Below are 144,179 nucleotides of genomic sequence, written 5' to 3'. Positions count from 1 at the left end.
TTCTCCCAGAGAACTCTCTTCCTGACCCAGCAATCATGGAATTATAAGATGTTGTAAGGGTTAATGCTAGTCACCACTTACATGAAAAGCTGTCAGAGAAAGTTTCCCAGTCTTGCCAGAGATTTTGAGTGGGTAAGAAGTAAGGTAAGCCATTGTTTTTATTTTTGTTTTGTATCCTTACACTAAAGTTTAGGAGTTGCTTGTTAACACAGCATTACCTAGACTATTCTGACTGAGAAAGTTGGGAAGCACTGGGATTCTAAGAAAATGTAGAATTCTTGTCATCATTAAAATTTCACTTGATTTTCATGATCCTAAATTTAATGTGGCAGTGGTAAAGGTGTTTGCATGTGTGCTCATGTACACATGCCTGCACATGTGTTTTTATCATATTTACTGTATTAGTTGTTTCTCATGCTGCTAATAAAGACATGCCTGACAGTGAGTAATTTATAAAGGAAAGAGATTTAATTGACTCACACTTCCACATGGCTGGGGAGGCCTTATAATCATGGTGCAAGGCAAATGAGAAGTAAAGTCACATCTTACATGGTGGGAGGCTAGAGAGAGTGTACAGGAGAATTCTACCTTGTAAAACCATCAGATATTGTGAGACTTATTTACTATCATGAGAACAGCATGGGAAAGACCCACCCCCATGATTCAATTGCCTCCCACTGACTCCCTCTCATGACACATGAGAAATACAGGATCTACAATTCATGATGAGATCTGGGTGGGGATAAAGTCAAACCATATCATTTACCTTAGCCTGAGTTGAGATTTTTTCCAGTTAAGTATCACAGAAAGAGAGACAGTGTTGCTGAAATAACTGTGAAGATAAGATTGCAATGAAAGAATGCAGAGTCAAAGCTGGTTGTGAGGAAGGAAGAAATAGTAGGGATAGTGAAACAGATGGAGAAGTCAATAAACTGATGTCTTGGGTGGGGCCAAAAATGTTAAAAAAAAAAAGTTTATGAAATAATCCTTAACCTACCAGAGCTTCTGATATAGGGTAGAAAATATCACTCTTTAAAAAATTCTGACTAATAGCGTTATTTGAATAAATTGAATAGAAGATAGAAAAAATATGACCTGGTTATTTTATGATAGAGTAATGACTGAAAATGAGTCCTGAAAATAAAGTTAAAATCTGGATGGTTTTAGATAAGACTAAATAGTATTTCAAAAAGAGTGTTCTCATCAAATCTCAGATGAGCCTCTACTCTTTAGCAAACCTATTTTGTTTATTTTATTTTAATCACTGGCTATTTCAAAGTTTCAATCTCAAATCCTCATCTATTTAATCTCACAGATAACATGTGATAGTGACTGGTGACTTCTGATAAGCACTCTCTAAACAAATCTTTTCTTTTTTAAAATACATCTAAATCAACATAATGCACATGAAATGGTAGGTTTTACTGCAAACCCTATATTTGTAATTTTGAATACACATATTTTTGAGATGCAGTTGTATGAAGTATTTGTGCTTTCACCAGATGTGCCTAAGCCATAATCACAAGTTTTCAAGAGGCAAATTGAAGCAGTGTTCTTGAAGAGAAGCTATAAAAAAGAACATCTCAGGGTAGTTACATGTGGTGGTAGAGCCATTACCCAGCATCCATAAATTCCTTAGGATTCTAGATTTTATAAATGGAGAAAAAAACAGCATCTAATAAATAGAGTGAGAAAAGAGGAGTTGTATTTAGAAACCAAGTAGTAGCAAGAAAAAGAGGGAGATTAGTAGAGTCATATCTTGGGTAGTTAAGAAATTGAAAACAGTTGCAAAATAGATGTAGTGGGATAGTTCAGGTTTGCCACTTTCACTTGGATTTGTCCCTTCCCTTCATCTCATTGTTGAGGGAAGAATTTCCATCTTAGGATTATGGACATGGTGGAACACACAAACCCTGACACTGGAGGGATAAGATTGCCAGCAGTTTATTAGTCACATACACATTCAGCCCGGGAATAGAGGACACCACAGGTCACACAGGGCCACATGGGGGTTTCATTTTGGAGCAGAATGAACAAGGAGCCCTGTGGGAGCTAAACTTTATAGTAATAAGAAATTGAGGTGAGCCAGGTGAGCCCATCTGAGTTCCAGATAAGGATATGATTATCTTGTTTGAATAACACTATGGCCTGCTGATACAGTACTGAATCCCATTACTCAGGGATAAGCAGGCACTGTGGCTGGTCCTCATGATAAGGACAAGGGGAAAATATTTATGCGAGCATCATATGCAATAAAATGTGTGGTTAGGCCAGTTGAGACCCTTCTAGCTTCAGAGGTCAAGAAAGTACATTACTATTTCATCTCAATTTCAGATCTTATACCACACTTGATGTGTATGTAGTTAATAAACTTTTAATTTTAGAACAGTTTTGATTTACAAAAAAGTTACAATAGCCTCTACTATATCCCACACCTAGTTTCTCCTATTAGTGCCTTATATTAGTATATTACAATAGTCACAATTAATGAACTGATATTGATACATTATCACTGACTAAAGACAACTCTTTATTTATGTTTTTAGACTTGGTTGTAAAATTTTCTCAGACTTTCATTGCCTTTGATTACCTTAACTTTGTGGACTGTCACTGAATTAGAATTTGTGGGATGTAATGAGTTTTTTTGAAGAAAGAACGCAGAAGTACCATTGGCATTACATCATATACAGAAAACACACGAGCAATGACATCACTATTGATGGTGACCTTGAGTTCCTGGCTGTGGTCATGTTTGACAATTTTCTATACTGCAATGTTATACTTTTTCCCCCCTCTTTTCCATACTGTAATCTTTCGAAGGAAGATACTATACACAACCTATACTTAAATAGAAGGGAGTGAAGCTCTAGCTCCTTAAGAATATCTACATAAACACTTTGAAATTACACTTTATATGGGAATAGTATCTTCTTCCTCATTGATTTACCTATTTAATCATCCATTTGTAGCAATATTAGCACACATTAATATTTATTCTGTAAGTTATAATACAATACTACTTTACTTTGTTATTCAAATTGTTTCTGCTCTGGCCATTGAAAACCCTTTTTGCTGGTTCCTACATTCTTTTGACATAGCCAATCATTGTGTGTGTGTGTGTGTGTTTGTGTGTGTGTGTGTTACAGCACTTTCTTACTTTCTGAAATAACTTTAAGCTCCAAGACCATCCTGTATATTTCTTGCCCTAGACTTAAAATTAGCTATTAATCCTTTTATTGGAGAATATTAGAAACTATATACACATATATACAATATTTCTATATGAAACCATTTTTATTTAATATCTCCAACAAGAATGATACATGTAGTAATAAATTAGAGTTGAAGACATGAGTAAAAACTCATTCCTGAGATTCCTGCAATTGTATGTGGTATCAACTTTTAAAAATACATATGTATATAAGAAAAAAAAACCCACTTTGATTAACTGATAATAAATTTTAATGTGAATAAAAATGTATAAAACTTTGACTTAAATCACTTTCTTTTTTTTTTTATTTTGAGATAGTCCTGCTCTATTGTACAGGCTAAAGTGCAGTGGCACCATCTTGGCTCACTGAAACCTGCTTCCTCACCTCAAGTGATCCTCCCACCTCAGCCTCCTGAGTATCTGGGACAACAGGTGAACACAACCATGCTCTGGTAAATTTTTGAATTTTTTGTAGAGATGGGGTTGTGCTATGTTGCCCTCTTCTCACAGTTCCACTAGGTAGTGCCCCAGAGGGGACTCTGTGTGGGGACCCTAACCTCAGATTTCCCTTCTGCACTGTCCTAGCAGAGATTCCCCATGAAGGCTCCTTCCCTGCAGCACAACTTTGTCTGCATATCCAGGCTTTTCCATACATCCTGGGAAATCTAGATGGAAGTTCCCAAATCTCAGTTCTTCTGTGCACCCACAGGCTCAATGCCACACATAAGTCACCAAGGCTTGGGGCTTGCACCCTCTGTAGCTACAGTCTGAGCTCTACATTGGCTTCTTTTAGCCAGTGCTTGGACATGAGGCACCAAGTCTTGAGACTACACAAAACATCAAGGCACTGGCCTGGCCTATGGAACCATTTTATCCTCCTAGGCTTCCCAGCTTGTGATGAGAAGAGCTGCTGTGAAGACCTCTGACATGAATACAATAAGTTTGTTTAATAAACTGAAAAGAAAGAAGCAAAATATTATTGCTGTTGTTATTTTGCAACAACTATTTTTATAACATTTCTGTCAGATCTTATTTTCCCACCCTTGATTGCAGTCCTAGAAATAGTCTTCAGTGCCTCTTGTAACTTTCAATTCTTCAGAATGTCACTTTTCAGACAATAATAGAAACTGATCCTGTCAATGTTAAAACATTGATTTACTATCCAATTACATGTCTTTGCTCTCCAGCTCAGTCCTAATCTGATGAAAATTTTTAGGGAGGAAGAAGATTAGAGTATGTTTAATCTCTTTTCATTTTTGCCCATTACCTGACATAGTCACTATACTCATTTCTTTCACATCAAGGCTAACAGAATCTAAAATCTTTCTCATTTTCTTGAAGAATCCTAAGATTTATTGAGATGGTTGACTTTCTTATCTTCCATTTTAAATTTAAGCTTCCATAAAGTTTTGATCATGTTGTTTTATCAACCTGACTCCTATTCTTTATAAGCATGTTTTAGTTTCAATAGTACAACTGTCACTTTTCTTTTTAACTTAAAGCATCACAAAGCTAAAATTGTGGCATTTAATAGATTTCAGGGACAAATCTTTCACACCAATGAACAGGGACTAATGAGTTTATTACCTGTGCCTACTTAGCCTTATTTCAATAAAAGTAATCCAAAGTAAATTATCAAAATTATGTAGATTATGACTCTTCGTGAAAAATACAAAATTCCACAATAGAATAGACCTCAATTCATACTTCACTGAAAATTTTTTTGCACTGTTTTCAAGGTAGGCAGGGAAGTGTTAAGAATGTCTCCTTTAGGATGACGGGCACACTTTAATTTCTAAAGGCATTGAGATAGCATGATGTGGTAGCTAGGAGAACAGCTTCAGGAGATAGAAGTTTCTCCCTCTGGCCAGCTGTGTGACTCAGGAATATTACTGCATCTCCCTCAGTTTCATAACTTAGGCTGAAAGTGGTGATAATGTAGTATCTATCTCATAGTGCTGCTAGGAGATTTCAATGACTTAGCTGTAAAGTGCTTAGAGCAGGATCTGGGTCAGAGTAAACCTTACATATGAATGAATAAAGTACATGAATTGGATGGCATCCAGTTATATCATTTAAATGCAATGGAAAATCATCATCTTGAGCAATAGGATATCAGGAATATATGAATATATAATTGTTTGGCCACAGAAATCTCTATCCTGGGGCTACATTTATTATGTAATTTGGATTCAACAGTAAACTCAAAGAAAGAGAAATAAACAAGAACATTTCTGGTACTTATGAGTATTTCTCTATGTATCCTTTATCAGCAATTTTGAAGATGTCTTTTCCTATTTCTCTCACTAACAAACTCTGGAAAGATTTTAGTTTAGTGTGGGAGAACAAAGGAGGGCTAGTAATTCTAGGAAAATACATGAAAGGAAACCAATTAAAATGGAATACTAGACATTTAATATGAGGAATTTTGTCACTTTGTGGCAGAAAATTTCTCTGTGGACTGACTGTTGTAACATCTCCATGTTCTCTCTTTCTCTTCAAAAATTCCTTCACTCAAACAACAAATGCTTTTTAATCTATCATACATCACAATTTTGCATAATAAAAGATATTAATTATGCACTTTTCTATTCAAAAGAATCTGTCTACCATTGACCACTATCCCAAATTTCAGAAATGAAACCATCACTATTTAAATAGTAACTTATGCTTCTGTTATATTTACTGGAAATATTAAACATGTGTAATAAGCATAGGTATGTTGTTTGTATCCAAATAATGTATTTGATCTGAATTTTAAAGGACTTCGAGTATATATTATCATAAACAACATATCTATCACTGAGCTCATCTTTTATTTTCTGCCTTAAAGTCCCCCTATTGTATGTGTCATTTATTTCTGGTAGTCATGAGTCCATCAGTAACATACACAGGACCTAAGTTTATGTTTGGGTCCTCTTTTTAGTCTCACACGAATGTATTTGGATGGCATGCCTAAACTTTAGTGGTTTTATGTTTTCCAGTAATTAGTTCTTGCTCCCATTGACATCATTCCCATTTCATCTCAAATCAAAGATGCACAAATGCTGACTAATATAGCCACACATCTTTGTTTTCCGAACATCTCTTAGACATATCATCTATTATTATTTAATATTGACATTAAATGTTTTACAAACATTCTCAACAGCTTTTAATAGCTGTTGAGCAAACAGTGCCCAACTTTTCTTTCATTAATTTCTTAAAGACTAATTTTATAACAGTCACTTTGTTTTTTAAATCCCAGGTCCTCACTGGGCATATCTTCTAACTTTAGCCTTAGCCCACTTTTTTCTCCCTTCCTGGAATTTCATTGTTTTTCTGTGTAAAAATTTCTCTACCATCCCATAACCTATTCAAAGGCAATTTTAGACACAACTAAATCTTTTTTCTTTCAAGTAGAGGTATTAGTTTCAGTTGTGCTAACCTACTCTGCATTAGCCAGACAGACTCCATCTTGCTGAGAGTCAGGCAGACTCCGTGTTAACCTCCGCCTCACCCCTCCCGCTGTTTCTCCTTTGAGTGCCTATCTGGGTCATGTTCCAGTGTTGGATCATGCTGTACGTAGAACTATAGAAACATATAACTGTTGTAACCATATCCTGCTTGCCAAGCCCACTTGTTATTGTGAATACCCACCTTGATTGATTGTATGACAAGTACCAAATACCCCCCTTAGTAATCAACAATCATGGGAACCTTCTGCCTCCTGGTTACCAGCCTCCTTATTTAACTTGCTTGTTCTGCTTCTGTAAATTCTGCTTCAGCTAGGCTCACCCTCCCTCCCCTTTCTTAAACAAGGTAGAAAAAGGAATCAAGCCACTTCCTAAGGGCCAAGAGAATTTTGAGCATTAGCTGTCTCTTGGTCACCAGCAATAAAGGACTCACAATTGAAACTCAGAGTGTGGCGCTTTCCTTACAACTCACTTGGTTATAGCACAGTACCATACATGTGATATTTATACACTGTTTGTATAACACAAAATCCTTCTTACACTAGCATTATATTTCCTTCAGTTGGTTCAAATTGCTTAGTTCATATTATTATTTTTCTAGCTGAAGTGGACAGTCATTTTTCTTCTGAGTCTAGAATAAAAAAGTGGTAAAATTAAGTTTGATTAATATATTTTTATCAAAGTTCTATTTGCACAATTTTACATTGATAAAATTTGAAATTTATCTCAAACTGAAATGTTGCCACAGAATAAATAGTAGTTCAAATGTAAATCAAATGTTCAGAAAATCCGTACTATGAAAAGCCAAATTACTAAATTAATACAAAATAAAATTGATTGCCAACCTTGTAATAACTGTTACTGGATGATATGAAATGATATATGAATCTTGGTTTCATGTTGCATCAAGTATAAGAAGTCACATGTTTCCTCTTAAGCACAAATAGCCAAAAATGTCATTTGGTAGAAAGTTATTTTTCTAAGCGTCTGATGTAATTGAAACTTTTTACACTTTTTGCATTAGCTTAAATTGTAGAATATTTTCAACACAATTGATGCCTGTCAGGTAAAAACACTGTGAAATAATTTTACTTTAGGTTCATAAATTTTAATCATTTGAAATCAGATACAAAGACAGATATGCAGTATGATAAAAAAATTAATATATTAGATATTCTTTGATATTTGATAGAGTTGGGGATGAGGTGTAGTCTTCTGTATTTTATTTAGAAAAACAATTCTTGTTAATATTTGGTAGAGTTAATGAAAGCACTACATGCTGGTTGGACTATTTGAGAGCTCTATTGGACACATTGCCTAAGATTACTCTCAGAGTTCTTAATTTCAGACAAAGGAAAGAAGTTTACAAAAGTCAAGATTGACATTTCAGTAGCCTAAATACTTAGTAATTTAAACTTTATTGCTATTTTAAACTGTATTATACAAAGAGAATGATGGCAATTAATCAGAAAGAATGCATTTGCATCAACCTATACTACTTTTACTTATAAACACAATAAAATTTTGAACCATTAAATAATGCATACAAGGAGCCCATATAGAGATCTCATCTATTATATTGGTAAATATTAATATCAAGTATACATTTATTTAAATATATAACACAGCTACAGTTATATTAATTACAAAACATGATTGTTAAACAGCTTTCAAGTCAGGATAATATCTCATCACAGTCAGAAAAATAATTTATTTATGTTTAGAATTTGAGAACTCAATTACATTTATACCAAACCATATGGAATAGATGACCTACCTTCCTTAGGTGTTTTCCTTGTTTTTCTCATGCATACTTATCTGAAAATAACTTAAAATTATAAAATATTATTAAACACTGGACATGTTATGCACTGTCCTAGGTTCTGCAAGTATGAAGGTTAGTAAGTCAAATATACTGTCAGCCTTCACTGAGTCTACAGTCTTGTATAAAAGTGGCACTATGAAATTATATATCATAGTTTTAAGCTAGATAAGAGTATGGGGTGGGGGGAAAGGCAATGAGATGGGTACAATTAGAAAATAATCAAAGTGCTCTCTAAAAAAAGTGACCTCAATGCTCAGGCTTGAAGAAAGTCAGTAAATTGGCTAAATGAAAACGTAGTGTGACGAACACTTCCAATAAAACAAATAGTGAAATATTACAAAAAAAAAACCCTGATAATCAAACAAGCAAAACATAACACCCTGATTTCAAGTAAACGTGGTAGCCAGAAGGCATTTTAACATTACCATATCAGAAAAAAATGGAGTCAGATGTAGAGATGGAGAATTTGGATTCTGACTAAAGGCACGGAAATGGCACAGATTTTTGAGAGAACAATGCCAAGATTCCAGATCTGGGAAACTCTTATGTTAAAGCATCCTATAAAGAAGGTAAGGCATTCATAAGAGACAGAAAGGAACATCTACAGGATTTGGAAGAAGTCCAAGAAAATGTTATTCAGACCAAATAAACAGGTATATCCACATTAATTATTAATGACAGCTTAATTAATACAAAGACAAAAACAATACCCTTTGCAATGAACTTATGAAAAGACCTATGTATCTTCCAAATAAAATTCTAGACAGAGATGCATAAATGCAAAAAGGTAATCCCTGGATATTGAGAATGTGGGTGACATTTTTCTACTTTTGAGTTTTCTATTTTTCTACTTTTCAGCTTTCTATATTTAATTTTTCTGTATAAATTATGTGATAAATCTAAAATTATTTCTTCCATAACTGCTTAAATATTATCTTTTTTTTTTTTACATTTCCCTGTGTAGAAGAGATATTTTAAGAGAATCTACTAAAATAAGGCCAATGAAAATGATTAATGTTTTCAAGAAGTTACCAAGGAATTGCTTATTTTAAACAAGTTCTAGGCAAAGAAGTGAAGGCAAAAAATGGAATCAGCATATTTGAATATTCATAAGTGTTTGTTAAATGAGAACAACAAAAAGGGAATATTCTATTTTTTAAAAGGAAAAGTAAAATACTTATATATTAAGGAAAAGACAAAATATGCCAAATACAGAAGAACTGTTTTTTAAAGGGGGAATTTGTAGATGCATAATCCTTACAAATACAACTACATTATTGAAATTATCAAAAATAAGCGTAGAAAATAAAGGGATTATTCACCCTTAATATTGTTAAATTACAGAAAAATACTAAGCATATGTTGATTTCTAAAGAAAACACATTATTTTCATAGTAGTTTAGAAGTTGCATCTAATTTCAATTAGAAATGCTTTCATACACATTTATCAAGATGGGTAATGTTTCTGTCACTCAATGTCAAAAGTTTGGACCTATGGCATAAGGTAATACCTTTTCATTTTAATTTTTACATTAGAACTATGAAACAAAATATAATAGAAAGCAGACTAGCTTGAATGATAATGAAAAAGGTTTTATTAGAATGCCAAAGGAGTTCTCTTAAAAAGAAAGCCTTCATTATAATGCAATTTTATACTTTGATTGCAATCCTAATACATAGTCTTTTTAAGAAACCAATAAATATGTGAAAAATGAATCAAAGAAATTAAAGAACACCTCTAAATTAAGAAGTATTCAATACATTTCTGATTAATTTTGTTTTGTTTTGTTTTTTTCTTTTTGTATGGGAGAAGTTACCTTCTTGAGAATGGAATAGATATTGAACAAAATTTCAGCATTGTTGTAACGTATTACTTATTTAATAAAATGCACAATGATAAGATGCCAAAAAATCAAAAGCTATTACTAAGTCCTTTGGATATTTACAGCATTTAGCAAAAATATTGAAAGACTGTCTGCCAGACACCAGGTTCTTGGCATTCTAAAGCGAAAATCACTGTTTGCTTCTTTATGGGTTGACCGGTAAAAAACACATCTCATTGCAATTTACAAGTTTTCCAAATGAGTTTTAAGAAACATAATGAGTACATAAATTTCAGAATGTGCCTCATTTCCACTCACCAAGATATTGTAATTTTATTTTCTATATTGATGAACACATGAGATACATATTAGAAACTCCTTAATCAAAGTGATGTAATGTGCTTAGTTTGGAATCTAATTTTAGCTAATTAAAAGGCATGCATGTGAACTAGATTGTTTCTTACATGACAAGAGCAACAGATGTACTTAGAAATAAGATAATCATTAACAAATTTAAATGATAGAGAGATGAGCATTGTAATGGTGACATAAAAGTTCAGATTATTAGTGCGCTGATTCTCATTAACTGTATGCTGGCAAAACCAAGAGAAGTCTAGATAGACAACACCATAAAACATATGAATATAATATTAGCAAATAGTCTTCTTAATAAAAATTCAGTTAAGACACTGCAAAGCTGTCTACTATGTAGGAAACACTAAAGCAATTAGATATATAAAACTTTGAATGCTATTAAGGTTATAGTAGTTAGTCGTGAAGACATAAGCAGGTGATATGGTTTGGCTGTGTCCCCATGCAAATCTTACCGTGAACTATAATAATCTCCATGTGTCAAGGGTGGGGTCAGGTGGAGATAAATAAATCATAGGAGTGGTTTTCCCCCATACTGTTCTCTGGTAGTGAATAAGTCTCAGGAGACCTGATAGTTTTATAAAGGGGAGTTCTCCTGCACAAGTTCTCTTGCCTCATGCCATGTAAGATGTGACTTTGCTCCTCATTTGCCTTCAGCCGTGATTATGAGGCCTCCTCAGCCATGTGGAACTGTGAGTTAATTAAACCTCTTTCCTTTATAAATTACTCACTCTCGGATATGTCTCAGTCATTATATTCATTTTATTGAGTTATCTGTAATGCAAGCTGAGTGGTTCCAAAGAAGACACCTGGTAATGCTAAAGCAATTGATAAAAGACCACAGGAAGAGCTTCTGTTTTTGGATACTTGATGTGATCTTCCTAACACCACTATATTTACTTTAAAAATATGATTACACTATTAATGAGCAAAATCCTGTACCTTTCTCATGGCTGCTATTCTTCTCATGCCAAAATACTCTCCCGTTACTGTTCATTGTGCCTTCACTATTTGGAGACTGGGTAACATTCTCAACAAGCAGAAAAAGCTTTTAGAGTACTTCTAAGTTAGCATAAGTCTATTGACTGTCCTTTCCATTCTTATTTCTTTTCTGGTTACACTATAAAGAAATAACTTTTAAAAAATTCAGTATTAAAAACAAATCAGTATTTTAAAAATAATTTACTTTTTAAAAATTCAGTATTCAAAGGTTGCAACTACATCTGCATTTATACCAATCTCTACTTTTTGATAATAATAAAATAAAAATAATAAATATGTGCTTTGTACCTGGATACACAAAATTTTTAAAAATATCATTTTCATTGCCAGCCTCTTGTTTTACTCAGTCTTAAATACCAAAATGGCAACTCCTGTACTATCTATCTATCTATCTATCTATCTATCTATCTATCTATTTTTTTTTTTTTTTTTTTTTGAGACAGAGTCTCAGTCTGTCACCAGGCGCCAGGCAGGAGTGCAGTGGTATGACCTTGGTTCACTGCAATCTCCTCCTCCTGGGTTCAAGCAATTCTCCTGCCTTGGCCTCCCGAGTAGCTGGGACTACAGGCACGCAACACCATGCCCAGCTAATTTTTGTATTTTTTTAGTAGAGACGGGGTTTCACCATGTTGGCCAGGATGGTCTGGATCTCTTGACCTTGTGATCCGCCCGCCTCGGCCTCCCAAAGTGCTGGGATTACAGGCGTGAGGCACAGCGCCCGGCCTGTACTATCTATTAATCCATTTTCTTGACACATAGAATTCATACTAAATTAATAAGGCATAAGATTGGATTTTGAAAAGAATAAAATTATTTGACAACCCTGAAAATAGAACTCAGACAATTAATTCAGATGTTTTCAATTTGGCAAACAGTTCCTTGCCTCAGAAAAATTCTGAATGTGATTGTTAATAGTTAAATTAGAGGAAATCACTCCTTATCAAAAGCAAATAATTATCAGAATCTAACCAATTATATATTATCTATGGATTTAGTTCCTCTGTTTTCCAGCCAAGTTTCCTAATTAAGCATCTTTCTTATGTTTCATATTTTCTTATTACTTACCTACAATTTTTACCATTGCTTTCACAATGCAGACAACTTATTTTTTCCAAGCCAAATATTAAAAACAAAATGGCTATTTTCCATAGGACAAAATTAAATATCTTAAAGAACACAAAGAAATTTCTACCAACGTTTTTGTAAGAAACTTAATTTGATACCAAACCATGCTGTGCACATAAAAGCAAAGAAGGAAATACATAACAGACTATATTGGAAATGGAAAAATTATTGAAACTATAGGCTTTTGTCAAAGCAAATTGAGAAAAGTAAAGGAAACATACTCTATTTCAATTGTTTAGCTTACTGTTCTCACATTTCAAAACTTTATGAATTGCAGAAACATACCAAGTAAAAGTGCTAAGTATCCATTTAATATAATGAAATTGGTAACATTAACCACAAATCTTAAAGTCTGTTTTTTGTTGAAATTTATGCAAGTTTTAAACTTTATTTGTATAAATTTTTGATTGAGACATTAATGTGGGAGTCTATGTTAGTATGATCATCACTATCACTATCTTAAATGATCATCAGTCAGGTTGATATTCTTATCTGTGGATGATATAGCTTATTAAAACTTAATGATCACAAAACAATTATCACTGTAATTCATGTGCCATAATATTTTCTCTTTCTGTTAAGCATTTCAAATGTTAAGACTTTAAAGACACTTTAATATTCTCTACTCATCTAAAGATGTTAGGCTAGTTATTTCTCCAAATCTCTGTCTTGAAAAGTTAGCTGAAAATTTTAAAATTCCATTTTCAATGACAGTGGGAATATAGGAAACACCTATAATTTCAATTTCGTTTTATGAAAGATGCCTTCAAAGCACACAGAAAATTGAACTAGAACTAGAAAGATTCTGAGAAAAAAATACATGGCTCTCAGGCCTTATGCATTTTAAACAACAAAATCGTTTCTCAAACGTAGAGATGACCAAAGAAATAGCTCCTTTTTTGGAACAGCAACACTGGGTCTATGGGCTGAAAAAGAAGGGAGATCCCAACAAGGAAATATGCACACATGTTGTGTGTATAAAAAGGTGTGTTAATGTGCTTATTTGGTAGAAAAACTACAGCCTGCAAATAACACTGAAACTGCAGTAATATGTCACCAGATGAGTAATGATGGATAAGTATTGACTGCATGTAAATGTAAAAGATAAATTACTTTGTAAAGTACTTACACAGATACTTGGGAAAATTGCAATACACATAGAAATATGTTGCAAATAACATGCAATGAACATAAATTGACAGGGAAATCAACTGCAGACATGTACAAAAGTGCCAGCTTATTGATTTATTCATCACTTTTGGCAGAAGTCATGCAATAGCTACTGTTCATAATGTTTAAAAGGCAACTACAAAATGAATAAAATAAATAGTCTTCTATATTTATAGAAGGCAAAATACCAAAGAGAGTAAGTTTAGCATCAAGATTCTCCAGAGAAACAGAACCAATAAGATATGTGAGTGTACATAAGTGTGTATATCAATTTGAAGGAGAAGAGAGAGAGATTTTAAGAAATAGGCACTTGTGATTATTGAGGCTGAGAAATCCTACATCTGAAGGGTAGGCTGGCAAGCTGGAGACTCAGGGAAGGGCCAGTGTCACAGTTCATGTCCAAAGGCTGTTTCCTGGTATAATTCCCTCTTCTTTTGGGAAGTCTGCCTTTTTCTATTTCAGCCTTCAACTGATTGAATGAAGCCACTGACATTATTAAGTAAATTTTACTCTGTGTCAACTGATTTATTGTAAATATCCATCACTTCTAAAAAATACCTTTATAGCAACAACTAGAGATTCATATTTGACCAAACTAGTCAGTACCATATTTCAGTCAAGTTAATGATGAATTTAACCAACACACTATCTCTGGCTTCTGGACATCTTGTCAGCTGATGGTAAGCACCTGGTAACCCTAAGGGAGATCCATATCACCACCCAGCTGAACTCAGCTCTCATTGCCAATCCATATATTTGAATGGTATACTAAGATACTAAGTTTTGGGTAATTTTATTTTTCTTTCTTTTTTTCTTTCATTCTTCTTTCTTTCTCTCTTCCTTCCTTCCTTCCTTCCTTCCTTCCTTCCTTCCTTCCTTCCTTTCTTTCTTTCTTTCTTTCTTTCCTTCTCTCTCTCTTCCTTCCTTCTTTCCTTCCTTCCTTCCTTCCTTCCTTCCTTCCTTCCTTCCTTCCTTCCCTTTCTTCTTTCTTTCTGCAAAAGCTAACTGGTTCTGGCCAGGTGCTGTGGCTCATTCCTGCAATCTCAGCACTTAGAGAGGCCAAAGTGGGTGGATCACTTGAGGTCAGGTGTTTGAGACTAGTCTGGCCAACATGGTGATACCTCATCTTTACTAAAAATACAAAAATTTGGTGGGTTTGGTGGCATACATCTGTAATTCTAGCTACTTGGGAGGCTGAGGCATGAGAATCACTTGAACCTAGGAGACTGAGGCTACAATGAACTGAGGTCATGCCTTTGCACTCCAGCCTGGACAACAGAGCAAGACCCTATCTCAAATAACAACAATAACAACAAACAGTTAACTGGTTCTGAAATAAAGAGTAAATATAAAGATATTATTTACTTTAAATTTATCTATAAAGTTAAGACTTCCAGTCGAGTAAAATAAATTGTTTCTTATTTAAAACATTAACAAGAATATAGAGTTTAGATGGAAAAATATGCACACAAAATCAAAGAAATTCTGACAAAACAAGATCAATGAATATTAAAATTTATTGTAAAACACAATCATTAAAGCAATTTAATTTAGTTCTAAATGGTAAAATAATAGATAAAATAGGAAAAAATTCCAAGTTCATTTTATTATGAACTTATTGACATAATAAAACATGAACTTAAAATCAATAGAGAAAGGCTGATTTATTCAACAAAGTGTTTGGATACTTGGAAAAAAAAATAGAGGTATGGGTGGAGAAAAAGTTGAATTCTTGTTTTCCAATATCAGAATATCTTATAGATAAAAACAGAAATGAAATAAGTGAAAACATTAATGTGTATAAATTTGCCAGAAGAAAATAAGAAAACATTTGAATAATTTAATTATGTGTTAGGATTTATTAAGTAGCATAGGAATTAAAAAGGAAAGAATTGAATTATGAATACATTACATTTTTTATTATGAAAAATGTATGATGTTGGTGGGGTTGTAAACTAGTTCAACCATTGTGGAAAATAGTGTGCCAATTCCTCAAAGAGCTAAAAACAGAACTAGCAATCACTTACTGGGTATATACCCAAAGAAATATGAAGTGTTTCATTATAAAGACAAAGGCACACGTATGTTCCTTTCAGTACTATTCACAATAGCAAAGATACGGAATCAACGTAAATATCTATCAATGATAGACTGGATAAAGAAAATATGTTTCATGTACACCATGGAATACTATGCAGCCATAAAAAGGAGATCATGTTCATTGCAAGAATGTTGATGGAGCTGGAGGCCATTATCCTAAGCAAACTAATATAGAAATAGAAAACCAAACATCAGATGCTCTCACTTATAAGTAAGAAGTAAATGATGAGAATACATGGACACAGAGAGGGGAACAATAGAGACTGGGGTCTAGTTGAACCTGGAGGGTGGGAAGAGAAATAAAAGCAGAAATAGGTCAGAAAAGAGTCTAGAATCATTTCTGAACTTGGCAACCTGGTTGTTTTATAATAGAGACCAGGAGGAACAAGCTGATAGCAATGGGAGAGACCAGAGAAAAGCTGCAGCCCTAGTCATGACCCTCAGGCAAGCAGATCCAAGGGGCTCCAATGAGGGAAAGGCTCGGGTTAGCTGTCAGTCTGGCAGAGCTTGTTACCAGTGCAGTCTGAAGGGATATTTTATAAGAAATTGTCCCCAGACAAATGGACCACCACCTCATCCTTGCCCACTGTGTCAAGGAGATCACTGGAAAGCACACTGTCCCAGGAGATGAAGGTTCCCGGGGCCTGAGGTGTCTAACCAGATGACCCAACTGCAGGACTGAGGGTGCCCAGGGCAAGTGCCAGCACACGTCATCACCCTCACAGAGCCCTGGGTAAAGCTGACCATAGAGGGTCAGGAAGTTGATCCCCTCCTGGACACTGGTGCAGCCTTCTCTGTTTTACTCTCTGGCCCTGAACAGTTGTCCTCCAAGTCTGTAACTGTCCAAAGAGTCCTAGGACAAGCAGTCTCCTGATATTTCTCTCAGCCCCTAGGAGATGCTTTATAGACAGCCCTTTCTTACTAATGATCTTGTATTAAACAAAGAAACAGCAGATCTAATAAAAGATATAACCTCCTTGGCTAAGTACCAACAGGCTCCTAAATCTTTACCTGAAGGACACCCTAGGGAAAAAGGAAGAGTTGTTCTGCCCTGGAGACTTGGTGCTTGTTAAGTCCCTCTCCTCAGTCTCTCCCTCCCTAGGTCCATCTTGGGAAGGATCATTTTCAGTTATTCTGTCTACCCCAACAGCAGTTAAGGTGGTGGGAGATGACCCATGGATTCATCACACTCAGCTTCAGCTCCTTGGACACCTCCTGAAGATAGTCATAAAGCCCCCACTTCGCAGCCTGAACTTCCAGAAGATGACCCTTCGTATACCAGTGAGCCATTAGAGGATCTACATTTGCTCTTCTGACAAGATCCCCAGGAAAGTAACTATTCATGAGTCTAACATCCTGGCATTAGCAGGACTATAACTCTTAACTTTGCTATCTCTCAAGCTCAATTATTGCTTTCATGGGGGGGTTCAAAAAAATAGGAAAACTTGGTGCTGGCATTTGAAAAGTTACTACCTCTATTCAGTTACTATAAGGTATATCAGACGTTAAATAATAACATAAAAATGTTGCTAATTTTCTCTGCAAAGGCAGCTCACGCTGCAAAACAGTTTAACTCTTTAGCCTCCATAGCTTTTCAAAGTAAAAAGGTCCTAAAACTGCTAACAGCCAAGAGAGAGGGAGCCTATCTCTTTCTAGGAAGAAATGCTGCTACTTTGTAAACCAATTGAGTGTTGTTTTAAACAAAGTTAAAGAACTCAGGAATCAATCAAAACAGGGTAAAGACCTTCAAGAAACAGTATCCTGGAGCTTGTTTAACAACTGGCCATCCTGGCTATATCATCTCCTAGGCCTGTTTATAACCATTCTATATTTTTTGGCCTCTGGGCTTTTCATCTTTAACCTTCCTGTCACATTAGTTTCTTCTGGAACTGTAAACCCTCAAATAATCCTGCAACTGGAACCTTGGATGTCCTTGGCTCACAAGCTCTATCTTGGACCTCAGGATCAACCTGTACCCCTGAAAGACTCCCCTTTGGAGGAAACCTCAATTGCAGGGCCCCTTCTATGCCCCATTTCAGCAGGAAATAGCTAAAGAGTGATCAACACCCATATCCCAACAGCAGATGGACTTTCCTGTTCAGAGGATGGGCTGAGGGAATGTATTCTCTTCCTGGGTCCACAAGCAGTCATGGTTTCAAAGGTAAGAACTTCCCAGCGACATGCCCGACCTGCCCTCTTTCATGTCTCCATCTGGGAGCTTAGAAGTCTTTGTTTAACTTTCATGCTCGCAGGAAGATAGACTTCCCGGGTGAGCTCCCTTTGTCTAGAAAGCCTGTGAGAAGCTATGGGAGGACTCTGGGCCAAACAACAAATCATATGTCAGAATCAAAGATCAATCATTCCAGTGGAAGTTTGGAGGAACTCCTTTCATATGACAGAAGACTTGAATAGGGAGGGAAGAACTCCCAGGTTAAAAGTCCCCTTCTCCCACATCTGTGAGGACTCCATTTCTGGATCCCCTCTCATGGCAGCATGGGAGCTCTCTGTCTATATATATATATTTCTTTCTCCTTTTTCTCTCTCTCTGCCTAAATAAATCACTTTCTGCAAAACTCTCTGGAGTCCAATATTTACTTAAATGAGCTCACCTTGCCTGAGGGGTCCTCTCTCCCATTCTTGGGTGAGGGAACAAGGGCCTGGAATAACACATCTTATTGGGGAGTGACCTGAGCCCATCATCCACAATTCAGTCACAAAACCACTCTTTTAACCATGTTAACTATCCACAAGCATGTTGACTCGGAACTTCTTTTATTAAATCTATACTGAAAAAATCTGAGCAGTTACAGGGAGTTACAATTATTTGGCTGCAATCACCATCTGAAAGCAGCTGACAACCATCCCTAACCCACTTGAATCACTGTATTGGGTGTGAGAGTACATTTATTCATCCGTCGAGTCAAGATCTGTAGGACAGACCTCTGCAGGTGGTGGTCAAGGTCTCACATAACCATTTGATCAAAAGGACAAATATTCTGTGATTCCAGTTATATGAAATGTCTAAAATAGGCAAATTCATAGATTCAATTAGATATTGATGTAACTCAAACTAATCTAACCTAGGAAGTAGATTAGAGACTACCAGGGGCTAAAAGGAGAAAAGAATGCGAATTTATTGCTTGATGGTTATAGAATTTCTGTTTGGACTGATAAAAAAGTTTTGGAAAGAGTGATAATAGTTGCAAAATTTTGTTAAAGTAATTAATGTGCTTGAATTATATACCTTAAAATGTTTAAAAAGGGAAAATTTATCATATATATATATATATATATGCACACACACACCACACCTCATTAAGAACATGATCATTGACAAAGACATAAAAAAGCTGAAGGTGTTATTCTTGCAGATAGTAATTTTGTGGAATCCTGTTCTTATAATGGGGTCATATGCAGTAAGATCCTGGAAGCCTATGTGTTTGAAGTGAAATAAGGGAAGACAAAAATTGAGATCAGAGAGTTCGGAGAGTTAAGCAAAGCAGATTAAAATAGCAACCCATAAAGAGAATACCACATAGAAAAATATGCCATAATACAAGTTTATTCAGTATAGTTCATGCAAAAGCAGAAGAGCTTGAGTTTGCTAAATGAGAGACAAGACTATTTTTTTTATCATGACCTATTAAAAGTGCAATAAAACCATTGTGGCCATTTTTGGGGGAAAGAGTTCAAAACAGTTTTACAAGAAAGATTCTTTGTCAACCATTACTGTCATTTACTCATATAAAGAAATGAGAAGAATCATATATTTAAATTTTGTGTGTGTGTGTTTTAAAGTACTTCTAAATGGATGGAGTAGCCTCTTCTGCCCTAAGGTTGACTTATGGCATCTATAGAATTGAAACACACACACACACACACACACACACACACACACAAATACCATGCCAAATAATGCATTGCTTACAGGAAAATCTTTGTAGTGTATAGATTAACTATTTACATAGTTTCATGTCTATTACTTCTTCAGAATACCCTTTCCACATTTGAGAATTAGGTTTAAAAGAAAAGACTTGCAAGCACCTAGGGACCCAGACAATCAAAACATTTTTCCCCCATCAGGGATATTTATTTTGTAAACTATAGTGTTCTTTTTATTTTTCTGTAAACATGTATTTAGCAGAAATGTTAAATGTTTTCACATATATTTCCTACCAGGATTTATGAAGTAAAGTGTAAAGAAAGACTTTTCTCAGATAAGGAGAAAAAGTAAAGAAGAATTTTCTCAGATAAGGAGGAGAGAAGCAAACTTATTTCATTATTTTTGACACCTGTATTTTCCTATAGGAAAAAAATAGAAATATTACCATACCTGTAGAACAAGAAAATAATGTTTGTAAATCTACACAATTCTTATGGTGGTAATAAATGCAAGGTCACTATTCTAGTTTTACTCCTTAAACATATATATATGTATGTATATATACATATATATGTGTATATGTATATATACATATATATGTGTATATGTATATAATATATGGTTTATACATATATGTGTGTATATATATAGCATATATATATGTGCATATATATACATGTATATATGTAAAAAGCTTCTTTCATTGTCCATTGTCTATTGTTACAATATTCTGTAAAGCGAGATCCTTCTTTTAAATACACAGTCACTCAGGTTGGCAAGCTTTTTAAAGATATGTGTTAAGTGTGTACTAGAAACAGTGTGATTCTCATTTTCTTATGATTTAGAGGTGATAGCTGTTCAATACAGGTCATGAGTGCATGTTAGAAAGATCGGAGTAATTAAATTTCAAACAAATGTGGACATGAAAAATAATAACACTGTCATCCTCACTAGACCCTCAATTTTTTCATTATTTTGAAATCAGCAATAAGTCCAAAAGTGACCTTACAAAATATCCAGTGCAACTCACTATTTTGCAAATGAAAAGTGAAGCTCCACAGAGGCTGAATGTTTCTTCCAAGGAAAACTCTTGTAAGTAACAAGAGTAGCCCTAGAGCATTTCCTTGTTCTGGATATAACACACTCCCTTTGACGTGTTATTTATTCACTCTACTTATAAAGACGAATACAAATTAAAACTAAGAGGCTAATTCTACCTTTTGAAGAGAGAGTTCCCTTCCCTCCTTTGTCCCTGAGCATTTACTCTAGAATAATTTTGAATACATTCTCCTCTCTTTGAAATGTATGTAAATCCTTCTGAAGACTAGATTGGCATTTTGCCAGCTTTATGACCTCAGAACATCTTTTTTAAGAACCTGGGAACCATGTGTGTGAAATGTAGACATCAAGGAAAATAGCACCTCTATCTGCCAGTTTCTTTGAGATGGCAGAAGCCTAACTTCCTTGGGTCTTTTGCTCCAAATTGCAAAACTACCTCCTATCATAAAGATATGAGAAGTTTGCTTTTTCTCTGGATAAAGCCAATGAGCTATCATAGGCAGTACTGCCTATTAACAGGTGAAATTAGAATGACAAATGGTGCTGTCAAGTCCTCTGGATGAGTAGATATTGTTTATTTTGAAATGTGTATGTAATGAAGTGTAACTGCTTTGCTATATAAAAGGGTGAGAATTCTTTCTGTCTTTATTGTCTCTTAATGGATTGCTTGTAATGCACATTACATCTGGTTTTATGTGTTTTCTATAATAAAAGATATTTTCTTTCTCTGCCACCTTAAGGGAGAGATATTTCTGTGTTGGGAGAAGATTTTGTTTTTAATTACATTTCCCCAACATACTAAGGATCAGTCCTTATTTTCCTTTCCTCTTCCCTATTTTTATATTTTATCTATTCCTTCATACCTTCAAAAATTGAGCATCTATATGTACCAGGCACTGCATAAAAGACAAGAGATAATTAACATTTTTTTTGAAATTTAACTTAACAAACATGTACATTGCACTGACTGAGAAGTTACTACTATTATAGGGACCTATTTGCACAAAACTAAGATCAGCCATTGCCCTCAAGACATTGACAGAGGAGTAAAACAATGAATAAATAATTATAATGCAATAGGGTTCATGGCAGGACAGCAGTGTACACAGGTCCTCTGCAGTGTAGTGTTAAGTTGCGGAGATCCTGACTCCAAGCATTCTGAAAATTTAACCCAATGTTACCACTTATAAGACTAATGACTTTTGGCAAATTTGTCTGCCTCAGTCTTTATATATAAATAAACTAATATTACTTTGCACAGATGTTGTGAGAATTAAATGACTTCATGTGCATGTGCATAAAGCCCTTAGAGAATGTCTCTTGTAAAATAAGGCTTTTATAAGTTGGAGCCATTTATAGGAGTTTATAGGAAGAATACTAATAACCCATCCTGGATAGTGGCTTCCATGAATTCTGAGGATAGACAAAGCAGAGGGGTGTGATCATACTATGTATGTGGAGAAGCATGTATGGCTCAGGATTTTGACAAGTGAAATAGGAAGGCACAGAGTGGGGTCTTCATGATGACTTTCTATGCCATATTTAAGAGGTTAATCTTCAATATAGAGTTATGGAAAGTTTATCAGGGAAGTACCCAGCAGGTTTGCAGATAGATACAGCAAAACAAGAATTTATTACAAGACAGATTTTTTGAATCATTGGAAATAGAAGGGTATATAAGAATAAGATAAGATACAATGGTTTGATTGCTTGATGACCTTATGCCCCCAAGCTCCTAAATATAATTTTTAAATGAATTAATTAACAATACAGCTTATAAATCCAATTTTCTCCATACCCTTGCCAACACTTACTATCTCTTTTCTTTTTGATAATACATATACTAATGGGTGTTAAGTTATACCTCATAATTTCCCTGATTAATAATGTTGAACATTTATTCATGTTCTTGTACATTTTATGTCATCTTTGGAGAAAGAAATGTCTATTTAGCTCCTTTGTCCATTTTTTAATTGGATATGTTTTATTGCTATTGAGTTGTACATTTCCTTATAAATTTTAGATATTAACCCCTTATCAGATATACAGTTTGCATTTTTTTCTCAGTCTCAAGGTTACTTTCTACTTTGTTGATTTTTTTTTTTTTTTTTATGGAGAAGCTTTTAAGTTTGATGTAGTCCCATGTAATTATTTTCAGTTTTGTAGCCTGAGCTTTTGCTGTGACATCTAAGATATCATTGCTAAGATCCATGTCAAGAAGCTTTTCCCCCATGTATTTTTCTAGTAGTTTTATGTTTCCAGTTCTTATGTTTAGGTATTTTTAATATATTAAAAGTTGATTTTGTATATAGGGTAAGAAATGAGTCAAGTTTTTGTCTCTTACATGTAAAAATCTGGTTTTACTTGCACCATTTATGAGACTTTTCCTTGCCCATTGTGTCTTCTTGGTGCCCTTGTCAAAAAGTAATTTCCCTTATGTGCTTGAATCTATTTCTAGGCTTTCTATTCTGTTCCACTAATCAATATGTTTGTTTATATGCCAGTACCAAACTGTTCTGATTACCCTGATTACTCTACCTTTGAAATGAAATTTTAAATTAGAAAGTTTGATGGCACTAATTTCACTTTTTTTTGTGTCAGAATTGCTTTGGCTATTTAGGGTCTTTTGTAGTTCTATATGAATTTCAGGATTAATATTTCTGTTTTTATAAAGAATGTCATTTGGATTTTGATCATGATTAAGTTGAACCGAATCTGTATATTGATTTAGGTTGTATGGATAATTTTGGGAAAAAATAAAATCTCTCTCAATATTTCCACATATTCATATGCAATATACAATATATATATTTTTTAATTTACATATGTGTGTGTGTATATATATGAAATACAGTGTCCTAACTAATATCTTACTGCATTAGTGACCATTATTGTGTCTGAATGAAAACAATTTTGTCCATAAATTTAAGCATGCACATTGATATTAATAGTGAACATCTACTTGATCCTATTTCTCTTAAGTGATAATATGACTGGCTGATTTAGTAGTATATAAAAATATGCCACAGGACTTGCACAAAAGTCAAATTACTAGGCTTATTTAAAACCTGAATACTACCATACAGACATGCTGTATAAATGTTTCTGTGTTTCATAGCCAAGCAACTTCTTGTCTATAGCTACATCAAAATAGAGAACTCTAGTCCTGTTATTTGTCACTTTATGGAGCTGCTATTTCTACATCCAACCAGCCCCTTCGTGTAGAAATGTATAGTTGGTTGATAGTAATCTCTCTCCTGCTGCACCGTTACCTGTTGCATATTGCCATATGTTTCCAAGAATTCTCAGAATGTATAAATTATCTTAGACAAATGAGGAAACTCTTTGGGGTTATCCAGAAGACATAATCTGCCTTTTGTTAAACATTTGAGAGCAGCCTCTATCCCTGACTTCCGTGTGGTCAGTCACATTTTTATATATCTTTTTCTATAAACTCTTGACACAGAAGAGCTTTTATCTTAAGACAGCATACACATGTACAATATACAGACATAATACAATTTACAGATAAGAAACTCAGCACAACCAATATGCATGCTCAAATGTCCATGTTCATTTCCTATTGCCCTCATAGTGATAGATGCAGGAGGCAGATAAGGAAGGATCCCACGCCGACTGCGGTGGCTCACGCCTGTAATCCCAGCACTTTGGGAGGCTGAGGCGGGTGGATCACGAGGTCAAGAGATCGAGACCATCCTGGTCAACATGGTGAAACCCGTCTCTACTAAAAATACAAAAAATTAGCTGGGCATGGTGGCTCATGCCTGTAATCCCAGCTACTCAGGAGGCTAAGGCAGGAGAATTGCCTGAACCCAGGAGGCGGAGGTTGCTGTGAGCCAAGATCGCGCCATTGCACTCCAGCCTGGGTAACAAGAGCTAAACTCAGTCTCAGATAAAAGAGAGAGAAAAAAAAAGGAAGGATCCCCGAAGAATCTCCAACCTTCCCCAGAAGCGTTTATGACATGTTTTTGTGGAGGTAAGGGAACTTGCTCAGGGCCTCGTCTGGGCACGCGCAACTGATTAGAGGTGCACATGCACTGGGGGAATGGGGTGGAGCCATCAGGAATTCATGCCTTATGCAAGGGGATGAGCCTGGTTTCATCAGTTCCTGTGTGGTGTCCTGGTATTTAATCTCTGATGTGGGAGCCTGTTGGCAGGACACCCTTTTCCTTTGCTAAGAGCTTTCTATATGTCCAATAAATCCATCCTCCTCACCCTTCAATGTGTCCATGTGACTAACATTTCCTGGTCATGAGACAAGAATCCAGATTTTAGCTGAACTAAGGAATGAAAAATCCTGCATCAAGAGCACTTGAATTTCTGACTGCTGTTTTGTGCATTTCAAATAATTTTAGCCTGAACAAATAAATAACTAATATAATTATACCTCTATTAATATGAAAAGTATAATTTATAATTATTGTATATTTTAAATTGTGTAAAGTTGCATGCTGTAATCATTACCTCCTGTCAGGTTTTGAAAATTCAGAAATGTCTTTATAACTTTGTCTTGATGTAGTTTCTGTAAAGGAGAATTAGGACAAATGCACATGGTGAAATATTAATCAACTAGCAGTATGGTAAAAATGTAATAGTGTAAAGGACTAGAATATAGTGAGATATGGATAGGAAATTAAAATAAATAAAGAAGACATAAGGAGTTTAAGAATATTATACAAATACTGTGATATCAGAGAAGCAAATGATTTTCTTTCAAAATGACCATGTTATCAATAAACAAAGAAATGAGAAAAATACATTGAAAGTAAAATAAGTTACATTCTAAAATTCACATGTGATGCTAGGACAACTTCAGAAATGTAAACTGTTCTCTTGGTAATCAAGGTTAGTTTTACCTTTTCTATTATTGCATTCATAAAATTTCATACAGAAGGTATGGAGTTTCATAAACAATACTAATTTCAAACTGGTCAAAGAAAACTAGAAAAAATACACTGTTTTATGTCTAAGTTATTGTCATCTTTTATAATTGTAATTTCATTATTAGATTTTTACGTTTGCATGCATTTTCCATTTTTACAGGCTCAATGTTATAAATAATACATATTTGTTCATTTTAAAACTACATTTTCTTTGCTTTCAATTCTTAGAAAATGCAAATTTAATATATTTAAATGACTACTAAGCATATTTTCATTAAAATTAATTTTCAAATTTCTTTAATAGGAACAATATAAATTATTTCACATTGCTATATCTGAGCAAGTTGTTAGGAAAGCACTACTCTCTGAAATCTGATTGTGAGTCCTTTATTGCTGGCAACCAAGAGTCAGCTCATGCTCAAAATCTCTCGGCCCTGAGGAAGGGGTTTGATTTTCTTTTATATGTTGCTCAGGGTGAGGGGAGCAAAGCAGAATTTTACAGAAGCAGAGTTAGGAAAGGAGGCTGGTAACTAGGAGGCAGGAAGCTGTCATGATTGTTGATTAACTAAGGAGGGTATACACAAGCGGTTCCCATAATTGCTGCATTAGGTATTTTCCATATAATCAATCAAGGGGAATTCACAATAGCAAGTGGGCTTGTCAAGCAGGATATGGTTACAATGGTTATATATTTCTATAGTTCTAAGCACAACATGGCCCAACACAGTGCATCCCAGGTATACACCCAAAGGGAAAAATGGCGGGGGGAGAAGCCAAGATGGAGTCAGTCAGGCTCATATCTAAGATGGACTTAGTTTGGTTCATCTCAATATACGTTGTGGTAATGGCTATTTTAGATCAATTGAATTTCTGATAAGCTCCCCAAACCTGTTCATTTCACAACCTTCTTTATCTTTGATAGTGACAATTACATTAAGTTGCTTAGGGCAAAAATCTTGATGTCATCTTTAATGTTTCTATTTCTTTTATACTCAATAACTATCCATGAATTGTGACACCTTTACTTTCAAAATATATCTGGAATCAAATCACATCCCATTAGTTTTCCAGATTAACGCAAGCCAGTATCATTTTTTATATGCTATTGCATTAGCTGGCCATGAAGGGAAGGATTCAATAATTATTTGCTAAATGAATTAATAAATTAATGAGTATATACTTCCTGGACAACTAAGAGTATTCAGTATGTGAATATCATCATCTTATTTGTGCCAAATATTCAAAATAGTTTGTTACTTAAGTGTAAGTCATCTCTAGTACAATAAAAAAGCATCTTTATTTGAAATAGCAGCTACTGCGATTTTGTGGTGCTGCTCTAGATAATTCTGTATTGCTCTGTCACACTTCAGGTTAGTTAAAGCTGACAGCAAATTAAACAACTGTTTATCACTGGTTTAATTCAAGCTGTAGGATAATTAAAAGCCTGAAAGTTCACTTTCAGTCAAACATGAATAAGGAAGCAAGAAGAGGAAACTGCAAAAGATAGTCTACCATTTCCTGAGCTTCCTGAGAATTATTCATATACCATTTTGTAAAATAATTATTCCTATACCACTTTAAGAGCAAATGAGGAGATACGGAGTTAATTGCATTCACATAATATTAGTTTATTTTTATTTGGGAATATGAGAAAGTGTAACCATAGTTTCCAAATGTATTGCATTTTATATAGGAAATAATTTGTGAGGAATTTATATTAAACATTTTTCTTTATTAAATAATTGCTGACTATCAGATTAGACAATGCTTACAAATATCATTTTAATATTCAGAGGAAATTAAAAACAACATTTGAATAAAATGGAAAGAATAGAGTTTCCAATTTTGCTAATATTTTTATGATAAAATTTAGACAGCCACAAAAATCAAATATGAAAGCAAAAGGGACTTCTCAGTAGATTGCATTGGCTAAAGAATTGTGTCTTGCATATTTGATACATTGAACTTATTCATAACCTTAAATTTACATTTCTACTATAAGAAAAATAAAGTGGCTGAAATTGATTTTTTTGTTCCTCCCTTAGGTGTCTTATGCACAGTGCTCAATAAATATTTTTAAAATACAAATACCATTAAATATTTAAAAAACACAATTTGAACATGGTACTTTTATTTCATGTAAGTGCATACTGATTCAGAACCATATTCCTGCCTTTAAATGTGTACCTATCATCAGCATGTGTATCTTAAAATTTGCAGGTGCAGTTATATAACCTTAATTGCTGAGCCTGCTGTCCTCCCTGACCTATTAAAGCTTTGAAAGTCAGAAAAGGTGCAAGACTTCTATAGCTAATCAATGGTTGGATTTCTTAGAGAGTTTTCACATTCTTCTTACTTTCCCTTGGTTAATATTTATGAATGTTTCCCTTATCTACTCCCCGTCTAGCATAAATAAGGCACCTAATCCATTTCCATGTGTTATATGCAAGCTTAAAGAAACAGTAGTGAAGACACATTACTAAACTATAGTTTAAAAACTAATGTTGCAAACTTCTTAAAAAGCCTAATTATATAATAAAAAAACACATAAGCTACAAGAAAATGTAAATGGGTTTGGAATGGCATTGTCAATATAATAAAGCTTAATATTATTAAGTTCATAGACCAAGTTGTACAAAATTGACATTTCAACAAAAGCTTTTAGGATGCCGTCTCAAGCAGAAATGGCAAACAGGATCCACAGTAAAATCTTTATTGAATTCTATTTCAAATACTTTTAAGATTTATATTACAGATTATTTTTCCCAGAAGTAATATTTTATAATTAGGAAAATGGTGAAGGGTCACTGTATAATACCAATAAGTAGAAATTGTTATTATTACTAATCTTTCTCTCTTTCTAATGCCATAGTACAGTGACTGAAATTTAAACACCAGTTAATCCTTTCTCATCATATCTGGGAGGTTTCTGTTAAAATAAAATTATTTAATAAATTGAAAATGAATGACATACATTTTAACCATTGGAGTTTTATCTCAGTTTAAACTAATTTCTACCTTCAGCAAATGTCTCCTGAAGTCAAGTAATAGGGGCCTGATCTGAAGCCGCAATGAATCTTCAGATATCAAATATGCATTGGATGCTGTGAAGGCAGAAGATGAAATAATTAATACCAACTGGAGAGCCAAGAAATAATGGAGAGATATGTGTACAAATTGCCTTTAGCACAGCCAGGCCACCCAAATAAATTCTAGTAAATTTTGGTGTGTCACCTGTATACAGAAAGCTTCACAATTCACTATGGCTTGTGAAGTTTCACAAGTCCCTATGCCATATATTCTATTTAATCAAATTGTTTGTCTGAGATGCCCATTAGAGACAGATTATAGAGCCCTTACTGTCATTCCAACAAAAATTGGCTTAAATAATAACTAATGCCAGATCCAAAAGAGGATGTTAGAACATGACATGATAAATGAGTATTCTTCGAAAGCGTTATATGCTATGCTGGCAACAATTTACAATCAGAAAATCTGTGAAAATACAGTTAGATAAAACTTGATAATTATAGGATTATGAAATAATGAGTGCTGGCAGAGAATTGTTTTAACTAATTATAATAATAATATTTATGAAGACAGAAGTCTTCCTGTGGAAAGAACAATATAAAATACAACCTGTAGCACTCTTTTCGGTGGATTCCAAATTAGCTAACACAACCAGTGAACAAGAAACATAAACTTATAGGTCTACATGAATTTTTTTAATCCACCAATTAAACAACTCACACTGTCACATACATAAAAAGAAGAGTATTCATATTGTATGCTTTTGAAAAATAGCTTCAGATTCCCGAAATAAAAGATGTCTTACAAAGCTGACTTTATGGAGTTTTTCCATTTCTGATGTGTTCTACTGGCCAAAACAGCAGCAGGGACATGAAATTACCATTAGTTCCAGCTATTAAATGTTAATAAAAGAAACAAACTGTTATTATCATTAATCATATCTCAACTTCTAATTAAAACATAGGGGTTATCAAAAGGTAGTCATTAGTTTACTAGTTGGAGAATTTCAATTTATTTTACTATGTAGCACCAGAGAATTGTGGGAAGCAAATTTGTTGGAAGTAAATATGTTGAGTAATATAAAATACCACTAGTCACTAATTTTTGTACAGAAGATTAGCACCCACATTCAAATCGAAACCAAATTCAGAATGGCATTCTCCTCGCTATGAGCACTGAAGATGATGTGAAATTGATCTATGATATGCAAAGAGAAATATATTTTTATAAATCTTGTCTGTGACTTCCTTTTCCTAAGTGCTGAAATTCCATTTAAACTGTCATGAAATTTGGCACAAATGATAATCCCAGCGTACTCATAGCTGCTTAAAGATATTTACCTTGCATTTGAGCAAAGCTTGGCCAAAAGATTCCCAGCATGGAAAACTGTGGTTCTGATCCCTAATTCTTAAGGAAGTGAGACTGAATTTTTACATTTTTTCATAAAAAGCCTTTAACAATTTCACTTCCTAAAGCTGACCCTATATTGTTATAGAATCACTTAGACTTTCAGAATTCAGTGGGAAAAAATTGATTTTTAGTTTTCTTATTTATCATTTTTATAGCTAAAGAACGGGGCAATCCAAGAAAATTCAAAACTTTAAAAAATATATTTTCAATGCAAATCTCTTTGTATGCAGGACTTAAGTGGAGGAAAGCACTGACTCTGGGGTTAGAGAGCCATGTCTCAGCGCTCAACTCCATCTATTTGTGTAGCATTGATCAGCTTACTGAACACCCTTGTACCTTAATTTTCTCATTATTAAAATGGGAATACTCACCACGCTTAACCCAATTTTGGCAGGAATTTATTATCCTTATCAGGACTGAGCCATTTATTGCTAATGTATTCCCTTCAATATGATTCTCTCCCACATATATCTGATTTTTGAAATTGTTGTCTACGTGAAATGTGACTATAATCTTAATATCAGTTCATGTAACATCCCTAAGGATCATTATCTCCCTTCCCTTACATACATTTTCTCTCTGTCTATATAAATGCCACATTGAGTACATATTGTTTAAGAATACTAAGATATTGAGGTCAAGATTAATTATCCTCATCAATGGTCAAATGGCAACCTTTTACCTCACATCTTTTCATTACATACTGTCTTTTTTAAAATTTTATTTATTGATTGATTGATTTTTGAGACAGAGTCTCTCTTTGTTTCCCAGTCTGGAGTGCAGTAGTGTTAGCTCCCTGCAGCCTCTGCCTCTGGGTTCAAGTGATTCTCCTGCCTCAGACTTCCAGGTCGCTGGTATTACAGCTGCCTGCCACTATGCCTGGCTGGTTTTTGTATTTTTAGTAGAAATAGGGTTTCATCATGTTGACCAGGCTGGTCTTAAACTCCTAACCTCAGATGATCTGCCCACCTTGGACTCTCAAAGTGTTGTGATTACTGGTGACAGCCACTGTGCCCAACCTCTATTACATACTGTCTTAAGACTCATTTGAAATTGAAGAAGAGTTTCCTTAATCTTAGAAATATATTGTTGTGTATCAGTGGGAAAATTACTTCTTTTTTTTGTTATTATTGTTTTTTTGAGACAGTTTTATTTCTCCCAGGCTGGAGTGGAGTGGTGTGATCACAGCTCACTGTGGCCTTGAACTCCTGGGCTCAAGTGATCCTCCCTCCTCAGCCTCTCAAGTAGGTAGGACTATAAGCATGTATCACTACACTCAGTTTATTTGTAAAATTTTTGTAGTGACAAGGTCTCACTATGCTGCTTAGGGTGGTTTCAAAATCATGGACAGAAATGACCCTCCTGCCTTGGCCTCCCAAAGTGATGGGATCACTGAAATGAGCCACTACACCAGTCTACTTCATCTTTCACAGTGTCAGCTGTCTCATTTGGAAAAGTGTCTTGAAAACAGTTTTAAGGCCAGGCACTGTGACTCATGCCTGTAATCCCAGCAATTTGCAATGATGAGGCAGGCAATTGCTTGAGGTCAGGAGTTCAAGACCAGCCTGGCGAACATGGCGAAATGCAGTCTCTACAAAAAAATGCAAGAATGAGCCAGGCATGATGGTGCATGCTTATGATCCCAGTTACTGGGGATGCTAGGTGGGATAATCACTTGAACCTGGGAGGCAGAGGTTACATAAGCTGAGATGGTGTCATTGGGCTCCAGTCTTGGTGACAGAACAAGACTCTGTCTCAAAAACAAAACAAAACAACAACAACAAAGTTCTAATTTCCTAAGGTTATTATGAGAGCTAAATGAGATAATTATTGTAAAGTATTCCTCATAAAATATGACAACTCTTTTGATTGCTATAGATCTAGAATAGAAAACTGACATTTCGCATATTGTGAAGTTAATATTAGTTATGGCCATAAGAAATAAATATCCACACATGCATGTAGAAATATCCTGAAGAAAATATTCTGTACTCTTTTAGAAATAACCATGATAAGAACACAAGAAACCATCGTTCTCAGCAAACTGACACAAGAACAGAAAATCAAACACTGCATGTTCTCACTCATAGGTGGGTGTTGAACAATGAGAACACACAGACACAGGGAGGAGAGCATCACACACTGGGGTCTGTCAGGGGGAAATAAGGGAGGGACAGTGGAGGGTGGGGAGTTGAGGAGAGAGAGTATGGGGAGAAATGCCAGATATAGGTGATGGGGAGGAAGGCAGCACATCATACTGCCATGTGTGTACCTATGTAACAATCTTGCATGTTCTTCACATGTACCCCCAAACCTAAAATGCAATAAAAAAAAGAACACAAGAAAAAATAAAGGTAACAGAAAACAAACCTGTTTGCAAATATCTGAAATTAAATGTAGGATTCAAGAGAAAAATGTGTTATCCAAAGAATATGTGAAAATTACTCTTCATTTCATTGAAACTTGGAATTATCATTCAAATGGATAAATTTTCTTTCCATTTGAATAAAAATACTTAACCAGGATTTTTATCATATTGTATTGCTCTTTTTTAAAGTCAACAACTTTTAATATACAATGCCAAATTTCAGAACCTATGAAGCAAATTAATATAGTCATACACCGCATACCAATGTTTCTGACAATGATGGATGCATATATAAGAGTGAACCCATGAGATTACAATAGAGATAAAAAATTCCTCTCCTCTAATAATGTCTTGATGATCTTGACCTTGCATAGGCTTTGGCTGAAGTGTGTGTTTGTGTCTTAGTTTTTAACAATAAAGTTTAAAAAGTAAAAATAGGAAAAAAGCTTTATATCTTTTATATAAAGATGTAAAGAAAGGAAACACTTTTGTCCCTCTGAAAAATGTGTTTGTGTTTTAGGCTGTGTTATTACAAGACAGTAAAAAAGTTAAAAATATTTTTTAAAATTATAAAGTACAAAAGTTATAGTAAGGTAAGGTTAATTTAATTTATTATTAACGATTTTTAAACATTCATTTAGTGCAGCCAGGGTACAATGTTTATGAAGTATGAAGTTAGTGCTCGGCAATGTCTTAGGCCTTCATATTCACTCACTACTCATTGACTAACTCACTCAGAGCAACTTCCAGTCTGAAAAACTTTATTTATGGTAAATGTCTTATACAAGTATGTCATTGTTCATCTTTTATATCATATTCATACTGTAACTTTTCTATGTTCAGATACGCAAATACCATTGTGTTACTGTAAGGGATTCTTGGGGTGTCACTTCAGCAGCTGCAAACCTCTGTAGCTAGTGGTACTTTTGCTTCAGTTTGCTTGGGCCTGCAGGCTGCACTCAGCTTATGCTACCAGCCTGAATCCCATGCCTCCCAGGGCTAAGTGGAGCAGCAAAGGATGTGTGAGCAAGTGAGTGTGGGGCCTGGTCACTATGCACAACCAGGTACGCTGGTTGTGGAGGTATGGGAAGCTCCAGGTGCTGGCACAGCACTGGCTCCCAGTGAGGCTGTGGCTGGACCAGGCATCCTGCAAGCAGCTTTGACAGCTGGCACTGGAGAAAATCATGGCGTCAGGAAGCTTAGCCAATGTACATTTAATATTTGAGCATTTCAGCATACATTTAATATTAAGCGTCTGTCAATACTTAACCAATATGCATTTAATATTTGATAATTTCATTTTATGTAAATTTTACATAAAGAGATAAATACTATGAATTCGTTTTGGAGGTCAATAAATGATACACATGCTGATGTGTAACTTACGCCCACATTTTACTTTGAAATGCAAGAAAAAATGTTAGAAAAATTTATGGTGCATTTGATAATAAATAGATTGATAGTTGTTTTTTGTTCATTTGTTTGTATTTATTTATATATTTTTGAGACAGAATCTTGCTCTGTTACCCAGGCTGGAATGCAATAGCACCATCTCGGCTCACTGCAACCTCTGTCTCCCAGGTTCAAGGGACTCTTCTGCCTCAGCCTCCCCAGTAGCTGGGATTACAGGAATGTGTCACCATGCCTGGTTAATTTTTTTTTTTTTTTTTTTGTAGAGATGGGATTTCACTATGTTGCCCAGGTTGGTCTTGAACTCCTGAGCTCAAGTGATCCACACTCCTCGGCCTCCCAGAGTGTTGGGACTACAGGCATAAGCCACTGTGGTTGGCCAATAGTTTAAATATAATTACTTCTGTAAGATTTGTCCACTGGATTTAATACTATTTTATTAATGACCATCATTTAATTACTCTTTTAATCAGTCATTCAGATGCAGAATAACTACTATGATAATATACCTCATTTTACCAGGATTGTCTTAGATTTCTACACTTGTTGTTCTGAAATAAATATGTATTAATTGTTTATACGTAACACTCTAAAAAATTTCCAAGATAGATTATACTATATTGTCACTCTAATTATACTTTATAATTGCTACTTTGCCTCCCTATCAAAATTGACATAACTTTCCCTGGATAAGTAAAATGTCTTAGTGATCTAGCCATTTCAGAAGGTATAAAGCTGAAATGTATTGCCTCCTTGGTCTTGTTTGTCTGATACAAACTATACACAGAACTACCCAGTGTCAATGTCTCTCATTGGTGTACTAAGTTTTCCTCAGTAGTAGCAGTCTATGAGTGTATCCTTCTCTACATTCTTTGATATAGAGGTACATGGCATATTCATTCCATCCATGCCTGTAATATTATCAGAAAGAGTATATTCATTAGCAAAACAAAATTATGATCTTATCCATATCTCATCTGCCATAATTACATTTGCACCACAAACTACATCTAGACCCTGTGCTTAATTTAATTAAATTGTTACAGTAGAATTTGTCATATATTTTTTCTTTTTAGCTAGAATATTTTTCCTCTCAAGATAGCTCCATTTTTTTTTTTTTTTTTTTTTTTGTCATTTAAAGAACAGTTGAAACTTTAAAAATACAGCCATCATGTTTATATTAAGAAGTGAGGGTGTCTGATGGGAAAACTGGGACAAATCAAGTTATTCCAACAAGAAAGGGCAGTGTTATGGAGGTGTCAAAACTGGAAAGGTTCATATCTTATTCCTAAAGAGAGCCTGGAGTATATGAAAGATAAGAGTATAAGAATATAACAGTCAAGAGTTTGTTCAAAAGGATCCAATTGAAGGTAGTGATTAATCTCAACAATCAAAGCTCAGAGATTTCAAAGTCTAACCTGTGGCATCACAGTAATCTAAAACCAGGTGGATGATTTCTTACCAGAGGTGGTAGAAGAAAGACCTAGAGTCTAGGAAAAGGAGAATTGATGGAGTAAATGTATGGTCAAGTCTCTTAAAACAAATAGGGATAATTTATGGGCCAACAAATTGGTTAACTAATTGGGGTCATAATCTTGATGATAAGATTAACATCTCATTTCAGCACTAAAGCTTTCTTCACCTTTGCAATCCTGACTCTTCGTAATAAGATAGAAGCCCAGTTGTCAGCAATAAACCTTCTTAAAATACCGCTTTCATTTTGCAACAGTTTTATCTTGTAAAGGAATATACACATAAATGAACAAATAAAACTTTAAAAGCCTTTCAGCTCCTAATTTAACAGCTTAAACATGTATTTCTTGGCTTTTTTAGACAAAAATACTCCCTAACCTCATTGTCTTCATTTTACCCTAACTTTTAACGTGTTCATTCAAGAAAGCCTCCACATCCTCCCATAAACTGCTATTCAATGACCATGACATCATTGTCAAGAATACTTTTCTCTCCATGGTAACCCTATCATCTACCATTTAAATCTCACCTCGGTCTCATTTCCTCCCATGAAAATATAAATGCTCTAATCTTGGTTGATCTCTAACTTTCTAAACTCCTACAGAAGATATAAATACATATTAAACAAAATATAACACAATATTTTGTATTTTTTATTAAAAATGTTTTCATACTTCATGCTTTTTGTTTTGCTTTTCCCTTGGAAGCATAAAATTCTTGGAACACAGAATTCATATCTTGTTTTATTACTTACATATATTTCTATCATCTATCAATGTTCTGAGAACATACTATGTGTTGTTACAAAAAATCATGCTGGCTTTTTCAAGCACTTTGTAATCTTATTTTATGGATATATGCAGGCCCTAGAAAGCTAAGTTTTTAGGGTCAGAGGCAGAACTGATGACTTACATAGCTCAAAAATATTTTTATTAAGATATACCTGATTCAATATGCTTCTCCCAACCAGTATGTTTTCCTTCCATATTTCTTGGTATAAAACCCAGAGCCGGCTGGACCTGTTTATACTTCTTTTAGGCAAATCCAATCACATTACCTCACCGTAGTCTCTCATATCACCCTAGTTGAATAGCCTTGTTATAAGCCATCTCTGTGCTTTTTATGAATAGGGCATCTCTAGACTGGTAGTTTTCGATATAATGTGTAGGCTCTGTGCAATATAAAGTTATAGAATTAAGTTAACTACTTGATTAAGTGGTTAACGGAGAGTTTTTGGTCTGGTTTTATTCTTGAAGTTTTGGTCTAGTTTCCTTTAATGCACTAAAAATCATAACAAAATCCACATTTCTTCTCTTACTCTCTTATCAGCCTACCTACAATTGGCAAGAACTACATTATTCTAATTTAACCCCTGCAAACATTTGTCGACTAACTTCTGGGCCCCTCACACTTACATTACTATTAAAAGTATGTAGCAAGATTATATTTATTGTACTTGGAATTTTTCTCTCCCTCTCCCCATATACTTGTTTGCAAAGATAGAAAGATGTACATACATCCTTTTTGAGTAATTGCATTTGAACTCAGTTAATCACACCAAAAAAGTGTAAAATTTAGGAGAAACTAAATATAGTCACTTTTGTGAGAAAATACAGTATTAGAAGAACCCAAACCAGTTTTGTTAGTTTATGGTCATTGAACATCATTGCTTCCTAAAATAATTTACTTGGAGCCAGAAGAGATACTATTTGCTGAAATTTTTTTCATTTGAGACTTACGAATTTTAGTTCAGTGTTCATAAGTTTAAATATTCTCTAAATGCTTAGTGTTATAAAGTCATCTGGTCTAAAAAATGTTTGACAATATTCCGATTTTCCCCATCCCTACACCACAAACAAACATTCACCTGTTTATTTTATGCAGAATAATGTAAATTTAACTTAATTATAGGACTTGCACAGACAAGCAGGAATTTTTGTAACTGCTATGAAAAGTAATATAATTCTAAAATAATTATTTTACCATGATTCTGAAAAATCAAATAATATACTTTATCAATTTTGTAATCTAAATGGTTTTACACTTTATCAGAAATGTGAATGTGTCCTATGTTTTACAGCTCCTTTGGTTTTCATTGATGACATTGGTGTTTGTTCCCTTTATTTTTAACACTACGTACAATAACGATATGAATCAGAACAAGTGGCAACTTAGATTTGATAAAGATTCATTATCAAAACCAGAAAGAAAGATCAATAATATATTTAATACATAGTCTTCATGTAGTAAATATTTCATAAGTAATATCAATATATTTTGGCAAAAGGGAGGATAGTTATCATAATCAGTAATGGCTTGGAAATGTTTTTGATATGTTGTTGAAAATAATCACCAGAAATAGTAAAACAAAATAGTTTTTCTAAAAATCAGTACATCAAGAAAATAGGATATAACGTAGTGTATAAAGAGCTCAGGGATACTTGTATACAAGATGCATTATATAGAATAGAGGAAAGCCATTACCTTTATTACCTCCTCTATGAATACACAGATGATGTGACGGTTCAGAACCATTAATCTATCATCTCTAATGGGCATTAGATCCCACTTTGGCTAACAAACACCTATGTTACAACCATCAAAAATTAATACACCATGGACTGTTTATCCTCTCAAAGATATGTCATAAGTGAGAAAAGCTTTTGACATATTTTTCATCTTCAGAGACTGTTCTCTTGAAATTTCTCCCATGAATCAGAATTGTAGCCCATTTAGCCTAGAAGCCTGAAATAAGTGGCAGTACATAACATCCTTCTTTGCCATTATTGTAGTAATAGTTTCCATCTCTGTGTTTATAATAAATGAGTTAGATTTGCTCAGCAAGTTGGTGATCAGATTGGGAATTTGTGTCTTGTAGCGCTTCCATTCTGTTCCACATAAAAACTTTCAGTGAAAAGCACAGAAGTAAAAAAAAAAAAAAGGCCACACATCATGATTGTTAATGAACTTGTAACATGCCATTAAAAACAAGATTTTAGTGGTGTCAAGTCATGGCTCTGTGCCACTGAAATGCCAGATTTGGACATGTCACAAATGATAGCAAATGATTTATCACTTTTACATTATGTTATTTAAAACAGTGATACAACGCTTACTCCTCTGTGATGGCAAACATAAACAGAGTGCTTAGTATATGCCAGGTGCTATTTCAAGCACTTAACAATTATTTAATCTTCAAATAATTGTGAAGTGAATAAAACTCAGGGCACTCACCCCCATCACCTTGGTTTACATTAAAGAAAATAATTCACAGAAAAAATTCAGTAACTTTCCCATGGTATCACAGTATAGGAGTGAAAGATTCACACTTTCAGATCCCAAATCTATATTTTCACTCAATATACTCTATGTTCTTATTATATATAGTAATATATTCTTTCTAGAGAGTTTCTTAGGTAAAACTCAAAATTATGAAGATATCTATTAATGATTGTCAAGGTATAAATATACAACATATAAAATGACTTTGTTACTTTCCAGGGCCAGTTAGTTATAGGACTGCTTTCTTTAAATGTTTGTTTTCAAAATATATGCTGTTAGAGTACCTTTTTGTACATAGATTTTTCAATTCGGTGACAGCTGATTTAAAGTCTCAGCAAATTAAAAAGCAACGCATTACTAGATATTCTCAGGCAGCAGGCCTCTGAGCACATGCCGCAGCTCACTCAGCTCTTGCTAAATGAGCTCATCCACCATTCTGAGTGGATTATGTAGAGTATACTCTGGCCACTCCTCTTGCTATTAATGTTATGCTCTGAGACTATTTATCATCTATTATAACTGACAGATAATTCCCAAGAGATATCAAAGACCTGGTGATAAAATGCAAAATTTAGTAGCATAAAGCAGCTTTCGGGATGGTGGAGAAAAGGAGATTAAAGACCAGAAAAGGGAAGCCCTTTTATATACAAGTGCACTACAAGCATCATATACAACCTGAAGGAATAATCAATAATTGCACAAACGGAAACTAGAAGGAATTAGGGCTAAGAAAATATCATTTTTTTTCAAATGCAAATATTTTTATTATTTGAAAATATATTTTTCTTATTTTATAAAATGTTTTATTTCTAATAAGCTTACACTCAATAGGAAGCATGAGTCTGAAGCAACCTGATGGTTCCAATTAGAGTTCAATTTGTATTTGAATTGCTTCTAAAAGTTTGAAGAAAAGTTGAAATGTCTGAATTTTTGTAAGAGAGGGACAATGGAAATAATATGCCAGTGAAATAGAATATAACGTGAAAATGAAAATGTGCCCCTTTATGAAAAACTGTGATGATATAAATATATTGTAAGCCTCCTGACTCCAAGTCCATGAATTAACATTATATATTTGTGTTCATAAGCTCGGTAATGTGTTATACTCTGGGCATTTTCATATTATGAATTACTTGTGTTAAAATTAATTTCAAGACACATATTTACTCTGCCATCATTTACTTTAGTAATAGGAATTTCTTATCCCTCATTCTTTTGCACTGTTACCCATTTGCCCACTTTATGAACTACTAAATTATCTGTTATTTTATTTATGATGTCTAAACCTGCCTTTACTATTTATCACATATTAATACAATTTGTGAAGCTTCATTAAGTGTTAATATTTTGAGGTTAAATAAAAATACTTTGACTAATATACTCTTAAATGCTATAAAAGAAGTAGATAAGAGCACCAAGACCAGGACAGAAGAAATAAATAGAAAGGAATAAGACTATATTTTCTGTATCTTAAAAATAAATGTTTTGAATTATTTGATGTCTCCAGCCTTGGTACCGATCTGTTTTTCTTCTTTACCTTTTGGCTTTTATATAATTTACAGTTTTTGATAAGATAGGTATTTCTCAATGGAGTTACAACTTTATTACATATCATTGTAAACACATAATTCTATTATTATCAATAACAGCTATCCTTTGGAGCAGAAATATGGTACCATATTCAAGATAGACATATTTGATGTTTACTGTTTAATGTTGCTCTATCACCATTAGCTGATATTGTGTAATGCAACTGGAAAAAATCCTGTCAAGAATATAAGTAAATATGATATATCTTTAAGTGATGACATGTTTCATCACTTTTGGTATACTTGGAAGGAAAGAATCATATTTTTCACTAGAAGAAAAAGAATATCTATTATAAAATCATCTTGGAGGATATTCCTTTGAATCTTTAATGTAGCTATTACGAAATCTCAAAAACATTTGATTACATAAAAGTGAATATATTTAAGTGCCTGAACTCACAATTCAGATTTCCAAGTAATATATAAATTGTCATTTAAAAAAAGTCAGAAAAAAATAATAATCCACTTATGTCTCTATTGGATTAAAATACAAAAGTAGAGTTAGACTAACTAGATTTGTATCCTGACTCTGTCATCAAGTTTCTATATGATAAAGCAAATTACTTAATTCAGCATATATAAAGCAATCATATGTTTTTATGTTAATATTTTGAATATAAATAAAATTATGACTACTGATATAATTTATTTATTTTTCAGTTGCCAAAATATTTTGTCATATAAATAACATAAAAACTCTAAACAGGAAACTGATGCTAATGGTTAATTGTCAGAGTTTTTTAAGTTAAGAGTATCAGTTTGGGAATATAAAGGTGAGTACTGGAAGGATTAGTTGCAGGTCTTTAATATTTATAAGTAATATTTTATGCCCTTCAAGGATATATACATATACAGGAGAATATATTATGCATACTAAAGTGGCAGAGACTTATAACTTTATGCATTTCATAGGTATATACATATGCAGGGAGATGGATTATAGTGTCTGGAGATTAGAAAAGGAGAACAATGAGAGTAGAGTCTTAGATGCATTAATTATTTTTTTATACCATTAATAGAGACAATGAACTTTTTTTTTTTGGTCTTGAAAATATATGTTAAGAGAGACATTATCTAGGGTCGTGTTTTTTTCATAGTGTAGGAATTAAACCTATTATGTTTTTGATAATATAGAAGACTTTAGAAAGTGATTTGATGATTCTAAATTGCAATGATTGATACGTTGTCTCAAAAATAATTGCTTCTTGTATATTTTTAAATTTATATAAAATAAATTTATAATAATTTTGATATTAGTTATTGTGGGATTAGATTTAGTAGTTGGGATTAGACTTCTATAAAGAAATGAAATATTGTGCAAAATATTGGAAGAAAGTATTGTAAGCACAGAGATGTGATTCTTGAGAACAAGGAAGCTCACAAGCCAAGCTTCAGTTTCCCAGCTTTTAGCTTGAAAATATTTCCATAATTTTGTGTGTAAATGGATCCCAGATAGAGAGTGGCAGTCTCATTGGGTAGAGAAAAAGAAATTTAATTTTAGACGATGTAGAAGGTCAGATCTTGCAGAGCAAAGTCTAGAACTTCGAGATTACTGAGTGTAGAAAAAAATGTGGAAGTACTGACTGTAGAGAAATCTTGTTGACTATCCTGGATATTCAGTTAACACCCAAATTCAGACTACAAAAACTCCATGTCTTAGGACTAATGATGTCGACTCAGACTAAATCGAAGTATTTACTGAAGCAAGGTGGAGCTTGGGTAGCATAGCAAGACCCTGTCTCTACAAAAATAAAAAATAAAAACAAAAAACTAGCTGGATGTGTTGGCACATGCTTGTAGTCCTAGCTATTCAGGAGACTGAGGTGGGAGAATTACTTAAGACCAGGTGTTTGAGGTTGCCGTGAACTATGATTGTGCCACTGCACTCCAACCTGGAGAAGCAAAGAAAGTGATCTAGTAATTTAACCATCTAAAAAGAATTGAAGACTCTTTAAAAGGAGACAAAATTTTGGGAGGCCGAGGAAGGCAGATCACCTGAGGTCAGGAGTTCTAGACCAGCCTGGTCAACATGGTGAAGCCCCGTCTCTACTAAAAATAGAAAAATTAGCTGGATGTGGTGGTGTGCACCTGAAATCCCAGCTATTCAGGAGGCTGAGGTAGGAGAATCACTTGAACCCAGGAGGCAAAGATTGCAGTGAGACAAGATCATGCCACTGCACTCCTGGTTGGGAGACAGAGACTCCATCTCAAAAAAAAAAAAAAAAAAAAAAAAAAAGAAGTTAATTTACAGTCTCTATATAGTATAATCTTTTTGTTATCATACTTTAAGTTCTGGGGTACATGTGGAGAGCATGCAGGTGTGTTACATAGGTATACATGTGCCCCAATTAATATAATTTAAAAAATAAATTAACATGTGAAGAAGCAGGAAAGTGAAAAATACAGCAATAGAAAAATATCCATTGAATCAGAACAACATATAACACAAATATTGAATTCAGAAACAAGTTCTTTGTTATAAGTATAAACAAATTATAAGATAAGATCAGTAAAATACATGGGTACATAAATATTAGGAGAGAATAAGAAACTTGAAAAATGAACTAACACACATATACATATATAAATTATAAAATGTGGATGAATGCACACATGTATGTTGAAGAATTTCTTGGAAGAATTCAAGTCAACAAATTTTTTGAGACATATGAGAAAATTTAATATTTAATATATCATTTTTTATCACAAGAAAATAAAACAAAAATAACAAGCAGCATAATTATTTGAAGAGACCAAGAGTAATACTTTCCCAGTATTTCCAAATCTGATGAACGACAGAAACTCAGAGATCCAAGGATCTTAGAAAATCACTGGCAGAATATTTACAGAAAAAATGAAATGTAACACATCATAATAACATTTTAGCAAGCTAAAGATGAAAATACTCCTTTCATTAGGAAAATAACAGGATTTACAAATCATAGAAGTGATAAAATCTAAGTCAAAGAAATGCCATCTTTAAAGTATTAAACAAAAAAGCCCTGTTAATGTATATTTCTATATCCATCCTAAAATTTCATTAAAAAGTAAGATGAAATAATGATGGTCCCAGACAACTCAGAGTTGAGATAGTTTGTCTTCAGCCCTAAAGAAATATCAAAGGAAGTTCTCAGGCTGAAAGCAAATAATATTCCAATGGGAATTTGACAAAAATAAATAAAGAACACCAAATATAATAAATATATTGTTAAATATTTAAGATTACTATTAGGTATTCATTTATATATCATTTTCTCTTTAAGTCAAAAAGGATGCAATTTATGGTGAGGTTCATAACACACACACGTATAAAGCAAATTAACACAATAGGAAGGGGAAGAATAAGTGATACATGCTATATAAAGTTTCCTCATACATCTGGTGATGAAACATCAATTTAAAGAGACTATATAATTTAATAACATATATCTTAAACTTTAGATCAATCACTAAAATAAATATCCAATAAGAAAATAAAATTAAATTCTAAAATATGCTTGAATAACCCAAATCAAGGCAAAAAGGTAAAACAAAACAAAAGGGAACAAGCAAGGAAAAAAGAAAACAAATATCAAGATAACAAAGTTAAACCCAACGATATTAACTATTTTATTAAGGCAAATAGTCTAAACCTTCAGTTTAACATAAACTTTTTTCAGGCTACATGAAAACAAACCAATAACTTTCCAGTTATAGGCTAACTCTTAGCAGTTTTTTGGATACAAAGACCCAGTTTGAAAATAAAAGGATTTTGAAGCATGCAAATTGTAATCATAAAAAAAGTAATAATGTTTTGTTAGCATTAATCAAAATAAACTTCAAGACATGGATTATTACTAGCACTAAAGACAGCATTTTTTATGATGATAAAAGTATAAATACATCAGAAAGGCATAAGCTCATAAATGTACGAAGCCGAATAGTATGGCTTTAAAATACACAACTTAAAAATAATTAAAAGATCTAATAAAAATATATGGAACTTCGCATTCATATTTACATATTTTAGACAATTCTCTCTCAGATCTTGAAAGATTAAGTACACAAAATAAAATAAAATGAAACTTAGTAAGGATATGGAAGATTCAAATAGCTCTTTTAATGAACTGAAACAAAATGATCATTTGAAAACACTATACAAAACAAATGCAGAATCTACATTCTTCTCAAATATGCATGAAATATTTATCAAATTGGATCACATTCTGTTTCATTCAACAGTTATTAATAAATTGCAAATGGCTAAAATCATAGTGTGTATTATTTGACCATAAAATATTGAATTAAAAATGAATAAAAGAATATCTAGAAAACGCCCAAATATTTGGAAATTAATCAGTATGCCTGTTAATAACCCATAGAATACAAGAGAAATATTAATCATATTAGGAAATATTTTAACGAAACCATTATACAGACAAACCGGCAAAATTTGTTAATGTTAAAACGAGTTAAAAAATTAACTCACTTATCTTTTAGCAAAATGCCATAAAGAATAAAGGAAACATTAAAGCTGAGAACATGAAAGAGAGAAACGTATAAAACAGTAAAAATAGAAAAAGACATTAGAAAAAGTCAACAAGTTTAAATGATACTTCTTTGAAAAGATTTATTAAATTTATAAACTTACACATTATTGCTTTAAAAAATCTGAGGTGGGCAGATCACAAGGTCAAGAGATCGAGATCATCTTGGCCAACATGGTGAAACCCTGTCTCTACTAAAAATACAAAAATTACCTGGGAGTCGTGGCATGCGCCTGTGGTCCCAGCTACTCGGGAGGCTGAGGCAGAAGAATCGCTTGAACCTAGGAGGCAGAGGTTGCAGTGAGCCGAGATTGCGCCATTGCACTCCAGCCTGGGGACAGAGCAAGACTCCATCTCAAAAAAAAAAAAAAAAAAAATCTCATATTTTTAGCACCAGAAATAAAATGCAGCCTTACAAGAGGAACTATTTACAATATAAAGATTTTAAAGATGTCTATAGAACAACCTTATGTTGATGACTTGAACAACTTCATGTATATAGACAAATTCCTTGACATCGAAAATCCCAAAACATGCTATAAAGTAAAAGATAAAATATGAATAATACTATATTAAATAATGCAGTTAAATTCATAATATAAAATCTTACCACAATGAGTGCTTCAATAGTAAAGTAGTCACTGGTGAGTTCCACAATATTCTGAAGAAAAAAGACATACCAATTTTTAATACTTTTTCAGAGAATAAAGGAAAACAGAATATATTCAACCAATTTGATGAAGTCAATATAAACTTGTAATAAAACATTGATAAAGGCATTATGACAAGACTACAGAGCAGAAATGCTCAGAAACACATGCAATTATTATTCAGGAAATACTAATAAATTATATTCAGCAACAATAATGAAAGATAATCCATTATGGTCAAGTGGGATTTATCCCAGAAATAAAAGGATTGCTTAACATTCAAACATCAAGAGATAGATAATTAAACTTGTTGTAAGAGTTAAAATGTTTATTTGGTCACTTAAGTAGATATAGAGAAAGAATTTGATGTTATTCAACAATTAAATTCTCATCAAATGATAAACAGAAATAAACTTTCTCAATGTAAAAGTGATATTCATGAAAAACTTATAGCTACTATCATACTTAAGGGTGAAATATTGTGTATGATCCCCTAAAGTTAGGTCAAGGGCAAAGTTACCCACTCTTAACACTTCTAATTAATATTGTACCGAAGATACTACTCAGTACAATCATATAAGAATAATATTTGAGACATAAGAATTAAGGAAAAAGAAGTAAAATTATATCTATTTACAAATATTATGATACTAAGAAAATCCAAAAGAATATATATTTTTTAAAAAGACTACTAGAACTAGCACCAAAATCTAGCAAGGTCATGCAAAGCAAGATAAATTCACCAAAATCAATTATATATGTACATGTCAGGGACCAACATATTAAAAAATGAAACTAAGAAAAATACTATTTACAATAATGCAAACAAGCATCACAGACCTAAGACTGAATTTAATTACACACCCATGTGAAAACTACATTGAAAATTACAAAACATACTGAAAAATTAAAACCTTAAAATATAAATATACAATGTTAACATTTTCAAAATGCTATTACATAATATTTTCTCTGCAAACTGATCTATAGTTCTGATGCCATTCCCAGTCCAAATACCCACAGGGCTTTTTCCTTTGTGCAAATTGGCAAATAGATTGATCCCCAAATTTTTTTTTTTACTTTTGGGAAAAAACTTTATTAAACACTCAAGATTGTTACTTCTAAAAATCACAGAAGAGTTGATCCCAAAATTCTTTTGAGGGTAACATAATTATGTACAGAATAATTCCAGAAAACAATCAGGTAAATTATTAGAATTAGAAATTATGTTTATAAAAGTGCTGGTGACAAATAAATGTATAAAAATCAATTGTATAGCATAAAAATATATAGTAATAAATCTAGAAATAGGTGAAAAGTTACCTAATTTTGAGTCAGAAAATTCTGACTCAAGAAAGAAAAAACAAAATTGAATTAAGCTGTAATTGGAAAAAAACGTACAAGACAATTCTGCAAACTTGGCTACATTATTAGATAAAAAAAGTTAGCATGAAACTGTACTAAATAAGAATATATATTTCTTGTGGGAATAATTAATCAAATAGAAAAGAACAGTGAGAAAAAGACCCTCATATATAAAGACAAGTTTTGACATAAAACATGCTACTACACACCATAGTAGGAAGAAGAGTATTCAATAAATGGCTCTGGTAATTTTGCACTCAAATAAAAACAGATACATTTTATTTCTTCCTTACACCTCATGAATATACAAAAAACAAAAAATCTAGAGAGATGTATATCCAAATGTGAGAAGCAAGACTAAACAGCTTCTAGAAAATAGCATAGAAAACTATTTTGTAATATTGAAATGAATAATAATTTATTAAACAAAGCAAAAATGGATGTAGTATATATAGTGAAAACACCAACACACTGGTCTTTATTTCAATATTCACCAAATGTCACTTTCAATAGAGTAAAAGTGTATGACCTACACTGATAGGAAATGTTTTCATTATCTTTCCCTAAAAAGAAAAGGACTGATTTTAAAAACCTTCTTACATATCACTAAATTAAAAATAGACAACAAGATTGTTTGAACAAAATTTTTAAAAAGAGTATGTGATACTAAATGTATTTATGAAGAGTTTCAATATCACCAGTCTTCATAAAAAATGCAAATTAAAGCTACAATAACATAGTATCATATACCCAATGACAATAAAATATGTTGGTGAGAATATGGAGCAATGAGAACATTTTAGTTGTTATTGGGAATACAAATTCATAAAACTTTAGAAAACTGGCTAGTATTACCTTCTAAAATTCAACATAAACATATTATGAAATTCAACATTTTTAATTTATAGGTTGATATTATCAACAAAATGAGTGTGTCTTTCCTTTGCACCAAAAACTATATATTTTCACAGCAGTATAATTCATAATGGCCTTAAATTTGAAATATCTTAAACTTCTATTAGCATTAAATTTACATGATGCCATACAGCAAAAAAGAAAATGTATTAAATACAGATGTACAAAAACATTAATTGAATCTCAAAAATATAAAATTGAGCTAAAGACCCACGCATCCAAAAATAAATAAATAAATAAATAAATAAAGGAAATAAAAGCATAAAAGCACAGACTGTATGATTTCATTTTAATAAATTTCAAAATATGGGCAAAACTTAGTTAAAAATCTAAATAATAGTTAACTTTGGGAAGAAGATATTAGTTTTTTATTTCATTGATGATTTTATTGATTTGTTTCATTTCAACACCTGAGTAGTAATTTCATGTATTTACATTGTTAAAATCATTAAATTTCATAAAGTTAGTCCATTTTCTCAATGTAGCTTAAAGTTCCATTACAAAGAGAAATTAAAAACAGAAGAAACTTTATTTTAATAAGTTGGTATTATCTACTTTTTTGTTAAATCTTACTTATTACAGAAAAATTTGGTCATCTAATATTTATTGAGTAACTATCACAGTGGTGTAAAAGGACAGAGACAGTGAGAGTGATCTGTTTTGTCAGTTAAGAATATTTTTGTTCTATCCATAATGCCTCTTCTCCTTTAAAGAATTACAACTCCTCACTAGCAAGGGAACAAAACTGAACAGAGAATGAGTTTGAAAATTGACAGAAGTAGGCTTCAGAAGGTGAGTAATAACAAACTACTCCAAGCTAAAGGAGCATGTTCTAACCCAGTGAATGGAAGCCAGGAATCTTGAAAACCCATCAGATGAATTGCTGACCAGAATAACCCGTTTAGAGAATAACATAAATGACCTAATGGAGCTGAAAAGCAGTGGAGAACTTAGTGAAGCATACACAAATATCAATAGCCAAATCGATCAAGCAGAAGAAAGGATATCAGATATTGAAGATCAATTTAATGAAATAAAGCATGAAGACAAGATTAGCGAAAAAAAGAAAGAAAAGTAATGAACAAAACCTCCAAGAAATATGGGAATATGTAAAAAGACCAAACCTACATTTGATTGATGTACCTGAAATTGATGGGGAGAATGGTAGGAACCAAGTTGGAAAACACTCTTCAGGATATTATCCAGGAGAACAACTCCAAACTAGCAAGACAGACCAACTTTCAAATTCAGGAACTACAAAGAACACCACAAAGATATTCCTTGAGAAGACCAACCCCAAGACACATAATTATCAGATTCACCAAGGTTGAAATGAAGAAAAAATGTTAAGGGCAGCAAGAAAAAGATCAGGTTATTCACAAAAGGAAGCCCATCAGACCAATAGCAGATCTCTCTGCATAAACCCTACGTGCCAGAAGAGTGTGTGGGCCAATATTTAACATTCCTTTTTTTTTTTTTTTTTTTTTGAGACAAAGTCTTGTTCTTCTTGCCCAGGCTTGAGTGCAATGAAGCAATCTTGACTCATTGCAACCTCTGCCTCTGAGGTTCAAGCGATTCTCCTGCCTCAGCCTCCCATGTAGCTGAGATTACAGGCACCTGCCACCATGGTCAGCTAATTTTTGTATTTTTAGTAGAAACGGGGCTTCACCATGTTGGCCAGGCTGGTCTCAAACTCCTGACCTCAGGCTACTTGCCCATCTCTGCCTCCCAAAGTGGTGAGATTACAGTTGTGAGTGACCACGCCCAGCCACAACATTCTGAAAGAAGAGAATTTTCAGCCCAGAATTTCACATCCAGCCAAACTAAGCTTAATAAGTGAAGGAAAAATAAAATCATTTACAGACAAGCAAATTCTGAGAGATTTTGTCACCACCAGGCCTGCCTTACAAGAGCTCCTGAAGGAAGCACTAAATATGGAAAGGAAAACCTGGTACTAGCCACTGCAAAAAACATACCAAATTGTAAAGACCATTGACACTATGAAGAAACTGCATCAACTACCAGGCAAAATAACCATCTTGCATCATAATGACAGTATTGAATTCACAAATAACAGTATTAACCTTATATGTAAATGGGCTAAATGCCCCAATTAAAAGGCACAGATTGAGATTGGATAAAGAATCAAGACCCATCAATGTGCTATAGTCAGGAGACCCATCTCGTGTGCAAAGACACACATAGGCTCAAAATAAAATGATGAAGGAATACTTACTAAGCAAATGGAAAGTTAAAAGAAAAAAGCAGGAGTTACAATCCTAGTCTTTGATAAAACAGATTTTAAACCAACAAAGATTAAAAAAGACAAAGAAAGGCATTGCATTAGGGTAAAGGGATAAACAACAAGAAGAGCTAACTATCCTAGATATGTATGTACCCAGTACAGGAGCACCCAGATTCATAAAGCAAGTTCTTAGAGACCTACAAAGAGATTTAGACTAACACACAATAATAGTGAGAGACTTTAACATTCTACTGTCAATATTAGACAGATCAACACGACAGAAAATTAACAAGTATATTCAGGACTGGAACTCAGCTTTGGACCAAGTGGACTTAATAGACATCTACAGAACTCTCCACCACAAATCAACAAACTATACATTCTCCTCAGCATCACTTATTCTAAAATTGACCATATAATTGGACTTAAAAAAACTCCTCAGCAAATGCAAAAGAGTGGAAATCATAACAAACAGTCTCTCAGACCACAGTGCAATCGAATTAGAACTCAAGACTAAGAAACTCCCTCAAAACTACACAACTACATGGAAACAGAAAAACCTGCTCCGGAATGACTACTGAGCAAGTGATAAAATTAAGGCAAAAATTAATATGTTCTTTGAAACCAACGAGAACAAAGACACAATGTGCCAGAATCTCTGGGACACAGCCAAAGCAGTGTTTAGAGGGAAATTTATAGCACTAAATGCCCACAGGAGAAAGTAGAAAAGATCTAAAATTGACACCCTGACATCATAATTAAAAGAACTAGAGAAGCAAGAGCAAACAAATTCAAAAGCTAACAAAAGACAAGAAATAACTAAAATCAGAGCAGAACTGAAGGAGACAGAGACACAAAAATCCCTTCAAAAAATCATTGAATCCAGGAGCTGGTTTTTTGGGAAACATTAACAAAATAGACCATTTGCCAGACTAATACAGAAGAAAAGAGAGAACCAAGGACACAATAAATAATAAATAGACACAATAAAAAATGATAAAGGGGATATCACCTCTGATCCCACAGAAATACAAACTACAATCGGAGAATATTATAAACACCTCTACACAAATAAACTAGAAAATCTAGAGGAAATGGACAAATTCCTGGACATATATATACCCTCCCAAAACTAAACCAGTAATAAGTTCTGAAATGGAGACAGTAATTAATAGTCACCAACCAAAATAAGCCCAGGACCAGACAGATTCACAGCTGAATTTTACCAGAGATACAATGTGGAGCTTACAGTATCATTCCTTCTGAAACTATTCCAAACAATAGAAAAAAAGAGACTCATTCCAACTCATTTTAGAGTCCAGAGTCATCCTAATACCAAAACCTGGCAGAGATTCAACAAAAAAATTTCAGGCCAATATCCTTGGATAACTATTAATCCAAAAATCCTCAATAAAATACTGTCAAACCAAATCCAGTAGCACATCAAAAAGCTTTTCCACTACAATCAAGTCAGCTTCATCCCTGGGATGCAAGGCTGATTCAACACATGAAATCAGTAAACGTAATCCATCACACAAACAGAACCAATTACAAAAACCACATGACTATCTCAATAGATGCAGAAAAGGCCTTTGATAAAATTCAACACCCATTCATGCTAAAAACTCTCAATTATGTAGTATGGAACACATCTCAAAATAATCAGAATTATTTATAACAAACTCACACCCAATATCATACTGAATAGGCAAAAGTTAGAAGCACTCCCTTTGAAAACCAGCAAAAGACAAGGATGCTCCCTCTCACCACTCTAATCAACATAGTATTGGAAGTTCTGGCCAGGGCAATCAGGCAAGAGAAAGAAATAAGGGGTACTCAAATAAGAGAGGAAGTCAAATTGTCTCTATTTGCATATGACATGATTGTATATTTAGAAAACCCCATTGTCTTAGCCCAAAATCTCCTTAAGGTGATAAGCAATTTTAGTAAAAGTCTCAGGATACAAAATCAATGTGCAAAAATTACAAGCATTCCTATACACCAATAATAGAGAGCAAAATTATGAGTTCACTCCAATCAATATCATGAAAATTACCATACTGCCCAAAGTAATTTATACATTCAATGCTACCCCCATCAAGCTACCGTTGACTTTCTTCAGAGAATTAGGGGAAAAAAAAAAAAAAAAAAAAAAAAAAAACTACTTTAAATTTTATTGGAAACAAAAAAGAGCCTGTATAGCCAAGACAATCCTGAGGAAAAAGAACAAAGCTGGAGGTATCATGCTACCTGACTTCAAATTATCCCAGAAGCCTACAGTAAGCAAAACATCATGATACTGGTATCAAAACAGATATATAGACAATAGAACAAAACAGAGGCCTCAGAAATAATGCCACACATCTATAACCACTGGATCTTTGGCAAACCTGACAAGAACAAGCAATGGGAAAAGAATTGGTTTTGGGAAAACTGGCTAGCCATATGCAGAAAACTGAAACTGGACCCCTTCCTTATACCATATACAAAAATTAACTCAAGATGGATTAAAGACTTAAATGTAAGATCTAAAACCACAAAAACCCTAGAAGAAAACCTAGTCAATACCATTCAGGACATAGGTATGGGAAAGACATCATGACTAAAAAACCAAAAGCAATGGCAACAAAAGTCAAAATTGACAAATGAGATCTAATTAAACTAAAGAGCTTCTGCACAACAAAAGAAAAAAATCATCAGCATGAACAGGCAACTTGCAGAATGGGAAAAATCTTTTCCAATCTATCCATCTGACAAAGGGCTAATATCCAGAATCTACAAGAAACATAAACAAATTTATAAGAAAAATTAAAAAAAAATTAAAAAGTGAGTGAAAGATAAGAACAGACACTTCTCAAAGATGACATTAATGTGGCCAACAAACATGAAAAATAGCTCATCATCACTGGTCATTAGAGAACTGCAAATCAAAACGACAATGAGATCCCATCTCATGCCAGTTAGAATGGTAATTATTAAGATGTCACGAAGAACAGATGCTGGAAAGGATGTGGAGAAGTAGGAAGAATTTTACACTGTTGGTGGGAGTGTAAATTAGTTCAACTATTGTGGAAGACAGTGTGGCAATTCATCAAGGATCTAGGACATGGATGAAGCTGGAAGCCATCAGTCTTAGCAAACTAACATAGGAACAGAAAACCAAACACCATCTGTTCTCACTCATAAGTGGGAGTTGAACAACGAGAACACATGGACACATGAAAGGGCACATTACCCACCATGGCCTGTCAGTGGGTGGGGGACTAGGGAAGGGATAGCATTAAGAGTAATACCTAATGTAGATGAAGGGTTGATAGGTGCTTCAAACCACCATGGCAAGAGTATACCTATGTAACAAACCTGCCCATTTTGCATATGTATCCCAAAACTTAAATAATAATAATAATAGAATTTTTTTTCTAAATGTTTCTACATAAAATCAAGCGTCATATGTTCTCATTTATTGGTGGTAGCTAAAAATTAGAGCAATTTAACTCATGGAGATAGAGAATAGAAGGTTACTAGTGTCTGGGAAGGGTAAGTAGAGGTGTGGAAGGAAAACGAGTTGGTTAATAAGTACAAAAAGTTATTAGAAAGAATGATTATGACCCAGTACTTGATAGCATAACAGGGTGACTATAGTCAATCATAATTTAATTGTACATTTAAAAATAATTGAATGACTATAATTAGGTTCTAACATAAAGGATTAATGCTTGAAAGGATGAATGGTCAGTTTACCATGATGTGACTATTATTCATTGCATGCATGTATCAAAATATCCTATGTACCCTATAAATACATACACCTACTATTTACCCACAAAAATTAAAAATTAATAAAAAGACTACTGGGACAACTAGAAAAATAATAAATATATACATAAAATTTTCTACAGATCATTTTATCTTGACTCCATATTGACGACTGGGAAACAACATACTCATTGCACACCTATGTATTGCACATTTATCAACATATTTGGCTCACAAAAATCATTGCCTATAATATTAAGACACATAAATACACCAGATTTACAAAGCATCCTCAGGATTGGAACAAGCACTATTTGATTTCAAATGATCATTTCTTGCTTTACCTTTTGTTATTGAGGACTATTTACATTGTTTGCACTTTTATGTTCATTTAAATTTAAAATTTCAAACACATTATTTTAATTCTCCTCACTCAATTCACTTTATAAGCATTTTATAGGCATTTGCTCTTTGCCAGATTTTGTCTAGTTATTGGAAATGAAAAGATAAAAAGAATATCGTTGCTTGGAAGAGAAGCTTATAGTCTAGAAAAAGTGGCATAGCAGAAAAGAAAGAGACAACAATTGATCATTTAAGTTTAATATATATAAATGGTAATTTTTATAGTCAGTTGAATTTACTTCTTTAATGATTTCTTCTTCATTATTTTTCTCTCTACTTTCCATTCCTTCTCACTGCCCACTCTCCAAAAGGCTAAATTCACTTAAACATATATTACTCTCCTTAAAGTACATTTCTGATTATGCTTTTTGCTTTTTTTAAATTATTATTTCTACCAAAGACCTTCAAGTTATACCTTCTCTTGGCAAATACAAGCTGAACAGTGCAGTTTGGCATGCTTGGCATTAAAGTTCATCAAATGTATTTTTGGCAAAATCTTTCAATACAATACATATTGAATCAAATAGTAACTCATTGGTAGTGCAGCATACTATCAGTACCAGGCACTAAATCATTATTAATTGTTGTAGTTCTTAAATGTTTCTCATGTGCCTTTTTCATAATGGGTGCTTAATAAACAATTTCACTAAAATAATATACTATGTAATTACAAAGAGTTCATCAGTAAAATATGGCAGAAGCTCAAAAATGAGTATATAACTTACATGCAAAATATGTAATAATTTTTGAATTAAACTTCTAAATTTATCATGGTCACAGGCACAAATACATTTTTGTATTATACAGATACTACAGCAAGTATGGAAATTTCAACATTGAAACAGCTTGAGAGACTTCAAATTAACATTTCTCATGTGAACTAGAGATACTAGTTTTCTCTCTTTTGTGGAAGCTGGATATACATAAGATGTAATTGATGTGAAAGAGAGATGTGGATAGATGGGGTGATTCTTCAGAAAAATATCAAAGTCAGTGCTATTCTTTGCAAAGTCATCCTAAGCATGCATTTTTCTCTGAATCTTTAGAGAAATAGGCTGTAAAACAGAATTTATTAGCAGCACGAATTAATTCCATTTTTTTCTTCTAGAAGTGAGTGGTTGTCATAAAAGTGGACTCAGAAAGTAAATTCAGTTACTGAAGAATGCTCACCAAGAATAAACATATAAATGCAAGCCAGTAAGAGTTCATTTGTTTTCATAATTCCTTATTATTAACCTACTATTTTTTTCATCTGAGCCAATGCTTGATACTGTATCTAAGGCACTGGGATGGTTTAGTAATTTAAAATGTAAAACTTAATAGAATAATACTTTTACTGCAACCTTTAATGACTTTTTTACATTGATACTTGGTCCATTTTTTTTTTTTCTTAAATTTAAACATAACTGACAATCTTAATGCTATATTGGGCTTCAGAGGTTCAGGGGTGCCCTCAGTTCCCCTGAAAGGACATTTCTCCGAGTTTTTGGTCTATCGCCTTCTCAAGAATGAGAGAGGAGACCACGGAGCAGTGTGCTCACAAAAGTAAATGTCACACTCAAAAGTGTTTGTAGAAAGTGATTTATTTAAAAGCAGAGAGGGAAAAAGAAGGAGAGGGAAACATCTAACTCTCACACTGAGTGAGAGAAAGAAAAGCTGATCTCACACTGAATGAGAAGGGTTCCCAGAGGGGGAAAACCAGAAAAGGAAAGCCGCTCTCACAGTGAGTGACAGAATCCAGAAAGATGGAATCCAGGAGAGGAAAGAGTTTCCACACCGAGTGGAAGGGAATTGAGAGAAAGGGAGTTTAGGAGCGGAAAAGTAGCTTCCACACTTGGTGAAAGCAGACCCCAGAGGGGAAATCCAGGAGGGGAAAGAGGGCTCCCACTATGTGGGAGGGGATTCCAGAGAGCTAGAAATCCCATGTGGATGAAGGAGCAGGGGAATTTATCCTGGGAGAAATTCCCACCTCCCCAATTTCCTCTGGCCAATGAAAGGAGCTCCTTTAAACTTCCGCTGGAGTGATTGACTCTTAGTTTCTTCCTGCACCTGAGAAATTTAAACATAAACAGTTAAATTTCCCAGATGAAGACTGATGGGAGGGGAGAAAATATGACACTGGGAAGTTCTTGCCCTGGAAATTATGCCCCCTTGTGGACCCGGAAAGATAACGCATTCCCTCATTAACATGTCATCTTTCTAAAGACAGGATCAACATTTAGCAGTGCATTATGAGATTTTTCACACACATTCATTATTTTGTGGTCTTTAAATATTGAATGTTGAATAAGAAATTCAATCTTTTTTCTACATGCCCACATATTAGTTAATAAATATGTTTTTCATTTGAATTTATTAAATTTATTTGAAATTTTAGAAACTACTAATATTTGTCATAAAATAAGTGATACAATTTAGTTAAAATGCTCAGTTATTTTTGAGTATTGAGAAGAATGCTAAATGTTAAATGGCATATTTTTCTTCGACACCATCCTGGCTTGGCTGACCAAGTGAATGAGAATGAAATTCAAATTAATTTAGAAGTCACACTACATGTCATTAGAATCTGTATAATCTTTGTTTATCTTCAGTATGAAAAGAGGGTTTTCAACCTTTCAGTAATATGCCACCAAGTATTTTATTTAAAAATTTTAAATTAACAAATAGATACTTTTACATACTTGAAATTTTTTACATTAAATTTAAAATTTTGGTTTCAATGCCTACTTGATAGAAAATTATAGAGAAGCCTAAGGAAAAGTGAATTAATTATTCATAACTCAGTCATCCATATATTTGTATTTGTGTGTATATATATGTGTGTGTATATATATATATATGCATAATGCCTTTATCCACCAATCATTTTAAGAGTATTTCAATATTAACACAAACTCTTTGAAACCATCGATCTTTATTTATTATATGTCTGATTGCACTTATATACATAAATACTATATATATATAAAACTTCTCCAGTTATATTTACATGTCTATATATACCACAATATACATACACTATATATACAACACACATATTAATTAACCTTTTAAAATTCTACTTTCATCTATTAAGACATACTAATTTAAAGACAGTTTAAAAATCTAGCCTTTGGCAAGTTTTTTTGTCTGATTTGCTTGCTTATTGCATTTAATTGGTTATGTTATTATGCATAAATTCATTTTCAAACACTTATTAATTACCTACTGTGTTCCAGATTTATATTAGTTAATTTTTCTTGTCTAATTGCTAGGAAGTAAGAAGGCATAGTGCATGTTACTGACTCATTCCTCACAGTAGAAGCCATAAGTGGAGTCCCATATACTAAGGTATAAATATTTAAAGTCTTAACCCAAGATGTAACTACACCCATCACTTTTCCTAGCCATGGATCTGCTTCCAATTTCTTTTACACCACAACTGTACAACCCAGAGGATCTCCAGAAGCCATGTTTCTCCTTACGGCAGGTCTGGTGATTACAGCCTGAGCATATTTACAGCTGGGGTTGGAGAGAACAAAGCTGGAACTGAGTTCAGGACTCCTGAACCAGGATGGAAACTGACCTGGTCACACTCCCCAGAGAGCTGAGCAGACTGCTTCTCTGTCCTTTGGATTTTCAGGCAGGTAAGGTCTTTCAAATTAAGACCACCTAAGCCAAGGGAAGATAGAAAACCCAGCTATGTGTTTGGTTTGGTTACAATTTTAAGTGATTTGGGTGGCCAGCTTAAAGCAAAGCAGCGAAATTTTCTACAGCCATGCTTTTCTAATTCCCTGCCACCAACACATACAAACACACTCACACACTCGTGAACTCTCAGATTCACATCCATTCAACAGGAGGACCTAGTTTAGCTCACATTCCATTCTTGTATTTAGTTCGTACTCGAATTGGTCATTAAGTTTAGCGGAGCCTTCTAAAGCATATAAGCTGAGTACACGAGTTTCTCCTTGCCTTGGTCTAAGAGACTATTTTAATGTTTGTATGTAAAGTAAAAGTAGTCATAGAGGATAAATTTTAAAACAGAATTTCAGTGTACATTTAGAGTGAGAAGAACTTAAATTTGCTCTCACTTCTGTTACCTGGTATGAAATTACAGCATGTACATACACTAGTATTACAGATTTCTTATCATTTTTAGTTCTACAATTATCCAAGTTATATAAACTATAGTTAATCATGTATCTTCAAAGCATAATACTAATCTTATTGCTGCTATTATATATTCTGAAATAGCAAAATATGTGCAAAACTTTTGGCTTAAAGAGGATCAGAGTCATCTGCTTCAGATCTTTTTGTTATATGAGTTGTCAAGGAGACTAGAGGAGATAGTCCTTTGGAGGATGCTGGAAAATCCATGGCAATATTATAGTTTAGGAAACAAAACCTTAGGAAGTGTTTTATTCTCTTCATCAAAGACATGACTGAAACCTATAAAAATATCTATCGATATACTTTCAGTGCACGGAAATTCTCCTAAAACTTTTAATGACAAAAATAGGTAGATATTGGGATGTCTAATAAAAAAAGATCTGGGCGATTGTAGTCATTTTAAGGCAGAATTAGAATTAATTCTGTGGATATTTCATGTAGCAATAAGAGCTGACCTGGTCTAAGAATGGCTTGGCAAAGTGCCAATGAATATAGTATCTGAAGGATAAGTTGGTCAAGCAGAAGTAAAAGGAGAAAGATTATCCTATGCAAAAAAACCTTAAAACGTCCAGAGTTAGGATAATGGGTGAAATATCCAAGGAAAATAAGTTTTCATATAGGATGGCTCAGTTAGGTTTTAGAATCCCAACTTTTAATTTGCTCAGACATTTATATATCTCTTTTAAAATTATTCATCTTAGATTGAACCTAATTTTGACAACTCTCCTGTGGACTTAACATTTATTATGCAGATATCTATCTAGATGAGTTCAACATATATTCTATTTTTCATGAGATCCTGAGTGGAAATTACCTGTATTGAGTGATAATACCCCTATAGAACAAGAATGTCTGAGATCACTAAACCATGTAAATGATTGAGTGATGGCTTTGGTTAAATGTCAATACATCCATACCGGCTACTGCTATTACTATTAGGGTATTGCTGCTTTCTATTTGCCTATCTACATCCTACAAGAGGTCTTGTTTTATTTTTCTTTTCTTCTTTCTCCCTCAACACTTTTTGAAAGTTAATATGCAGTTTTTTTAATTATGGGAATTGGCTCTCAGTCACCAGCCAACTACTCATTACATTCTTCATCTCTCTCTTTGCTGATTTTTGATACATCTTGCTATTTTTGCAGCCTCCAGTGAAAATCAGAAATAAAAAGATAATTAGCATTTATGATCACTTTCCTTCTGTACCATAGAACTATGTAACTTTATTTTTCAGCTACAGTGGATGAAATTACAGACTGAAATGTGCATATGTGAAAAACCAATTATTTATATTAAGCCAGGTGGGTATTTTGTGATTCTAATCAAATATGAAAACATTGATAAACAGTGAAAATGTGAATTGGGTTGTTTTTTCTGTTATGTTTGTCCATAACATGATAGTATGATCCTTTCCTTTTATTATGTTTTATCTAAGTATAGAAGAACACAACAAAGCGTAAGCCATAATTGGCGTGTATGACAGAGAAGAAAAAGCATTGGGAAACCTGGCAACTAAAGAGTTAAATAGTTAAAAGTGTAACATATATAATATTATTAGAGACAAGGCAAAGTTATCATAGCCAAGATGCCTCGTATATATGTAGGGGTGTGTGTGTGTGTGTGTGTACATATGTACACATACACACATATATATCTACACACACACATATATCTACATATATGAATTTTTTCTTTCATTATTATGTCTTCTTTATAAACACTTCAGTTTTTGGAAAGCTCTGAAATTTAATACTAAAACAGGTTTTATTTTATTCACTTTTTCCAAATCAATCTTATATTTTGCCTTACTTTCCCTTATGGTCAGCCAAAAAAAAAAAATAGCTATCTTGACTCTGCAGCTTTGGTACTATTGACCTTGTCAGATATAAGAAGGATGACAGATGTATTTTTTCAGTGGTATAAGCTGATTATATTCAGTCAAGTTGACATTTAAGGATCATTTCTAATCACATTTAGAACTGAATCTCATGCTACACTTGGTAAACCCTTTCTGAACCTTATAGCCTTTTGAACTTAAGAAGGAACTGTCCGACACTTGAGAAAAATGCTTACCAATTAGGAAAAATGGACAGTGATGAAAGAACAACCCATAAACACAAATATAATCAGAATAAATCTGTAGGATGAACTTTAATCTACCCTGAGAGATGTGACAGGTAATGGGCATATGCCCCTTTTTCCACTGGCTTTTATTTTTCAAACACAGATTACTCTTGACTGTCCCTTTTTTATAATTTGTATAAAATTGATTTCCCTCTTACTCATGGTTTGTATTCTAAAGTCACACTGCCAGTAGGGAAATCACATATAGCCAAAATTAGCCTTGATAATTTCACAAATAATCCTTCAATTTCAAAACCTGGAACCTCAGATTCTTTAAAGAGTATGCATTTTGTTCATGTTTTTCCTCCCTCTGGCAGTAATACAGGTCAAGGTTTTGTCACAGTGAGGAAATATTCTATTCTTTCTTTTTTTAAAACTCTTTGCTTCTCTCTCTTTTCCTTTCAATCTCTACCTCTATCTTTATTTTAATATCATCTCTCTCAGTCATATTGTTACAATTAAGCAGACTAAATATGCATAGGACCTGATTCCATTGTACTGAACATATGATAGAGCTGGTATAATTCAAGGGTGGTAATTCAATACCAAATTATTGAAAATGGTCACAGTTCATCAATGAAAAAACGTTTACATCTAGTTAGGTATTGCCTTATATTTTCCAAGCCTCTGATCTCGTGTAAGATAGAAATGTAAGGTATCCATAAGGACAGCAAGACACTCTGGATTCTATTAGTTAATTCTATACTCCTCATATTAAGTAAGTTCTCTGAATTTTTCATTTAACTCACTAATGGCTATTATTTATTTGCTCTAGCTTTTGTTTGTTTGTTTGCTGTACAGTTACCCATATACATTTACTTATGTACATACCATGGTTCCATTTGTTTTAGCAATAGGAGACTGGATGGTTTGTGATATAGTTTGGATGTATGTCCCTGCTCAAATCTCTGTTGAATTGTAATCCCTAGTATTGGAGGTGGGGCCTGGTGGGAGGTGATTGGATAATGGAGGTGGATTACTCATGACTGGTTTAGCACCATATCCTTGGTGCTTTCTTCAAGATAGTGAGTGAATTCGTGATTGGATAATGGAGGTGGATTACTCATGACTGGTTTAGCACCATATCCTTGGTGCTTTCTTCAAGATAGTGAGTGAATTCTAGTGAGAATGTTTAAAAGTGTCTGGCACCTTCTCTCCCTCTCTCTCACTGTTCTTGCCATGCCATATGCCTGACTTCACATCTCCTTCTGAATGAGGACAAGCTCCCTGAGGTCTCCATGGAAGCAGATGCTCCTTTGCTTCCTATAAAGCCTGCAGGACTGTGAGACAATTAACTCCCTCCCTTCCCTCTTCCCTTCCCCCTTCGCTCTTCCCCCTACCCTTCCCTTCATTTCCTTTCCCTTCTCTTCCCTTCCAATACCTCTTCCTTTCCCTTACCTCTTCACTTCCCTTACCACTTCCCTTCCCTTACCTCTTTTTTTGTTTGTTTCTTTTCTTCTTCTTCTCCTTTTGGTTGTGAGACAGAGTCTTGCTCTGTTTTCCAAGCGAGATTGCAGGAGTGCGATCTGGGCTCACTGCAACCTCAACCTTCCAGGTTCAAGAGATTCTAATGCCTCAGCCTCCTGAGTAGCTGGGACTACAGGTGTGGGCTACAACTCCCAGCTTTATATCCTAAAACTTTACTGAAGTTGTTTATTAGGTCAAGGAGACTTTGGGTAGAGAGTATGGGGTTTTCTAGGTGTAAAATCATATCATCTGTAAAGAAAGATAGTTTGACTTTCTCTCTTCCTGTGTGGGTGCCTTTTATTTATTTATTCGTTTCTCTTGTCTTATTGCTCTGGCTAGGACTTCCAGTACTACGCTGAATATGAGTGGTGAGAATGGGCATCTTTTCCTTGTTTCAGGTCTCATGAGGAATGCTTCCAGCTTTTGCCTGTTCAGTGTGATGATGACTGTGGCTTCATCATAGGTAGCTCTTATTTTGAAGTGTTCCCTTGATGCCTAGTTTCTTGATGGTTTTAAACATAAAGTGATGTTGAATTTTGTTGAAAGCCTTTTCTGAATCTATTGAGATTGAAATGATCCGTACATTTTTTTGTTTTTAGTTTATGACGTTAATCACATTTATTTATTTGTGTATATAAAACTAACTTTGCATCCCAGAAATTAAAACCTACATAATCATGGTGGATTAGCTTTTAATGTGCTTCTTCTGTATTCTATTCTATTTGATAGTGTATTGATGATGATTTTTGCATACTTGTTCATCAAGGATATGAAATTTTCCTTTTTCTTAGTGTCTCTGCCAGATTTTCATATCGGAATGATACTGGCCTCATAAGTTAGGAAAGGGTCCCCTCACACTGATTTTTTAGAATAGTATCAGTAGGATTGGTATCAGATCTTCTTTATACATCCTTTATACATCTGGTAGAATTCATCTATCTGGCCCAGGGCTTTTTCTGGTTGGTAGGATTTTTGGTACTGGTACAATTTCAGAACTCATTATTGGTCCATTCAGGTATTCAGTTTCTTCCTGTTTCAATCTTGATAGGTTATGCGTTTATAGTAGTTTATCCGTTTTTTTGTTTTCTACTTTATGTAAATAGAAGTGTTCATAATTACCTCTGAGAGGTTTTTTGTTTGTTTGTTTGTATTTCTGTGGGGTTGCCAGTAATATCATTTCAAATTGTGCTTATTTGGAGATTCTCTCTTTTTTGTTAGCCTTGCTAGTAGTCTATCAATCATATTTGTACTTTTGCATAACCAACTTCTGATTTCATTGATCTTTTATAGACATTTTCATATCTCAATTTTCTTCAGTTTAGCTCTGATTTTGGTTATTTGTTTTCTTTTGCTAGGTTTGGTGTTTGCTTACTCTGGTTTTTATATTTCCTATAGATGTGATATTAGGTTGTTAATTTGAGATTTTTCTAACATTTTGATGTATTTACTGCTATAAACTTTCCACTTAACATTGGTTTATCTGTGTCCCAAGATTCAGTATATTGTACCTTTGTTTTCATTAGTTTCCAAGAATTTCTTGATTCCTGCCTTAATTTTATTCTTTACCCAAAAGTCATTCAGGAGTAGGTTAATATCTATGTAATTGTATGATTTTGAGAGATTTTCTTGATATTAATTACTGTTCATATTGCACTGTGGTACTAGAGCATGGTTAGTATGATTTTTGGTTTTTTGAATTTATTGAGAATTGGTAAATGGCCAAGCATGTGGTCAATTTTAGAGTATGTGCCATATGCAGATGAGAAGACTATGTATGCTGTTGTTGCGTGGAGTGTCCTGCAGATGTCTGTTAAGTCTATTTGGTCAAGTGTTGAGTTTAGGCTCTGAATATCTTTGTTAGTTTTCTGCCTTGATGATCTAACAGTGTCAGTAGGGTGTTGAAGTCTCCCACTATTTTTGTAGGTTGCTCTGTAGTTTTATTAATCTGAGTGCTTCAGTGTTGAGTACATATATATTTAGGATAGTTAATCTTCTAGTTGAATTGATCCATTTATCACTATAAAATGCCTTTCTTTGTCCTTTTAGATAACTGCAGGTTTAAAGTCTGTATTGTCCATTGCTTTACTTTTAGCCTATGGGTGTCATTGCATATGAGATGGCTCTCTTGAAAACAATATAGAGTTGGGTCTTTGTTCTTTATCCAACTTACTACTCTGTGCCTTTTAAGTGGGCATTTAGCCTGTTCATATTCAAGCTTAATACTGATATATGAAGAATTGATCCTGTCATCATCATGTTGTTAACTGCTTGTTAGGTAGATTTGACTGTATAGTTAATTTATAGTGTCAGTGGACCATGTACTAAAATATTTTTGTGGTGCCAGGTAATAGTATTTTATTTCTATGTTTAGTACCCCTTTAAGAAGCTCTTGTAAGCCAGGACTGGTAATGATAAATTCCCTTAGCATTTGCTTGTCAGAAAAAAATATTTTATATTTTTTCACTTAGGAAGCTTATTTAGGCTGGATATAAAATTATTGGTTGTCATTTCTTTAAGGATCCTAAATAAAGACCCCCAATCTCTTCGGACTTGTAAGGTTTCTGTTGAAAGTTATGCTTTTATCCTGACAGGGTTCCCTTTGTAGGTGACCTATCCCTTCTCTCTAGATTTTTTTTTTTTTTTTTTTTAACATTTTTTATTCATGTTGACATTGGAAAATCTGATGACTATGTGTCTTGGCTATGGTTGTCTTGTATAGGATCTCATAGAAGTTCTCTGAATTGCCTAAATTTTCATGTTAATCTTTGTAGCAAAGTTGGGGATATTTTTATAGGCAATATTATGAAATATATTTTTCATGTTTCTTGCTCTCTCTTCCTCTCTTGGGATTCCAATGAACCATAGGTTTGGTCTCTTTATTATTACATACTCCTATATTTCTATTATTACATAATCCCATATTTCTCAGAGGTTTTGTTCTTTTTAAAAACTAAAACAAAATTTGTCTAACTGAATTGATTTGAAGAAACACTCTTTGAGCTATGGAATTTTTTTTCTCAGCTCAGCCCGTTCTTCCATTAATATTTCTAATTGTATTATGACATTTTTATAGTGAGTTTTTCAGCTCTAAATGAGTGTTTCTTTCTTTGAATGGCTATTTTGTCTTTCAGGTCTGGTATCTTTATACTGGATTCCTTAGATTCCTTGAATTGGATTTCAACTTTCTCCTGAATCTTGATGATCTTCATTGGTTTCTAGATTCTGAATTCTATGTCTGTTATTTTAACCGTATCAGTCCAGTTAAGAACCACTACTGGGTAGCTACTGTAATCATTTGGAAGTAAGGGGACATTCTGGTTTTTGGCATTTCCAGAGTTCCTGTGCTTTCTCTTTCTCATCTGTGTGGGTTGATGTTCTTTTAATATTTGAAGTTGCTGTTCTTTGCATGGGGATTTTGCTTTTATATTTTTAATACCCTTAAGTATTTGACTGTGGTATAAGTTGGGTTTAGTTGACTGGCTTTGTTTCTGAATTATTTTAGGGAGCCAGGACTCAGCTCATCACTGGTGAGCTGTGTACTGTAACCCTGCAGAGCTGTGACTAGGCTCAGTGCTTTTCTATCTGGTCCCTCAAGGTTAAGCACCTGCTGCACTGGAGGGTCCAAGGAGTTCTCAGTCTCTTAGCAACATCAGACTAATGGGGCATTCTGAGAAAAACATCTCAGTGGGGTGGTGGCAGGGTGGCAATGGGCTCCCCATGTGCATTCTCACTACTGGTAGAGTAGTTGCAGGTCCTGTGTATGCATGTACCAGTTGTGGGATATCAGTGGGCTCAGTGAAAGTGTGCACATCAAGGAAGCAGCAGATGGAGAGTGTGAGTGAGTATGTACTAGAAGGGGAGGACTGTGGTCAGGTGTTTGCTAGTGGGGCCCTGCTTGCCAAAGCTCTGCATTAGGTGAGGTCTGCTGGTGAATAAAACTATGGCAGTAGCAACCACTTTGGCTGGGCAACTGAAACTGCGTTGCAAGCAGGGGCAGCCAAGCAGTGACTCTAGGATAGCTGGCAAATGAAGCAGTGCTCAGATCAGACTGGTCCTATCCCATGGGTGAAATAGCCTTGCTCTGTCCTGGTCCAGCAACCAACAAAGGCTAAAACAATCTAGAAGAGTATAGAAAGCATTGGGGGTTGAGTAAACATGGCTGCTCCATTGCAGCCATTCTCATGCCAAACCCTCTGGGTTCCCTACGGGCTGGAGTTCTGTCTCTGCCAACTCTCCAGGCAGTTATCCTTGCCAGCTCAAATGCCCATAGGACTCATGGGTTGTCCTGGAGCTAGGATTTTGGAAGTCCTAGGTGAGAATGAGTCACTCCATGCGATTTTACTCACCCCTTCCCCAGGAATTGCTTGGGTCCAGGAATGAGTCCTGGTGCAACCATGGTTGGCAAACCCATGAAAGTTTCACAGCTTCCTACCATTTCAGCCTGAAGTCTGTGTCCTCCCTCCATCTACTCTCAATGTCTTTTTTCTGAAGATATGTATAGTTTAAATTCATGTAGATGAATTACATATTGTATAATATTATTCTTTTAAATTTGTTATATATTATATGGTTCAATATGTTCTTTCTTGATTAATCTTTTATATGAGTTTGGGATGAATGTGTTCAGTTATTGTTGGATAGAATATTTTATAAATTTCAATTACAGCATGTTGATTGCCAGATGGCTTTTCATGTCATCTACATGCTAACTGATTTTTTTGACTGTTTGACCTGTCAATTACAGAAAGAAGGGTGTTGATGCTTCCAACTGTATAAGTGGATGTGTCTATTTCTACCTTCAGTTCTATGAGTCATTGCCCTAAGGTGATTTTATGCCTCATTGTCAAGTGCATACACATTTAGAATTTTTATATTTTTGAAAAATTGACCTCATCATTATTAGATCTCTGCATGTAATGCTAGATAAGAAAATTGAATGCATAGGGAAGACATATCTTGGCCACATGTTAATAGCAGGCACTAGGTAAATGGCCCTACCTACATGTAAAGACCCTGAGAAATGTCTAGGAAGATTCAAAGGGGATAATAACATGGCTGTTAGGAAATAAATCACTATTAATTTTGTCTCTTCTGTGTTTTTAGAAACACTCTCAAGCTGAACACTGAATTACTAATTTAATTTTATGTTCATGTAATCTATGTCTTACTGTATCCATTGCATTTTAATATTAATAATCCTTTTTTTTTAAATATAGTCTTGGTTGTCATTTGGAAGTTTTCTGCTGATATATGCAATGTCCTCTTGGTTATCATTGAAAATCTAAGTTAAATATTTTACATACTGCTTTATGTCATACTATAAGTTTGCTTTCTTCATGAATATTATTTCTGGTTTCTTAGAATGAGCCAATCCTTTGAATGTTGTGTGCCTTTTGTGTGCCTCTTAATCAATTATTTTTTTAAAAACTTAATACAGAGAAACACATTTTTCCAATAAATTAGTGGACTAAATTGTATAGGCCACTGCCCAGATATTTTTATTTCTCAAAAATGAGAAACAGAATAGGTTTGTTTCCATAATTTTATTTTGCACTTTAAAGAATTTAAGTGTCTGTCACATCTGAAAACTTTAGGCTTGTTCCCTTATTTCATATTTATATTTCCTTGATAATTTCAATGATATTTTTACAAAACAGTAAATGAATGCATAGCTTCAAATCATTATCTTATGACTCAGTCACTTTTAAAATGTCTTTCACGTTTATAAATGTATGTACTTTAAATAGCAAATGTCTTCTGGTCTTTGATTCTTTTGGTGTTTCTCTTAGTCTGTTTTGTGCTGCTATAACAGATTATCATAAACTGGGTAATTTATAATGAAAAGAAATTTATTTCTCACAGTTCCTGAGGCTGGGAAGTCCAAGATCAAGCTGACAGCATCTGGTGTTGGCCTTCTTGCTGCAACATAGCATGAAAGAAGTTCATCACATGATGAAAAGTCAAAGAGAGAGACAGATCAAGAGAGAACAGCCACCTGAACTCCCCCTTTCATTATGAACCCACTCCTGAGATCACAAATCTATTTCCACTCTAATGGCCTTAATCCATTCACTCCACATTCAAGGCCTAATCACATAATCATCAGGCCCCACTTTCCATTACTGTTGCATTGGGGATTAAGTTTCCAACACATGTTGGTCTGGGAGACACATTCAAACCATAGCAGTGTTTTTAATGCAGGGAAGCAGTTCACTACTTCTTCTTCTTCTTCATTTTTTTGTATAAGAATAACTATTCTGTATTTATTGACATTGAGCCTGGTTACATACATTGACCACCTAAGTAAGAGTTGCTCAAGGAAACTTACACCTGCATGTTTTTTCCATGTAATAAGAATATTGTTAAGTTTATTTAACAATAAGAATATTAAATAAACAACAATATTCTTGTTACACACGAAAGAGTTAAATTGTAGTTAAACAGTTACATTGTCAAGTTTAGGTTAAGAGGCTTCATCTTCATGAACTCATTTTCATTAACATTTCTGTTCTGCTCATATGGAAGATGCCATTCTCGCCCTAATGGGCCAAGCATGAGAACTGCATTTTACACAGGAATAAGATGAATGAAGTCAGAGCAAAAAAATGAGAAACTAACTAAGACTACATCTCAAATCAATTCGCTTAACTAATAGAAATATATAGTATATAATCTACAAAGTAGTACAGTAAAATTTTTGCAGAAATAAACAACATTAAATCCCTGTCTACCAATACTATTGGAAAAGCTAGTTATTTGATCATCATCTCTAGTATATAGTTTAGTTTCTGGTGAAAGAAAAAATAAATTGTCCATTTTTAAAGAATGTAGTGTGTGACTTGCTATTTTATATTTGTCATTTTTTTCATCTTATGTTATCTCAAGATATTTTGATATAACATTGCAATCATCTGGCTAAACTCATAATATAAGGTAGATTATTAACATGTTAAGCTAGTGAATATACTTATACTTTTAATTTTATAATAGATGCATAGCAATATAAATTTTGGGAAGATCAAAATAATTTTTAGAATACTACATTACTCTCACAAAAAAACTGTATTTCTTCATGTTCTTGTTTCTCTTGTTGCCAGTAGACTCTACAACATAATCTAAAGTTTAAATGGCAAAGTAGTGTAATTTATGTTATGTCTTGTTAAGAAATACAACAAATTTTTTGGGTATATCATTTTTACTTCTAAGGAGTTTGAAGTGGAACTATGTTCAAATTACACAGAAGATATGAACTATTTTTGAAAGTTTCTGAAACCATCCAGGAATGGTGGCATGCACCTGTCATCCCAGTTAGTGGGAAGGCTGAGATAGGATGATCACTTGAACCCGGGTATTAGAGCTGTGATTGTGTCACTACACTCCAACCTGAGGGAAAGAGCAAGACCCTGTCTCAATTAAAAAATAGTGATAATAACAACAAACAAAAATTCTGAAACCAGTCATTATTCATATTTCCTTTGGTGCTAAATTTGAAACAATTTCAGTAAAAAGAAAGTTTCTGTAGATTGCAAAGAATATTTATCACCGATTCCAGAAAAAAATTGTATATGTGGATATATCATATATTTATATTATGTGTTTGACATAAAGGAACTATCCCAGTTGTACATTTAAATATGCTGTGTGCATATATTCTATTATATGTATGTTGTATATGTGTTAAGATGATTTGATAGACTACCATAAAATCATTAATATTTATTAATAAATGATAAGGTGAGTGTCCATATTGATAATATTCTCTTAGTCACTGAGTCATAATTATGTGCAAAATAAAATTTTAACTTCACTAAGAAAGGACTTAAAATACATGGCCATTATAATTTTTTTTCTTATCCCCATGTGAGTTTCCAAACTCAATCGTGTTACTAGATATGTAACAGAGAATGAATTATTTAAACCCTTTAAAACTTAGATTTCAATTTTTTTCAAACTGGAATGTCAATTATATTTGACTATATGTTATTTTGAGAATTCATTAAAATCACCATAAAGTATTAGGTACAGTTTCTGGTACATAATAAATCTTTTATAAATGTTAGTAATTATCTATTATAAATGCTTTATGTTTTTTCTCTCCTTTTATTTTTATAATTCTTGTGTTTTTATTATTGCCATAGTAATTAATATAATTATTCCTTTTGTGATTCACCCCCATCCAGCAATTGTTTATCCTACACATGATCATGTAGGATAATCTTATTTTATCCTACAAAAAAAATCTTACTTTTTCTTATAAAATAATAAGGAAAAATATTAAATGATCATTATCTTTTGTAGGATAAATAACAATTTATCCTATATGAACAGCCATTAAAATGTAGAAACCAAAAAAAAAGGTTTTATAATTAAATTCTTACAAACCATAAATTTATAAATAACACTGGGATTTTAACAACCAAAACCAGCTTCATTTCTGTCACAAATATCATATGTAATAAAATTGAAATGAGATTAGATAAATGTAAAAAACACAATGCAGATTTCCCTTTCTATGAGTTCCATTAAGATAGATTGGCAAGACTATTCATTAGCATTTATAGAGATCTGAACAGCACTTTTATGACTTAGAATTCTGATCTTAGAGAATAAAAACACAAAACTACCTAGAAACTATCTTGCATTGTTTATTTTCTCTTGTAATTCCAACAAACAGCAAGTGGACTAGTGAATAAATATTGAAAAAAGACACATTTGTCCTGAATAAGAAGATAAATATGCTAAGCCAACAGAACTGTTTGGAGCATTCCGCTGCATCCAAGAAGGTAGTGTCTTTTCCTAAAATGTTCAAGCAAAGAATTGAACACAATCAATAGCTTCTGTATCTAGCATCTGAATTATTTCCAACCCAAATTAGACTTCTTTCCTTTTAAAGACTAGCTCTTACAGTCTGTATGAAGAAATAAAAATATTTCCCAAAGCAATAATGTAAGCAACAAAATTTTCTTGGCATTGTTAACTATTATTTGGACCTAAGAAGAAAATACAACAACTCACTTGTATTGGGAAGTATGGCATATCAGGTACTTCTGCTATGCTATGACCTTTGCATGTATTATTTCAATCCTCTTCAAAATTAATAAAGTAGTTATTGTTATTTTGTATTCCACACATGAGTAAAGACAGAGACAAGAAGATGAAGAGACATACAATTTACTATGCTACCAGGATCAAATTCCAAAAATGCTTTTGAGGAATTAAGTGCATTGTGAGTAGGGGAGTAACATAAACATTAGCAAAGATGGGGGTTAGCATAGAAGGATAAAGATAATCAGGGAGTTGATTAAATTTAGGAGATCTAGTTATGGAGTACTGAGTTTAGTGTGACAGAGAATTCAAATTGTAGAGCACTGGAAAAGTAAAGGGAAGAGTTTAGGCTGATTAATTAACCAGTGAATAAACTTCTACATCATTATAAAGCAGATAAAAATGTACTTTTAGGAATATTGGAAACCAAATGAAGACTGTATTGAAGTGAAAATATCAACGAAAGATAAAGCTTTCTTAAGCATTTACAGCAACTTGTCATCGAGTGAGAATGAGAGAATCATTGGGATTTGGATCTGAGAAAGAGGTTGAAATAAAATTACTATTATCTGAATAATGGACAATGTTTATTGACAATTTTCTATAGAGAATGAAAAAATAAAAAATATTATTTTAAAAGAAAATTTCTGTTTGTGAAATATTCATGCTATGAATCAGTGGCTCTGATACACTCTGAAGTAATGCTGTGATTTTATGGAATAAGAAGAGGTAGCACCAGTTTTATAGCAGCTCAAAAGTTCACCAATATTATGGACAGTTTGATAACTGCAATATCAAGAACACTGTGCTTGTCACTTAGTTGGAGTTACTTCTAAAATACAGTTTATAAAAAGAAACAGCTAAAGAAAATGAAAGAATGGTGGGTCATAAAAGCCAAACAGGATAAGAAATAAAATTTTATAACTCACCTTCAGTCAGTTCCACTAAAAAAGTAAAAAAGGAAACATAAAAATTGCTTATCATGGCTAAGGAATGTCAATGGTTGGTAGTTCATTCTCAGAATAATTGAAGATTTATGATAAAATGTGAAAATGTATGTGAACATCTTAAAAGCCATAAGTCAAGCACAGGTATCACATGCTTGTATGCAATTGATTCTGTCTATAAAGTATGAATATACTTAGTTACATATAAATAAGAAAGGGTGAGTGTAAGAGATTATGGATAAGCTACGTGGTTTAATAAAAAGACTCCTTTATAGAACAGGAAGGACAATACTGAGGTCACACAAAATATTCACAGAGAAAGAAAATGAAATAGAAAATCTCATCTAAGCTATCCAAGAGTAAATAACACTTGATTGTGTGGTTTCTCCATCACCTAGGAAATGGGGACTATGGAAGACCTGTATAATTGGAGTGAAATGATGATAAGACACAATGAAATAAGTTGTACATTCACATTAAAAGTTGCATGATTAAAACTTAGTAGAGTTGGGGTTTTAGAAACGAAACCTTGATAAAGATTTCAAAGCAGGAAAAAGAAAAGCATAAACATAAGAAAAACTCTTCCTTGTGTCAAAATCTCACTCTCTCGTTGGTTATGGGAGTTGAGTCAACTTGAGAATTAATTTATCAAGGCAAATAAAGCAAAATGATTCTTGCTTTTCTGTCTCTGATCTGTTATGAGGGAAGAAATATTTTTCTCCTGATAGCAATACCAGGAAATTCTCCTATTGGTAAAATTTAATTTGGTGCTATAATTTTAGGCCTTATTGAATGCATTGCTTGGCTCAAGAGAACTACCCAGTTGCCAGACTGAAAGTCAACTGAAGCATTGCAGCATGGTTGATACTAATGTTTGGAAGCTCCAACCTTCTGGACAGGTCTAAAAATTATAATTTTGTGCTATGAAGATGATCTTCTAAGCCTATAATTTTTTCTTAAATAAAAATTGAAAAATAAATTAATTGTACATTTTTTATATAAGATTAAGAAGCATATAGAATCTACTGGGAGGTAGCTATTTCCATGTGGGTCAAAATATCCCTGAACCAAAGATCACAGAAACTGATGTTTCTATGGCCTTGTTTATACTTGATTAATTAGTAATATTCTTATATTAATAGAATTATGAATATGAGTAGAAAAAAACAGATTTTTAATTGGTAATCATAGGATGATAATTCCTGGAGACAGGAGTGTGCAGAGTACATGTTCATCACTGAGTAAAACGTCTTCCAGAGGTAATTTTAAAATATTTATCCTCAACTTTCTAATATATTATAGCTAGATTTGCTGAGGGAAATATATCTACTAAAGAATTTCTTTCGTGAGTTTTCCCTGAAAAGAGTAAATTTAAAAAGTATGAAGGGCTCTTCTTTTTCCACTGTAAGAGTCTGCCTTGGGCAAACAGCATAATTGGATAATGAGTGGGCAATCTAATATGCCAAGAACAAGACTATGGCTTCTCCTAAATATGCTGTGACCAATTTATTATAGAAATGGACACTGAGGACTGACAGAAGAGAGAATAAAGAAGAGATAAGTAGAAGGAATGAAGTAGAATATTTTTAAAAGAAAGGTTCAAGAATATAGAAGCAAGGAGTTAGGGAACTAATGGATGTTCTATTCATTCTTAATGAAAGGTGGAATGTAGAATAGGGAAGTCTGAGACAAAAGAATAGTGTACAGTCTAAAAATCACTTTCTGGAGTAATCCAGACAAATAGATGTATCTTCCTCAAGTCAAAATGGTGTGAGAGAGAGTGTGTGTGTATTTGTGTTTTGGGAGGAGGTATAAATAAATTTTAGATCTTGTATTTATAGTCAATAAGGATGATCTTCCATGAACTATGTCTCTACTGGTGGGTATGAAGACAAAAGCGGGAGAGGGCAGAGGCTGAAGGCATCGTGTGTTTCTCCTTGCCCAAATCTGAAGTTAACTAATGTAAAGCAAAAATAAAATGAATAACAGGCCTGAAACATTTGAGCAAATAAAACCACAGGCCTTAAAGATAGCCTTAATCTTGCTTGAATAGCAAACAAATATACAACTTAACTTGGGTTACTGCTGATAAATGCTTATGTTAGACAGAACTAAAATCTAACCTCAACCAAATACAAGCAGTCAATTAACAAATGATTATGTGATTAGAGACTTTCCACCAAGGTGGACTAAAAGGAAGTAATTTGTAATTGCAAACCATTCAAAAAATTTATTTAGTATGTTTTGCATTTTTCCAAAAAATATTGCCTCTGACGTTTTGCCATTGGAACACTACATTGGTTGCTAGTTAAACTCTTTAAAATTTTATTGTGCCTCAGATTTTTCTTTAATACCAGCCAATGTCCCAAAGCTGAAAATACAAATATGTGATATTGTATTTTCAGATGTACAACATTAAACACTTTTTCTATTACAATAAAAGAAAATTTATATAAATAGAGAGACCTATCATTATCTACCAAACGAGACTGTGCTCCTTGAATCTCTATATCTGTGTTGTGACAAGTAGAGTTGGATTTTATGATGCACTTCACACATGTACTCTACAGCTTTATATTGCTAGAAGAAAGTGTTACTATTTTCACTACAGTTTTTCATTCACTTATAATTCTTAAAAACAAAGCAAAAAAGAGAACTTGCCTGGAGTTATTTGGCATAAAGAGAATTACATCTCTCTCTATTGCTGTTTTATCTTCTATTACCCCCAAATATGCGTTTTTTTATGTTTAGCCTTATGCCTCCTGTATTAAAATAATTTTTTCTATTTTGTTAGGGATAGGAAATCCTGAAACTCTGTATTAAAAGATGAAGTAAGATAATAGGATATCCCGAGATCTAGTGATATACTGTCCTAGATATGAATGGGAAAATACTGTCTTTCTTGATCATGTTGTTGGGATTTAAGTAACAGACATGTAAAGACTTATAAGAATAGAGCAGCTGTCACAAAATCATGAGATAACCCCATGTAAGATTTTCTCTCCTTCCAAATATGTGTGAAAACTATTTTTAGCAGTTTTAGTGTCAGCTGCCCAAATGTTTACATCCTCTATTTCTGCAAGGCTGTGGTTTTTCTTTGATCAAATATTTGTGCAACACACCACACACTCAGACATGTACACACACACATAAATATAATTTTTGGAAAAGCATTGAAGTATTTTGTATTTTGCCACTTAGAGCACTTCAAAAAAATCTAGTTCAACTAAAGCAGTTTAGGAACGTTGCTGATATCCAATACATCCCTACTTCTCTTTGCAGTAGATGTGCCCACATTGCCTTTGATGTTAAGTGCTGTCATTTAACATCCAATATTTTAAGACCTTATAATATCCACTGAAATCAGGAAGTACGTCTCAATGACAGGATTCCCTATGGTCATATCTATATCTGGGCTACATGGAATTTACCTGGGGTCTGGCTATACAAGGCACACATGATAAATCCAATAAAACTTCCCTATATCCCAAGCTTTTTGATTCCTTGTTCCATATTATGCTGTGGAACTCTAGCATCTTAGCCTCATTAAATATAGGTCACCACTAAGTCAAGTTTCATTTAATCTGCTAATTACAGAGCTATTTCTAGCTGTTCCAGTCATCTCCAGCTGTAAGAGCTAAATTAGGTACACCCATAAAAATGAATAAAACCCAATTTAGTGTTATATCCTGTCCTGTTTGATCACTCTCACACAGGTTTTCCAGCTTTCTGCTGATATATGTAAGCAAAGCCCTGTGATTATTTTGCTGTGGAAGCTTTTTCTCCCTGGGTCATAGTGTGTACTACTATCTCTGGTGAATGTTGGGATTTGACTCCAGTTATGAGCAAACAGCAAAAAGGTGGAAAGAGATTCATGTCATTGCTATAAAAATTAGCATCCCGACTCAGTAATCTGACCCCACAGTAGAGGAGCTCTCCTTCAGGGCTGAGATCTATCATTGGAGAAGACAAAGCTGTGGTTTACTGGATGTGGAAAAGTTGCTAATATGCATTAGGCAGAACTTGCTAGAAATGTACTCCTGGTCTACCAGCCAGATATTGGAAAAACTGTACATGCACAAGTTGTACCTATTGCAAGAGTTTCTTCCTAGAGAAGTCACCCATGCTGCAAGAGCCAATTTCTATAGTAGCCATGGTGTATACTGCAGAAGCCTGGCAGGAGGGGCACACTCAAACCAAGGAAGAGAAGCCCCTTACTTCTCTAGAGTCCATTCAGTGCCCTCTATTGTCAAAGCTTCAAAGCTTAACATTACGCCCTCTGATGAACATTTATTTACAGGGTCTAGCATCATTTGTATAAAAAAGAAAATGAAAGGTAGATTTGGAGATGAGAGGCAATAAAGTATATATATATATATATATATATATATATATATATCATATATTTGATGCATATGATGCCTATACTACACATGTATTACACATACATTGTACTATGAAATATATGATATAATACATACAATATGATAATGTTTAAATCAATTCAGAAACTTAGCTTTTGGTTATCCCTATTTTCCCAATAACTAGTGATTGTGTGCTCAGGAAGAAGGAAAAACTAGTTATGGGGGGAAAATGTGTTTTCTGTTCACATATAAGTTGTAATGTGAACAAAGAAGGGAAAATGTGCCTTATCTATTACGTATGTTAACCTTGACTTTTTAGCTGGATTGAATAAGGGGGTTAAATTTTATCAACTCATATTACATATTTTAATATGGACTCAGGAAAGCATTTTATTTGCATTGTTTATTGTGTTCCAGATTATATTTCCCAACATGTTATTTATGCTGAGTCACTCTTGAATATGTTTCATATGAGCAGGCCTATACTTTTAGAAATTTCAGAGCAACGTGTCATTTATTTCAGGGGCCACAATTCCCTTTTATCTTTATAGATGCATGAAAGTGTGATAGATTATATATTTTTTCTTTCCTGTATCTACATATGACAGAATGAGTTTCAATTAATTTGTTTTAATATTGTCAGTTTTTAGTTCTTGATTAGAACTACATCCATAAGCCATCTTTATGGGAACTTTGAAAAGTAGGTTGTAACTGAGCATGGTATCCACACAACCTACCCTCACATGAGAGTTTTTGGCCTTTTTCTTAAAAATACACCAGCTTTTTCCACTATAGATGCAAATTTATATAATTAATAAACCAATTAATTTATCTCTATACATAGACATCTTATTTTATTTGATATTGTCCTTTATTCATTTTTCTTCCTCCTTTAATTTTTGTGTACTTTCTTCTAGAGGCTACCCTGAGGCCTTAATTTTAACATTTATTGCTGTCAATTTCAATGGAAATGTTTTCTCCTCAAAATTCTAAGTTTTTTTTTTAGCTATTTCATGGAGTTTCTAGAGAACACGGCTTCAGCAATCCCTCTGTGACACAGCTTGACATTTTTAATGATGCCACTGTCACACTTGACTGAACAGTTCCTCTCTTGTCCTTATGTGGCAGAGAGTATCCACAAACAGTAATAAGCTGACTTCCAGTTTGTCCCAGCTAATAAATAACATCATTAGACCTCAGAATAAGTGCTTTGTAAAGTGTATTTCGAGTATGCTCCGAAGACAATACTACTGATATTTTATGCAGTTTTTACTTTATATAAACTTTAAAATTATTATAATAATTCCCAATAATAACATCCATAAAGTCAGCTCTGATTTTCTGAAACAAAGATATATTTAAAAAAAAAAGTCCACTGGTGTAATACTAACCCTCTCCTTTTTATTAATATTATGTGTTTCCATGTAAATCTTAATACACATTGATGTTTTAATTCCCTACAACAAACAAAAACAACAAAACTCAAAAACAAACAATAAACTGACAAATGCAAACTAGCAAATGGATTTGTAAAAGGAATAGAAAACAATAAAGATTTAGCATAATGGATAATTGCACTTTTCTAAGTGACCCTAGAAATTCAGATACTGAAAATTCCTTGCTCTAGTTAGATGGTTCTTTTTTTATAAAAATTTTAACTATATTTTTGAAATCTTATGAATAATTACGCATGCTGTTGTATCTCACAAACAGGCTGCCTTAGAATCACATTATACGTGCATAGTTGGGTGATACAACGTAGGCCTCTGCAGGTATTCAATATAAAATTTTTATAAATAAGTGTAATAGTGTAAACTGGGCAATAGGTTAAGGAAAATTTGTATGTTTCCATGGTTGAGTACTTATTAAGTCATTATAAATAATTTTCTAGATTTCTTATACTAAAAATATTATAAAAATAAAAGTATTATTTCCCAAAGCAAAATCTAAAACTATGCTGAAATTTAGGATATATTCAAATGGATTTGAGTAGAAATGTACTGGATGCAAACTTATTCCCAAAGAAATCTCAACAGATATAAAAAAGTAACAAAAATATAAAAAATAAAGAGCGTAAGTTGATAGAGTACTTTTTTTTTAAGTATTGAACTGCATCTTTTGTTTTAGTTTTCAAGGCTCAGTTACATTTTGTAGAAAAATATTCAACCCAAGACAGTAAAGAAAAAGAAAATTATATGTAGTAAAATACCAAGAAGTATGATAGCTACTCAGCATGTTATATGTTGGTTTAGTTAATTCTTATAACTCTATTGAATTAAAATGAGAATCAGAGAATTTAATGTGTGCTCAAATCTTATGTTGCTGAATATAAGTGGGTAGATTAAGTTGAACTGAAGCTGATACAAATTACCATATGCGTTATCCACTATATACTTTGGTACAATTTGAGGCAAATATTTTTTAAAAAGCAACGGTGGTAATATTTGATACCATTAAAAAAAAATAACTGAACACCCAACAAACACTATATGGGCTGGGTGGGGTGGCTCACACCTGTAGTCCCAGCACTTTGGGAGGTTGAGGCAGGCAGATCACCATCATGTGAGTTCAGGACTTCAAGATCAGCCTGGCAAACATGGCAAAACCCTGTCTCTACTAAAAATACAAAAATTAGCTAGGCATGGTAGTGGGTGCCTGTAAACCTAGCTACTTGGGAGTCTGAGGCAGGAGAATCACTTGAACCCAGGAGGCAGAAGTTGCAGTGAGCCAAGATTGCATCATTGCACTCCAGCCTGGATGAAAGAGCGAGACTTTGTTCCAAAACACACACACACACACACACACACACACAACCCACTATATTTATATGCAAATATGTTAAATTCTGTAGACATTAAATAGAGCATTAATCTGTCAAGGATGTGATTTGTAATAGAAAAAAAAAACAGTATTTGTAGTGTCCAGCCCCACAAGGTTCTGTGAGCCCCTCCCGGCTGGTGGGGAGATGAGAAATTGTAGAAATAAAAGACACAAGACACAAAGATACAGAAAGGAGAGTTTGGGCCCAGGGTTCCACTGCCATCTAAATCGCAGTGGCCCCAAATGCCTGGATGCTCTCACTTTTATTGAGTTGTAAATCTCGGGGCGGGATAGATAGGGTGTGGCAGTGATAGGGTCAAGTACATCACGTTTCATTCAGGTGGGGGCTCAGGAATTTCTGGCACCCGAAGTGAGGTAAGGAGCATAATGCATCACCACTTTTTCCATACTTATCAAGAAAGAGCAAAAACATTAAGGTTTATATTACTATTACTGATTATTTTTTCTAAGAAAAAAGGTACTAGGTGCAGAAGCAGAACATGAGAGTAGACATGGAACCTGACCACTGACACACAGAATCACATAGAGACAGTTAAGCCCCTGGATGTCTGTGGGCCTGCATGACAGCCGTCAGGCCTTACAACAAGAGCTTGGAGAAGTGGAGTTTTCTCACTCCTCTGGGGAAGGAGACATCTCAGTCATCTTGGACGTCTCTTTCTCTAGCTTGCTAAACAGTGGGCACTTTCCCAGCGCTGACACTGCCACACAGCCAAGGCGCCCTCCAGCAGCCCTTATGTGGGCGTGACAGAGGACTTAAAGTGTGTTGCCTTAGAGTCATTCATTTCACAATGTCACCCCAGGTTCACACTTCTGACATGAGAGGCATTAGTAAAAGATCATTTATGAATAACTAAGATTACCTATGAATAACTAATAACTACTACAGATATATTTCTAGTTACTTTCTTCTTCATTATTTATATGGGAATAGGCGGAGGCTTCTGGCTCCTGTTTCCACACCTATGGGACCTCCTCCCTACATAAAGAAAAATAAAATAACTTACCACGTCCGTCCTTACTTCCGTCTGGATATTTAGAGATGCTGAACGGGGTTTCTTTTGTTTGTTGACTTTATGAATAAAGCAGCTTGTATTCACCTGAAGATTATTTTGCTACCAAATATTCATCTGGGGAGATTATTTTGCTACCTAATTAATTAGTTTCGAATAAAATCTGCCCTTACCAATATCTGAAAATGGAACTACAAACCATGGAAATGTGACTTGAATAGCAAGGCTCTGCATTATCAATTTCCACTGCATCCACTGTGGCATATAAATAAATAAAGAGCTGTAGCAACACTGAAAATAGTATTTTTCTGTATTAAAAGCATTCGAGGAATGTTTCAATATCCAAAGGAAGTTACTTTTTTGAAAAGTAAAAGATAGAAAGGATACCTACATGTCTGCCCTCTATGTATGACCTTCCCACCCAAGAGGAAGAAGCAAAGCAAACTACAATTATACTTTTGCAGATTCCATTGCTACAATCCAAACTAGGACTTGAAGCTTTGAGAGGTATCAGGAAAAATCTCAAACTTAATTTCTTTTTACATTATGAACCAGCAGAGTTTGCATCCCTGCTTTAAACTGGAAGATTCCTACCTTCGTAATGTGGAAGGTAAAATTAGGAAGAGCTGATTTGGGCTCTGGAGTTCTGAGCACACCAAAGATTAAATGGCTTCTTGACTGGCAATGCATTCCCATCCACTGCAGTTCATGTACACCTTGTTTTTGCTCTGATTGGTTTCTTTGCTTTCCCTTTATGCTCCGGGAACTCTGAATCAAGAACTGGGAGCATGATTTGTGCTTCTTCCTTTGATATAAACTTGAGGGTTTTTCCCTGGAAAATTTGAGCATGGTATTTATTTAACAACTTTTAAACCTCTGAAAAATTAGAGGACCCTAAAACTAGGTGTGAGAAAACACACTGCATTTCAGAACATAGTCATCCTGGTGATAGAGGAAGAATTAAAAAGTAAAGTTTTGAAGAGACCATCTGTATAATATAAGGATTATATTATACAGAAAAGAATGAATTTATATATTTAACAAAATTAGAGACTAATGTAAGATTTTGAATTTTATATGCAATTATAAATATACAAATTTTATATCTGTAAAAATTAGGTGGAAACAAAGAAAGAATTACCAAATTTGTGATTATAGTAGAATCAGAGATAAGTAATGAAAAATTATGAACATTTAAAATAAAAATATGTAAGAAAGATCATGTGAGATACCTATAACATCTTCAAATAAAACTCACTATTAAGGGAGAGAAATGGCAAAAGTCTAACTAAAGTAGAAACAATTTCTTATATGCTATTAGACAAATTAATGAGGTAAAAGAAGAACTACAAAATACAAAGATTATTGAGAGCCTAAACATGAATAAGCAAGTAATCAAAAAAGCTATTTTCAAAAAATACTTAAATAAATTTAAGAATATAAACTAGTTAATACATAAACCTTTAACTTTATAAAATAAGAAAGTACAGAAGAAAGAAATAACATTGATAAAAATGAAACTTAAATAATCTTTTAAAGCCAGTATAAGCAAAAAAATAAATTAAAGACAAGTGTTGTTGGGAGAAGCAGCAATGGAGGAAGGGTTTACAGTGTGCCTACATAAACTGGTTATATATATAAAAGAAATCAGAAACAATAAACTGTGGAAGGCTGCAGGAGGCCTCTGGGGAGGAAGACCTCTCCATGCCTCATGTTCCGGTGCAGGGTGACCTAGACTCTGTTACCATAAACATTGTGCTCAAGGACATAAAACCCCTTCATGGTACTAAGATGTAACCAGACTTGTAGGCTCCTTGTAAGGCCACGTTCCACCAGCTGCACATAGCTAATAGGCTAAGATAACCACATATTCTTGTTTTGTGAAATTCCCAAACTGCCTCTGTTATCAATCTTTAGAATGAGACACCAGTTCCGGCTCACTGATTCATCCCATCATCATGTCACCCTCTCCCCACCATCACTCCACCCCTACCCTATAGATCAGTGATTGTAACTAATAAATACTGTGGTGAACCTAAGCTCGGGGACTTCACTGCCTCCAGTAAAAAGTGATGGCTCCCTGGTCCCACTCTTCGCATTCTTAATCTGTCTTTTTCTCATTCCTTTGTCTCCACTAAACTCAGGGTACCCATGGGTGGGGTGTTGGGCTGGTTTCCTACAAAGTGTGTCCAAAAAGTTAAATGAAAGATTAGCAGACTTCTGACAAAGAAATCAATTTACAAAAATCAGAATTAATTTTTGGTAAAAACGAATAAAGTAAAAATGTTTATGAATTTAAAAAGGGCACTTGGAAATTGTGGAGTTAATAAATGAGTTAGAATGTTATGAAGAACAGAAAAAATGGTGAAAATTTAATTTACATTCTTTTCTATCTAAACTTGAACCTAAAAAAAAGCTGTATACAGAAAGCCTATTTGTGCTTGGTAAATTTTTGGTAAGCACTAGGTTGATCTCATTTGAAAGGACTTCAAGATTTTAGAAGTTATGGCTTTAAAAGTATGAAAAGTATGTTAAGATGGAAAAAGGCAAAATTATATGCTTTAACATGGCAATTGAAAAAATAGTTTTACCAATTTACAAAGTACATGTTGTATTAGTATAGGCTGGGAGTCAGAAATTTTCTTTTTATAAAAGTCCAGATAGTGAATATTGTAGGCTTTGTGGGTCAGATGGTCTCTGTGACTTAAAAACAGCAGTCAAAAACAGTAACCAAATGGACATTGCTGTGTTCCAGTAAAACTTTATTTACTAAAACAAACAGAGGTTTGAATGTAGCCTGAGGTCTATAGCTTGCCAAACCATGGTATAGTCTGTGATTCAGTGATAGCTATTTTTTAATATTTTTTTGTTTCAGGGTGTTTTGTGGATGAGAAGAAGGTGTCAAGACACATGGATATAAAAATAGGTAGACAGAAGTTACCACTTGGGATTTCTTTGTCTAGAAACCTAGGCAAAAATCTGCATTGAATGACCAACTGAAAACAACCCCAAGCCTCCTTATATAAGTCAAATATTCCTTGGTTTATTTTTACATTCTCAAGATCTTATTACATGTGTGCTATTTTACCCCATGTGAATTCACAAATGTCAGTCTCTTCACTGAATTTTTTTAAGCAAATCAACAGGCAATTTTAAATGTCTCCACTTATAATCATCAGCTCTTCCTTCTTCTTCTCCCTTCCTATTTTCCAAATTACTGGCCTCTCATTTATATACTGTATTAATACAAATATAAATAGAGCTGTCTTGTTGCCAGTATACACAAAATCTGGATACCTAATTATTTATGTTTCAAGCATTTATCAAAGTCATTTTCCTCAGGATGGAGGAATATAGAAATTGTGGTAGTAAATTTAAGAACATTTAAGAAATCTATCCTATCATCTCAGGTTATTTATCTGTCCATCCCTATGAATCAGGGATGTTCATGAACATCTATCTGTCTATCATGATAGCTATCTATAGATAGATAGAAAGATAGATAGATATATAGATAAATGGATAGATGAATATATAGATGGATCCAGAATGCATTATCTAACATTTCAACATTTTTTGCAAATATTTCCTTGAGAACTATTATGCCTATGAAAAATGAAATAACTTCTCCCTTTCCTGTTTGTACATTATAAACCAAAAAATGTTTACAGCATGTGAGAGTGGTTACTATTTTTATGTTTGAAATTAAATTGCCTTTGAAGAATATCACATGAAAAATTAAACCTAATCCAATTGTGGTTGACATTTTTCTGCTTCTACTTAGTCGAACTTGACATTTTTGGAACATAATGAAATCCTATGAAGAACTACATGTGTATATCTCAACTATGATTATATTAACAAGGTAGTATGGTTGGAAGAAGGAAACCTGCCTTGGGTGTACTTTGAAAATTTGACTACAAGTGTTAATTTACTTAATGTCAAAGAGCTAGCTAACATTATAGCTTGAAATTGAATTTCTGAATGTTTGTTACTTTTTGAAGTCAATATTTTATACATTTCTCCTCATGCATTGTGGTAATTTGTAGCGCCTTATATAGTAACTATGAGGATGTAAAAATATTCTTCTTTAAATAAATAATGCAAATAAAGTAAATAAAATTTCTTAGTAAGTCTTTCTTAATTAAATTTAAGTGTTTATTTGTATTTTTCTTTTTAACCAAAACCTTCCACAGGTTTTCGCTCTAACCATGAAAGTTATATAAAGCATTTAAGGACACTTTCAATCATATTAAAAGAAAGCTGTTAACAGCAAAGATAAATCCTTTGAGATGCAGTTTTGCAAAACAGGTAAAAAGATAGCATTTTTCATATTCAGAACACATCTAATAAGAAAGTATCCAAGCAAACAAAAACTAATCTATATAAATGGAAAACTTTATGATTTAAAATGTTTATAAAATAATACAGAAGATCTAGAAATACAGCTTTGAAACAGGTAAAAAAAATTAAAATACCTCTATTGCTTCTAAAAGAATTAATGATAAAATAATTGATCGTTAAACTCATACAACTGAACATAAAAGAAACTATTATTTGTTGCATTTATGCCTACCTTTTTAATTTCATGCCAAATTATTATAGATAATTTAATTTGCTGAAATTATTAAGGAGGAAAACTCATTTTGAATATTTTTAAAATATCAAAGTTGACTGTATTTAAACATTAAAATACTTGAGCAATTCTTGAAATTATAGTGCTTTCCATGTATAGGACATATTTCATATAAAAGCAAGAAAATTGTTTGTAATTTAATTCAACAGCACTTTAGAATGAATCACATCAAATAAATCATCAAACACAATTGGTCATATTTGCCCTTAAAATTTGCTACTGAAGTCAAATTTTTATTTACTAAGATCTTTATATGTTACTCTTCATCTTTGCAAGGATAAGCAAGATTGTCTAACATACCACAAATGCTCATTCTGTTTTGTCTGACAGGTAGCTTCTGGGAATCAAATTTTTGCCTGAAACCTCTGGAAAAGTCTTCACTCAAACTCATTCCCAAGAGAACCAACAGTGTTCTCTGCAAAGCTGAAGGGATTTCAAATTCCCCAAGGACCTCAAGATCCCAGATGTTGCACAGCTGACTTTACCCAGATCGCTCTAAAATACATTATCTCGTAACCTCAGACTTTTTGGCATCCCCACACACACTGCTTTGTACCCACTATTAAGTCCTCAGTCAATTTTACTGTATTCACTAAAAGAAGAATAAAGGGAAAAAGGATTCCAATGCAGCACAACCATGATACACCCGGCATGCTGTAGCCTAAGCGTGACTGCTTCTCACAGAGGCTAAGTGATCTGAAACCTTCTTCCTTGCATTTCTTTGTATCATTGTGTCATCTCCTTCACTTATCTTACCACAATCTACATGTTGTAATTGATACCCACAGTCAAATTTGGGGTAATTTTTCAAATAACTGTTTTTGCCTTAAACTCTATTTAATTGCATACATACTCAAAATTATAAAAATAAAAGTTAAATTATTATAAGATAAGTTAATTGAATAAAAATATCTGCATTAACAAGTCAAGTCACATATATATTTATGAATGGAGGTAAATTTCAATTATGTTGAACTTACTTAATTCTTTTACTTTATGTGCAAAGCATTTGACATTTAATTTTGTATTAACTGGAAACTTCTTTGATCAAACATAATTGCAGGCTCTCTAAAGAATTTCATGTAGTTTAATGAACTACATTTGTATTATATATGCAAATTAAAACTTCCGTTATTCAAGGGATAAAATGTTCTTACTGAAGTAGCATCAAGTTTTTTAAAAAATTTAATCAAAAATGTTTTCAATGCCATAAACATGAAAATTATGATTAATGAGAGGAAAGTTGATCCTGTCACTGAAGAACAACTATCTGGGATTTAGATAATTTATATCTTGAGTCTTAAAATATATAATCTCCTGAAAATATATTGATAGTCATTCTTACAGAAATAATAAGGAAAATATTCAAGTCACAACCTTCATATGAGATTATATATCAAACATTATTTGAAAACAAGAATGACTCTATGGAAATAAATATAAACTGATAATAAAGCAACAAGATGCAAAATGACTTTTATATAAGGTTTAATTCTACAGCTATCATAAGATACAAAAGATAACTCATCTTTTGAATAGAAAAATGGCATAAGGGAAAGCAAAACAAAATCAAAATCAAAAGATAAAATAAATTAATGGGCCAATATGTTTTATATTTATCTATCAGTAAATTATTATCTTCATATTATAGTAGCCTGGGGAAATAATAATATAACAAGACCATAAACCAAATAACATTTCTCAATTGTACATAATATTTACCAAATTATAAAAACTTTGGCTTTTTACTCCTCTTAGTATCTATAAAGTGACTTGGCGAACTCCAAGTAATTTTGCAGAGTACATGAAAATGCAAGTGCCAGTGATTTTCTTTTTTTCTGCTCTAGCTGACGTACAGAGCAAAATGATTGATCCTGAATTATTCCTTTGTGCCCTCTACTTCTTGGTTCTATGCTGTCACAATTATTTCATTAAAAATGAAAAAAAGAATAGATGGTATGTTATTTTCTGTTTAGTTTAACACTAAGATTTAAGAAGCTCCTTAAGAGTAGGCACCAGGCCTTATTCATCTTTGGGTGTCTCTCTGACATTATTTAAAAGTTAATCAAGGCATCCTCTACTCCTTCGATTTTCAGGACTATTTATAGAGATATCTAAATTTTGTAACATGGAGTTAGATGTATATGCTGCATTTTTATAAACATTTCCAATCACAGAAAAGAAGGAAAATTATTGCGCAGGATCATTAGCCTGTGTACAATGTAAAGATAGTAATATTTTGAGGAAAATGGGAAATCTTCACTCCTTAGTGAGAAATAATGGCAAGTAGAAAGCAAGTGAAATGAAAAGCAAGAATACTGAAGAAACATAAAAGCATTAAAATGTGATTTTGCAACTAAATAGGTTCACTATTATGTGACATCAGTTATTTCTAAACAACAAGAATATTCAGAAGATATTACTATTAAAATTAATGTATTAGTCATCGAAAAAGTAAATTAATAGAAGGATATAATTTGCATAAATCTCTGAGGTTTACCGTGCAGTATAATATTGACTATCCTTCCTAATCTTGGAGTTATTGAGGCCTGAGAGCTATAAAAGTAAATAGCTGGAAACAAGGAATGTAACTTACTTAACCTGACAGAGAACCAGCTGGCTGTAACTTTTCTGTTCAGTTTAGTGCATTTATTGTCAAGAGATACATTGTGGGATATGTAATTAAAATATCTGGAAATCATACCAATAATTTCCAAAGCTCTAGAACCTTTATGAATCAGTATCTTTTCTTTCTGTGGTATATTTGAGTAGGCTGAATAGTTTACTCAGATATTGGAAGACTTCTGCCACAGCCAAGAACTTTATTGCCTTGTTGTGCAGTCTTGCCTTGAGAGTCTGACCAAAAGAACCATAACATTTTACAGAGAAACTGAAGAGTACACAGAAAAAGTAACTGAATAGTGATAACTACTGTGTAATATATAACTAAACATGAACAGATTTACACCAGGCAGCCACAAAGTGAAAATGAAAAATAGAGATACTGACACAGCATTAAAAGGGGAATAGTTACAAGCTGAGATGTGTTGGGGAACAAACTCATGCTTATCATAAATTGAAGAAATTAGGCATTTTTAAATATGTGAGGTATTATTAATTTAATTACTGACTCAGTATGAAATGTGTACTTTATCAGATTATACACATTTTCGCAAGTATAAAATGTTATTTGTTGAGTTTATATTACATACATTGTAGTTTGTCCCATTTGCATTCAATCCAATGATAACGACCTCTTCTTCACAAGGTATTTATATTCTTCACAGTTTTATTATTTTAATCCTTTTAAAAATGTAGTATTTTCTTTTTTGATCAAGATAAACATCCAAAATATTTTTACCACAGCATTTCTTCTACCTATTGGAAAGTAACTGTATGTGGCTACGATGCATACTTTTGTATTCTACTATATAACCCAATGATTTCAGATGAAATTTCCTGGAGTAAATTGAAATAGAGGATTTCCTGAGATTATAGAGGAATATGAGAAATTCTTCAAATATGCCAAATAAATTCCCTTTTGATCAGTGACTCTGAAGAAGCTCGTACCTCTAGGCTATATACAGAGAAGCACATTCCATGAGTTTAATGGCATTAGCACATTTATACTTACTACATATTGCCAAATTGGTCTTCAAAAAGTTTGAGGCAATTGATAACCCTATCTCACCTATGGTCAAATATATCTTACTGATCTTTTAAAGGTATCATAACATAGTAATGTCAGCCTTTGCATTTTATTTTTTTCTTAACTAATAAATCCGATATGCTATTTATTCTCTACTGCCCTTTTAATTTGTTTCCACTAACTAATGTGACTAAGCATTTTAAAACATATTTATTGGCTCCTCAGCTTTCTTTTTCTTTCAGTTTTCCACTAATATTTTTGACCCATTTTCTACTCTCTTTTGTCTTTTTATTCAGAATTTTAAAATTCTTATGATTTATACAAATGTGTTTTTTCTTAGGCCTTTGCTTCACAATTAATTATCTTTTTCCCAACTGTGGTTTAATCAAGGCTGATCTGGGAAAGAATTTTATTTTCTTGCTGTTTAAGATTCACTTGTAGTTACCCATAGACATTATGGCTACTGTATGTTAAGTCTTTTTATTTCAATTTTTATTTTAGAATTGTTATTATGAAAGGAACATTGCTATTTTCGTTGAGTGATAGTATATCCACTAACTTTTTCTAACTGTTTTTTCATTACTCTTAGTAATTATTTGTTTGTTTTTTAAATTTTAGGAAGATGATATTACCTCCTCTTTTTCAATATTATATATCTGACTTATTTTATGGACCTACTATCTCACTAAATCTCTCCATACAAAATTGATAAATGAATTAAAGAGAACTTTGTGGATATGCCAATCTTGGCCTTTCAGTTTAATAGGATTGCTTTGAGTAATTGACCACTATTGCTTTTGTTGTTGTTATTAGCATGTGTTGTATTTCATATGCTGTTATGTATTTATGACAATCACTACTTTAATTTTGCCATCCAGTGTGATATATTTCATAAATATAATTTCAGGAAAGAACTATCTTTGTATTCATGAAATAAACTTATTTGATCATGATATATTTTTAAAATATAATCACTCCATTAAACTAGCTAAACTTTTGCAGAGGTTTTCACATTTGGCTTAATAAAGACTTTAATCCTTGATTTTATTATATGCTTCTTAATTGCCTTCATTATCAGATAATTATATTTTGATAAAATAAAAAAAAGTTTACAATACCTGTTCTTTGAGTATTTGGCTAAATTTATATATGAATTAATTTAGATTTCACATATAATTAGAGAAGCAGAAAAATTATTTAATTATACTTTTAATTTCCTAATAGATGCTAGATATTCAGGTTCTAAATATTTAAAAGGTAAATTTTGAACTTATATGTTTTTGAGATAACAATAACTTTTATCTAAGATTACATATGAATGCTTAAAAATTACATACACTGTATTTTTGGGAGTTAAAATATCTATAATCACTTATTTTTTTCCTTATACTTAACCAAGATATTTTAAATCCGTACTATTTTGCTTGTTTTGTTCATCAGTTTTTCTGGGGGAATATTATATGAATAAAATTATGTTTCAAATATTTAGGACATAGACTGGTCAAATTATAAAATCTATTCATGACTGTTTGCTTACCTGAAAAAAAGGGGATTGTATTTCAAGTATCAACTTCCCAGTACTGCATAAGGTAATAATATGAAACGCTTATAAAAGCACCTGTCACATAGTAAAAGGTCAGTCACCACCAAATATTACTATTTTAATTATGATTAAAATTATCATTAATAGTCCAAAGAAGTATTTTTAATTCTGGCCATGTCCTATTTTGTTTGATTCTTATTGTATAGTTTTTATTTTTGTTATTTTTTAATTTCTATTTTATGATCTTATTCTAATTTATAGCTTAGCATTTCTTTCCAATCCGTTCCAAATAGGTACACTTTAGATTATCAATTAATCTTTAAGAAATGATTCCGCTATAACTCATATCATTCAATATTTAATTTTTTATTCTGGTTCAAATATAAAACATAATATTTTTATTATGATTTCTCTTAGACTCATGTATCATTAGTTCATTTTAAAAAATGTTCCAAGTATATTGGTCTTATATTACTCTTATTTTGTTTTTGATTTCTAATTTTTTAACTTAATTTTAATATTTTCTGTGTCCAGAAACTGTTCCAAATTACATCAAAACATAATTTGTTGAGTCATCCTTTGTAATATTATAAATAGTAGACTTTTGAAAATATTTAGCATATTCTTAAGTGTAACTTTATAAATTTTGCTTCTTGAGTATTACAGCTACTTAGGTATCTACTTATCTATCTATATTTTACTAATAACCATCTACATCCATATTAAGATGTTTAGTATGTAATCCAGGATTTTTATGTTTTTATAATGTTTGTCAGCTTAAACCTGCTGTTATTAGTCTCCTAAATTTCCAACAATGATTACAGTTTTCCCTATTTTCTCTTGCGGTTATTTTACTTTTTGCTGTGTATATTTGAAACATTTTAATAAGCTGCTTACTAATTTAAAATGAAGTGTCATATAAAGATACTGAGCAATATGGTTTCTTCTGAGGCCTCTCACCTTGGCATGCAGATGGCTGCATTCTCACTGCGTTCTTACATGTTCTTTTCTCATTCCTGGTGTGTCTGTGTGTTTCTAAACTTTTTCTTCTTATAAAGACAACAATCGAATGGGATTAGGTCCAGTCTTAATGACTCATAGCTTAATATCTTTAAAGCCTCTATCTCCAAATATAGTCACATTCTGAGGTACTAGGGGTTAGAGCTTACACCTATGGGTTTCAGAATATACAATTTAGCCTTCACAATACACCTAGGTATGATTTTTTCACATATATTGTACTTATTATTTGGGAAAACTGGCTAGCTATTTACAGAAAGCTAAAACTGGAACCCTTCCTTACAACATATACAAAAATTAATTCCAGATGGATTAAACATTTAAACATAAGACCTAATACCATAAAATCTCTAGAAGAAAACCTAGGCAATACCATTCAGGACATAGGCATAGGCAAAGACTTAATGACTCAAACACCAAAAGCAATGGCAACAAAAGCCAAAATAGACAAATGGGATCTAATTAAACTAAAGAGCTTCTGCACAGCAAAATAAACTATCATTAGAGTGAACTGGCAACCAACACAATGGGAAAAATTTTGCACCATTTATCCATCTGACAAAGGGCTAATATCTAATATCTACAAAAAACTTAAACAAATTTACAAGAAAACAACAACCACCACCCCATCAAAAAGTGGGTGAAGAATATGAACAGAAACTTTTCAAAAGAAGACATTTATGCATCCAACAAACATGAAAAAATGCTCATTATCACTGGTTATTAGAGAAATGCAAATCAAAATCACATTGAGATACCATCTCATGCCAGTTAGAATGGCGATTATTAAAAATTCTGGAGACAACAGATGCTGAAGAGGATGTGGAGAAACAGGAACACTTTTACACTGTTGGTGGGAGTGTACATTAGTTCAAGCATTGTGGAAGACAGTGTGGTGCTTCCTCAAGGATCTAGAAATAGAAATTCCATTTGACCCAGCAATCCCATTACTGGGTATGTATCCAAAGGATTATAAATCAGTCTATTATAAAGACACATGCACATGTATGTTCATTGCAGCACTGTTTACAATAGCAAAGACTTGGAACCAACCCAAATGCCCATCTGTAATAAACTGGATAAAGAAAATGTGGCACATATACACCCTGGATTACTATGCAGCCATAAAAAGGATGAGTTTATGTCCTTTTCAGGGACATGGATGAACCTGGAAACCATCATTCTCAGAAACTGACACAAGAACAGAAAACCAAACATCACATGTTCTTATTCATGAGTGGGTATTGAACAATAAGAACACATGGACACCAGGAGGGGAACATCACACATTGAGACCTTCTAGGGGGTTGGGGAGCTAGGGGAGGGATAGTAGAGGGTAGGAGAATTGGGAAGGGATAACATTAGGGGAAATACCTAATGTAGATGACGGGGGAGATGGATACAGCAAAACACCCTGGCATGTGTATTCCTATATAACAATCCTGCACGATCTGCACATGTATCCCAGAACTTAAAGTATAATAATAATAAAAAAACAAAACTTGATTTTGAGGACTATGTCTTTTGTTAATTCTAGAAAGTTATTTAACTATTTTACATTTATTTATCTCTTCTTTGTCATTGCTTCAATTTTCCATATCTGAATCTTCTGTAAGGTCTAATTTTAAACTTTTCTATTATAGTTCCCTTTTTTCTTAACAGTTTGTTTATGTTACTAAACTCTTTGTTAATTTCTTAGTCTTATATTCTAATTCATTAAGTTCTCATTTTCACTATGATCAGTTTCTACTTACTTCATATGTCGTCTTACTTTCCTTTTAGTTACTATATGATCTAGCTATCTATGGCAACATAGCAAACCACAACAAAATATTATTATTCTTCTCATGATTCTGTGCTTCAATTGGACTTAGACAATTCTTACTTGGTGTCGCTCACACATTTGAAGTCAGCTTGCAGATGGTGCTTTGAAGTCACTTAATAACTAGCCTGTCTGGATGTTCATGATGGCTTCTTCACTTGCATATCTAGTGTCTCAGTATTTCTTCTCATGCCTCCACTTCCCCTCAGATTAGACTGGACTTCTTACAGCTTCAGAATTCCAGAAAGCAGGATATAGAAGCTGCCCAGAAAAATACAATATCAGGCATAAGTCTCTTCTCCCATATTCTATTGATGAAGGTAGTCATAGGTTCATCCCCAAATACAAGGGGTGGAAAAATATACCCAACTCTTAATGGGAATAGAATATGTAAACTAAGCACTATTGTTGCAACTGTCTTTGGAAAACACAAAGTGCCACACTACATTTTAACATTTATAGAATTCCTAGTATTGTTTCTTACCTGCTTTATTTTCTTGGGTTATGTTTTCGTTGTTTTTTTATTTTGTAATTTTAAATTTATTTTTACTGTTTGAATATATCTTTTTATTTTCATGCTTAACGTTTTCTGCTTTGTGCTTTCTTCTACCTGTGTATCCAGATTACAACCATATTTTGTAACAGTAGGGTGGGGTGCCTATTGAGATGCTGATGATTTTGTTGAGTCAGTTACTTGGCCAGAAATTGGAATAGAAATAAAGAAATGGTTGGTCTTTGTCTTCACACATCCTAGACTCAAAGTCATAGTCAACGGAAGGATAATAATACATCTTTAGCCTACTTTTTAGAATGAAGGAGATGCGGCCTAAACCCTGGTGGCAGACAGAAATGCTAGTTCCAATTACCCATTACATTTCAGACAACAAATCCACGTCTATCACTTTTCATTTCAGGACCTGAAGCTAGCATAAACTGTTTCACCCATGTTCAAAATGTTCCTTTCCATTTTTCTTTTTGTGACCTATGGAGCTTGGGATTTTCCTTATCTATGCTTTCTATGGTTGATTTTCCTTTTTATACTTTAATTATCACTGCAATGTCTTTAGATATGAGGACACATGTCAAAAATTTGAAATGACTACATCATCTTAAATGAAAAGCTTTTAAAGATAACAATTGCAACTATTTTTGTCAACCCTTGTCTGTTCTCAGGAAATAGCTAGAATTTTCTTAAAGCAGAAAGGATTAATAGGTCTTCCTATCTCACTGAAACTATTTGAACAATGCACTATTTTCTGTTATATTTATTGGGAAATCAAGAACAGAAGTGTTAAATAATTTGTGAAATGTTACCAGGCAACTGGAATGAGAGAGGTTCAACTTTAATGTCATTTTCAGTTGGGTTTTAGATGGTCCATTAATTACTGGGTTGGGAAGATTTCTGAAGTTATGTCCACACAGAGTAAAAATACTAGGCTGGATTATCATTGTTTGGTGTGTTTCTGATGAAATACAATGGTAGCACATATAGTTTTGCATTTCTTGTTCTGTACCATCTGCCACTTGAACAAAGAAAAAACGGAGGGAGAGGAGGTTAATTCCAATTACAAAAAATTGTGAAGTGAGGCAAAAAACAAAAAAAAAACAAAAAAACAAAAACAAACAAACAAAAAACCCTGCATTTTATTTTCTAGTACATCTGTAAAGAAAATAATCCAGGAAATAAAAATTAGTTGTAGCAGTTAGTGCCAACTGTGATAAATACTAGAGGCTTTGGAAGAAAGAATTGTATACCTATGATTGCATCTGTTACTGAGGCTTAACCATTACTATTTTGGTAGTCTGTACAAGCATAGTAAAGTCGTAAATGCATAGTAAATCTACAAATGTTTCCAGTATTTTTAAAACATTTCTATGCATTTCTATGCAAGAGCCACCATTCTTTTTCACACATAGTTATGCACAATTAAGTCATTTGGACTACCATGAAATCAACCAGACTAAAATCTTCTTGCTCAAAATATCTACCATAATAACTTGCCTTAGTGTTTGAAATGTTAATATTCTATATTGATTTGTTTTATTAAGGGATTATTTTTCATTAATATGTAAATACTCCTGAGGCTTATACTTAATTTATATAAGGTATAGTTTTCATAAAGAGCTCTGGAAAATTGCAAGGTTCTGTAGGAATAATTTTGGTATTGATGTGGGAAGGAATGTACTGAGAGGAGATAAGAGGACACAAGACAGCAAATACTGTAGAATAAACATAGACATCTAGATCACACCTCAAAGTTTAGGGACCCCAAGAACATTAAAATAGTCAGTGGAATTAGATCTCGTCCTTTAGACATGTAAAATTTGTAATTTGTAATCTTTTGGAAAATTCAAAATATTATTTAATATATAAATGTTTCTGCCTTTCTATAAACCCATGGTCTGCTGACCACAAAAGGAGAGTCTTTGTCCAACGACATTGAAAAACAAAAGAAATGAGAGTGCCTGAGTCAAACCTGACATAAATAAATAGCATGTCAAAATACCAGATAGAGCATGGAGACTTGCTACGTGAGTGGATTGGTCTTATACTAGTTTCAGATTGATGAAGTAGTGAAGGAGATTCTGCAGACATTGCTTGGGGCATTGAGTTGGGCCCAATTGTTGCTCTTTGAGAAAAATAATTACAGTTTGGACTCCTTTTAAATTACTATTTGATGTTAAATGATGCCTCTTTCAGTGCAAATCATAGCATAAATTGAACCTCCTGGGTTGTAGTTATAACCTAGGCAACACTGTCAATTGTTTTAGTTAATATACAATAAAGTGAAAAGTAAACTTGAGTTTAAAATAAAGGCAAAAAAATTCTTTTTCTTTAAACTCATTTATTTTTACCCCCAAGCCATAAAAAGAAGACTCACAAAGAGAAATATGAGGCCTTTGTTTTGTGAGTTGGAGTGTATATTTTGAATTTATTTGTTTTGTTTATTCATTAAAGAAATATCATTCAAATATACAGTGTTTGTGTTTCCTCTAGGAAATGTAACATCTAATAACTTTTCCATAACAATATCTTAACTTAAAAGAATGCACTTAAGAACTACAAGTTGATTTTAAAAGTATCATCAGGTTTACTTGGAAAATCAATAAATATGTACAATTGGGTTGGAATTTTATAAGAAATATCTCAAAATTTAGCACTTTTAAGGTGGTTTTTCTATATCATCTACTACAGTTGATGATTTAAAAAATACCCGTGACTTCATTTTATTGCTAAAGGTAGAAATATTAGATTAAATTAAAAGGTGCTTATATTTGAACATAGATATATAAGTGGGCCACTAAACATGCATATCCTGAAGTTACTCACTTTTCTGAACTGAAATGCTCTCAAATTGTTCAGTTATTAAATGACCTTCTATACTCAGAATCAAAATAGTTATTAACCATAGTGCTATCATAGTAAATCATTTCAATTTAATTTCTTTTTTGTTGTTGTTTGGATCTTATCATGTATGGCCATTTAAAATATAAAATTTGGACAGCTGTTTTTCAGAGAGCAGACATGAAAAAATTATTCTCCTGTTTATATCCAAAACCTACAAAATTAATGTGATGTAAATGTCTTCTGAACTTTAAATTTCAAATAAAAAGAAACATATTTTGCATTTGCTATTAAAATGGCCCAAATTTAAGTTCATTAAGCTCTGAATTTGCTATAATTTTAATTTCTATTACATGATGTAACTATTAAGACTTTTTATAATGAAATTTATTATTTAAACAAAGTTCACCTAGGTCAATAGATTTTAGAATTCCATTTTATGTTATTAGCTTAAAGATTCTAAAATACGCTGTAGAAATGTATTTTCTAAGGAAATTTAGGCTTCATAACTCATTGTTATCAGATGCAAATTTCAACATTACTAATCATGCTTTCTTTCCATATCTAAGGCAAAATTTAGAATTCATATTGCTGAATTAAACAAACAATTGTCTGTTGTGATGGTTTTCTTTACAGTTCATAGACATAGGCATGTATTATGTCAGCCCTGTGTTCTCATCAATGACTGATGTAAAAGTCCTTTACTTAAAGCCTTTAACGATATATAAAGAGCTCATTTTTATGTTCCATAATTGTAAATATGTTTCTCCAAAAAGACTGAAAGTCTGCAAAAGAGGAACAAAACAAGCTAATCCAAACTTTTGTCCCAAAATAATAAATTTCTTTACAAAGTTAGGGCTAATTAATAATAAATACAAAGGTATATTTAAAGCAGATCTTTAATATCCTAAGAATGTATTTGCTAATTTATAATATTGGAGTTATTCTGAATACTACTTATAGCTAACACAAAAAGAAATCATGTGCTAAGGGGTCTTTATCTAGGTGAAAGGAAATTTATCCTTCAGAACAAAATGTCAATCATTGATGTTTTGCTGAAATGAGGTGTTAAAAATTTGTGCTTTTCTTTCAGGCAAAAGCTTACAAATAATAATAAAAAAAAAAATAGGTTCTTTCCACATGTAGACCTAAGGCAAGTACACAGTTCATAAACTATGACACCATGAAAATTTCATTCACATTATATACCATGTTTCAGTTAGAACTGATTCAATTTCTGGTAATATAGCTTTGACCTGCGCTGTACTTGTTCCTTATAGCTCTGCAATTTGAAGCATATTACATACAAAATAGTAGAAAAATGCACAGCAATATCCTGCCATCTATAAATCATAAGTTAATACGTCCTTCAACTTTATAACATTTGTGTTGTCCAACAGAATATTTATTCTTCTTTAATTATCTCTATATAGGTCATAATTTTACTTTTAAATAACAGTTTGTAATCCATCTTGTAAGACTTCTTTAAGGAATTGAAGACAAAATACAAATAAATGCAAGCATGAATGTTATAAATATCACTAATTGTTTCAGGCAATATTTTAACACCAGTGTTGCTTATGATAAGTCCAAGTGCCTCAACATTAATTTTTTAACTTCTGAACTCAAGAGAATGTATTTTTTTTTCTAATGCATATTTTATGTGGTCATTGAAAGATTTCAAAAAGTATAACACTTTAAAATATATTCATCAGATATGCACATATTGCTTTATTTCAGTACCATAGCAGAAAAATATAACAAAATTCTCTTTGATTATTGAGGTTGTTAGAATTCCCTGACAGTGTATTTTAGTCATGTATTTGCTTTTCAGGGAGATAAAGCATCTCTTTAAAATTACAATGAGTAAATGAGAATTTTGTTGTAAAGTAGATGTGGTGATTCTTTATGTCATTTCACCTTGTTAGAGTTCATTAAATTATGTTGAAAGGCTGATTTTTTTAAAATGCATACACAGACACATTATTTAAAGAGGGAAACTGTGTTTCTGATTTATAACCTTCACAACACATATCACAGTTCATTTCCTACAATACATCCTCCATAGACGCATGGTAAACAAGTTAATGTATGAGCAAACAAAGATATATATCATTGGTCTTACTTTTGATACGGATAATCTTGATTACTGTAACTACAGGAAAAATTAATTCTTCAAGATCCATTTTTTTTTCACAGTACATCCAAATGAAGAATGTTTTTAGTTGGCAACTATTATTTCTCTTATAAAACGTAAAATAGATTGTTAATCTAGCTATCTCTTACATGTTTCAAAATCCTTTCTTATTTGCAGTTGCCAATTTAAATCCATAAATTCAGATAAGCAAGAAAAGTTTCTTTGATTTAATTTTGTATAACTAAACTCAAAATTATTTTCTAGACTCCTCCACTGAGGGATAATTAATGTTAGCCAACACAAAGGATTTTGTCTCCTCCATAAAGTAAACCCGAAAGAAAGATACTGGCCTCTCTGCTCTCAGGTTTAAAAAAAAAAAACTTTTGGAAAATTTTAGTTCCTACAGCTAACCAGTACATGATAGAGAAGTTATAAGACATAGTATTCTATCTGCCTATCTTTTTCTCAAGGACTCTGTAATGGTTAATACTGAGTGTCAACCCGACTGAATTGAAAGATGCAAAGTATTGATCTTGGTTGTGTCTGTGAGGCTGTTGCCAGAGGAGATTAACATTTGAGTCAGTGGGCTGGGAAAGGCAGATCCACCCTTAATCTGGGTGGGCACAATTTAATTAGCTGCCAGTATGACTAGAATATAAAGTAGGCAGAAAAACGTGAAAAGACTAGACTGGCCTAGTCTCCCAGCCTACATCTTTCTCATATGCTGGATGCTTCCTGCCCTCAAACATAGGATCCAAGTTCTTCAGTTTTGGGACTCAGACTGTCCTTCCTTGCTCCTCAGCTTGCAGATTCCCTATTGTAGGATCTTGTCATCATGTGAATTAATACTTAATAAACTCCCTGTGGTGTCTCTCTAGCAAACCCTGACTAATACAGATTTTGATATCAGGGGTGGTTCTAGAGGAAAATAATATTAAGAATAAATTTCTTTCATTGGTTTTGTGGTTTCTGGAGTTGGCTGCTTAATATAATTAGAGCCCAAAATGCTAAGGACTCTACTGCTAATCATGTGGAGAACAATGATAGACTTTGGCCTGAACTGTTTAGAGAGTTACACAAAATAAATGCATTTGACACTCGTGGTTTACTGCTTGTGAGAGACAAGGGGTTTGGTGACTCTATACAAAATACCTTTGACCACATGTGGAGAACCAAGTAACATAACGAAGCTGGTTGGCTGTTCCTAAGTTCAGTGGTTAAAATGTTGAAAGAAAATGATGGGGGATTCTAACTTGGGGATTCTAACTCCTAGCTTCAGAAGCAGATACAGAGCTTCAAATCTGCTAAGATTGCCCTGAGTCAGAGTCTTATCTCCTGTAGAGAAGAGCTGAAATTTTGGATAAACCGACAGAAGCTCTTATATGCAAGTGGCTGACCTGCAACCAAAGGTGCATGCACAGCCTCACCAGGTGTCTATTGTTAAAGTGAGGGCATTGATTGGAAAAGAATGGAACCCTGAAACTTGGAATGGGGACATGTGGGGGGACATGAAGCTGGGGAAACTGAATTTGTAAACTCAGATGAACCTTTTTCACCAGAAGTTGCCATCCCCACTAGTGGTAACATGCCCTTCCCAAACCGTGCTGCCATCAGCCTTTCCACTGTTGTCTAAGGAGATAAACCCTGCACTGCATGAGGCAACAGTGACAGCCTTCCCTCAGACAGTTTTCAGGCAAGATAATGCTGATTCTCCTCAGGAGCCACCCCCAACACACCTGTTTGCTTCTAGACCTATTACCAGACTAAAGTCCCAGCGGGACCCTAGAGGTGAGGTTGGGAATATGACCCATGAGGAGGAATGCTACACTCAAAAATAACTGCTCAAGTTTTCTAACTTATAAGTACAAGTCTGAAGAACAGGCATGAGATTGGATATTAAGGGTGTGGGATAATGATGGAAGGAACATGGAGTTGGATTAGGTTGAATTTATTGATTTGGGCCCACTAAGTAGGGACTCTCCATTTAGTGTTGCAGCTTGGGATTTTAAAAATGTTCTAATAGTTTATTTGCTTGGTTATCTGAAATATGGATGAAAAGATGGCCCACTGTGAGTGAGCTGGAAATGCCTGATCTCCCTTGGTTTAATGTAGAGGATGGGATCCAAAGGCTTAGGGAGATTGGAGTGGTGGAGTAGATTAGTCACTTTAGACCTTTTCATTCCAGCTGGGAGTGTCCAGAAGATATACCCTTGATCAATGCCTTACAAAATAGATTAGTGAGGGCAGCACCTGCATCTTCGAAGAGCTCCGTAATTGCTCTTCTTTGTGTGTCAGATCTAACAGTGGATACCACAGTCATTCAACTACAATGCTTAAATACAATGGGAATAATTGGATTCTGAGGTGGCAGGGGCCAAGTGGTGCCACTCAATTGTCAAAGGCAAGGTGAGCACAGCTATCATAATGGACAGCAAAAGCAAATCAGCAATCAGAATAGTCTGACTCATGTAGAGCTCTCACATTGGCTAATTATTCATAGTATTCCTAGAAGTGAAATTGATAGGAAGCCTACTGCATTCCTACTTAATTTACATAAGCAGAAAACTTCTAGGTCAACTGGACAAAAACTAATTTGAATTATAAAAACAGAATCACCACTCCTCAGTCAATTTCCAGACTTGAACATATTTATAGACCCAGAACCCCTTGAATGAAGAGGAGGCCGGGGTCCCCTTGATAAAGGACCCCACTATACTACTGATAATTTTTGCTGTTAAGTTTTCTCTGATTCTTCCCCAAGGAGATCTCTGGCCTTTTACCAGTGTAACTGTGCACTGGGGAAAGGGAAAGGATCAGACATTTCAGAGACTACTGGACACTGGCTCTGAGCTGACATTGATTCCAGGCAAAGCGAAATGTCATTGTGGTCCTCCAGTTAAAGTAGGGGCTTATGAAGTTCAGATAATTAATGGAGTTTTAGCTCAAGTTTGACTTACGGTGGGTCCAGTGGGTCCCTGGACTCATCCTGTGGTCATTTCCCCAGTGCCAGAATGTATAATTGGCATAGACATACTTAGCAGTTGGCAGAACCCCCACATTGGCTCCCTGACTGGTAGCATGAGGGCTATTATGGTGGGAAAGGCCAAATGGAAGCCATTAGAGTTGCCTCTACCTAGAAAAACAGTAAATAAAACACAATATTGCATCCCTGGAGGGATTGTGAAGATTAGTGCCACCATCAAGGACTTGAAAGACACAAGGGTGGTGATTCCCACCACATCCCCATTCAACTCACATTTGGCCTGTGTGGAAGAGAGATTAGTCTTGGAGAATGACAGCGGATTATTGTAAGCTTAACCAAGTGGTGAGATCAATTGCAGCTGCTGTACCAGATGTGGTTTCATTGATTGAGCAAATTAATATATCTCCTGGTACCTGGTATGCAGCCATTGACTTGGCAAATGCCTCTTTCTCCATTCCTATCCATAAGGCCCACCAGAAGCAATTTGCCTTCAACTGACAAGGCCAACAATATACCATTACTGTCTTATCTCAGAGGTATATCAACTCTTCAGCTTTGTGTCAGAATCTTATTCAGAGACCTTAATAACTTTTTGCTTTCGCAAGATATCACACTGGTCCATTTCATTGATGACATTATACTAATTGGATCCAGTGAATGAGAATTAGCAAACACACTGAACTTACTGGTGAGACATCTATATGACAGAAAATGGAAAATAAATCCTAGTAAAATTCAGGGACTTTCTACCTCAGGAAAATTTCCAGGAGTCCAGTGGTGTGGGACCTCTCAAAAAATTCCTTCTAAGGTGAAAGATAAGTTGCTGTATTTGCGCCCCCACCAGCCCCGCCCCACCAAGAAAGAGGATTTGGATTTTGGAGGCAATATGTTCCACATTTTGGTGTGTTACTCCGGCCTATTTATCAAGTGACCCGAAAGGCTGCCAGTTTACAGTGGAGTCCAGAACAGGAGAATAATTTGCAACAGGTCATAATTATAACATTATCTTTATTTGAAGAGTACGTATGATCTTAGAAGATATATATGGGCTCAAGTTTACAAGAGGTGGACTTGTGATTATTAATTCTGTCAGCTTGATTGAATTGAAGGATGCAAAGTATTCATTTTGGGTGTGTCTATAAGGGTGTTGCCAAAGGATATTTACATTTGAGTCAGTGGACTGGGAAAGGCAGACCCACCCTTAATCTGTATAGGCACCATCTAATTAGCTGCCAGGGCAGCTGGAATATAAAGCAGGGAGAAAAAGTGTGAAAAGAGAGACTGGCCTAGCCTCTCAGCCCACATCTTTCTCCCATGCTGCATACATTCTACCGTTGAACATCAGATTCCAAGTTCTTCAGTTTTGGGACTCAGACTGTCTCTCCTTGCTCTTCAGCTTGCCGACAGCCTATTGTGAGACCTTGTAATCCTGTGAGTTAATACTTAATAAACTCCCCTTTATATATATCTATCTGTCCTATTAATTCTGCCCCTCTAAAGAACGCTGATTAATACAGACCTACTAACAGTATTCTTTGCTTCTCTTCTGACATGCTTACTTGCTTAGTACAGGAAATATTGTCAGACCTCAGGAGACATAAGCATTGCCCTTGTATCATCTCCATTGATCCAAATATTCACATTTCTATCTGAAAATAAGAGATATTTCAATATCTTAGTTTAAAGGTTATAAGTTTTGTAACTCAAAAATCAAGTGGAATCAGGGCAACTACTTAGCCATTGTGTTTTGTTTTGCTATCTCTTACTCAAGAAAATGAGCAGAAAGTTCACTATTGGCCTCTCAATAGGAATTATGAGTCATGTGTTTAAAAAGATCAAAATATTTATTAGTAATTAAAATACACTATCTCTTCCTATTAAAGAAACAACCAGTTAGTTTGACATTCTTTATCCAATAACAAAAAGGTATTTATACTGCTGCTTTGTAAAACTGTATATTTTTGAGTATTTGTGTTTAATTAGATTTCTTAATGAATTGAATTTAATCAGTCTTACAGTAAATAATATACTAAGAATGTTTTGCTCCAGTTATTTGCCAGATGGATATATAAGCAGCGTCTCCACACTCACACACACTCACACGTACACACTAGTGAGATGGGTGTGAGAGTCAGGAGCACAGCAGGATGAACCAGGACTCCCACGAGAATGGCTAAGGGTGGTAGTAGCTGCTCCTGAGGTGAGGGCATCATTCTACAACCCTTTGGTGACTCAAGTTCTCGTATTCTCCTGAATTGTATAATTCTCTTCTTAAGGCTGTGTACTATTTCATCAGAGAAAATACATACTTTTACATGTGTCTTGGACATTTTTTACCAATCACATAGTTGTTTTGTATGAAATTACAGAGGTTGATTTTAGATATGATGTTAATGCAAACACTATAGACATGAGTTGTAGTAAAACGTAGGGGAGTCTTGATAATACTGTATTTCCAAGATGTCTTCAGGCCACATTTATTTAGAACACAATTATTTAGTCTGAGTATCTGAGAAAAATTATTTCAATGGAGTAGAACCACTGGCCCTTGTCTCTGTTTCAAAGCAATAATAACTGCTTGTATGGTATGTGAAGATTTATAGGGTTATTTACTTGAAGACAATAATATATTCCTAAAAATTCAGCAAATAAGAAACAAATTACAATCATATTAGATTATAAGCCACTTTAAACATTATTTCCCAATCACTAAATGGTTGGTATTATTATTAATGAACAAATTATTTGCATGCATAACATCTTCTCTTTTCCTGTATTACCTTTCTCACTCTTTTGCATTTGTCACAAATCTCTTTAAAAATATTTCACTGAGGCTGGGCACGGTGGCTCACACTTGTGATTCCAGTACTTTGGGAGGTGGAGGAGGGCAGATCACGAGGTCAGGAGTTTGAGACCAGGCTGACCAACAAGTTGAAACCCCCTCCCTACTAAAAATACAAAAATTAGCCCAGCATGGTGGCGCATAACTGTAATCTCAGCTATTCAGGAGGCTGAGACAGGAGAATCATTTGAACCCAAGAGGTGGAAGTTGTAGTGAGCCAAGATCACGCCAATGCACTCCAGCCTGGGTGACAAAGTGAGACTCAGTTTCAAATAAATAAATAAATAAATAAATATAAAAAAAGAAAATTGAGCTGGTTGGTCTAAGAAAAACTGACTTAAAAATCACTATATATTTCTATCATCTAGAGCTACAGTGTTATAAAAAACTGAGAAATGATTTGAAGCAATTCAGCACCCAATTAACAAAACTGAAACAATTTGATGATGGTAGTGGAGAGAGTGTGGAAAATTGCCACTCATTTATACGATTCAGGAGACAGTCTATGAATTGAGTCAGCGTATCGGATACAACTGGCAACATCTATCCAAGTTAAGAATATGACATTCTTTATGACCTACTGTTAGAAATCAGTACATTTATGAACCAAACATGGAAATTGTAGCATTGTTTGTACTTTCAAAACACTGATAATGATCTAAAGGCAAAATATCAAGTGAGTTTAGTAAATAATAAAGCATTATTAAACATAAGTCAGTAACCATTAAAATGTGCCAACTATATATTTTGTTAGGAAATAATCTCCAAGTTAAAATCAAGACTGTAAATTTAAAAAATGAGATTCAGAGTAGTGTGTATACTAAATTACCATTTCTATGCAAACTATGTTATCATTTGAATAAAAATATATTATCACTATGTATATCATAGGATATAAATGGGTCATCTATGGAAATTGGTAAAAAAATTATACCAAAATCTAGTATCAGTGGAAAAGGCATTTTGAGTGGCTGACATGTGGTGGAAAGGTAATTTACATTTCACTGCATGCACATATATTTCCTCTTTAAAACTAAGTTTAAAAATGTTTTAAAACGCATTCTCAACAGTTTCAACATAATCTTGTCCAAGATTATTATTGCACCGTGTAAATAATGAAGCCAATGTTTGCATTAAATCAATATTTATGAAATTCAGAAGTTGGGATGAAAGAATACTGTTGGTAAGCTTTCAGCATGTGGCTAAATAACATTAAAATTGACTTATCCAGTAACTACACATAAAAAGTTATATCACTCTCAGCATGTGTTAATTCAGCTGAACAAATCATGCTTGTTCAGAATGGGCAACTATAGACTCTGTTTGTTTAGCAAGGTCTTTATCTGAACTACCGTGTCCTTAGAAGATTAAAAAAAAAAAATTGAACATAAAAAATCCATGATTCACTGAATTTGTCCAATCTGGCTGAATAACAAAGGAAGAGAACTACCCTTCTAAGTATAAATGATTGAATTGATTGAATAAATGAATGTTTGTGTGTGTGTGTGTGCACACGTGTGCACGTGTGTGTAAACCTCAGATATTTTAATACAATTTTATAATTTTACAGGGCTTAATGCATCTATCTTGTTGATTGCAAGTAAATGCATATGCAAAATTCTAAATAAAAGAGATAGTATGTAAGGAGTTCAAATCCCATTATTTATTTAATAAGGAAAAAGTCCAAGTCAACTTCCAGGGTGGTGCACATACAGTCAAAGGGTATCTGGATTGATTACTTGAGGAGCTCTATTAATCTTTCTCTGGCTTGTTTTTACATTTTACAACCAGAAAACATCCCTCCATGATTAAGAACCTGGAACTGTGCCTGTCAGTTACCAATCCTATAGTGTCAGGAACTTTATACTTCTGGTCTCAGGTAGATATGATTTATTCCTTTGGAAAAAGCAATAACTATTTAGTTAGCAAAAATTTTGCCCTCATAAATTCTTCATAACATCATTCATTGCCATAAAATTCATAAAGGCAGTTGGGGGCATTCTGATTTATCATCTGAATCAGCACAGAACATTGAGCACTGGAATTTAAATACACAGCGCATGGTGGCATGCTTAATTTCAAAGAAACACGTATAATAATTTGACTCCTTTTTAAATTAATTTTTTAAAAATCTGAAATACCTAAAATCACATAATTTGATTCAGTAGGCAAACTGTCATCAAAAATGAAATAATAAGCCCTGTGCTCTTTCACTGCAGATATTTATTCTAGTTTTATTTCTAAAACTTAAAATGATATTTATCATTAATTTTGTGACTGTTTTCTATGACACTATTTAGATGCCACACACACATAAATCTTATGGCTTTTTTATCATAGTGACTATACACTAAATGAAGACTTGTGTCTCTGTGATAGCCTAGCACAGGCCACTTTAACTGTGTTTGCAGAAAAGTGCTCAAGACAACTTTGAATTTTCTAATTGTATATATCATTATGTACAACGTTTTCTTGGATTGAGAGTATTGAATTATAAAAGTAAAAAGATGTGAACTTTCAGAAATTCTGAGAACAATGAATGCTGGAGATAAAATACTTAGAAGAGAAGGGAAAGGGATGATATTGAGTATCAATTCTTATCTTCATTACTTTATACAGTTAAAAAAATCATTTAACTATTTGGAGACCAAGACATATAACGTAAAACATGACTTTTTTTTAAGCTTAATGATTTACATATTAGTGCCATGGTGTCTAAGACATATGTAGTGGAGCTGAGGTGATGACCAAGTTAACCATTGGGATGATAAGAGAAATCACTGTAATTTCTGTTCCTATTTTAACTTGACCTTTTACATCACTATTTGCAAGTTTTACAGTATCCATAATGTTAGAATAGTAGAGTATGTACAATCTCTTTAGTCTTGATTTTTTTAATTGAAAGGATACTTAAAAAGTATATGAAAATTGCTGAATTGAGTAATTCGATGACATAATTTTAAAGAAGAAAAGCAAATAAACATAAAATTTAGATTGAGATTTGCAATTTTTGATTAGAAATAAAATGCAAAGTATGTGAAATAATAGTAACAGAAATATTCTCAAAATATTAGTATTCCCACCTCATTTATTTTTGCATCTTTAGATGAGAATAGTGAATAGGATATCTTCTGCCTGTATCACCTTCTGGATTATTATTTTTTGTTTATGTGGGTATTTGTCAGCCAGGACTGCCATAATAAAATATTGGAGACTTTCATACACTGCGCGGCTTAAACATTAAAAATTAACTTCACACAGTTCTAGAGGGCAAAAGTTCCAGTACAGCCTGCTAGTTCATTCAGTTCCTGATGAAGATCTACTGCCTGGCTTGCAAGCAGCCACTCTCTCTGTGACCTTACATGACATCTTTGTAGGTGAAGGCACACAGTGACAGAGAGATGACAGAGAAAGAGAGAGAGAGAAGCTCTCTGGTGTCTCTTCTTAAAAGAATGTTAATCTTACCTAATTAGCTGATTGGGACTTTACCCTACAACTTCATTTAACATTATTTACTTCCTAAAGACCCTATCCCTGAATACAGTGATATTGGGAGTTAGGATTTTAACATATGAATTTGAGGGAACCCAATTCAGTCCATAGCATGTTCCAAGAGAGAGGATTAAAAACTGGTTGCTGAAATTTTTTTACCTGATTAAATTTAAGCAACCTTAAAATGTAGCAGTAAAACTTTAGTGTATGTATTTTATGTTATTTATGAAAAATAGGTAAAAATGTATATGTTTATAATTGTACACAATATTTATACATATATATAATATATGTATAGTGCTTAGTATTCATATAGGATAATTATTTTTTCTCTTATTACTCTCATTCATATTAGTTCGGTTTTCCCCTGACCTCTTCAGAGATCCAGACAATTATACCCCAGCATATCACCTTAATACGCCAACCCATATTAAACTAGAGTGATATTTCCTGTCTGCTTATGCAATCCTATGATCCATCCCTAACTAACTGTGAGTATTCATCCTCATCTTCTCTTAACTAATGTACCAATAATCCATTTATCAAAATAATGATGCATAATATTCCAGCCATTAAGCCAATGTCTATTTTGAATTCTAGTAGCACACCTTCTTACACCTACAAGGAGCGAAGGACAGTCAACTAAACACCCTTTCACCACTATTGGCCTAGTGTCATCTATCTTGTACTTCTTTCTCATTCTCATTTTAACTCTATTCAACAGCCTAATTGAGAACAAACTATTTAAATGAAGAGGTCCTTGTAATAAATACTATTACTTTGGCCTTTTAAATCAAGAACAGAGAGTATCTCTTCCTAAAGCAACTTGAGGAAGAGGCATTATGCTCCACCCTCAGTGCACAAAACTAAAATTCTACTTAAACTATTTCCTGATTTTCCTTTAGCTTTTCCTTTAAAATTTAGTTATATTTTAAAATAATGTAAATCAGCACAATGTTTTAATATGAAAAATGTACTTCTGTCTCTATAGAAGCCAAGACTCAATTTGTAACTTATGGTTTTATACCTTCGATAGTGATCACTCAATTTCTTATAATTTGAGAACCTCTTGGAAGTGGAGGGAGCAGTGGCTTACATTATGCCTTGAGCTCGAAGAAGACTTGGTTTTCCTCTCCCATTAACACAGCAACCCTCACACTCATCATCTACCAAAAAAAAAAAAGGGAAAGGACAAACAGCAGCCCAAGGGGAAACAGGCACATAATTTTTTTCCAGTGCTCTACACTTGTGATTTTTAACATTGCTGAAATTTGTACATTTTGATATTGACATTGATGATAATACCTCCAAATTTGACTGCCCCGACACAAGAAAGGTAAGTAATATCTTGTTCTGTAAACACACACACACACACACACACACACACACACACACACACACACACTGTCAGCAATAGTCTGCTTTTTGAATCCAAGAAAAGGACTTAACACAAAATTCTTTTTTGAAGGTGATAAAATACGTAAAGCAATCAGCAAAGGATTTTTAAAAATGTTCATTTTGCAACAGTTCCACCGAAATTCTTCCTGCGGAATATAACTGACCTGTGACTAAGTTCCAGAATATTTATAAAAATGTCAACTGCTACATCTTTCTATTAAACCCTATTTAAGTGACTCACAGATGTAGAAAAAAGAAAATGGTTACTATTATTGTAACTGGAGCTGATCTTGTATAATTTTGAATCTTTCTGTATTTCAGGAATTAAAAATATCTCAGATAAATTGAATTCTATTATAACTTTAGCCCATCTATTTTATTCTTACATAATAATACCTTGACATGTTTAGAGATTTGTTTATGAAAGAAATCATTAAAATATACCATCCAAAGCAAAATAAAACCCTATCGGTCCAAAGGAATATATTTATAATTACATAATTATACTTACTGTAAAGCAATTCTCTCTAGAATTTTTAAAGATATATTTCCACCTCTGGGCCAATTGTTACAATATATTTCATAGAAATAAAATGGTTAAATTATGATCAGAATATAATATTTCATGTCTTTTTCCCCTTACAGTATCAAATATGCAAAATTCCAATGCTAACATATGCCATATGATTCAAAATATATTCCTTTTGTAAAATTTAGAAATTATTACAGGAATATGGTATTTCCCAATTTAAATATTACCTTTCATTTGTAAATAAGAAACATTTGCACAATTAATTGTAATTAAAGGACATTTATAGTATGTTTTTATTTTATTTTGGGTAAATAAATGGTAATAAATAGTAATGGTGTCTTATCAAATATTTTTATCCTTTGGTAATTTGAGGAGGTTAAATGTAAAAAGTCCCTAAAGCAGAGCAGAAAATCTTGCCCTATTTCTTAAATATGCTCTAAAGGCCAAGGTAAATATAAGTAGGGAATGATTTCTGTTTGTTTTGATAATTGACAACAGATAGAATATCTGAGTCCTACATTTGATCAGGTATTATGGTTGGAAATATACATAAATTTCTGGTTTAATTGTAACAACCACAAAGAAAATAAAGGTTATGATCAACCTGAGATTTAGATGGTAAGGTTTTTCCTAGTGGTAAGGTAGTTAAGTAGCTGTTTCCACTATGTTTCTTTGGTTACAAGTTAGAGAAGTAACACTAAACTAGCTTAATCATACAGGAGAAATTATTTGTTAAGGCACAGAGCCTTCTTAACAAATCCAGAGCCCATCCAAACCCAACCAGGCATTGAAAAGTGTTTATGACTTGCTGTTAGATGGTTTTGGTGTGTCCCAAATTGATTAATGCTCTCCATATGAAAAAGCTACCTTAGCTTTTATATTTTCATGATGTAATTTGGTAAAATTTTACATACTAGTTTCAGCAACCTGGAGTTATTTATTCTTTCTGTCTCAACATAGATAAAATATGCATTCTTAAGCTAATCACCTTCTAAGAGAAGAAAATTACACTACATGAATCTACTCTCTGTTGTACCCAGGAAGAATGATAAATTAATCAGGCCTTCCAAAAAGTGGCTACTATATGAGCAGAACTGGGACAATATATTAAGAGTCAGGATTAATTGTCTCAAAACATGTGGTTTGAAGAGTAACTGTATTCTATAGCTGTCAATAGCAAGTTAGGTTGCACAAGTAACTACGTTTTAGAAATATGACTGTGGTAGGGGAAACCTGATACTACAAGAGGTTTGAAAGATTCTAAATTACTTTAATTAATGGAAATTCTATTATTCTTTATGTTCTCAGGAACAGAGAGGTCAATAATTTCTGGGAATATTTTTATCATTTGCAAATTTGCAAAATCAAGAAATATGAAATTTTAAAATTTAAAATAAGACACACAAAGGTTTAGAATGCAATTACAAACAAAAACCAAAGACTTCACCCAATGTGCCTATTGCTGTGCTTTACCTAAGCATAATAAGACATGGAGGAGTACAAGATATTTGATATTTAATTTCTAATTTGAAGCAAAGGGAGGGAACTTATTTTGGTGTTTTTTGGCACAGTAGAGGTAAATAATTTACACAGAAAATTGTTTTATACTGGTACTTCTTATGGTGGGATAGAAAGTTTGGAACCTTTATATTTCAATAACATATTTTTAACACAGTCCCCTGAGGTGCTATATGAAACAATGTATAATGGTGCTTCATAGTATAGGTTCTCAAGAGAGATGCTAGAGTAAAATACTATCCCTTACACTTGCCATCTCTATGATATCTGTCAAATTACCTATTTTTTTCTAAGTCTCAGGTCCTAATCTGTCAGTTTGACTTAATAATGTAACTATTTCTAAGGATTCCATAATATTGTGCGAAAGAATTCATCAACATACTTGATACATAGTAAATCTCAGTTAAAATTATATATTATCATAACAGTTTAGCAATGTGTTTTTCCAAGTAAAACATAATTTCATTTTAATCTATCCAGCATTCATTATTTAAATAAGAAATTTTAGTAAGTCACTCAAACACTCACATATTTATATATTAAAAAGTAGATGATCTTTATCTGGCTTATTTCATATAACATAACCTCCTCCAGTTTTATTCATGTTGTGGTACAAAGCATGATTTTTATCATTTTTAAGGCTAAATAATTACCTTTGAATACATACACGGCACATTTTTGTTATTTATTTATCTGTCCACAGACATTTAGATTGCCTTTAAATCTTGGCTATTGTGAACAATGCTGAAGTGAATTGGGAGGGCAGCTACTTCTTCAAAATAGTGATTTTATTTTCTTAAACTATATATCCAGAAGTAAGATTGCTGAATCTTATGGGTATTAGGGTTTCTTTTAGGAGCCTCCATAATGCTATTCATAATGGCCATACCAATTTACATTCAAGTCAACATTTACAAAGTTTATCTTTTCTTCATGTCCTTTCCAACACCTGTTATCTTTTGTTTTTAATAATAGCCTTCCTAACAAGTGTGATGTGATACACCATTATGGTTGTGATTTTCTTTCCTTTCCCTGATAATCAATGATATTGAAGACATTTTCATATAACTGTTGGTCATCGGTGTGTCTTTTTTGATGAATGTCATGATCTTGATTATACAAAGGGTAATCAAAAAGTTCATGGAAAATGTGTTTTATGACAAAATTATGTATCAATTTCAAAACCAAATTTTGCACCAAAATAAAATCATATTAACTTGTTAATACTTCTGAATAGGTCTAATTTGAGGCATGAAGAAAAATTAAGTAACCATTTGCAAAGAGACTATCAGAAAAGCATAAATTTTGCTAAAATTTAACCATGAACAAGCATCAAATATATGGTGAAGTCTGAGTTTTAAAATGTTGAAATAACTAATGTTTTATGAATTTATGGAGACAATTCCCCAAGTAAATTAGCAGTTTACTAATGAATAATTCATTTTACAAAGAGATGAGATGATGTCGAAGATGAAGCCTACAGTGGTAGACCATTCACCTCACTTTAAGAAAAAAAAATCATCTTGTTTTTTCCCTAATTAAAGAGGACCAACAATGATCATCAGAAACAATAACAAACATGATAGGCATCTCAATTGATTAAGATTACACAATCTGACTCAAAAATTTGAGTTGAACAAAACTTTTGAATCACTAGGTGCTAAAGAAATTGCACCCAGGTCAGCTGAAGGCAAAGGCAGAGCATACAAGGAATTTTTTTTAAATTGTACTTTAGGTTTTGGGGTACATGTGCAGATCATGCAGGATTATTGCATAGGTACATACATGGCAATGTGGTTTGCTGCCTCCATCCCCTCGTCACCTATATCTGACATTTTTCCCCATGTTATCCCTCCCCAACCTCTCCACCCACTGCTGTCCCTCACCTACCCTCCCAAAAGACTCCCTTTCAGCATCCATGTGTTTTCATTGTTCAACACCCACCTATGAATGAGGACATTTAGTGTTTGATTTTCTGTTTTTGTGTCAGTTTGCTGAGAATGATAGTTTCCATGTTCATCCATGTCCCTACAAAATACTATGTAGCCATTAAAAACTCATCTTTAGAATGATTTATAATCCTCTGGGTATATACCCAGTAATGGGATTGCTGTGTCAAATGGAATTTCTATTTCTAGGTCATTGAAGAAACGACACACTGTTTTCCACAATGGTTGAACTAATTTACACTCCCACCAATGGTGTAAAAGTGCTCCTATTTCTCCACATCCTCTCCAGCATCTGTTGTCTCCAGATATTTTAATGATCGCCATTCTAAGTGGCATGAGATGGTATCTCAATGTGGTTTTGATTTGCATTTCTCTAATGACTGGTGATGATGAACATTTTTTCATATGTTTTTTGGCCTCATATATATCTTCTTTTGAAAAGTATCTGTTCAAATCCTTCACCCACTTTTGAATGGGTTTGTTTTTTCTTGTAAATCTGTTTTAGTTTTTTTGTAGATTTTGGATATTAGCCCTTTGTCAGATGGGTAGATTGCAAAAAATTTTTTCCCATTCTGTTGGTTGCTGGTTCACTCTAATCATTGTTTCTTTTGCTGTACAGAAGTTCTGGAGTTTAAGTAGATCCCATTTGTCTATTTTGACTTTTGTTGTTGATGCTGTTGGTGTTTTAGTAATGAAGTCCTTGCCTATGCCTATGTTGTGGATGGTTTTGCTTAGGTTTTCTTCTAGGGTTTTTATGGTGTTAGGTCTTATGTTTAAGTTTTTAATCCCTCTGGAGTTAATTATACTGTAAGGAATCAGGAAAAGATCCAGCTTCTGCTTTCTGCATATAGCTAGTCAGTTTTGCCAATACCATTTATTAAACAGGGAATCCTTTCCCCATTGCTTGTTTTTGTCAGGTTTGTCAAAGATCAGATGGTTTTAGGTGTGTAGCATTGCTGCTAATGCCTCTGTTCTGTTTCATTGGTCTATGTCTCTGTTTTGGTGTCACTACCATGCTGTTTGGATTACTGTAGCCTTGTAATATAGTTTGAAGTCAGGTAGGGTGATGCCTTCAGCTTTGTTCTTTTTGCTTGGGATTATCTTGACTATGCAGGCTCTCTTTTGGTTCCATATGAAGTTTAAGGTGGTTTTTTCCAGTTCTGTGAAGAGGGTCATATATAGCTTGATGGGGATAGCATTGAATCTATAAATTACTTTGGGTGGTATGGCCATTTTCACAATACTGATTCTTCCTAACCATAAGCATGGAATGTTTTTCCATCTGCATCCTCTCTTATTTCCTTGAACACTGGTTTGTAGTTCTACTTGAAAAGATCCTTTACATCCTTTGTTAGTTGTATTCCTAGGTATTTTGTTCTCTTTGTAGCAATTGTGAATGGGAGTTCGCTCTTGATTTGGCTCTCTGTTAGTCTGTTATTTGTGTATAGGAATGCTTGTGATTTTTGCACATTGATTTTGTATCCTGAGACTTTGCTGAATTTGCTTATCAGTTTCAGGAGATTTTGGGCTAAGATGATATGGTCTTCTAAATATACAATCATTTCTTCTGCAAATAGAGACAATATGACTTCCACTTTTCCTAATTGAATACCGTTTATTTCTTTTTCTTGCCTAATTGCTCTGGTTAGAACTTACAATGCCATATTGAATAGGAGCGGTGAGAGAGGGCATCCTTGTCTAGTGCCTGATTTCAAAGGTAATGCTTCTAGTTTTTGCCCATTCAGTTTGATGTTGTCTGTGGGTTTGTCGTAAATAGCTTTTATTATTTTCAGATACGTTCCATTGATACCTAGTTTATTGAGAGTTTTTAACATAAAGGGCTGTTGAATTTTGTGGAAGGCCTTCTCTGCATCTATTGAGATAATCATGTGGTTTTTGTCTTTGGTTCTGTTTATGTGATAGATTACATTTATAGACTTGTGTATGTTGAACCAGCCTTGCATCCCCAGGATGAAGCTTACTTGATTGTGATGGATAAGCTTTTTAATATGCTGTTGCAATCTGTTTGCCAGTATCTGATTGAAGATTTTTCCATCTATGTTCATCATGGATATTGGCCTGAAGTTTTCTGTTTTTGTTGAAAACAGAAACAGTGTCTGCCGGGTTTTGGTATCAGGAAGATGTTGGTCTCTTAAAATGATTTGGGAAGGATTCTTTCTTTTGTATTATTTAGAATAGTTTCAGAAGGAATGGCACCAGCTCCTCTTTGTATGTCTGGTAGAAATCTGCTGTGAACCTATCTGGACCTGGGATTTTTTTGGTTGGTAGGCTATTAATTGCTGCCTCAACTTCAGCCCTTGTTATTGGTCTATTCAGGTTTTCAATTTCTTCCTGGTGTAGGCTTGGGAGGGTGCAAGTTTCCAGGAATTTATCCATTTCTTCCAAGTTTACTGGTTTATGTGCATAGAGTTGTTTGTAGTAATCTCTGACGGTGGTTTGTATTTCTGTGGAATCAGTGGTGATATCCCCTTTATTGTTTTTTTATTGCATCTATTTGATTCTTCACTCTTTTCTTTTTATTAATCTGGCTAGCAGTCTGTCTTATTTTGTTGATTTTTCCAAAGTAACAGCTCCTGGATTTATTGATTTTTTGAATTTTTTTTTGTCTCTATCTCCTTCAGTTCTGCTCTGATCTTAGTTATTTCTTGTCTTCTGCTAGCTTTTGAGTTTTTTTGATCTTGCTACTGTAGCTCTTTCAATTTTGACAATAGGTTGTCAATTTTAGATCCTTCCTTGCCTCTCCTGTGGGCATTTATTGCTATAAATTTCCCTCTAGACACTGTTTTAAATGTGTCCCAGAGATTCTGGTTTGTCATGTCTTCATTCTCATTGGTTTCAAAGAACATCTTTATTTCTTCTCTCAATTCATTGTTTATCCTTTTGACATTCAGGAGACAGTCGTTCAGTTTCCATGAAGTTGTGCAGTTTTGAGTTCGTTTCTTAATCTTGAGTTCCAATTTGATTGCACTGTTGTCTGAGAGACTGTGGTTATGATTTGTGTTCTTTTGCATTTGCTGAAGAGTGACTTACTTACAATTATGTGGTCAGTTTTAGAGTAGGTGTGATGTGGTGCTGAGAAGAATGTATATTCTGTGGATTTACGGTGGAGAGTTCTGTAGATGTCTATTGGGTTTGCTTGGTCCAGATCTGAGTTCAAGTCCTAGATATCCTTGTGAATTTTCTGTCTCATTGATCTGTCTAATATTGACAGTGGAGTGTTAAAGTCTCCCACTATTATTGTGTGGGAGTCTACATCTCTTTGTAGGTCCTTAAGAACTTGCTTTATGTATCTGGGTACTCTTGTATTTGGTGTTTATATATTTAGAATCATTAGCTCTTCTTTTTGCATTGATCCTTTTACCATTATTTAATGCCCTTCTTTGTCTTCTTTGATCTTTGTTGGTTTAAAGTCCATTTTATCAGAGACTAGAATTACAACTCCTGCTTTTTTTTTCCCTCCATTTACTTGGTAGATCTTCCTTCATCCCTTTATTTTGAGCCTATGTGTGTCCTTGCATGTGAGATGAGTTTCCTGAATACAGCACACTGATGGGTTTTAACTTTTTATCCAATTTGTCAGTCTGTGTCTTTTAATTGGGGCATTTAGCCCATTTACATTTAAGGTTAATATTGTTATGTGTGAATTTGATCCTGCCATTTTGATGCTAGCTGGTTGTTTGGCCAGTTAGTTGACATAGTTTCTTCATTGTGTCAAAGGTCTTTACCATTTGGTAAGTTTTTGGAGTAGCTGGTACTGGTTGTTCGTTTCCATGTTTAGTGCTTCTTTCAGGAGCTCTTGTAAGGCAGGCCTGGTGGTGATTAAATCTTACATTTCCATTTTTACTTATTAATTATAATTTCCAGGAAGTTTTTGAAGTCTCCTCATAGTTGAAATAAAAAATGTCACAATCTTAAAAACAGAGAGTAAGTAGAAGGGTAGTAATTGGGGGTTGAGGGCCAGAGAGATGGGTAGTTAGGAGATGTTGGTGAAAGGGTAAACATTTGTAGTTATAATGTGACTAAGATCTATATATTTAATTTAAAACAGATTGACCAAAGTCAAAATAATATATTGTATGCTTGAAATTTTATAAGAGAGTGGTTCTTATGTAATATAAGCATATACACAAAAAAAGGTACCTGGAGTGATATCAGCAAGATAGTAAACTAAAATATTCCTAGCATCATCACACTCACCCCCACAACAAAAGTACCACTAACAACTAATCAAAGAGAAGAATGTTATTCTACATTTACCAGAACTTCAGGGAGAAGAAATCATCCCACTGGGCCTAAAGAAATAAGAAAATCTGTGACCACAAAAAGATAAATATTTTAGACTTCATCTGTGAGATGTAAGTTTTGTTCAACATATGCAAATCAACATTTGCTAGCTCCTTTCCCAAGGAAGTGCAATGCCCCTCAAGGAGAATTTTTCTGGAACCGCTTTTTCTAAAGTAGGAGGAGGAATTTGAAGGTGTACTTTAATCTCTTCAGTAGTCTGGGATTTTCATGGGAAGTCCAATTTTGTCCTATTCCACAAGAAGCATTGGGAGTTCCAGGGGGTCTGAAACACATTGGGTATCTTGGAAACAAAGGGTCGGGACATCGAATGTAGTAACTGACACAAATTGTGGTGATTTATCTGGGTTCTGATCAGCAGAGGCACCACGATGGAGACACTGAAGAGATTCCAACACCACACCAACAGCAGGTGCTGGTGTGGAGCCTTTCCCTGACCCAGAAATAACTAAAAGGTTGGTGATTAAGTTCTGATTAAATTTCAGTGGCGTCTTCAATTCTGATTCTCTCAATAAGTCTTCACCAAGCTGGGAAACAATGGTGGGGCAAAAATTTAATTTCAAAGTAGTATGTAAGTTACAATGCTAATAATAATGCCTCCCCACAAGTGGGAATAACCACGGGTCAGTGACTGAATTCTAATATTAAATAATAAATATCTAACACTACCAAAGAACATTTGCAAAAACTGGAAGTGGTGGCTATCTCTTCAAATACATGGGCATCAGCATAAAGATATAAGAATTATACAAAAAAGAAAAAGAAAAATGGCACCACCGAAAGAAACCTGCGTATTTCTAATAATGAACCAATACTAAGTTTTTTTATAGCACCTCAAAAGAACAGGCAAGACAAGAAAAAATAGACAAATATGACTACATCAAACTAAAATGCTTCTGCACAGCAAATAAAACAATTAATTGAGAAAAGACACAACCTCCAGAATGAGTAACAGTATTTGCAAACTATGTATCCAACATGGGGTTAACATGCAAAGCATATAAGTAACCAGAACAACTCCAAAGGAAAACAAACAAAAAAACTCAAATTATCCAATTAAAAATGAACAAAGACCTGAATAGCTCTCAAAAGAAGTGGTCTCAAAAGAAGACATATAAAGGGCCAGCAGGTATTTGACAAAAGCATACCACTAGTTATGAGAAAAATATAAATAAAAAGAATGAAGAAATATTACCTAACTGCAGTTAAAATGGCTAATATCAAGAGACAAAAATGGCAACAACAATGACAAAAACAAACGCTGGTAAGAGTCAAAAGAAGAGGATCCTTTTTATACATTGTTGGTGTAAATGTAAATTAGTACAGCTGTTATGGAAGGCAGTATGGAGTTTCCTTAACAAATTAAAAATAAAACGATCATATAATCCATCAATTCCACTATTGGGTACATATTCACAGGAAATGAAATCAATATGTTGAAGAGAGAGCTGAGGTTCTATCTTTATTGCAACATTATTCACAATGGCTGAGAGATGAAATCAACCAAAATGTTCTTCAAAGAACAAACAGAGCTAATGGAAGACAAGAAATAACCATGATCAGAGCTGAGTAGAAGGAGATAAAAATATGAAAAACACTTCAAATAAAATCAATTACTCAAGGAGTTGTTCTTTGAAAAAATTAATAAAATAGACTACTAGGTGGACTAATAAAGAAAGGAGAAAACAATCAAATAATCACAATCAGCAATGATAAGGGGGATATAACCATGGACCCCACAGAAATATAACCATATCAGAGAATACTATAAAAACCTCTATGCACACAAACTAGAAAGTCTATAAGAAATGGTAAATTCCTGGACACATCCACCCTCCCAAGACTTAACCAGGAAGAAATTGAATCTCTGAGTAGATCAGTAATGAGCTTTGAAACTGAGGCAGTAATAAATAGCCTACCAACTAAAAAAAAGTCAAGGAACAGATGTATTCATAGCTGAATTCCACAAGAGATACAACAAAGATCTGGTATCATTTTTTACTGAAACAATTCCAAAAAACTGAAAAAGAGGGACTCCTCCCTAACTCATTCTATGAGGCCATTGTCATCCTGATACCAAATCCTGTCAGGAATACAAAAAAAAAAAAAGAAAAAGAAAACTTCAGGCCAATATCATTGATGAACATTGATGTAAAAATCCTCAATAAAATACCAGCAAATTGAATCCAGCAGTACATCAAGAAGCTTATCCACCACAATTAAGTTGACTTCATCCCTGGGATATCAGTTTGATTCAACATATGAAAATCAATAAATGTGATTCATCTCATAAACAAAACTAAACACAATAACCACATGATTATCTAAATAGATGCTGAAAAGGCCTTGGATAAAATTATTATCCCTTAATGTTTAAAACTCTCAAAAACTAGGCATTGAAGGAACATATCTAAAAATAATAAGAGCCATATATGACAAACCCATAGTCAATATCATATTGAATGGGCAAAAGCTGGAAACATTCCCCTTAAAAACTGGCACAAGACAAAGATACCCTCTCTCACCACTCCTATTCAACATAATATTGGAAGTCCTGGCATGGCAATCAGGCAAGAGGAAGAAATAAAGTCTACATGGGAAGAAAGGAAGTCAAACTATCCCTCTTTGCAGATGACGTGATCCTATATTTAGGAAACCCCATAGTCTCAGCCCCAAAACTTGTTAAGCTGATAAGCAACTTCAGCAAAGTCTAAGATATAAAATTAATGTGGAAAAATTATTAGCGTTTTTATATACCAGCAACAGACAAGGAGAAAGGCAAATCACAAATGAACTCCCATTCAAAACTGCTAAAAAATCAATAAAGTACCCAAAAATACAGCTAACAAGGAAAGTGAAGGACCTCTTCAAGGAGAACTATGAACCACTGCTGAAGGGAATCAGAGAGGAAAAAAACAAACAGAGAAACACTCCTTGCTGATGTATAGGAATAATTAATATTGTGAAAATGGCCATACTGCCCAAAGTAATTTATAGATTAAATGCTATTCCCATTAGACTACCATTCACATTCTTCATAGAGTTAGAATAAACTATTTTAAAATTAATAGGGAACTAAAAATAACCCAAATACCCAAGACAATGCTAAGCAAAAAGAAACAAAGCTGGAGAAATCACATTATCTGACTTCAAACTATACTATAAGGATACAGTAACCAAAACAGCATGGTACTGGCACAAAAACAGACACATAGACCAACAGAACAGAATAGACAACTCAGAAACAAGACTGCACACCTACAACCATCTGATCTTCAACAAACTTGGCAAAAACAAGCAATGGAGTAATGATTCCCTATTTAATAAATGGTGCTGAGAGTGCTGGCTAATCATATGCAGAAAATTGAAATTGGACCCCTTTCTTACATCATATACAAAAATTATCTCAAGATGGGTTAAATACTTAAATGTAAAACATAGAACTATAGAAACTCTCAAATGAAATCTAGGAAGTGCCATTAAGGACATAGGCATGGGCAAATATTTCATGACAAAAACACCAAAAGCAAGTGCAACAAAAGCCAAATTTGATAAATGGGTCCAATTAAACTGAATAGATTCTGCACAGCAAAAGAAACAATCACCATAGTGAACAGATAGCCTACAGAATAGGAGAAAATTTTTCAATCTATCCATCTGACAAAGGACTCCTATCCAGAATTTATAAGGAACTTAAACAAATTTACAAGAAAAAAACAACCCCATTAAAAAGTGGGCAAAGGACATAAACAAACACTTCTCAAAAGAAAACATTCATGTGCCAAAAAACATACAAAAAAAGAGAAGACCAACATCACTGATTATTAGAGAAATGCAAATCCAAACCACAATGAGAACACCATCACATGCCAGTCAGAATTATGAGTATTAAAAAATCAAGAAATAACAGATGCTGGCGAGGTTGCAAAGAAAAAGGAATGCTTTTGCACTGTTAGTGGGAGGTAGATTAGTTCAACCATTGTGGAAGACAGTGTGGCGATTCCTCAAACACCTAGCAATAGAAATACTATTTGACCCAACAATCCCATTACTGGGTATATACCCAAAGGAATATAAATCATTATCTTATAAAGATACATGCACACATATGCTTATTGTAGCACTCACTATTCACAATAGCAAAGACATGGAAACAACCCAAATGCCCATCAGTGATAGAATGGATTTTTAAAAAAATGTGACGTATACACTGTGGAATACTGCCCAACCATAAAAAGGAATGAGATCATGCCTTTGCAGGAACACAGATGGAGTTGGAAGCCATTATTTTCAGGAAACCAATGAAGTAACAGAAAACCAAACACAGCATATCACCTATAAGTGGGAGCTGAATTAGGAGAACAGGGAGGGGAACAACAGACACTGGGGCCTGTAGGAGGGGATTGGGAAATGAAGATAATTAGGAGGAATAGCTAATGGATGCTGGGCTTAATACCTAGGTGATGGAATGATCTGTGTAGCAAACCACCATGGCACATGTTTATCTATGTAACACACCTGCACATCCTGCACATATACTCCTGAACTTAAAATAAAAGTTGAAGAAAAAAAAAAGAAAATCTGGTAGGGTCAGAGATAGTGCATTAGGGCCAAGTAGAACCCTCCAGTGATGAACCCTCTGTAGAAACACCATATTGAACAACTAGAACAACTAGCCATGCAGAAGCATCTTCCTAAAAAACAAATAATCAAATGAATGATCCTAGTACTTTGCTTTAATAAATAACAATAAAAGAGATATTGAAAAAGACAGAAAAAGAACAGAAGAACTCTTGGATTGTTTACACCACCTCCCCTCAGCCCCAGGCAGAGCAGTGAAGAGAGAATCTCTGTGATTGTGAAAGAGAAAGTGAAATGAATGTGGGATTCAGTGCCATTCTAATTCAATGAAAAACTACACTGGGCAGAATTTTTCGGTACTCAAGGAAGAAGCATTTCAAGTAGCCCTGGAGCAGAGGGAAATCCCCTGTCCCAGGGGAAGGAACTCAAGTCCAGGCTGACTTCAGTACAGGCTGATTAAAGTGGAACCTTGAATAAATTTGAGTTGTAATCAGGTCATCGTGATGGCAGTCTTTGGGCAAGATCTAGTGATGTGCTGGTCTCCCAGGCAGTGGAATTGGGATGCAGCCCAGTACAACACCAGCCATGTAGTGTCAGGAGAGACTCTTCAACCTTGGGGGAAACAAAGGGAAGGAGCACAGTGAACCTTTTCTTGCAACATGGATACTGGCTCACACACAATAAAAGACAGCATCAGGAAAAATACTGAAGCCCTGGTTTCAGACTTTTACTCTTAGATAGCATTTCTAGACCCACCCCTAGCCAGAAGGAAATCCTCTGTCCTCGTGGAATAGACTCAGCCCAGCAGGATTCACCACTTGCTGACTAAAGTGGCCTTGGATCTTAAATAAACATCAGCCACAGCCAGACAATAGAGGCCACAATCCTTGGGCCAGCTCCAGAAATGAGCTGGTCTGAGAGGCCATCAGCTTCAGGTGCAACCCAATATGGTGCCAGATGTGGTGACCACAGGAGTGCCCATGGCACTCCTTCACCAACTCAATGTACCACAATGCTGAAAGAGACTCCTTCAGTTTGAGGGAAAGAGAGTGGGAGACTTTGCCTTAATACCCAGGAAATTCTCCCTTATCTTCCCCAAGTCCCCCAAGACTGTATCTAGGAATTTCAAGAATTGCAGTTTTCCTGGACTTAGGGCGCCCACTATTGTTGAAGCAGCTGTAGTGACTGTAGGCTTAGCCAACAAAACTCAATTCACTTTGGATTTTTGAAAAGCCCTCTCAAGAAGGATGTACACAAACAAGCCCATACTGGGAAGATTGGAATAATTGCTTCTCTCTTCAATGCCCAGATATCAGTGAACATAGGCAAGATTGAGAACATCCAGGAAGTCAGCACTTTTCCAAATAGATTAAATAATAATCCAGTGACCAGTCCTGGAGTGATGGAAATATGTGACCTCTCAGGCAGAAAATTTAGAATAGCTGTCTTGGGGAAGCTCAATGAAATTCAAGGTAATACAAAAACAGAAGTCAAAATTCCATCTGAGACTTTTAACCTAAAATTTGAAATAGTTTTTAAAATTAAGTGAAAATTCATTTGACAAACTGAGAAAATGACCAGAGTCTCCCAGCAGCAGAATTGGTCAAGCAAAAGAAAGTACTAGTAACTCAAATATAGTCTACATGAAAATACATAGTTAGAAAAGAAATTATAATAATTATTATAATAAGGAAATGACTATAAGATTTAGAAAATAGAGTCAAGAGGCAAATACCAGTTACTGAAGAATGATTGGTCTTAAAGAGGATGCAGAGAAATATATTAGGGTAGAACTTTTATTCAAAAAAGAAATCACAGAACTTTGCACACACGGATAAAGACAAAGGTGTCTGGTTGAAGGAGGCAAAAAGAACACTGAGTAGACTGAACCCAAATAAAACTACTTCAAGGCATATAAATAATCAAACTCTCAAAAACTCAAGAATTATATAAGGATCCCAAAAGCAGGAAGAGGGGAGAATAAGGCAAATAACATGTAAAGGAGCTCTGATACATCTGACGGGAGGCTTCTCAGCTGATACCTCATAAGCCAGGAGGGATTAGAATGACATATTCAAAGTACTGAGGTGGGGGAAACATTCTAACCCAGAATATTACATTCGTCAAAGTTATGCTTCAAAGGTTAAGGAGAAATAAATAATAAATATTTTCTCATACAAACAAAAGTTGAGGGATTTTATTCACACAAGAGTTATCTTACAAGAAATGCTAACAAAAATTCTTCAGTCTGAAAGAAAAGAATGTTAGCAAGCAATAGGAAATCATCTCCAGGTATAGAACTCACTGATTAAAGTAAGCACACAAAGAAATACAATATATTCTAAGACTGTGACTGTGATGTGTAAACCCCTCAAATCTTTCATATGAAGACTAAAAGACAAACCTATCAAAAAAAAAAAAAAAAGAATTACAATTTCTGAGATAGACAATTTAAAAAATATAAATAGAGAGCATATGAAAAAGTCCTCAACATCAGAGAAATGCAAATTAAAACAACAATGAAATATCATCTCACCCACATTAAAGTATTTTATTAAAAAGAAAAGAGGTAAAAGAAAAGAAAAGCAGTAATGGATGCTGGCAAGGATATGGAAAAAAGACAACCCTTCTAAACTGTTGGAGGTGGAAATGTAAATTAGTACAGCCACCATGGAGAACAGTATGAAGAATCTTCAAAAACTAGTAATATAACTATTGTGTGACCTAGGAATCCAACTTCTGAATATATATTCCAGAGAAAGGAAAGCAGTATATTGAAAAGATAGCTGCACTCATGTTTATTGCAGTACAATTCACAATAGCTAATATAACAAATAATCCTGAATCCATCAGTGGATTCATTATATTAAAAAGAAAAAAACGTGGTGCATTTATGAAGCATATGTTATTTAGCCATAATAAAAAATGAAACCCTGTCATTTGCAACAACATGGATGGAACTGGATAATACAATATTTAGTGAAATAAGTGAGGCACAGAAAGTCAAATATCACATGTTTTCACTCATATGTGGGAGCTAATAAGGTTGATCTCATGGAGATAGAAAGTAGAATGATGGTTAACAGAGGCTGAGAAGCCTAGTGGGGAGGGCAGGGGATAAAGACTGGCTGGTTAATGTGTACATAAATACAGTTAAATAGAAGAAATAAAATCTAGTGTTTGGTAGCACAGTAGGGTGACTGTAGTTGATAATAACTTATTTTATATTTCAAAATAACTTGAGGAGTAGAATTAGACTGTTTTTAACACAAAAAAATGATAAATGCTTAAGGTAATGGATACCTGAATTACCCTGATTTGATCATTATACACTGTATACTTCAATCAAAATATTACATATGCCACATAAATATGTGCAATTATTATTTAGCCATGAAAATTAAACATTAAGTATTATAAACAAAATATGGTAAATACACACAATGGTCTACTATTCAACTATAAACAAGAATGAAATTCTGTCATTTGTGACAACATGGGTGAACCTGAGGACATAATGTTAAGTGAAATAAGCTGGGCACAGAAAGACAAACACTCCTTAATCTGACTCATATGTGTAATCTGAAAAATTGATTTTGTATTAGTAGATAGTAAAATATTGGTTACCAGAGGAGGCTGGGGAGTATAGGGAGAAATGTTGGTTAATGAGTACAAAAATACAGTTAGAAGAAATATTTCATTGTTCTATCACATTGTAGGGTGACTAGGCTAACAATATTCTATTTTATCTTTCAAGATAGCTAGAAAAGAGGACCTTGAAAATTATCACCATAAAGAAATGATAAAGCTTTGAGGTAACACATATGCTAACCCTCATGATTTGATCATTATAGAATATATACATGTATTGATACATCACAATGTACTTCATAAATATGTACAATTATTTGTTGATTATAAATAAAAATTGAGTTAAAATGATTATTAAATGTTTTTCTTATTGAAGTTTCAATTTCATCAACTGTATCTTGATACTTTTTTCATAACAATAGTGTAATTTTTAAATGTGGAGAATTAGGTCCAATGAAGTAGCAGTGTGTAAGTGTACTGGATTTCTATCAATTGAGGTTAAATAGTTTCTCATAACGCAATATGATTTTGTGTAATTGCCTGATAACTAATTTTGTTTCTAACACCTCCTTCATATTTAATTAACATAGCTTCTGGAACAAAAAAAGGTAGCTTTGTAAGATAATGGATATATTATTTAGCTTGAGTGTGGTAATCATTTTACAGTGTATAGATATATTAATCACATTGTACAGTTTGAAATTTTGTCAATTATGCCTCAATAAAACTAAAAAGATGGAAATCAAAATATTTTAAAATTACATTGTGGTGATTGAATACCACTGTATAGTCGTTAAAATACACTGAGTTGTATACTTTAAATTGGTGCACGTTCTGTGAATTATAGCTCAATAGAGAAAATAGTAGATGACCAATATATGTGAGTCCTTGCAAACTAAAGGTGAGATGTGTTGGCATCACCTGTATGCTTGTTAGAAATGCATAATCTCAGTCCACTAAACTCTATTGAGTTGGAATCTTCATTTTAACAAAATACCTCTGTAAATTGTGTAGCTATTAAAGTTTTTAAAAAAACTTAGTTCTTTTATTTCTTTTACATTGAATGTATAGGGCTGATTTTCAGTAAATAATGGTTGATAGGCTATCCCATATCTCCTCATTAAAGCCAAAAAGTGAGCTGAATAATATACTGTTGAGATATAGCAATTTCATTTCAGAACTATTTGGTCATTACATAAATATGGCAGGTCTTGGATTTATGTCTGCTAATGAGGGATTAAACAAACAGAGATATGGTAAATGGACAACAAGTGACATTATGACCTCGGAAGGAAAGGAAAGCAGACCCAAAGGATTGCCATGTTGATAGAAATCAAAATTTATTTATTTTCTCTTACCCATTTCTCAGCCTGAGCACTAGTTCTTCGGATACATAGAAAATTTTCTGTCTCCATTCTATAAGAAAAGGAAGTAGCTACTCTTTCTTGAAAGTGCAGTTTCCTATATGAATAGAAGTTTGGAAGTAGTTGGTAAATAAGACCAGAATTGTTAAACACAAACAGATTCACAGTTTGTTCAAACTAACTCTGTTACCTTGGAAACTCCCTAAAACTGAGTTTCTTTATTGGTTTAAAAAAAAAGCAGGGGAAGGGGGAATAGTGAAAATTTGTGACAGGGAAATATCCAATAGCAATAAACATTTTATTCTTATTAAATTATCACTATAGTATATAGAAAATATTTTTTATATGAAACCACGAGATCCCTGATTTCCTACATCACTACCTTTCTCTTTAAAACCCATCCAGTTCTCAACAAATCCAGAAACTGATTCAAATGCCAGACTTTAAAAATCGAAATACTATCATTTTATTTATTTTGGTAGGTGCAGTTACCAAACAAAAGAAGATAGTGCTTTCTCTACAAACCTGTTTTAAAATTTGTTTCTTTTTTAATTATTGAAGAATGGTTTAGAGAAAATAATAATTAAAGCACGATAAGAAAATAGGTCTATTCCCAGCGCTAACAGGATAGATCTGCGTTATTTTAGGTGAGTTTCAATTGATTTCAAATATCTTCTTCTGTAAATTGAGCTGAAGTAGATAATTTTTAGTTGGAATAGAGAAATTTTCACACTTATTTTTTATACTTCTGTGAGATGATCATGGAAACTCAGCTACTTGTACTTGTAAAGTAATGAAAATATTTAGTAATAAAAGTAAATAAGTCATGAAGAGGACAGGAAAATTGCATAGAGTAGGAGACCATCTCTGCTGATAACATATGATTATCAGGTATATTAGGGACCTTAAGTGCTTATATGTACAGTTTCATCATAAAAATCTGAACATTTAGGCTAAACTAGTCTTCTGACAACTGAACACATGATGTCAAAAATTTATTCCATGAGATCAGTACTCTGAGCTAAGAAACAAATCTGCAACTCATGAGTAGTGTGGAGCCAGGCATGTAAAACCTGGCAATTGAACATGCTCTATAACAGTCACATTAAACACACAACAGAATTCTAGAAATCTAACATTGTTATCCATATTTTATAGGTACCCAAATTGCACAATCTTAAAAAATATTGTTTCACCATATATAAGCATGTTTTTATCACAGACAATTTCACTTTGCCAACACATTTTCCCTCTTAATCCAATGTCTATTTCTACGAACATAATAGTCCTAAAAGTATATTATCTCTAAAATATTTTCGTATAATATTTAAAAAGAAATATAAGTTTTATAATAACTAAGAACATGAAGATTTTTGAATGGCAAATTTATTCTCCAAATCAATGGAAATTATTAAACACGTATTTATCATAGGTATGTTTAACATAAATAAAATCTCAAATTGCTAGGTTCTGCTCTGCATAAGCACCAAAAGTACTAAATATTTTGATAGATATTGACCATACTAGGAACAGATTCTGTTTCTACTGAATGTAAAAATTCGTTTTCTGCTTTTTTTCACTTTCTAAATTTATGGTAAAACAAGTCAAATCAAAATTTAATTTTATTTGAATGTAGAATTTAAAATTACTGTACACAGTAAGTGCCCAAGATGCCATGATCAATATCATAATGCTAGAAGAGTTTCTCAAATAGTGTCATACAAAGGTATCAGAGGTGAGGTGTACAGAACATGCATATGTGAACTGAAATTCTAGAACCTAAAGAAGATCTGCTTTATTATTTGCTCTTAATGGTATGTATACACACCATTTTTGAGCAGCTGTTTTTAGGTTATAATTTTCAAATTTTTTGAGAATATATCAATTCTTAGCTATTTGTTCTTATCAGAAATAAATTCAAATTTAAACTGCTATTTCATTTTGAAGCCTTTATAAATATAATTAATAACTTCTGAATGAATTACACCTATGGTCTATTGAATGTATGATGCATAAATTATTGGAAACAGACATTTATATCATGACAGAAGCTACCTATGAATTTGCGTTCTATCTGTACCATTTACTTGTTATAGCAACAATGAATAAAACACATTACTTCTTAGCTTCAATTATTTTTGCTATATATAAAAATATCAATAACTCTAACTCAAGAGATTTTTAAGATTAATGCAGATAATATAGGGTAAAATGATTCACTATAGTTTTTAAATGCTATATTAGCATTATATATAAGTATATGTACTACCTGCAATCCTTAATATCCCATAATATTTCTAAATCCTGGATTTCAAAATCCCCAAATTATCCTTTTTTCAGTAGTTAGAGTGATTCAGGAACAATATGATGAATGCACCCTTGGAATAAAAAGAAGATGGATAATAGAGTAAGGGGCAAATAAATGCTAAAATTTAATGATGATACAGTCTCTTCTCATTATTCATGGATTCCAAATTTGTGAATGTAACTACTTGCTAAAATACATTTGCTATCTCTAATTCAATACTCATAATACCTGAAAAGTGATTTACATTTCAGAAAGTTTAGGCAGTATAAAAGATGAACTGGTATTGGTGAATACTGGAGAAAATTAAAATAAGATAGAAAACTGGGCCGGGCATGGTGGCTTACACCTGTAATCCCAATACTTTGGGAGGCCGAGGTGGGCAGATCATCTGAGGTCAGGAGTTTGAGACCTGGCTGGTCAAAATAGTGAAACCCCATCTCTACTAAAACACACACACACACACACACACACACGCACGCACATTAGCTGGGTGTGGTGGTGTGCACCTATAATCCCAGCTACTCAGGAGGCTGAGGCAGGAAAATCCCTTGAACCAGGAGGTGGAGGTGGCAGAGTTGCGGTAAGCTAAGGTCACAGCATTGCACCCCTGCCTGAGCAACAAGAGCAAAACATCATCTCGAAAAAATAATAATAGAAGAAGATAGAAAACTGTTGAAGTAGTCTATGTCAAAATAAAACAAGATAATTGCATTTGATATGTTACTAGATATTTAGAACGTAGTATTAAAAATCAAAAACAACAAACTTGGAGATTTGGAAGGTGAGCAGTAAGAATAGTGAAGAAGTTCAAAGCACATGTGGTCATTCCAATCTTATAGTTTGAAAATGTAAAGAGATGGTATTGGTAATGTGCTTGGATAATAATGGCTATGAAACAGGGACTCACCACCGGATTGTGTGATAAAGAAAAAAACCATTGGCATTTAAAATTGCTTGTATAGTCTAGTTATACTTCATATCGAAATTAAGTATGTCTTTTTTACCTCAAATCTAAGTGAAGTTGATCAAATAAAAGTAATAATTGTAAACTGACTTTCCAATTTAAAGAAACTTGTTCAATTTGAAAATAATTTTATTTATTAGCACTTTAATAGCACTGACTCAAGGTCTAACTCATATACATATTCCTATTTTGATGAAAACATCAAAACTTTTAAAAATTGTTCTGCATAATCTAGTTTGCATGCACTGCTATAGCCGTAAGGTGATAGGAACATAGTTTATATTTTAAGAACTTTGTTTCTTCAAACTATTTAATAGAAGAAAATTATTATTTTTTCTTCTATCGGAAACCAGTTTGAAGTAGGAGAGCAAGATGTGTGTCTTCTCTATAAGCAGATTTCTTAGAAGGTTTTTATAAATCAGGGTCATCAGCTTATTATTCCTACTATCTTAAAATATTGAGGAATTTTTCTGAAAACTTTCTTCAAACTACTATTTTTCGAAGTTTAACATTTTGACTCAATTAAAATTTCAGCAAAAATAATAATAAAAGAACAATGGAGTCATTATTAATTCTTTGCAGATAGTGACTTGTGAAAACCTGTTATCTTTTCTAAAGTTTGAATATCGGATAGCGTCCAAACCAAGGAAACCAACGATGTTTGTCTGGACCATTTGACAGAAAACAGATATAACCTTATTAACATATCACAATTAATTTTTAAATAAATCTTTACAATGAAATTATAGTTGTAGATTTTTTATTTGAAATATAAAACAAGAGTTTCATGAAATTACTAATGGTTGTTTTTTGTTTAGGAGGGTTGTCACTATCCATGCCTGAATCGTAACTTTTAAATACCACCAACTTAGGGAAAACAATAACTAGATAAAAATTTGCTTTGATTTTATTATGTTCATGCTACCATATTCCCAGGTTCTAGAGTGACCACAGAAGATGTTGTGTCCAATTTGTGAAATACTTGGGAGAGAAGAGGTTGGGACAGATGCTAAGACAGATAGGACATTGGAAATACTGACATAAACCATGCCTATTCCAAATACACCAAAATACATGTTTACCATATATCCATCCTACTTCTATAATTTTTCATATTTCTAGTTCTTTCTCCCAGTCCCTTAGGCCTTCATTTGTTTTTATTTGTATCAACTAACCTGATGAGGTGGAATGAAGCAATTAAAAGAAAATTCAAATTTTAGAATAAAAACATGTACTTTTAGGTCTCATATGGATCCCAACGAATAAGCTTTTTCCCAAACAATTCCTATACAATTTAAAATTATTGTAAGATACATTTAAAATTAATATTATAGGATTTTTAATTATCTTGAATTTTTTTAAAGCATTGGTATTCCATCAGTTTTACTGTGCAATAAGATATCCTAAACCCAGTAGCTTAAAATAGTAGTCCTTTATGTAGCCAGTGCTCAATGAATTTACTGTTTATGGATATAAACATAATTAAGTGTTCTCATTACCAAGGATTGTACAAATAAAAGAATTTCCATTACGAAAATCTGCTGCCTTGCCTCATGTTCTTTCCTAAATCCCACACATTTAAGTCATTCAAATCTTGTACATCTCATATTTCCTTGTTTTCATAGTTCAACTGCTACCTTTTGGATTCTTTTCCTCTGTGAGTGGACAAGTCATGGTTTTCCATTTCAATATTTCTCATCCAAATACCCTATTTTTACTGTCCTACTCTATTGCTTATCTTAGTTTCTTTGCATACATCTTCTCACTGATTTTATATTATTCTATAAGGATAATTAAAACAAATATTGGATCCTTGTTTTTTGTTTGCAGTCTGCATTTCTGTATATTTTGGAATGGTTAGTAGGCTTAGCAAGAATTTCTCTGCTTCTTTTGTTTCCATGATACTATTTTTTCCTAGATATAATTTCATATCTTGAAATTCTTCCTTCTACTTGCTCTATTACCTCTTTATCTTTTTTATGTCATGCCTCAAATCTATTCTTTAACCTCTTTTCTTCTTTCCTTTTAGGCTTCCTTCCACATAAATTATATCCAATTTTTGTAAACTAGCTAACTGCTCTGTCAAATGTTTCCATGTACAGTTATTTAATATTGGAATTTATGGAACTTTGCCAATTCCAATAGCCTCTTGAAAACTTTGCACAGATGTATCACAGAGAACAGTTTTAAATCATAGGTCAGAGGCTAAAAGCCCTTTAATATAGGTTTAGGTAAGTTTTCCCATTTTACTTCCCATATGCTTAAGCTACTCTATAAAAAATTTTCCCATATATGTATTTCTTAACTTTTACTGGTACAATTTGGCTCTTTTTCCTCAAAATAGAGGAACATGTCCAAATTCTCCACTATTTTCTAGGCTACATGCAAAATTATCTACACAGCACCTCCACCAGTATTTTAATGTCAAGGAAATCTCTATCATTTGCATTAATTTTACTCTGTACATCTCTTGCCAAGGTTATTTAACCATAAAAACACAAGAACATGTTTGTTATAAACCACTATTATTTTATAAACATGTATTTTAATATTTTTATATTCTGTCTATAGTATCCCACATTGATTTCATCACATCATTGCAATTTTAAGCACTTTTGAGTGCAAGTAAGTTAGTGGAATATCAAGAGAACACATTCTTTGCTTATGCCAGATGAATGTCACATAAATAAGAGGGACAGTGGATTCTCTGTTAAGGAATCCTAGACATACCTTCCAAGTCCTAATTTTTCATTACCTCTACACATGGCTCAGAAAAGTAACTGAATTCATTTAACAAAGTTGTTGGAATAATCATCATGTAAGCAAAAATAAAAAGGAGAATGTTATTTCTTAGAATCTGAATTACTTGTTACCAAAAAGTATGCTCCTACCTGCAGACATTATTTCATACATAAACAGTAAATGGCTGTGCAGATATAAAAATATTATTTTATATAATTATAAGCATGTATCTGCATTTTATACTTGTTTACTTCTCTCAAACTCAGGAGACTGGCAAATAAATTGAGTTTGCCTAGCAGTATCATGGTGTCCTACATGAGAATAATTAACTTCAAAATACAAACTCAGGAAAAAAAAGTCCTTTTGTTTTTCATACTTAGAGGCATAGTCAAACTACTGTTTCAAGCTCTAAGAGGAGGGTCTTTTGCCTCAGAATATTTAATAATAACCCCCAGCTTGTTATTTGTTTTCACAAGAAAATTTTTTGCTTAAAAATAAACAAGCTCTCAAGTGAACCTTAATAGCATCTCTCATGGTTTGGGTAGCACAACCTACATTATTTATTTAGTGACAGGGCATATACATGAAGATCTTTGTGGCCTAAAATCTTCAAGCAGGACTTGGTTTGAAGAGTTTTAAAAAATTAGGTATTTTTCAAATAGAATACTCACAGTAGTAGCAGTAAGTGGCTCACTGATCATGGAGTGTTCATTTGAGTCAAGCAAATGACTTCTTAATTTTTAAACTTATGCTTGAAGTGGAGAATATCACTATCCATGTACATCTAAATGACAATGTAATAGGGTTGATATAAGTAATGTCGTTAGACATGAACAATGATTGCTAAATCAGAGTAGCCAAGATATGCAACTCTCTTCTGTCTTCCTCCTGACAATTCCTTTAGCCACACTTCTGCCTAAAAGGTAAATTAATTGTCTATGACTGTAATCACACTGATTAATACTGAGAATTATTATGCTGCATGATAACTTTCTGAAATCCTTCAAAATTCAACTCAGTGATAAGAAACACACATCTTGACAACTTTTATAACAATTTATTTTCAGACATGGAAGACAAAATATTTCAAAATGCATGTTAAAATCTCTCACTTTTAAAAAACATTAAAAATTTTCCATCTTGACATGTTAGCTCAATGTTCATAAAATGCCTAGCAGGAATGTTTTACATTAGAAAGACATTTTATTGAATTAAAATGAACGGAAACAAATTTTATAGACTTACTTTCAAGTATTCTTCTATATGGCACACTCTTGTCTGAAAGAGTTCTAGTACCTGAAATGTAGTGAAAACAGTTTAATTTGTATTTTATTCCTTTACATTTTGTGATATTTATAGCACTTATTTTGTAATATATCATAGGCTCATATAATTATATTATATATATATTTTATATACTTATGTAAATATTATATGTAAATAATATGCTATATATTAGATCTATTTACATATTTTTATTACACACACTTATATAGCTATATATTTTAGATGTAAGTCTGCATTTTATTCTTGTTTATATTTTGGAATGGTTAGTAGGCTTAGCAAGAATTTTTCTGCTTCTTTTGTTTTCATGATACTATTTTTCATGAGAGAAGTAAACAAGAATAAAATGTATATATAGCTATATATTTAGATGTAAATAAGTTTATATTTCCATATATAGTATCTATTAGGCATAAATATATGTTACATTACATACATAAGTATATATTTACATATAGCATATTATATATGTAAATATATATTTATAAATAGACTTGATAGAATATATGAGTATAAACTAGTGAATATGAATATATGAGTACATTCTATTTACATATATAATTATTTTTATGTAAAGAAGACATTTCTCTAGGGTTTAAAATTTGCATCATATATTGGTGTATTTCTAGCATCCAGCAGCTATCACAATGGTAAGGAAACAATAAAGAGTTCAGCTTGTCTCTTATTGAATGTTTTTGTGAAATATTTTATTTGATTATGGAATATATATTTGGAAAAATATCACATTCAAACTTCAGGAACCATGTGGAATTACTGTAAAGTAACAAGGCTTGACAATAAAAATAAGCTAATAAGAATAATGTCAGAAAACTCTATTCTTCAGTAGTCATGATATGTAGTAGTCGCTTTCATTTTAGCAAAATAAAAAACAAACGTAAAAACCCCGACATATCACTTCTGTAACATAGTCTCAAAAACTTACAGCTTGTATAAAAAACTAAATCTTGTTCAGCATTCATAGTTAAGATCCTGATGCATTTTTCCTAGAGGAGACTTTCTACAGGAAATTTTGTTGCTGGAAAAGCTTATACTATCTTGTACTAAGTAAACAGTTCATAAACTGTCTACTAAAGGTGAGCAGTAAACAATCAATCTCTGACACATTCACTAGACTGGAAAAAAGTTCCTAAGATACCAAATAATTTCTTCAAAACTTACATCCAACTCATGTGTCAAGCAGAAATTTACTTGAAATTCTCAGTTTAGAGAGTATATACTCTCTTACTAGAGCTACTAAGAATCATTTCAGCAATATTTAACCTGGGGGATAATGTTGTGGTCTATAGCTGAGAAGCCAGTTAAAAACAAGTCAGTCAAAGTTCACTTTACTCTTAACAGTGATTTTGCAACTGTCTGCTCTGAAATCTTGAACTTAGTCCAACTTAGTCCAACTCTTTCTCATTTTAATGACCCTAACTATTGCTATTCAATAGAAAATAACAAAAAATAGCAAAATTTAAGAACTGCTTAAGTATGTATGTTTATAAGTAAAATTCAAAAAACAAAGCCAAGTAATACTATTATGCCTGTTTTTGTAGTTGTATATATAATTTATATATACATCCTATTAAGATTTCTGAACTATTTTGGGTGAAAACATAGATTATGTCGGGGATATTCACTTCCCAATACACACCTTTCCTTTGAAATTAGATATTTTCACGTTTGCTTAGGTTTAGTTCAAATGTTTATTTTCTTAGTTAAAAATAGGATCTATATTCTAGTGGCAGATATGACACAACTGGGTTAGTAAATATAGAATCAACAACAGTCTAGTTCATCATTATTAAAAGTTCTTTATCAGTTCTTTTTTATATGTTTTATAATATTAATACATGGGGTCATAGGAAACCTATAGTATTTTTTCTTTTTACATATTTTATTGTTGCATAATAAGCAAACAGTAGTTTCTAAAGTGTAAGTGTTCAGCACAATGATATTTCACAAAGTGAATATACTCATGTAATCAGCACCTATGTCAAAACAAGTTGAATACATACCAGTCATCCTCTTGTAGCTGTTACACCATATGACAAGGGTAATTGCTATTCTGACTTCTAGAAGTATATATATATACATATTATATGTAAGTGCATATATATATATACGTGTTATATATAAGTGCATATATCATATATATGTGTGTATGTGCATATATATGATATATGCACTTATCTATCTGGCTCATTTTAAAACAGTATAAAAATAAATTATACAGAATGAAGAGTTTTGTGTTCCTTGGCTTAATATTAGGTGTGGAAGATTCACCCATGTTTTTGAATATAGTTGTGTTCAGTTATTCTTTTTGATATATATATATATTTATTTATTTATAGTAGCCTATTGTATGAATATACCACAATTTATTTATCCATAATTCTGTTGATATGTATTTGGGGTTTTACTGTTCCAAGGCTTGTAAGATAAAAAATTGCTATAAACTTTATTTTATATGTCCATTAATGAATACATGTAGAAATTTATTTTGGGTATCTTACTAGAACTATGCATGTCTATAAGCGAATAAATATGGGATATGTGTATAAAGGCAGTTACTAGGTGTCAAATCATTTTCTAAAGTGTTAAGTTTATAAGATTTGTTTTACTTCATTTTCTCACTAATACTTGAAATTATGTTTTTCTTTTCTATTTTGTTTTACTCATAAAACTCTTTGATATATGGTATAGCTTTGAGACATAAGTTGTTTTTCTTAGGTAACATCAAGCATGTTTTAAAATTATTTATTGTCTATTTAATTAACTTACTTTTAGAGTAACTGTCTATATTTTTTATTATTTTTCTTTTTTGTTGTCACATTTTTGATTCATAACTTATTTTTTATCTTCTGGGTGTAACATTTTTTGTGTCCTGTGTAATACATATTTGGTTACACCAATATCATAAACTATTTTTCTGTTTTTTTTTTTTCCTAAACTCTTGTTTAAGCTTTCAGATTTAGGACTGTAATGGATAAAGGATGCTTTTTGTCTATGTTCTCAATAATATATTGGAAATCATTTTTCCTATATTTATCCAATCAACATAGAACCATTTATTTTAATAAAACATTTTTTAACACTTTTGTGTAGTGCTTTAAGCTTAAGTCAGACAATGTATATGAATGACTTTGTTGCTGGACTCTTCCTCTACCTTTCTTTTTTCTTTTTCCTTCCGTTGGTCAGTTTGTCTATTTTTGACAGAAAAACAAACAAATAAAACTCATACACACACACACACACACACACACACACACACACACACACACAAAGGTCGAAAGTGAAAGAAGAGAAACAAATTATCATGCAAACACCAACAAAAAGATAACTGGTATAGCTGAATTATTATAAGACTATCCATAAACTTTTAATAATGTTTATTAAAAAATGAAAGAAACATTTCATAATAATAAAAGGTTCAGTTCAAAAGAAAGAAGTTCTAGTTCTAATTATATGTATATCCAAAAACATGATTCTAAAACATATTTTACAAAAATATACAAAATTAAAAAGAGAAGTGTGCAAATCCACAGCCATAGTAGACTTTAATACAGATCTTTGCATTAGAGCAAGTTGTTATAAAAATAAAGAAAAATAATAGCTAAAAATTTCATTTAGCCAACTTGACATACTAATATGTAGAACAATGGAATAAAGAATGGCTGGGGGGTTATTGTTTTCAAGTACACAAGGAAATGTCACAAAAATAACTGTATTAGTCAGGGTTCTCTAGAGGGACAGCGTAAATAGGATAGATGTATATATAGAGGTGAGTTTATTAAGGTGTATTGACTTATAGGATCACAAGGTGAGTTCCCAAAATAGATAATTTTCAGGCTAGGGAGCAAGGAAGCCATCCTAGTCCCAAAGCTGAAGAAGTGGAGCCCAATGTTCAAGGGCAGGAAGCATCCAGCCCGGGAGAAAGACGTAGGCCAGAAGATTAAACTAGTCTAGTTTTTCCATGTTCTTCTGCCTGCTTTTATTCTGACTGTGCTACAGCTGATTAGATTGTTCCAACCCAAATTGAGGGTGGGTCGGCCTTTCCCAGTCCACTGACTTAAATGTTAATCTCCTTTGGCAACACTGTCACAGACACACTCAGGAACAATACTTTGGATCTTTCAATCCAATTAAGTTGATACTCAATATTAAGGATCACAATAACCACAAGGTAATTCATCTAGAGAGCCTCATCACATTTCAAATAATGGAAATCATTCATGAAAAGTTTTAAGGCTGGGTGCTGTGCCTCTTGCCTGTAATCCCAGCACTTTGGGAGGCTGAGGCAGGTGGATCACCTGAGGTCAGGAGTTCGAGACCAGGCTAGTCAACATGGTGAAACCCCACCTTTACTAAAAATACAAAACTTAGCTGGGCATGGTGGTGCAAACCTGTAATCTCAGCTATTCAGGAGGCTGAGGCAGAAGAATCACTTGAACCTGGAGAGGCAGAGGTTGCAGTAAACTGAGATCGCCTTACTGCACTCCAGCCTGGGTGGTGACAAAGTTAGAGTCCGTCTCAAAATAATAATAATAATAATTTTTTAAAAAGTTTAGCTACATTAATATTACACTAAACGTAAGACCAGTACATAAATTTAAAGAAAACAAAATAACAGCTTGTATATGAGGCAATGCACTTCTAAAGGATTAACAAAAACAATTAGGAAATATATTTACATGCATAATATTGAAGATATGGCACAAGAACTCATGTGACATGAATGTTGATTTGAGAGAAATGTATTGTTTTGTTTTGCTTTTAAAAATAATTCATTTAAGTTGTTAAATTTCAAGGAGAGAGAAATAAATTTTCAGGCATTAGGCAAACAAAATAAGTCATCCCTTAGGGTAAAAATAAAAATAATCAAGCTGGTGTTATCTTTTAATGCTAAAATATGATACTAGAAAACAATGAAAAAATTCGACCTCCGGTATCTGGTCACAGACTCCTTAAAGCAAAATGATCGTATCTTTCAGAATACTTACGTTGTGTGTATCATTATAGAACAAATGCAGAAATAGTACCAATTTTAATATCCCTAACATTTGAAGCAGTGTAGAGTAGGGATAGATTTACATAAGGTGTTTGTGTTTAGGTGCATCAGAGTTTGGCCAGGTGGCCTCAGTCTCTTTTGGACCTCATGTCAGAAAGCTGATCCTGATTGTAAATGTTATTATTCAAAACAGGGCTTTGTTTAATGGACATTGCACTAGGATAAGGAGACATGCTGCTCCTTTAAATGCATGCAGCTCACTGACTTCATCCTCAAGTTCCTACACAGCATGCTCCAGAAGCATGTCCGACAAGCCTGGCAGAAGGCCAATGACAATACAAAATGGGCAGCCACAGGTGGGAAAGGAAGATTGAAACCATAGAAAGGAAAGCCAAGATGACAGATTTCGATAATTTTAAAGTCATGAATGCAAAGAAAATGAGGAACAGATAATCAAGAATGGAATTAAGAAGCTTCAAAAGGCAGCTGTCCTGGTAACTTCTCCCAAAAAAGCACCTGCTGATAAAGGTGCTGCTGCAGCTTCTGCAGCTGCTGTTGAAGTTCCAGCCAAAAAAAGATGACCTGCAGGAGAGAAGGCTCCAGCCTACAAGGTTCCTTCCCAGGGAGCAACAGGTCAGAAGGCAGTGCCTCTTCCAAAAGCTCAGAAGGGTCAGAAAACTTCAGTTCAGAGAGCACCTGCTCCAAAGGTATTTGACAATAAAGCATTGAGAGTCTGTTATAAAGTAAATAAAGGTTCTTTTTGACATGTTGAAGAAATTTTTTAAACCTAATATTCCTGGGAAAACCACCATATATATTTTCATAGTCTTGTATTAATTTAATTACTCTATTTCCCCCTTGATCCACTGCTATTTGTATCTTTTGATAAGCTCATGCATAACTCTGCAACACAGAAAACAGCTGATGGCTAGCTAGATCCAGTTCTTCCTCAGACCAGACATTTTCAGTAAAATGAAGAATAATACATAATGAGGAGGCATTAACCCAATCTCTCAATACATTTGATGATAAATAGCAATATTGTCATAAGAAAATAATAATTGTTCTAACAAGATCTGTACAGAATTCACTTAGCCATGACTGTTCAGCCAAGAATATTTCTTTTCTTCTGGTAGGGGGAGTACATCTCTCACATGGGAATTTTTATCTCTTCTTTCCAGGATGAAAAGAGATTAGAATGCCATTTTTACATTTGCTGTTTTGGAAGTGCCTTCAGCTCGAAATAATCTTTATACTCACATGGCTTATTTTAGGGTACATATTCTGCCATCCATCAATATCTGTCATTTTATCACTTGTTTCCCAGTTGGTGTATCAGTTTTAAATTTGTTTTACTCCATCCTGCCTTCCTTTAGATAAATAAAATACTCTCAGTCCATTTTCCTTTATTTATGCATGTTTTATTGTGCTTTAAGTAGTGACTCAAGATTTACAACATAGATTATTCACTTAGTTGATAAAAATTATTTCTTTCAAACATTCCCCAAAGTGCTAAAATCTTACACACAAATTCTATTTAATTGTTATACCTTGCATCATTGTATTCATACATTTTAGTTAGCATTTAGAATTCCCTAGATATTTTGTATTTGTCTGGTACTGTTAATGTTTCATAATTTTTTTTTTTTGGCGACGGAGTCTCACTCTGTCATCAGGCTGGAGTGCAGTGGTGCAATCTTGGCTCACTACAACCTCTGCCTCCCAGGTTCGACTGGTTCTCCTATCTCAGCCTCCCAAGTAGCTGTGATTACAGGCACACGCCAGCACACCCAGCTAATTTTTGTGTTTTTAGTAGAGACGGGGTTTCACCATGTTAGCCAGAATGGTCTCAATCTCTTGACCTCGTGATCCACCCCCCTGGGCCTCCCAAAGTGCTGGGATTACAGAAGTGAGACACTGCACCTGGCCATAAATTTTATTTTTAAAACTCATACTTAAGTCTTTGTTTTCCTTCATCAATTCTTACAAGTTTGCATTTCCTTCTTAATGATAATTTGCCTGAATAATTTTTATTTCTTTAGAGCAGGTTTTCTGGAGATACATCGCCCAGTTTTGTTGTTCTGGTGGTGGTGGTGGATGTTATCTGGAAGAATTTGTACTTCTAATTTTTAAAGGATATTGAGTATAGTTGTTCTTTCTTTGTTGCTATCAAGGAGCCCATAGACATCAAAACTCTAGCATAAAAACTGTATTATTATTTTTTATTGAACAACTCATTTAATTGAATTTTATTGAACAACTCATTTAATTTTATTGAACAACTAATTTTTATTTTGGGTTTTTTATTTACATATATGTAAATTGTCTATTTAGAGACTTCTTTATATTCTGGATATTCACTTTTAAATTTGCAACATTAATATAAATGATTAAACAAGCATATAAATATGAAACAGAACAATAAAAATAGTAAGAATATTTCAGGGTTTTTGCAACCTAGACCTAATTTTTATTACTATGTCTTGCTTCCTTAAAAAGATAAATTAATATCTATAATTTTGTGTTCATGAATTACTTGCATTTAAAATATATGTTTTTTTCAAAATCTAGTTTCCTAAAAAATACACTGTTTTGTGTTTCTTGCTCTAGAGCTTTTAAAACTGGCATTACGTAACATTCTGCAATTATTTATTTCACTTAACACTATGTCTCTACAACTCATCCATGTTGCTATTGTAGTAGGTTGTTCATTGATTTCCATTGCTTTAAATATTCCATTATGCGTAAATATTAAAGTCACTAACTCACCTCAAGTGAGTGAAGTTTTGCCTTATTTCCAGATTGGTGTATTTTTTAGCTATCGTGAAATGTGCAATCAGATATTTTGTACATGTCTCTTGGTGAATAGATAATTTTTTTCTAAGCCATATGCTTAATAGTATAATATCTGTTTTAAAAGTCTGTAAATGCTCACCTTTTCAAGACAACTCCAAATTTTTTCCAAAGAGTTTGTACCAATCTACATTATCATTTTCAATGAATAAGAATTGCCCATTTTAAAATCTTTTTCCTACACTTAATGTCTTAGACATTTTTATTGCTGCCAATGGTGGGCATAGAAATGTATATCTTTGTGGTCCTAGTTTTCATGTCCTTCTTTTGTAATAAAACTTAATTCATTTATTTTGCTGGCCACAAGAATTCCTGAATTAAAGTAGAATATACTTGTTGAGGAAGAACCATATCATTGAATTATGTCTATATTTCAGGAAGTGCGTGGTTTACTCCCTCCCTGTACCCTTTCTTAGTCAACTTATTTGTCTGGCTTGTACAATCAAAAAGAAATTAGTGTTCTTTTTCTCATTCAGTCACACTTTTACTTTTCTGCATGATCCTGGTCAATCATCTATAGTGAGATGTTTTAAACCATTGAATACTGTGCATTTCCCTATCTTTAAATACATTATAGTCTAGCATAAGCTCTGAGTGTGTCTGTGTGTCTCTGTGTGTGTGTGTGTGTGTGTGTATGAGATCACTGTGTGCCTCTTATACCTCTTATAGTCAGGAACTGTGTCAAAGTAGCATTAAATTACTGATGCATACCAGAGCATCTCCTACATTGCACATATTCATCAAATTAGACTATACATTTAAAAAATAAAAATTTGCTCCCTTTAACGGAAATCCATTTGCACAGCATTCATTTACTCAAGGAGTGACCCTCAACTATATTACATAGTGAGGAAACAATATTTAAATAGCAAATTCTACTAGAAGTGAATGAAATATATGAAAAAAAATGCAAGCCACAAGATGTGGATTGTAATGGAAAAAGTAATGAATAGGTAAGAGAAATAATAAAAAGGAGATGACTTTCAAGTTTTTAAAAATTATTTGTATGGCTATAAAGTGGAAATAAAACTAAGGTTTTCTCATCCTGATGACTAAAGAAATAGTATGGCGTGTTCAAAAATTTTAAATCCGACTTTACCTGGAGTATATGTTCAAATAGTGATGAGTCATTAAGCTAGACAGTAGAGTGGAATGGTTCGTGGCATTACAAAGAATTGAAATTTTATTCCAGGTTTTTAATTGAAGAATATAAATATAATTGTTTAGAAAAATCTAGTATTGAGGAAAGATAATTCTGTTATATCCTAGTAAAAATGTTAAAGAATAACTGGACTAGAGGTCCTCTCTCAGTTCTATAATACATTTATGTTAATATTTATCTTTTTCTCTTTGATTTTATGGTAAATAGAGTCTTTAACTGCATCAAAACTAATCGCACACTATTCATTTGCCTTATATCCTCCAGAGGTATATCTTTATGCAAAGATAGAATGACAAGAAAATTATTGTGTTGTAGGTAATTTCCTATTTAGTTTGATTTTCCTGGCATATTTACTGATAGAAGAAGCAAATTTTTTTCCTGTTGAAACACTACTATCCCAAGAGAGAGAGCACTCTATGATCTCTTCTTAGAAAAAAAGAAAAAATACATAGACTTGAAATCTCAAACAAGAGGTAAACAAGCATATATGTAAAATTAGAACTATCTGCCTATATGAAAGAACAAATCAAATCACCAGGTGAATTAAAGTTTTGTTTTCCATATTCAATTACTGTTTCTATATTCCATTTTATAAATAAATTACTTTCTGGGTATGCTAAGCATGCCAACATAGCCTTTAGAGATACAGTTAATGAACTAAGGAAGCCATTTACCAAATGACATGACTATGTTTTTAGGTCTGTGACTGTTCACTGGTGGCCAGCATTTACTATGATTCTAAAATAAAAGAGGAAAATGTTATAGGACACTTTAGGGTAGAGGCATGTGAAAAAAAATTATGTCTACCTTTTTCAGTATAGAAATT

General features: G+C 33.3%; 1 pseudogene; it reads left to right on the top strand.

Moving 5' to 3' along the window:
• Nucleotides 1-33,755: 33,755 nt before the first annotated feature.
• Nucleotides 33,756-141,464, top strand: LOC105725889 (large ribosomal subunit protein eL14-like; annotated as a pseudogene).
• The last annotated feature ends 2,715 nt before the right edge of the window (nt 141,465-144,179 follow it).

Source organism: Aotus nancymaae, unplaced genomic scaffold (genome assembly GCF_030222135.1).
Source record: "Aotus nancymaae isolate 86718 unplaced genomic scaffold, 86718_ANA_hifiasm-v0.15.2.pri h1tg000014l, whole genome shotgun sequence".
Taxonomy (NCBI): domain Eukaryota; kingdom Metazoa; phylum Chordata; class Mammalia; order Primates; family Aotidae; genus Aotus; species Aotus nancymaae.
This window is presented reverse-complemented; position numbering and strand designations above follow the sequence as displayed.